Raw genomic sequence first — 144,179 nt, 5'->3', positions numbered from 1 at the left:
CGGTCAATGAAGGATATTCCTTCTCCCGGAAAGACCCGATCAGTATTGAAATCCCGGTTAGAAGACATTTCGACAATGGTAAAACAAGACCAGCAAGACCACCCGACTGTGCCGACAAATCCCGATAGGAACTGCACATATCTCGTTCTCAGGGCACACCGGATAAGATAAGCATACAAGTACCAACATAACCCAAGTTGCCAAGGGATAGTCCCGCACGGTGTTCTAGTTTGGACCAACACTCAGAGGAGCACTTGCCAGGGGGTTAAAATTAAGATGACCCTTGAATCTGCAGAATCAAAGGGAAAAAGGCTTAGGTAGGCAAATGTAAAACCAAGGCTGGGCCTTGCTAGAGGAGTTTTATTCAAAGCGAACTGTCAAGGGGTTCCCATAACACCCAACCACGTAAGGAACGCAAAATCAAGGAACATAACCCCGGTATGACGGAAACTAGGGCGGCAAGAGTGGAATAAAACAACATGCATAAGGCCGAGACTTCCACCCTTTACCAAGTATGTGATGCGTAACTTAAATAAGAGATAATGTGATATCCCAACATATCCATGTTCCAACATGGAACAAACTTCAACTTCACCTGAAACTAGCAACGCTATAAGAGGGGCTGAGTAATAGCGGTAACATAGCCAAACAACGGTTTGCTAGGAAGGTGGGTTAGAGGCTTGAGATGGCAATATGGGAGGCATGATATAACAAGTGGTAGGTAGCGCGACATAGCGACAGAGCGAACAACTAGCAAGCAAAGATAGAAGTGATTTCGAGGGTATGGTCATCTCGCCTGCAAAGTTCTGAGAGGTGTTGAAGGCTTGATCCTCGTTAGCATACCCAACAGGTTCCTCGTTCACATACTCGTCTCCCGGCTCTACCTAAGGCAAGAACACGAGCAAAGGAACAACAATCAATCACGGTGCAGTGCACAAACAACATGATGCAATACATGGCATGATATGCAAGATATGATATGCAATGCATATGCGTGCTCCGGAACGGAAAAAATGATCAAGCCATCAACTTGGCAAACCAAGTATGCCGCTGGAAAGATGACATGATTTCGGTCGAAATCGATATAAAGATCACTAGGAACGGATGCACGGTTTGCAAATGACAAGCAACAAAAGGATTATGTGAAACTGCGATTTACAACATGATGCCACCTAGAATGCAACAAGAAACTAAGCTGCTGCACTCCTACATAGCCACAAAGTATATGGTAGTGATGTACAAGAGATGCTTGACAAAACATGAACACTTAGCTACGGCTAAATCACACGAGAACAGGTTCAAACAAGCATGGCAAAAGTGCAAAAGATATCAGCTTAACAGACTTAGTGAAAATGCTAACATGGAAAAAATAACATCAGGAAGCACTGTTTAGAGCTAGCAAAAAGCATACTACAGGAACATATCATGGCAAAAAAAGGGATGGCATGATTTTACTAAAATCATAGATCAAAACTCCTTTACTGAACATGAGCCAAAAAAGCACAGAAGATATGATGGCACCCATGTAAACATAGCAAGTTATATTAACAGAATAAGACTTGGAAGAAAAACAGAGCATGGCATAAACAGATTCATGATAGCAACTTTGCGAGCTAATGCGACTCACCACAAAGCATTAAATGAAAACATAAGCATACCAATAGTAAGATGACATGTTCATGAAGCTTACCATGGCAAGAGCATGTTAATAGGATGCATGGATCACTAGCAACAACCATGGCAATACGGATTAACATGTTAACAATCTTCCAGGAACATTTTATAGCAAAAGTAGAGAAAGAAAAACACATAGTAGGGCACTCTATAATTGCAACCAGGGGCATGGATGGATAGAACATAATCACAGGTTCAAAACATCCTTACTGAAGTATCCCAAAGTAAGCACGGATTTCAGGGTAGCATCAAGTTTACATGGCATCGAAATAACAGCAGGAAAAAGACTGCAAAATCCTAAGTGCGTGAAAAGAGCAACATTATGAATCCTACTTTGCATGCTTGTGCTAGTCACCACATAGCTCAAAAAATACAATACTTGCACCCATGTAAATATGACATGTTGTATCTCCAAACATATGTAGACCTCATGCTCAAAGGATCCACACATCAAATGCAACAAAAATGACAAATCATCATGTTCTGCTAAGCACCAACAGTTAACATTTCATAGCACTCTTGCAATGATTATAATGGCATCATAACGGACAGTAACATGCATGGAACTACTTCTAACATGAAGATCTCAACGAGAAGAACATTTCGACATATCATATGCATTATTTGGAGCCACGGTCACAAAGATACGACATGTCAAAGTGGACATAGAAATTACATGGGTTTCGGGACATAGTGAAAAATTACCCACGCGAAAACGGGATCCAAATCGGGGGATCTCCATTCCTCGTACAGAGAGGCTCCGGTGGAAGTCAACGGCGACGCTGGGGCAGCGTGGGACTCCGGTAGGCATCAACGAGGCCGGGAATGGGTAGATCGGGTCATGGGCGGCCGGATCAGGGCAAGGGCGGCGGTGGACGGAGCTCGGGGCGGCGCTGTTGCCGGCGGAGCTTCGGGCGGCCATCCATGACGTCCTGGTACGTGAGAGAGAGAAAGAGAGAGATAGAGAGATAGAGATAGAGAGAGAGGGGGAGAGAGAGATTGTGAGGGAGAGCCTGGAAGGAGGAGAAGTGAGAAGCAGGGTGCGGGGAGGAGGTCCCGTGATGGGCTGGCTTGGCCTCGCCGGAGTTGGTCGCCGGCGGGAGGAGGCCGACGAACTCCGGCGGGAGCTCGAGCGGAGGTGGAGGTCGGGGACGAGGCCATGGCACGGGATCGGAGCGGAAGGCACGGCGCTGATTCGGGCCCGGCACGGGCGCGGGCTGGCCGGCCGTGGGCTTCGCGGGCCGCACGGGGAGAGGCGGCATAGTTAAGGTGGCACGGGTGAGGTGGCGGCGCCGGATTGGCTGCGGCGGCAGGGTTTGCTGAGGTGGCGACCTCCAATTGGTCCGGGCGATGTGGCCGGCTGGACATGTCCGGCGAGGGTGGACATGTCTGGCGACGCAAGGAAGAAGACTATGGTTCATCCGCAAATTTCGGGGAGGGGCACACATATATATAGGTAGATGGAGGTAGGAGTGTCCAAATGAGGTGCGGTTTTCGCCCACACGATCGTGATCCGATGACGGAGAACATGGAAGTGGTTAAGATGGGTTATTGAGCTGTTTTCGAAGGGTGTTGGGCTGCAACACAAAAGAGGCTTTTGCAGTTACCTGGTTAACCATTGGGGCATCAAACGGCCTCCAAATGGAATGAAATTTGACAGGCGGTCTACCGGTGATGTACCAAGGCCAGTTGACAACTCTCGGCCCATTTCAAGAACGTTTTACTCCCGCTCGCGAAAAGAGACAAAAAGGGGTGCGCCAGGTGCATGTGGGAGTGTTGGATTGCGAAACGGATAATGAGAAAAATGACCGGATGCATGAGACGAACACGAATGCAAATGCGATGCACGTGATGAGATGGTATGAAATGCATGACATACACAAAACGCAAAACGAAAGAAAAAACCCACCCACCAAGGGAATAACATATCACATAGCCAAAAATGTCAAGAGTCGGATTTACAAATATGGAAAGTTGTATCCGGGGCGTTAAATTTGCCTCCGCTAGCCCCTGCAAGCTTGCCGGGACGATCTTGGAGGCTCGCTTCTATGGTAACCCCAACCTTGCCAGGCTCGCTTCCCCGACAAGGAGGTTCTTCTTGAAGTGGTATCTTATCTCTCTGGCTAGTCTTGGTCTTCTTGATCTACACATTGGTCCTTCAAAGGACCGAGCTCTTGTGCTTTGAACTGAACTTCCTGTTGTAATCTCGTCCTTGGGCCTGTGCAGATTATTGGCAACAGACCCAGGGTCTATTGCACCGACATGAGCCCCCAGGCCTGGCCCGAATGCGCTGTTGGGCGTCGTCGGGGTAGGCCCTGACTAGTGCACACGCAGGGGCGTAGAGGTGGCTGGCCCATTGAGATCTTCTTTGCTTCTTCATGAACTCGAACCCGGGCCAGTTTCTGGTTTTCCCGCACATTGCCTAACACCAAGAGTGGTGGGGTCACTCTTGTAATAGCACGTGAATGACTTCAACGCACGAGCGACTAAATGCCAATTCACTCTTCCCACCACACCCTTATCCTTAGCCTCATATGCTGCATGCATCAAGCGGGGTAGGTAACAGAGGCGCGTGGTGCGGGAGAGCATCAAGGCAGGGGCCCGGTCCCCTTGAATTGGTGGAGGAGGGCGGCGGTTACCCATCATGGGATTGGCTCTCTCCCCCGACCCGCCTATAAAAGGAGAGGCAGGGGAAGAGCAGAGGCATTCATCCTCACATCCCTTCTCCTTCATCTTTTCCTTTCTGCTGGTCATGCTGACGGGGAGAGCTCAGGGCCAGGCCCCGGACCCTAACTTAGAGATGATGACGCCAAATGCTTGTACTGATGCCTGGGGAGTGAGTCTGGTTCTGGCCCGTACGGGGCGAGATTATGCCTTCGTTGGGGCAAGGCTCCTTCCTCATCTTCTTGCAAGACTCTGTAGGGTGGGCGGGCAGTGTGGTAGTAGCACCGGAGGTGGCGACTCTGTTCTGCTCGTCGCCAGGCTGTCTGTGAGTTCAATTTGAGTGAGGCGCGATGCAAGCGACACCATGCCGAAGCCTGCAATGGACGCCAGGCGTGGTAGTCGATCGTGGCCTATTCCCCCTCCTCTCGCGGCGCCGGAGGGAGGTTGCAGAATTGGCCCGCCATCAGTAAAGGCGGACCTGACCTCCCCGGGCACTGTCTGCTCGGCGCGTGGGAGAGCTCCTTGTTTCCATACATGCTTCCTTAATGTGCGGTGGTTCCTTATCTTCAAGCTGTCGGGGACGACCATGCTCTCTGTGGGATCACCCGGAGAGCATGGCACCCGATTTGGTTGTCGTGATGGGGGCTTCGGGCGGCAGTGGTACAGAAGGTGATGGCAACCCACGACGCGTCAAGAACGGGGCGACCTTTCCGACAAGTCGTGTTTGCCGGTGACTCCACCGCCCTCGTCTGGGCTTCCGGCAGCATCACCATCCACACCTGCCCTCCAGTTTCTTCCTCCTAGCTATGAAACGGTGCCGCCCTGATCCTGGGGAGGCGTGGAATCCCAGCCAGGCCTGCCATCCGCCGTCTTCATCTCCCCTTGTAGTTTGAAAGAAGGAGAGGAAAAAGTGATGGCATCACAGGCATTTGATCTTTTCTTAATCTTAAATCTGTAGGCATTTGCCAAATTTTAGTTCAAATTATGTAATCTCTAGTATCCATGCTTGTGTTCTGTAAGGTCAGTACTTGTTTGATCAGCATTTTAATAAAAAGATAAACCTTGCCGAGGACTTGTGCATGTAATATGTCCATGCAGAGGTGGAATGCGTCTCATCTTTCAAGTAAACAAGTTTCCCCCGACAGGCTAACCCGCCGGCACCCTTAGTTTTGTTGCCATGGAGTTAGTAGTACCAGGCATAAACCATGAAGAGGGACCAACCCCCCGCCAGTCCTTTTTCATCAAAGGCCACTGCGACTAACCTGGCCGAAGCAATGTTCGAGTCAAGGGATGGGAGCACATAAGTTGCAATTGGTAGCGGGGATAAGAGAAAGAACTTGTCTATTTGGCTTGTTGGAGATTGCAGTGTAGGCTCATCTTTATATCTCCTCCTGAAGATCAAGTCTTCGGTAGGAGCCAGCAGTTTATACAGAACAAAATGGGGCCAGATGCGATCTTATCTACATGAACATGCGATGCTCGTGAAATGCTTATGCATGCATGCAACTTGTCGGGGGCCCCCAGTACTTCATTTATTTCTCTATTGCTCAGGGTCTGCGCCTGGCTTTCTACAAGGGGTTACATGCAATGAGGCAAGGCCTATACAAAAGGGTGGCAGCCAGGCAGGGCCCGATAGCTGCGCCTTACCGGCAGAACTGGCGGATATGCTTAATATTCCATGAGTTTTGCAATTGAATGCCATCTCCGATCTCCAAACGGACTGCGCCAAGTCTGGTGACTCGTACTACCCGGTAAGGGCCTTCCTACTTCGGCATCAACTTGTTTGCACCCTTGGCGGACTGAATGCACCTAAGGACAAGGTCACCTTCCTCAAAACACTGGGCATCAACCCTGCGGCTGTGATAGCGACGCAGGGCTTGCTGGTAGCATGCAGCACGCGTAGCAGCCCGAAGACGGTTCTCCTCGAGAAGCAGAGTGTCGTCACGCTGGTGCTGATCGTGCACTAATTCATCATAGGCAAGCACTCGAAGTGACCCGTAAATGAGTTCCGTGGGGATAACTGCTTCTGTCTAGTAGACTAGGGAGAAGGGAGTATGCCCGGTATCTTGATTTGGCGTCGTTCCGAGGGACCAAAGAACCACCGTCAGCTCATCGATCCATCACCTGCCGCACTTGTGCAGCTTATCAAATGTTCTTGTCTTGAGTCCTCGCAACACTTCAGCATTCACCCTCTCGGCTTGTCCATTGCTTCTGGGATGTGCAACAGAGGAAAATGTGATCTTGCTACTGAGGGCATGAACATATTGCATGAAGGCGTGACTCGTGAACTGGGTGTCGTTGTCGGTGATGATCCGGGCAGGGACCCCGAAGCAGCACACCAATCCTTTTAAGAACTTGACAGCTGACTGAGCAGTCACCTTTCTCATGACTTCTACTTCTAGCCACTTTGTAAACTTGTTGATGGCAACAAACAAGAATTCAAAGCCCCCGAGAGCTTGGGGGAAAGGGCCGAGGATATCGAGCCCCCAGACCGAAAACGGCCATGACAAAGGGATTGTCTTAAGAGCTTGGGCAGGAAGATGGATGTTCTTAGAATGGAATTGGCAGGCTTCACATTTGGTGACTAGCTCGACCGCATCTTGGAGGGCTGTAGGGAAATAGAATCCTTGCCGGGATGCTTTCCCAACCAACGCCCTTGATCCAATGTGGGAGTTGTACATGCCTTTGTGTATTTCTGCCAGCATTTCCTTTCCTTCTTCTCGGCAAATGCTCTTCAATTTCAAACAACTGGACCTTCTTCTGTATAGTGTATCATCGACAAACTGATACATACTGGCCATCTGGGCGACTCTTTCATCTTCTTCTTGCTCTTCGGGAAGTTCTCCGGTTTGGTGGAAGTGGTCTATGTGCCTTGCCCAAGTTGGAGCATGGGGATAGGCAATAAGGACAAGCTGCACCTCCTCATTCGCGGGGGCGTGTTCCTCGATCACGGGGACCAGTGACCAGCTAGGAGGGTGCAGCCAGGCAATCGAAGGGGAGTTGTTTCCGACAGCGTCCTTGCCAGGAGCCCTGAGAGGCTCTATCGGGAGAGGCTTACCGAATTCCAGTTTCCTCCTCTTTTGGGCCATTGTTGTCGGGGATACAGAGGGTTGATTAAGGTGGAGAACAAAAGTTCCTCGTTCCACAGGAAGTTTTTGCGCAACAAACTTTGGCAGATGATCAGCAATGCTGTTTTCCGCACGGGTACATGCTCTGTTTGCAATCCAACAAAGTGCTCCTCCAGTCTTTTCACTGCCTCAGCGTATGCCTCCATCAATGGACTTTGGTAATCCTTGTTGACTTGTGTCACCACAAGTTGTGAATCTCCTCGAATGACCAGCTTCTTGATTCCCAATTCAGTGGCAATATTGAGCCCGGCAAGGAGCCCTTCATACTCTGATGTATTGTTGGTCGCCTCCTCCCAACACTATTGGAATCCGCAGGTTTGCCCTTTGCCGACTCTTCGCCGTCAGCTAGAGGATGGCTAAGGAAGGCTTTGCCATCAGCCACCAGAAAGGGGACGACAAAGAGGAAGTGGATGACAAAGGTAGGCTTTGCCATCAGCCATATATTTGTCGTCTACTAGCGGACGACAAATAAACTTTGTCGTCTGCTAGCTGACGGCAACGAGGGCAGGTGGTAGGCTTACGTGAATGACCTAGCGACCTGTTTCTTTGCCGTCTCCTGGCATACGGGAAAAATTCTTTGCTATCCGCCAGCGGACGACAAAGAGAAAGCACACCACACGGATCGATGACATGGCACGATCTACTCCACACATGCATCTCCACAACGCAAAACTGATGCGGCCCATCCCACACCCCCACCACCCACTCTCTCTCCCTTATCCTCCTGAGAGCCACCCCCACCACGATCTATCTCCCCGCTCCCCGTCTCCCGTTGCCCCAGTCGACTGCCGGCCCTGGCCCATGTCGCCCCCTTCCGGCCACCACCTCGCCCGCCGGCGTCGGCCCCTTCTCTCATCGCCCCCGACGCCGCCGTGCCCGGCCCCATCCCCGTTTGCCCCTGCTGGCCCCGGGCCCCGTCTCCCCCTTCCGGCCACCACCTTGCCTGTCGGCGCTGGCCCCTTCTCTCTTTGCCCCTGACACCGCCGTGCCTGGCCCTGTTTGCCCCCGCTGGCCCCGGCCCCCATCCCCCCCATCCGGCCACCACCTCGCCTGCCGGTACTGTCCCCTTCTTTCTTTGCCCCCGATGCTGCCGTGCCCGGCCCCTTCCCTGTTTGCCCTCGCCGGTCCCATACCTCGACGCTGCACCATGTCCCACCTCGAGCAACGGCGGCCTACGACAGTTCTGCCTGGAACGAAGGGTGGTGGGTGCTAGCCCTCATCAAAGGACTGCTCGTCGGGCGCCGGACACGTCGAACGTTGTACGCCAAACAGTCCGCTCGCCGAATGTTTTTTTAATATTTACTAAGTTCTTTGCCGTCCGTGATTTTACGAGGCTGGCGGGAAAGGATGCGTTTGGCAGATGGCAAAGGGGAGGGCATCTTTGCCTTCCGCTGGCAGACGTCAAAGACCATTTCATCTTTGCCGTCCGCCAGCAGATGGCAAAGTGCCCTTTGTCATAGCTCATTCAGCCGGACCTCTTGCCATCTGCTGGCTGACAGCAAAGGCCTTTGCCATCCGCCAGGCATGCCTTTGCCATGAGCCATGGCGGACGGCAAAGAAGCAGATTCCTTTAGTGCAAGGAAAATGCATTTGGACGACTTACGTTAGTTGCTCTCTAGTGGGACCAATGAGAAGCACGCCAGCCCCTACACCTTGTAGGGAGAAGGCACCATCAAAATACATGATCCATTCTTGGGGTGTTTCCTTGCCGGGAATAATTGTTTCCAACACTTCTTCATTAGGGGTTGGTGTCCATTCTGCAATAAACTCTGCCAATGCCCTGCTCTGAATTATTGATGTGCTTTCAAATCTCAGGACAAAGCTGGATAACTCCAAAGCCCACTCCACTATTCTTCCGGTAGCCTCAGGGTTTCGAAGTATCCATTGCAACGGAAAGTGGGTGAAAACCGTGATCTCATGGGCTTGGAAGTAGTGGCGCACTTTCCTTGAGGCCATGATAAGGCCAAAAATCAACTTTTGCGCGCCAGAGTAGCTAGATCTAGCCCCCTGCAATAGGGAGCTGACGAAGTACACTAGGCACTGCACCACTTTCTTCCTTGCCGCGTCCTTGGGGTGGTCTCCGCTGTGGTGCTCTTCTTTGTCCTAATCCATATCTATCCTTGCCTGGCTGTTCTCACTCTCCCCCCCCCCCCCGAAGGGACACTTGCTGAGGCTGTTGCTTCCTCCACTTCTCGCTGCGCCACTAGTGCTCCACTAACCACTTGATTAGTTGCTACCAGATATAACAGCAACGACTCTTGTGGTTTGGGAGCAACCAAAGTGGGCATAGAGGAAAAGTAGGCCTTTAAATATTGCAATGTTTTATCTGCTTCTGAGGGCCACTTCATGGGTCCTGCCTTCTTCAATATCTTGAAGAACGGCAAGGCGCGCTCGTCAGACTTGAGATGATTCTACTAAGCGCGCAATGCACCCTATCAAATGCCTTACATCCTTAACTATCTTCGGTGCCTGAATCTGCTCAATAGGCTTGATCTTATGGGGGTTGGCCTCTATCTCGCGATGGGATACAAAGAACCCAAGTAGCTTGCCGAAGGGAACACCAAACACACACTTCTCCTGGTTTAGCTTCAAGTTGATCATGCGCAGATTAGCAAATGTCTCTTCCAAATCCTAGATGAGGGTTGATATGTCCTTGGTCTTGACCACAATATCATACATATGAGCTTCAATGTTCTTGTGCAACTATGATTCAAAATCAGTCCGGACTGCTCTTGCAAAAGTGGACACGGCACTCTTCAACCCGAAAGGCATGCGCACGAAGCAATATGTGCCACATGGGGTGATGAATGAGGTCTTCTCTTCATCTTCGTTGGACATAAAAATCTGATGATATCCAGATTATGCATCTGGAAAAGAGAGCAAATCGCATCTTGAAGTGGAATTCACAATCTAGTCAATGCGCGGCAAGGGAAATGGGTCCTTTGGACAGGCCTTTTTAAGATCTGTGAAATCTATGCAAAGCCTCCACTTTCCGTTAGCCTTGCATATGACCACTGGGTTTGCTAACCATGTTGGATGCAGTACTCCTCTGACCAAACCAGCTGCCTCAAGTTTCTTGATCTCTTCTGCAATGAATTGCTGTCGCTCCAAAGCTTGCTTTTGGACCTTCTGCTTGCTAGGTCGGGCATGTGGGCAGACAGCAAGGTGATGCTCGATTACCTCCCTGGGAATACCGGGGATATCAAATGGTTACCAAGAAAACACATCGATATTCGCCCGCAGGAAGGCAACAAGTGTGCTTTCCTATTTGTCATCAAGGGTGGCACTGATAGTAAAGGTACCATCAGCGCCAGCCAGCCCTGCCGGGACCTTTTTCACATGAGCTGTAGCAGCCTTGGATCTCATGTTGTTGGAATTCTCCGGCAAGTCATCAATAGGAGCAACATACTCCGAAGAGGTACACTTCCCGGATTCCTCGCTGGTGTCCCTACTAGCTTTCTTCTTTCCATTGATTTCCTTGGCGGGAACTGTGGCTCCCGCGACCTCTGCCGCGATTGCGCCCCGGTACATCTTATCCACACAAATGATTGTGTCCTTCTCGACCGACGGAATGGAAATGATTCCCATCGGCCCTGGCATGTTCATAGTGTTGTAGGCATACTGGGATGCCGTCATGAATTTTGCCAGAGTTGGGCGTCCAAGGATTCCATTGTACGACAGGGGGTGGTCGACCACATCAAACACAAGCTTCTTAGTCTGATAGTTGAACTCTCCTACTAATGTTACTGGCAACGTGATCTTTCCCCTAGGATGACACCTATCGGGGTTGATTCCTTAAAACATGCCCATGACTTTGAGTTCTTCCTCTAATGTCTGGAGTTTGCTGATAACCTTTGGGGAAATCAGATTCAACCCGGCCCCACTTTCAAGCAACATCTCTGTGACTTTGAGGTTGTGGATCGTTTGTGAAACCAACAACGGTGAGCATCCTACCACGGTGGTGCGGATAGGATGATCCTCTTCATCAAAGATGATGAACGTGCCTGACCCCTTGAGTGGCTTCCGAGACTCTACCGCTGGCTCCACGGCATTGACCTCATGTGCCCACCGTTTAAGTTGGCGGTGAGAGGAGTGCATAGGCAGTGAGAGGAGTGCATAGATGCTCCTTGATACGTCTCCATCGTATCTATAATTTTTTATTGTTCCATGCCAATATTCTACAACTTTCATATACTTCTGGAAACTTTTTATACTATTTTTAGGACTAACATATTGATCAAGTGCCCAGTGTCAGTTCCTGTTTGTTGCATGTTTTTTGTTTGACAGAATATCCATATCCAACGGAGTCCAAATGGGATAAAAACTGATGGAGATTTTTTTTGGAATATATATGATTTTTGGGAAGAAAAATTCACGTGAGACGGTGCCCGAGGGAGGCACGAGGCAGGGGCCGCGCCCCACCCCCCTGGGCGCGGTCCTGACCCTCGTGGCCACCCCGTAAGGTGGTTGATGCCCTTCTTTCGCCGCAAGAAAGCTAATATCCAGATAGAGATCATGTTAAAATTTCAGCCCAATCGGAGTTCCGGATCTCCGGGAATAAAAGAAACGATGAAAGGGTAGAATCTGAGAACGCAGAAACAGAGAGAGACAGAGAGACAGATCACATCTCGGAGGGGCTCTCGCCCCTCCTATGCCATGGAGGCCATGGACCAGAGGGGAAACCCTTCTTCCATCTAGGGAGGAGGTCAAGGAAGAAGAAGAAGGAGGGGGGCTCTCTCCCCCTCTCTTCCGGTGGCACCGGAGTGCCGCCGGGGGCCATCATCATCACCGCAATCTTCAGCAACAACTTCACCACCATCATCACCAACTCTTCCCCCCTCTATGCAGCAGTGTAACCTCTCTTTTACCCGCTTTAATCTCTACTTAAACATGGTGCTCAACGGAATATATTATTTCCCAATGATGTATGGCTATCCTATGATGTTTGAGTAGATCCGTTTTGTCCTATGGGCTATTTGATGATCAAGATTGGTTTGAGTTGCATGTTTTATTATTGGTGTTGTCCTATCATGCTCTCCGTGTCGCCCAAGCGTGAGGGATTCCCGCTGTAGGGTTTGCAATATGTTCATGATTTGCTTATGGTGGGTGGCGTGAGTGACAGAAGCACATACCTAAGTAAGTAGGTTGTTTGCATATGGGATAAAGAGGATTTGATACTTTAATGCTATGGTTTGGTTTTACCTTAATGATATTTAGTAGTTGCCGATGCTTGCTAGAGTTCCAATCATAAGTGCATATGATCCAAGTAGAGAAAGTATTTTAGCTTATGCCTCTCCCTCAAATAAAATTGCAATAATGATTACCTGTCTAGTTATCGATTGCCTAGGGACAAATAACTTTCTCGTAACAAAAAGATCTTTACTAAAACTAACTTAGTTGTTTCTTTATCTAAACAGCCCCTACTTTTTATTTGCATGCTCTTTATTATCTTGCAAACCTATCCAACAACACCTACAAAGTACTTATAGTTTCATACTTGTTCTAGGTAAAGGGAACATTAAGCATGCGTAGAGTTGTATCGGTGGTCGATAGAACTTGAGGCAATATGTAACGCCCTCGATGCGGCTATAGCTCCCACGTGTCGAGGCACGACTTAGAGACATAACCGCATTGAAAGCAATGTCGCAAGTGAGGCAATCATTACAACAACCCATGTAATATATAATAAAAGGGGAAGAACATAGTTGGCTTACACTCGCCACGTCACATCAGAGTACATAAATAACATCCATCATACAAGCACTCATGGCCCGACTACGGCGCCAAAATAGAAGAAAAAACCCAACATGCGACAAGGCCCTGAATCAAACCCCAACTAGGCACCACTACTGATCATCGGGAAAGGAAACATAATAACGCTGAGAGTCCTCGTCGAACTCCCACTTGAGCTCGTACTCGTCACCTGGAGCAAAATCACCTGGACCTGCATCTGGAATTATAGTATCTGTGAGCCACAGGGACTCAGCAATCTCGCACCCTCGCGATCAAGACTATTTAAGCTTTAAGGAATGGATAAGGCAAATATAAGTGGAGCTGCAGCAAGCGACTAGCATATGTGGTGGCTAACTTATCCGCAAAAGAGAGCGAGAAGAGGAGGCAAGGCGTGAGCGAGAATCTAGAGGAACAACCAGCGCAAGCATTACTCCAACACCGTGTCCACTTCCCGGACTCCGCCGAGAAGAGGCCATCACGGTAACACACACAGTTGATTCATTTTAATTAATTAAGGTGTAAGTTATCTACAACCGGACATTAACAAATTCCCATCTGCCCATAACCGCGGGCACGGCTTTCGAAAGTTCAATCCCTGCAGGGGGGTCCCAACTTAGCCCATGACAAGCTCTCATGGTCAACGAAGGAATAGACCTCCACCCGAGACACACCGATCAGACTCGGTAACCCGGTACAACAAGACAATTCGACAGGTTAAAACAAGACCAGCAACACCGCCCGAATGTGCCGACAAATCCCAAATCTCTTTCTCAGGGCACACTCAGATGAGCCAGACGTCGGGTAAGCCAGCCCAGAGTTGCCCCTGGTAGCCTCGGACATCGCTCAGTGGGACCAACACTCAGAGGAGCACTGGCCCGGGGGGGTTAAAATAAGATGACCCTTGAGTCTGCAGAACCCAAGGGAAAGAAAAAGGCTAGGTGGCAAATGGTAAGACCAAGGTTGGGCATTGCTGGAAAAGCTTTAATCAAGGCGAACTATCAAGGGTTTCCCATTATAACCCAACCGCGTAAGGAACGCAAAATCCGGGAGCATAACACCGATATGACGGAAAACTAGGGCGGCAAGAGTGGAACAAAACACTAGGCGAGAGGCCGAGCCTTCCACCCTTTACCAAGTATATAGATGCATTAAGATAACATAGCAATATAATGATATCCCAACGAGTAAATAAATGTTCCAACAAGGAACGGCCTCCAATCTTCACCTGCAACTATCAACGCTATAAGAGGGGCTGAGCATAGCAGTAACATAGCCAATCAACGGTTTGCTAGGACATGGTGGGTTAGAGGTTGACATGGCAATTAGGAGGCTGACAAGCAAAAGGTAGGCATCGTAGCATTGGCAAAGCAAGAGCGAGCAAACTAGCATAGCAAAGATAGTAGTGATTTTGAGGGTATGATCATCTTGCCTGCACAGTTGTCAGAGTTGACTGGATCCTCACAAGCAAACTCAACGGGCTCCTCGGTAGCGAACTCGTCTCCTGGCTCTACCCAACAAGACAAACAAGCAACAAGGATACAATCAACCACGTGCAAGACCAAGCAATATGATGAAATGATGATATGCTATATGGAATGCGATGCGGGATGCAAAATGCAAGATATGACAGGAAATGCATGAAACTGGCCTCAACTTGGAATTCCAAGGGTGCCACTGGATAGAGGGGATGAAATAGCTTGAAAACGATATAAAGATCATTGGAATCGGAGTTACGGTTTGGAAATGGCAAGCGTTTTAAGATATAACACCGTTCTGCGATTTACAGCAAGTAGGCATCTAAATGCAACTAAATGAACATGCTACAGCCACCAAACATGACAAAACAATACATGGCAGGGATGCCCACAAGATGCTTAACAAAATACTAGCACTGAGCGACGGCCAATTCATCCATTATGAGGTTCAAACAAGCATGGCAAAAACGCAAATGCAAAACAGATTCCAGACTTAGTGAAATTAACACTAGTCTAAAATTTCAGATCACGATGCTCTCTTCGGAGCAGCAAAACAACATGATACATGACTTGAACGTGACAAGTAAGAACATGGCATGGAGCTACTCAACAATCTTAACAAAAGACCCAAAGTGACCTGGGGCCAAAAGGGTTCACAAAATATATTAACGGGCACATGAACATAGCTAAAACACAATCAGTTTTCAGACTTAGTGAAAACTGAGACATGCTGAAATATAACTCACGAAGGCATGTAAACGAGCTCGATGCACTCACCACGGTGCAATTCATGGCAAGGAAGGCACACATCCATTAATAAGGCACAAAATACAATCTAGAAATGGCAAGAACAACGGCATAGCATGCACGGATCAACTATAACAACGCCGGCAAAATCGCAAACGAGTTGACGATCTGCCCAGATTCACCATGAAGCAAAAGTAGAGCTTGATTGACTCAAGCTAGGTTGATCCATAATTTCAAACAAATACATGGATGGATAGAGCATAACATGATTAACAAAACTCCTTTACTGATCATCCTCAAAAGAGGCACGGATCACTAGGAAACAAGCTGAACATATGGCATCATGAACTAAAATATCCCAGACTTAGTGAAAACAACTAAGTCCCTGAAAACAGATTTCCCGGGTGCCTCTCTTTGCAAGCTTGCACAAGACACCACACACATCCTAAAAATTCATGGGTTGCACCTCTAGAAATAAGACAAAATGCTTAACAAAACATATGAAGGACTCACAGGCATAGCATGCACACAATAATCATGGCAAAAATGACAAAAGTCTAAGATGAGCTAGCAGATCTGTCAAATAACTCACGAAGCCTCCTTCTAACAGAATTTTGGGCATCAAGATGAACTCAAATGAAAATGATGCAATTGAATGAACTGATGTACTCGTCGAGATGAAGATTTTGATATATTATATGCCCAAATCGGTGCTACGGATGCAAAGTTACGGGCAGTCAAAGTATGCATAAAAAACTAGGGTAGGCGGGAAAGTCAACCGAGATCCGGATCTGGATCTGAGGAGGTACTGTAGCAGCACTGTTCACGGCGCGACTCCCGAGGTTCGTCGGCGTCGAGGTCGGTCGCCGAAGAAGATGGGCTCGCCGGGGACTGTGAGGAGGCGGCCGGATCCGGCCGGTCGCCGGAGGTGGAGCGGCGGCCGCGGGCGGGGCGAGGCACGGCCGGCCGGCGCGCGGCGGGCGGCGAGGCGGCGTGGAGGCGCGGGCGGCGGCGCCGGCTGCCGGAGTCGGTGAAGAGGCGGGCGGCGGCGGCGCGGCTTGAGGCGGCGGCGGCGAGCGGCTTGAGGCGGCGGGGTTCTGGCCCGGGGCGCGGCGAGCGGGGGCCGGCGATGGGCTTCGGGCCCGCGGCGGTGGGCGGCGAAGCGGTCCCGCGCCGGGGACACGTGGTGGCAGCGGATATGGCAAGGGGAGCGGGGCGGACACGTCTGGCGCCGGCGGACGTTGTCCGGCGCGCGGGGAAGATCTGTTTTTTTTTCTAGGGTTTCGTGGGAAGAGATGATCCGAGAATGGAGGGGGCTATATATAGGCATAGAGGGAGCTAGGAGACTCCAAATGAGGTGCGGTTTTCGGCCACGCAATCGTGATCGAACGCTCTAGGACATAGAGCAGAGTTTGGTGGGTTTTGGGCCAAATTTGAGGGGTGTTGGGCTGCAACACACACGAGGCCTTTTCGGTCCCTCGGTTAACCGTTGGAGTATCAAACGAAGTCCAAATGATACGAAACTTGACAGGCGGTCTACCGGTAGTAAACCAAGGCCGCATGGAAAGTCTCGGTCCAATCCGGAAATGTTTAATCCCCACACACGAAAGAAAGCTAGAAATGACCACCGGAGGAGAACGAAGCGCCGGAATGCAAAACGGACAACGGGGAAAATGCTCGAATGCATAAGATGAGCACGTATGCAAATGCAATGCACATGATGACATGATATGAGATGCATGAGAACGAAAACAACACACGGAGACAAAACCCGAACCCGAGGAAATAAATATAACTTAACGCCGGAAACGGCAAGAGTTGGAGTACAAATAGGGAAAGTTACATCCGGGGTGTTACAACACTCCACCACTACGAAAAGATCTCGTCCCGAGATCTAGGACTGAAAGAACTCCGGGTACTCAGAACGGAGGTGATCCTCGCGTTCCCAGGTAGCTTCACGGTCGGAATGGTGTGACCACTTGACTTTGAGAAATTTGATTGACTTGTTGCGAGTCTTGCGTTCAGTCTCTTCAAGAATAGCAACTGGGTGCTCACGATAGGAGAGATCTTCTTGGAGCTCAATGTCCTCGAAGTTGACGGTGCGGTCAGGCGTCTTGAAGCACTTTCGAAGCTGAGAGACATGGAACACATCATGAACATTTGCAAAGTTTGAAGGAAGCTCGAGTTGATAGGCGAGGTCGCCTCTCTTGCTGACAATCTTGAAAGGTCCCACGTATCTAGGGGCAAGCTTCCCTTTGATACCGAAGCGACGAGTACCTTTCATAGGAGAGACACGGAGGTAAACATGATCTCCGATCTCGAAAGCCAAATCACGGTGCTTACTATCATAGTAGCTCTTCTAGCAGGATTGGGCTGCTTTGAGGTTATCACGAATGACTTTGCACATTTCTTCTACTTCTGTGATTAATTCATTACCCAGCAACTGACGTTCACCGGTTTCAGACCAGTTGAGAGGGGTACGGCACTTCCTGCCATACAGAATTTCAAATGGGGCCTTTCCTGAACTTGCTTGAAAACTGTTGTTATAGGAGAATTCAGCATAAGGAAGACAATCCTCCCACTTCATGCCGAAGGAGATCACACAAGCCCTGAGCATATCTTCAATAATCTGGTTGACACGCTCGACTTGACCGCTTGTTTGAGGATGGAAAGCAGTGCTGAAGCGGATGTTGGTGCCCATGGCCTTCTGAAAAGAATCCCAAAACTTGGAGGTAAAGATGCTGCCACGGTCTGAAGAGATCACTTGAGGAATACCGTGCAGAGAGACAATGCGAGAGGTATAGAGTTCCGCCAATTGAGCTGCAGTGATCGACTCTTTATAGGCAGAAAGTGAGCCACTTTGGTGAGCTTGTCGATGACAACAAATATAGCATCATTGCCACGCTTGGACTTTGGAAACCCAGTCACGAAGTCCATTTCAATGTGGTCAAACTTCCATTCTGGAATGGCAAGAGGTTGGAGGAGACCAGCTGGCCTTTGGTGTTCTGCCTTCACTCTTCTGCAGACATCACATTCATTCACGAATTGAGCGATCTCACGCTTCATTCGAGTCCACCAATAAGCTTGCTTGAGGTCCTGATACATCTTCGTGCTCCCAGGGAGGATGGAGAGGAGAGAATTATGAGCCTCGTTCATGATCACTTTACGAAGTTCACCTTTGGGCACAACAATACGATCCTCGAAGAAGAGAGTGTCCTTGTCATCAAGGCGGTAGCACTTGTACTTGGACTGACTCTTGGCAATCCCAATCTTCACCTTTTTCACCATAGCATCAAGAAGCTGGGCTTGGCGAATCTGGTCTTCTAAGGTAGGAGAGACTTGAAGGTTGGCGAGGAAACCTTGAGGAACAACTTGCAGATTAAGTTTGCGGAAAACTTCACAAAGCTCGGGTTGATAAGGCTTGAGAATCAGACTGTTGCAGTAGGCCTTTCTGCTCAAAGCGTCAGCAATCACATTGGCCTTGCCTGGAGTATACTCAATACTCGGATTATACTCTTGAATCATTTCGACCCATCGAGTTTGTCTTAGGTTGAGATTAGGCTGAGTGAAGATGTACTTGAGACTCTTGTGATCGGTGAAAATGTCCACTTTTCTTCCCAATAGAAGATGTCTCCAAGTCAAAAGAGCATGCACAACTGCTGCCAACTCGAGATCATGAGTGGGGTAGTTCTTCTCATTAGGCTTCAACTGGCGAGATGTATAAGCAACCACTTTCTTCTCTTGCATCAATACTGCGCCAAGACCTTGGAGAGAGGCATCACAAAAGACCTCGTACGGCTTGGATTCATCAGGCGGAGTCAAGACTGGAGCAGTGATCAACTTCTCTTTCAAAGTGTTGAAAGCAATATCACACTCCGGAGACCAAACATACTTGACGTGCTTCTGCAGAAGATTTGAGAGAGGCTTCGCGATCTTGGAAAAGTTTTCAACGAATCTTCGGCAATAGCTTGCGAGACCGAGAAAACTGCGGAGTTGCTTCACATTCTGAGGAGGTTCCCAATTCACAATTGCGGATACCTTCTCGGGATTCACGGAAATGCCCTTGGCAGAGATGATATGACCAAGATAAAGAACCTCATCGAGCCAAAATTCACACTTGGAGAACTTGGCATAAAACTGATGTTCTCTGAGCTTATCGAGAACCAAACGCAAGTGCTTGGCATGATCTTCCTTGTTCTTCGAGAAAACCAGAATGTCATCGAGATAGACCAAAACGAAGTCATTGGTGTAGGCGTTGAAGATGAAATTCATCATGCGAGAGAACGTCGGAGGAGCGTTGGCGAGGCCAAAAGACATGACAGTGTATTCATATGAACCAAAGCTTGTTCTGAATACTGTCTTGGGAATATCTTCTTCACGAATGCGAATCTGGTGATAACCCATACGGAGATCAAGCTTGGAGAATACTTGGGCACCTTTGAGTTGTTCGAACAGCTCATTGATGTTGGGAAGTGGGTATTTGTTCTTGATGGTCTTCTTGTTCACTGGACGGTAATCAACACAAAGTCGGTTCGTTCCATCCTTCTTCTTCACAAAAAGAACACCACAACCCCACGGAGAAGTACTAGGCCGGATGAGACCCATTCTTTCTTGCTCATCGAGTTGCTTCTTCAGCTCCTTCAACTCTTCAGGTCCGAGCTTGTAAGGACGTTTGCACACAGGTTCCGTGCCAGGCTCAAGTTCAATAACGAATTCAACTGGCCGGTGCGGAGGCATTCCTGGGAGCTCTTCTGGAAAGACGTCTTGATATTCGCAAACGACTGGAATTTGAGAGATGGCATCCAATTCACCCTTCTCATTGAGAGAAAACAGACGGATAGTGTTATCCCGAGCGGCAAAGATAATTACATCCTCAGACGAATGAGTCATTGAATCTGTCTGGCAGCACAATCAAGATGTGCCTTGTGCTTAGAAAGCCAATCCATTCCGAGAATAAGATCAATATCCGAGTTACCAAGAACCACCGGAGAAGAGAGAAATTTGTAATCGCCCAATGTGATAGAAACATCTGGGGCAAACGCGCTTGCATTCATAAATTTACCCGGAGAAACCACAGATAACTGTCTAGGCAAATCTTGCAAAGGCAACTCATGCTTAGAAACAAATGGCCTCGAGATGAAACAATGCGATGCACCCATGTCAAAAAGAACTTTAGCAGGAATGTCATTAAGAGGAAGGTTACCCATGATCACATCTGACGAGTCCTCTGCCTGAGCTGCATTCATCAAATTGACCTTGGCGGACTTGGGGTTATGCTTGACCACAGCTGTACTTGCCGATCTGACAGGAGGAGGAGGAGGAAGACGCCTCTGGTTGAAACACTTGTTAGCATAGTGACCCTTCTGTTGGCACTTGTTGCACGTGACCTCTGAAAGCGGACGGTGATACGGAGCACTCGATCTTGGAGCTTGAGACGAAGTCTTGTTCTGAAAGCCTGGGTTGGGTGGGTGGGAAGAACCACTGCCACCTTTGCTCTTCTGCTGATACGGCTGATGGAACGGAGGAGGAGGAAGCCAAAACTTCTGCTGCTTGGCCACTTGAGTAGAGGAAGAAGGAGTAACATCTCTGACTCGCTTCCTGGAAGCATCACACCTCAACTGAGCAGCCTCTTGCTTCAGTGCCATGTTGTAGAACTCATCGTATCTCAAGGGCTCAAAGAGAACAAGAGCAAGCTGAATATCTTCTCTGAGACCACCCGTGAACTGGTATATCATGCTCTTCTCATCAGGCACGTCCTGCTTGGCAAAGCGGGCAAGCTTCTGAAACAATTTGTTGTAGTCATAGACAGACAAAGAGCCTTGCTTTAGATTGCGGAATTCCTCACGCTTGCTTTCAACCACGCTCTGCGGAATGTGATGAGCTCGGAAATCTCGACGGAAATCATCCCAAGTGATAACACGTCCACCTCTGGAATCCTTGTACTGCTGGAACCATTCTGCAGCTTGATCTTTGAGTTGGAAGGAAGCGAACTTCACAAAGTCCTCAGGCCTGACATTGCTGCACTCGAAATGCTTACACAGATCCACAAGCCAATTGTCAGCATCGGTTGCCTCAACACAATTACTGAAAGTCTTTGGCCCATTATCAAGGAACTGGTTGAGTGTAGCAAAGTGACTCTGATTGCTGCCTTGATTCCCTTGACTACCTTGATTTTGCTCTTGGATAATTTGCATGATCAGCTGAGTGTTTGCATTGGTTGCGGCCATCACAGCTTGCCATGCCTCTGGAGGAGGTGGAGGTGGTGGCGGATCTTGATTCTGGTTCTGACTGGTGCTCTTAGCGGGAGCCATCCTGAAGAGGTTGACCACCGTTAGCACATAGACAGATCAATATTGAAGCTGAATCCAACGGAATGAAAATTGCAACATATAGTCTTCACATCCGAACAAAATGAACGAATGCATTCCTCTTCAAATGGTCACATATCCATAAATTGAGAAGCCACGTAGAATTAAGGTAGAGAAACAAATCAACAAGGTACGTATCAAGAACGAATAATCGGTAAGAAATCCCAATCTCAAACCAATATCCGTGGAAGAAGAACTAGAGCTACTAGAATTCCCACCTATGAAACTCCCGAACTTTTCCGGTTATGCAATCAGGTGTTGGGGATACAGGGGAAGCATAATATCTCACCCAAACTAGCAAATCCTACATCCAGCTGTATCCATCCTTCAACACATAACCAAGAAAACTTCGGAAACCATCTACCTCAACCTTCGAAAAGCATCCGTTATACAAGTTATGGCGATACTCCCGAACTCCCGCCCCAGTACTGGGTGGCGTCGAGGTTATCTCACCAATGAACTGCATAAAAGAGATTTTCGATGTCGGCGAACATATCTCAAGTATTCCAGAATTGCAACGATAAAATTATGATGACAACACCTCAGAGCTCAACTCCCCGGGACACTTCCACTAAACCCCTGACAGGAGGCACCAAGACAATGTTCTCATCATAAGCCATCGGAACAAATCCAAGATACTCGCGTGATCCTAAAAAAAATTTAGTGAAATTTGAGAAGAGAAGAGTCAAAACTCTACGTCAGGATGCCTTACCAGAGCGATGAGGAGACTGGCAAGTAAAAAGAATTCCTAAACTCTCCGATATATAATTCCTAAAGACTCAAAACATTTTTCTAGACACAACTCGGCTGCTAAACACGATCAAGCAATGGGGCTCCTAAGGTCGGGGAAGGCTCTGATTACCAACTTGTAACGCCCTCGATGCGGCTATAGCTCCCACGTGTCGAGGCACGACTTAGAGACATAACCGCATTGAAAGCAATGTCGCAAGTGAGGCAATCATTACAACAACCCATGTAATATATAATAAAAGGGGAAGAACATAGTTGGCTTACACTCGCCACGTCACATCAGAGTACATAAATAACATCCATCATACAAGCACTCATGGCCCGACTACGGCGCCAAAATAGAAGAAAAACCCAACATGTGACAAGGCCCTGAATCAAACCCCAACTAGGCACCACTACTGATCATCGGGAAAGGAAACATAATAACGCTGAGAGTCCTCGTCGAACTCCCACTTGAGCTCGTACTCGTCACCTGGAGCAAAATCACCTGGACCTGCATCTGGAATTATAGTATCTGTGAGCCACAGGGACTCAGCAATCTCGCACCCTCGCGATCAAGACTATTTAAGCTTTAAGGCATGGATAAGGCAAATATAAGTGGAGCTGCAGCAAGCGACTAGCATATGTGGTGGCTAACTTATCCGCAAAAGAGAGCGAGAAGAGGAGGCAAGGCGCGAGCGAGAATCTAGAGGAACAACCTGCGCAAGCATTACTCCAACACCGTGTCCACTTCCCGGACTCCGCCGAGAAGAGGCCATCACGGTAACACACACAGTTGATTCATTTTAATTAATTAAGGTGTAAGTTATCTACAACCGGACATTAACAAATTCCCATCTGCCCATAACCGTAGGCACGGCTTTCGAAAGTTCAATCCCTGCAGGGGGTCCCAACTTAGCCCATGACAAGCTCTCATGGTCAACGAAGGAATAGACCTCCACCCGAGACACACCGATCAGACTCGGTAACCCGGTACAACAAGACAATTCGACAGGTTAAAACAAGACCAGCAACACCGCCCGAATGTGCCGACAAATCCCGATAGGAGCTGCACATATCTCTTTCTCAGGGCACACTTAGATGAGCCAGACGTCGAGTAAGCCAGCCCAGATTTGCCCCTGGTAGCCTCGGACATCGCTCAGTGGGACCAACACTCAGAGGAGCACTGGCCCGGGGGGGTTAAAATAAGATGACCCTTGAGTCTGCAGAACCCAAGGGAAAGAAAAAGGCTAGGTGGCAAATGGTAATACCAAGGTTGGGCATTGCTGGAAAAGCTTTAATCAAGGCGAACTATCAAGGGGTTCCCATTATAACCCAACCGCGTAAGGAACGCAAAATCCGGGAGCATAACACCGATATGACGGAAAACTAGGGCGGCAAGAGTGGAACAAAACACTAGGCGAGAGGCCGAGCCTTCCACCCTTTACCAAGTATATAGATGCATTAAGATAACATAGCAATATAATGATATCCCAACGAGTAAATAAATGTTCCAACAAGGAACGGCCTCCAATCTTCACCTGCAACTATCAACGCTATAAGAGGGGCTGAGCATAGCGGTAACATAGCCAATCAATGGTTTGCTAGGACATGGTGGGTTAGAGGTTGACATGGCAATTAGGAGGCTGACAAGCAAAAGGTAGGCATCGTAGCATTGGCAAAGCAAGAGCGAGCAAACTAGCATAGCAAAGATAGTAGTGATTTCGAGGGTATGATCATCTTGCCTGCACAGTTGTCAGAGTTGACTGGATCCTCACAAGCAAACTCAACGGGCTCCTCGGTAGCGAACTCGTCTCCCGGCTCTACCCAACAAGACAAACAAGCAACAAGGATACAATCAACCACGTGCAAGACCAAGCAATATGATGAAATGATGATATGCTATATGGAATGCGATGCGGGATGCAAAATGCAAGATATGATAGGAAATGCATGAAAATGGCCTCAACTTGGAATTCCAAGGGTGCCACTAGATATAGGGGATGAAATCGCTTGAAAACGATATAAAGATCATTGGAATCGGAGTTACGGTTTGGAAATGGCAAGCGTTTTAAGATATGACACCGGTCTGCGATTTACAGCAAGTAGGCATCTAAATGCAACGAAATGAACATGCTACAGCCACCAAACATGACAAAAAAATTAAATGGCAGGGATGCCCACAAGATGCTTAACAAAATACTAGCACTGAGCCACGGCCAATTCATCCATTATGAGGTTCAAACAAGCATGGCAAAAACGCAAATGCAAAACAGATTCCAGACTTAGTGAAATTAACACTAGTCTAAAATTTCAGATCACGATGCTCTCTTCGGAGCAGCAAAACAACATGATACATGACCTGAACATGACAAGTAAGAACATGGCATGGAGCTACTCAACAATCTTAACAAAAGACCCAAAGTGACCTGGGGCCAAAAGGGTTCACAAAATATATTAACGGGCACATGAACATAGCTAAAACACAATCAGTTTTCAGACTTAGTGAAAACTGAGACATGCTGAAATATAACTCACGAAGGCATGTAAACGAGCTCGATGCACTCACCACGGTGCAAGTCATGGAAAGGCAGGCACACATCCATTAAGAAGGCACAAAATACAATCTAGACATGTCAAGAACAATGGCATAGCATGCACGGATCAACTATAACAACGCCGGCAAAATCGCAAACGAGTTGACGATCTGCCCAGATTCACCACGAAGCAAAAGTAGAGCTCGATTGACTCAAGCTAGGTTGATCCATAATTTCAAACAAATACATGGATGGATAGAGCATAACATGATTAACAAAACTCCTTTACTGATCATCCTCAAAAGAGGCACGGATCACTAGGAAACAAGCTGAACATATGGCATCATGAACTAAAATATCCCAGACTTAGTGAAAACAACTAAGTCCCTGAAAACAGATTTCCCGGGTGCCTCTCTTTGCAAGCTTGCACAAGACACCACACACATCCTAAAACTTCATGGGTTGTACCTCTGGAAAGAAGACAAAATTCTTAACAAAACATATGAAGGACTCACAGGCATAGCATGCACACAATAATCATGGCAAAAATGACAAAAGTCTAAGATGAGCTAGCAGATCTGTCAAATAACTCACGAAGCCTCCTTCTAACAGCATTTTGGGCATGAAGATGAACTCAAATGAAAATGGTGCAATGGAATGAAATTATGTACTCGTCGAGGCGAAGATTTTGATATATTATATGCCCAAATTGGAGCTACGGATGCAAAGTTACAGGCAGTCAAAGTATGCATAAAAAACTAGGGTTAGGCGGGAAAGTCAACCGAGATCCGGATCTGGATCTGAGGAGGTACTGTAGCAGCACTGTTCACGGCGCGACTCCCGAGGTCCGTCGGCATCGAGGTCGGTCGCCGGAGAAGATGGGCTCGCCGGGGACTGTGAGGAGGCGGCTGGATCCGGCCGGTCGCCGGAGGTGGAGCGGCGGCCGCGGGCGGGGCGAGGCACGGCCGGCCGGCGCGCGGCGGGCGGCGAGGCGGCGTGGAGGCGCGAGCGGCGGCGCCGGCTGCCGGAGTCGGTGAAGAGGCGGGCGGCGGTGGCGCGGCTTGAGGCGGCGGCGGCGAGCGGCTTGAGGCGGCGGGGTTCTGGCCCGGGGCGCGGCGAGCGGGGGCCGGCGATGGGCTTCGGGCCCGCGGCGGTGGGCGGCGAAGCGGTCCCGCGCCGGGGACACGTGGTGGCAGCGGATAGGGCAAGGGGAGCGGGGCGGACACGTCCGGCGCCGGCGGACGTTGTCCGGCGCGCGGGGAAGATCTGTTTTTTTTTCTAGGGTTTCGTGGGAAGAGATGATCCGAGAATGGAGGGGGCTATATATAGGCATAGAGGGAGCTAGGAGACTCCAAATGAGGTGCGGTTTTCGGCCACGCGATCATGATCGAACGCTCTAGGACATAGAGCAGAGTTTGGTGGGTTTTGGGCCAAATTTGAGGGGTGTTGGGCTGCAACACACACGAGGCCTTTTCGGTCCCTCGGTTAACCGTTGGAGTATCAAACGAAGTCCAAATGATACGAAACTTGACAGGCGGTCTACCGGTAGTAAACCAAGGCCGCATGGCAAGTCTCGGTCCAATCCGGAGATGTTTAATCCCCACACACGAAAGAAAGCTAGAAATGACCACCGGAGGAGAACGAAGCGCCGGAATGCAAAACGGACAACGGGGAAAATGCTCAAATGCATAAGATGAGCACGTATGCAAATGCAATGCACATGATGACATGATATGAGATGCATGAGAACGAAAACAACACACGGAGACAAAACCCGAACCCGAGGAAATAAATATAACTTAACGCCGGAAACGGCAAGAGTTGGAGTACAAATAGGGAAAGTTACATCCGGGGTGTTACACAATATTTGTTCTGCCTTTAGCTCCTCGTTGGGTTCGACACTCTTACTTATCAAAAAATTTTGCGATCCCCTATACTTGTGGGTTATCAAGACCTTTTTCGGGCGCCGTTGCCGGGGAGCAATAGCGTGGGGTGAATATTCTCGTGTGTGCTCGTTTTCTTTATCACTAAGTAATTTTTATTTGCTGTTCTTAGTTGTTCTTTATCTTTAGTTATGGATATGGAAAACGAAATACCAAAAAAATTAGGTGTACTTGCTGCTCATGGAGATGAGGAACCTCCTAAAACCCTCGATGCTCGTTATGTGACAGATATTATGTACTACTTTCATAATCCAGGGAAAACTCCATTCAATTTGGTAATGGGAGACACGTTGGATCAACGTGAATACTTTAGGGATTATCGCTTGACTCAAAAAGGGAAACTATTATGGGATCAATTTATATGTTGAAATGGTATGCTAGGCAACTATGTTTGAGATATGATTATACTTGTTGCTCTAGGATGAAGGCTCCACACCTTCCCTTTTTATGAAAATTTAATGATAATGAAACTTTGGCTTCTTATGCTAGAGGTATATATGACTACTATGATGTGGAACAAATAGAAGAATTGATGAAATTGATGAAACTGCTATGGAAGAAGAAATTGATGAAACTGTGAGCTCATTGGATCAAAAAGATGAGGAGGAGAGCGAAGAATAAAAGGAGGAAGAGCAGATTGATCACCCGTGCCCACCTTGTAATGAGAGTAACTCTTCAACTCATACATTGTTTAATTTCCCTTCGTGATTACCAAAGGATGGATGCTATGATAATTGCTATGATCCCGTTGATTCTTTTGAAATATCCTTTTTTGATGATGCTTGATATGCTTATGGACAAGATGCCAATATGAATTATGCTTATGGAGATGAACTTGCTACAGGTCCATATGTTAAACATGAAATTGTTGCTATTGCACCCACACATGATAGTCCTATTATATTTTTGAATTCTCCAAACTACACTATATCAGAGAAGTTTGTGCTTATTAAGGATTATATTGATGGGTTGCCTTTTACTACTACACATGATGATTTTGATAGATATAATATGCATGTGCTTGCTGATCCTACTTGCAATTATAATGAGAGAGGAACTATATCTCCACCTCTCTATGTTTCAAAAAGGATAAAATTGCAAGAAACTGTTTATACTATGCATTGGCCTTTACTATGTGTGCATGAATTGTTCTTTTATGACATGCCGATGCATAGGAAGAGACTTAGACTTCGTTGTTGCATGATATATGTTACTTTTTGCTCACTACTAAATTAAAAATCATTGTTAATTAAAATTGGCTTTGATATACCTTGGGATCCGGGTGGATTCATTACTTGAGCACTATATGCCTAGCTTAATGGCTTTAAAGAAAGCACTGCCAGGGAGACGACCCAGAATTTTTAGAGAGTCATTTATTTCTGTTGAGTGCTTTCATATAGTTTAAAAACAACAAAAATAAAGAGGGGAACCCAAAACTTTTTCAAAAAGGAAAGTGAAAGTGAGAGAGACAAGCATTGTTGAAGTGGGAGCTAGCCTTGAACTTTGTTCATGATCACGGAAACTTTTTGAATCTTGATTACAGAAACTTTTAAAAAAAAATTATCCCCTTGTACAATTCCATTCTATTATAAAAATAATGTGCCAAGGTTTGCCTTTAGGATGTTTACATTTGCTTGATGGTTTGTATGGTGCAGGACAGAAACTTTGGCTGTAGTGCACGATTTTACATTTTTTACTGGAACATCAAATGGTTGTGATTCTTTCTGCAATTTCTTTATATACAAATTCTTTATTTTTACTAATTTGGGCAGAATTTTGAAAGTATCATAAGTATTGTGAATGTTCATATTATTACAGACTGTTCTGTTTTAGACAGATTCTGTTTTTGATGCATAGTTTGCTTGTTTTGATGAAACTATCAATTTATATTAGTGGATTAAGCCACAAAAAAGTTATATTACAGTATACACATTGCAAAAACAAAATATGAATTGGTTTACAACAGTAGTTAGAGTAGTGATTTGCTTTATTATACTAACGGATCTCACCGAGTTTTATGTTGAACTTTTGTGTGGATGCAGTGCTCGATGATCGAGAAGGTCTTGATGTGAGAAGAAGGAGGAGAGGAAAGAGCTCAAGCTTGGGGATGCCCGAGGCACCCCAAGTAAATATTCCAGGAGACTCAAGCGTCTAAGCTTGGGGATGCCTCGGAAGGCATCCCCTCTTTCTTCAACAAGTATCAGTATGTTTTCGGATTTGTTTCATTCATGCGATATGTGCAATCTTGGAGCATCTTTTGCATTTAGTTTTCATTTTTATTTTATGCACCATGATGGTATGAGATAATACTTGGTTGATTTATAGAATGCTCATTGCACTTCAGTTATATCTTTTGAGTATGGCTTTATAGAATGCTTCATGTGCTTCACTTATATCATTTGATGTTTGGATTGCCTGTTTCTCTTTACATAGAAAACCGCCATTTGTAGAATGATCTTCTGCTTCACTTATATTTGTTATAGCACGGGCATATATTTTGTAGAAAGAATTAAACTCTCTAGCTTCACTTATATCTATTTAGAGAGACGACAGGAAGTGGTCATTCACATGGTTAGTCATAAAATCCTACATAAAACTTGTAGATCACTGAATATGATATGTTTGATTCCTTGCAATAGTTTTGCGATATAAAGATGGTGATATTAGAGTCATGCTAGTGGGTAGTTTTGGATTAGTAGAAATACTTGTGTTGAGGTTTGTGATTCCCGTAGCATGCACGTATGGTGAACCGTTATGTAACCAAGTCGGAGCATGAGTTATTATTGATTGTCTTCCTTATGAGTGGCGGTCGGGGATGAGCGATGGTCTTTTCCTACCAATCTATACCCCTAGGGGCATGCATAGTAGTACTTTGCTTTGAGGGCTGATAAACTTTTGCAATAAGTATGTGAGTTCTTTATGACTAATTTTGAGTCCATGGATTATACGCACTCTCACCCTTCCATCATTGCTAGCCTCTTCGTTACCATGCATTTCCCTTTATCACCTTGAGAGTTGGTGCAAACTTCACCGGTGCATCCAAACCCCGTGATATGATATGCTCTGTCACACATAAGCCTCCTTATACCTTCCTCAAAACAGCCAATATACTGAGATATATTGCCATGCAACTTCCATCATCATCATATACATGACTTGAGCATTCATTGTCATATTGCTTTCCATGATCGTAAGATAGCTAGCATGATGTTTTCATGGCTTCTCCGTTTTTTGATGTCATTGCTACGCTAGATCATTGCACATCCCGGTACACCATCGGAGGCATTCATATAGAGTCATATCTTTGTTCTAGATATCGAGTTGTAATATTGAGTTGTAAGTATATAAAAGTGTGATGAGCATCATTATTAGAGCATTGCCCCATCAAAAAAAGAGGCCAAAGAAGCCTATATAAAAAAAGGGTGCCAAAGAACCACGCAAAAAAAAAAGAGAAAAGAAAAAAGGGGCAATGTTACTATCCTTCTACCACACTTGTGCTTCAAAGTAGCACCATGTTCTTCATATAGAGAGTCTCTTGAGTTATCACTTTCATATACTAGTGTGATTTTTCATTATAGAACTTCGTTTGTATATTCCGATGATGGGATTACTCAAATGCCTGAGGTCTTCATGAGCAAGCAAGTTGGATGCACACCCACTTAGTTTCAGTTTGAGCTTTCATACACTTATAGCTTTAGTGCATCCGTTGCATGGCAATCCCTACTCCTCACATTGACATCAATTGATGGGCATCTCCATAGCCCGTTGATTAGCCGCGTCGATGTGAGACTTTCTCCCTTTTTGTCTTCTCCACACAACCTCCACCATCATATTCTATTCCACCTATAGTGCTATGTCCATGGCTCACGCTCATGTATTCCGTGAGGGTTGAAAAAGCTGAAGCGAGTTAAAAAGTATGAACCAATTGCTCGGCTTGGTATCAGGGTTGTGCATGATGTGAATATTTTGTGTGGTGAAGATGGATCTATAGTGCTCGAGTTAAAAAGCATAGCCAGACTATATGATTTTGTAGGGATAACTTTCTTTGGCCATGTTATTCCGAAAAGACATGATTGCTTTATTAGTGGGCTTGAAGTATTTTTGTTTTTATGTCAAATGATAGACTATTGCTTTGAATCACTCGTATCTTAATATTCATGCCATGATTAGATATGTGATCAAGATTATGCTAGGTAGCATTCCACATCAAAAATTATCTTTTTTATCATTTACCTACTCGAGGACGAGCAGGCATTAAGCTTGGGGATGCTGATACGTCTCCGTCGTATCTATAATTTTTGATTGTTCCACGCCAATATTCTACAACTTTCATATACTTTTGGCAACTTTTTATACTATTTTTGGGACTAAGATATTGATCCAGTGCCCAGTGCCAGTCCCTGTTTGTTGCATGTTTTTTGTTTCATAGAATATCCATATCAAACGGAGTCCAAACAGGATAAAAACTGACGGAGATTTTTTTGGAATATATATTTTTTTGGGAAGAAAAATCCATGCGAGACGGTGCCCGAGGGAGGCACGAGGCAGGGGCGCGCCCCACCCCCCTGGGCGCGCCCCTAACCCTCGTGGCCACCCCGTAAGGAGGTTCATTCCCTTCGTTCGCTACAAGAAAGCTAATATCCAGATAGAGATTGTGTTAAAATTTCTGCCCAATCGGAGTTACGAATCTCCGGCAATATAAGAAATAGTGAAGGGTAGAATCTGAGAAAGCAAAAACAGAGAGAGACAAAGAGACAGATCCAATCTCGGAGGGGCTCTCGCCCCTCCCACGCCATGGAGGCCATGGACCAGAGGGGAAACCATTCTCCCTTATAGGGAGGAGGTCAAGGAAGAAGAAGAAGAAGGAGGGGGGCTCTCTCCCCTTCGCTTCCGGTGGCACCGGAGTGCCACCAGGGGCCATCATCATCACCGCAATATTAACCAACAACTTCACCACCATCATTTACCAACTCTTCTCCCCTCTATGCAGCGGTGTAACCTCTCTTTTACCCGCTGTAATCTCTACTTAAACATGGCGCTCAACGCTATATATTATTTCCCAATGATGTATGGCTATCCTATGATGTTTGACTAGATCCGTTTTGTCCAATGGGCTATTTGATGATCAAGATTGGTTTGAGTTGCATGTTTTATTATTGGTGTTGTCCTATGGTGCTCTCCGTATCGCGCAAGCGTGAGGGATTCCCGCTGTAGGGTTTGCAATATGTTCATGATTTTCTTATGGTGGGTGGCGTGAGTGACAGAAGCACAGACCTGAGTAAGTAGGTTGTTTGCGTATGGGATGAAAAGGACTTGATACTTTAATGCTATGGTTGGGTTTTACCTTAATGATCTTTAGTAGTTGTGGATGCTTGCTAGAGTTCCAATCATAAGGGCATATGATCCAAGTAGAGAAAGTATGTTAGCTTGTGCCTCTCCCTCAAAGTAAATTGCAATAATGATTACCGGTCTAGTTATCGATTGCCTAGGGACAAATAACTTTCTCATAACAAAAAGCTCTTTACTAAAACTAACTTAGTTGTGTATTTATCTAAATAGCCCCTACTTTTTATTTACATGCTCTTTATTATCTTGCAAACCTATCCAACAATACCTACAAAGTACTTCTAGTTTCATATTTGTTCTCCGTAAAGCGAACGTTAAGCGTGCGTAGAGTTGTGTCGGTGGTCGATAGTGTAGCATCCACAATGCGGCTATATCTCCCATGTGTCGGGACACGACTTAGAGGCATAGCCATATGGTAGGTTTGTCGCAAGAGGGGTAATCTTCACACAATCCCATGTACTGAATAAGAAAGGGATAAAGAGTTGGCTTACAATCACCACTTCACACAAATACAAGTTAAACATACAACATCCAGATTACACTCAAGGTCCGACTACGGAACCAAAATAAAAGAAGACAACCCCAAATGCTAGATCCCCAATCGTCCCAACTAGGCTCCACTACTGATCAACCGGAAAAGACATAAAACATCGAACACGATCTTCATCAAGCTCCCACTTGAGCTCGGTTGCGTCATCTGCACTGGTATCATCGGCACCTGCAATTGTTTGGAAGTATCTGTGAGCCATGAGGACTCAGCAATCTCACACCCGCGAGATCAACACTATTTAAGCTTATGGGTAGGAAAGGGTAGTGAGGTGGAGCTGCAGCAAGCACCAAGCATATATGGTGGCTAACATACGCAAATAAGAGCGAGAAGAGAAGCAATGCAATGGTCGTGAACTAGAAATGATCAATAAGTGATACTGAATCTACTTACGTTCACGCATAACACAAGAACCGTGTTCACTTCCCAGACTCTGCCGAAAAGAGACCATCACGGCTACACACGCGGTTGATGTATTTTAATTAAGTTAAGTGACAAGTTCTCTACAACCGGATATTAAAAAATTCCCGTCGGCCACATAACCGCGGGCACGGCTTTCGAAAGTTTAAAACCCTACAGAGGTGTCCCAACTTAGCCCATCACAAGCTCTCACGGTCAACGAAGGATATTGCTTCTCCTGGGAAGACCCGATCAGTCTCGGAACCCCGGATACAAGACAATTCGACAATGCTAAAACAAGACCAGCAAGACCGCCCGATGTGCCGACATCCCGATAGGAGCTGCACGTATCTCGTTCTCAGGGCAACACCGGATGAGCACTCCTACAACTAAAACCAGCCCTCAAGTTTCCCTGAGGTGGCGCTGCAAAGGACTCTAGTTCGGACCAACACTTAGAGAAGCACTGGCCCAGGGGATTTAAAATAAAGATGACCCTCGGTTTGGCCGACCCGAGGGAAGGGTAGGTGGTGGTGAGGCAAATGGTAAAACCAAGGTTGGGCCTTGCTGGAGGAGTTTTATTCAAAGTGAACTATCAAGGGGTCCCCATAACACCCAACCATGTAAGGAACGCAAAATCAAGGAACATAACACTGATATGACGGAAACTAGGGTGGCAAGAGTGGAACAAAACACGAGGCATAAGGCCGAGCCTTCCACCCTTTACCAAGTATATATATGCATTAATTAAATAAGAGATATTGTGATATCACAACAATAACCATGTTCCAACATGGAACAAACTTAAACTTCACCTACAACTAGCAAAGGTATAAGAGGGGCTGAGCAAAGCGGTAACATAGCCAAACAACGGTTTGCTAGGAAAGGTGGGTTAGAGGCTTGACATGGCAATATGGGAGGCATGATATAGCAAGTGGTAGGTAGCGCGACATAGCAATAGAGCGAACAACTAGCAAGCAAAGATAGAAGTGATTTCGAGGGTATGGTCATCTTGCCCGAGTTCCCGCAAGGAAGAAGAACGGGCCCATGAAGAAGACAAACGGACGAAGTCGAACGAATCCTCACAGACGCGACGTTATCGGAACCAACCTGAAGAAACAACACCGGGAAGAAGCAAACAATCATGGTAAACAACCATCACATAATCATGGCATGATGCACAACCAAGTATGATGCATATACGGTTTAAAGAGGCATGGCATGGCAAAATGCACAAACAATCCTACAAATTAAGTGGAGCTCAATATGCAACTCCGTTGCATATTTACGAAACACCACGTGACTTATTTAGTTCTCTCTCGTTTATGTACCAAACAATATTAAATTATGTTAAACATGGCAAGAGGTGAAGCATAATAAAACTACTTAACTAGGGAAGTTTAAATGAGGTCGGAACAACAAACAACAAGTCCGGAAAATCCTCATGTGCATATTTAAGATTTGGTACCGTTCTTCCCTAAACCATATTTTAGAGTTATTAAACGTGCAAAGTAATGCCACCACGTTAAACTAGGCATTTTTGTCCCCCATTAACATATAAAGTTTATTAAATTTGGAGCTACGGTTATTAAGTTATGAAATAAAGCATTTTAGCATGGCATAGGAGCAAATTTAACCAAACATCATTTTAGACATTTTAAACATGATTGAAAATGACATATTATGAAACTACACAAAATTCTAAGAAACTTTCATATAAGGTTTGTTTAATTTGGATGCACGGTTTGAGAGTTATTAAATGCATGAACATGAAGGGGTTTTGTGTAAAACTGTTGTCTCAGGATTAATAGGCAAAATCGCAGATCTGAAAAAAATACTACACTGGGCTGAAACTGATTGGCCCAATAGTGCTCAGGGTTAAACAGTGGATGGGATGGGGCTCACCAGAGGGCCTTGGTCCGATGGTGGAGCTGGGCTAGACGCGGAGTGGAGGGAGGATGGCGCTGGGCCTTGGCGCGGCTTGACTGGTGGGCCACGTGGAGGACGGCGATCAACGGGCACGGCGAATCGAGCAGGAGGACGCGCTCGTTTGTCTTGTTCTCGCACAAGAGGAAGCAGGCGGCAACAGAACTTGCAGGGGCGCCCGAAGATGGGGACAGCGGGGACGGCGAGGGGCGGCGAACCTTCGAACCTGGCCGGCGCGAGCTGGAGCTGTAGGTCATGGCAATGGCGGGGCACGGTTCAGACGAAGCAAGGGCAGCGGAGGCGGGGCTTGAGCTCGAGACAAACAAAGGGACGCCGGCCTTGGCATGACGGCAGCGGTGCAGACGAACGAGACGGGGAGGAGGCCGTGGAGGTCGAGGAAGATAGGGCGACGGCCTGGAGCAGCTGCTAGTTTGGTGTGCTCCGGCGAGCGGCCACTGGTCGCCAGCATTGCAGGAGATGAGACTGCAGGGGGGCGGAGGAGCTTGGGCACGGGACAATGACTGCGGCTTGGGGAATCCATTCCCGGTGACGAGGTGGCTTGGCACAACGCAGGCGTGGAGATCTGGGCGGCGGCGATGAGGCCCAAGGCGGCAGGGGTTGGTTCCCTGAACGCAACAGAGAGAGGGAGTCGGGTGAGAGAGATGAATTCTAGAAGAAGCGAAGGAAGAAGGATAGGGACGTGATGGGGAGTCCGGCCTGGTGGCTGCTGCTGCTGGCGGGGAAGCACCGGCGAGGAGGAGGTGCTCGGGCGGGTTGGAGTCGAGCTCCTCTCGATCTGGATTGAGGAGAGAGTGGGAGGTAGGGAGCTGCGGGAGGCTCGCTCGCTCGTTGGATCTTCGATCCGATGGTCAGGATGGAAGGGTGGCCTGGATCAGATCTGGTTGGCTGGTGGCAGAAAACAAGGACGAGAACAGGTGGGTGCCGAGGTGGATCCTGAGAGAGTGGCGGCGGGGATGGGAGTGATGATACAAGGCCCCTAGGTTTTAGGGTTAGACTAGATTAGGTATATAAATAGAGGAAAAGAGGGGAATTTGGATCACCTGATCGAGTTCGGACGGTCGAGAAAGAATAGACTAGGGGAGACCAAATAAGAAAACGGAGATGTTTTGCAGATGTTTGGGGATGATCCGAATCCAACGGTGAGGAGTGCCCGGTTGGGTTCGGGTGAGTTTCGGACATGCACGCGAGGGGGTTTGTGTACTGAGCAAAGAGGGGCTTTCATACCGTGCGATAACATCGGACGGCTCCGGGCACGAAAAGGGGTAGGTGGACTGCCGGTGGGGATACTGGGCTGTGTAGAGAGGGGGTGGTCTGCAAGGAACGAGGACGAATGCAGCCCAAGGGCTGTTTTCCGGATACCGAAAACGTCTGATGATAGACCGGCTATACTGTCGCTATAGTTAATCGTTGGGGCGTCAAATGGACTCCGAATGCGATGAAACTTGACAGGCGGTCTATCTACACTATAATAAGACCGCACACCAACTTTCAACCCATTCTGAGAACATTTTTCAGCCACTTATAAAATAATATTTTGGAGGTGCCGCGGGTGCATGCAAGTGTGTCTGTGCTCAGAACAAACAGCGGACGGAATGAGGAGATCGAGACGGATGAAATTTTTGAAAACATGACGATGCAATGGACATGATGACATGTAAAGATGCAACACGCAAGAAAAAGACAAGGCAACAACAGCGAATAACTGAAAGACACCTGGCGCAACGGTCTCGGGGCGTCACAACACTCCACCACTACGAGAGGATCTCGTCCCGAGATCTAGGATGGGACTGGAGAGAAACGAAAAAGGAAGAGGAGAGGTAAAACTAAGTTGCTTCTTGGAAAAACGAGTGAAACCAAAGAAACTTGCGAGGTTGAACAAATTGAAAGAAATAATACAACGAAGATGAACAAAGTTGAAAACACTCTGTTAGAAAAGAGGAATAAAGAACATTACTAGAACCTTGTAGGTTGAAAGACATAAGAAAAGGGTTGTAATGGACAAGAAGTACATGCAAGCACTCTGGTAGAAATGAGATGTACAAGGAACAATAACCATTAATTACGACAACACTCCGGTTGAAACAAGATAGAGAAGGAATAAGACTGATATAATTTGGGCAGCACTCCGACTGTAAATGGAAGGAATTGAACATGAACTTGACAAGATGAGAGGATACTTGAATGAAGGACACGACACTCTGGTTGAATGGATAAGCAAAAGAAAGATCATGATCTTCACAAAAATGGGATGATGGGTGAAGAGAGCAACATCACAATGCCTCCTCCGGAACGAAATAATAGAAGTTGGATCTTGGAAAGGAAAGAATTGAGAAGAAAATGACAACTTCTGCCACAAATGAGCTTGGAAAGCACCCTTCCAAGAAGGTTATAACAGAGTTGTTGGAAAACCAACCACAAAACAAATAAGCTTGTAGTGGGATTATGGAAAGCTTCTCAAAATTATGAGGTGAAATTCTGCCACTAACGGAAATCAATAGATTGGATTGACATCAACAAGGAGACGAGAAACTTATTTCACCGGGAGGATAAATGAAGAACTTAGGTCATTTATAAGCACCAATAATAGCAAAATCCTTAGGGAAAGCTTTAGGTGAAATATAACCCAAGATAACTGCAAAAAAGTGATTGATGGATCGAGAAGAGCTCATGCTCGAAGAAATTTATGGGTTTAAGTATCTCATTCGTGACAAATGTTGAATCATGATACATGAAGGGAAATTGTCAAGAAAGACATAACACCACCTGAAAAAGATAAGATAGAAAGAATTTCACTTCGGAATGCAAGATGAAGGATACTTGAGCTCCTTTGAAAAGAATCTCGATCAACACTTCGAGAATGAATTAAATCCTTGATGAGTCATCATGTAGAGCCTCCATGAAGAACTCCGGTAATAAAAGCATGATCAAACGGAATGAAGGATGAAGAGAATAAGGTTGAAGCCTTGCAATGATTAGATGGATCTTCATGATGATGAGAGCTTGGAACTCCGGGAAAAAGAGAAGATGAAACAATTGATGAACCTCCGGAATAAGGAATTAAATTTACTCGATGAAACAAGAATAAGAATTTCATTATGCTTATCCTTCATCAATTTAGATTGATGACAAGCAATGGATTTGACATACTACTTATTCTCGTTGGAAAGGATTAAGGATAGATATAGCTTAAATTTGAGAAGGTCTTCAGCGAACCACCGGCAGGATTTGGAAAGCACAAATGCATTGATATGAGAACATAGGAAGAGGAGTCTTGAATGAACCACCGTAAGAATTGAAAACAAACGATAGCTGAATTCTGGAATGAATAATATTTGAAAAGATGGCCTTCGGAGCAAAGAAAGGGAAACAACTCATGACATGTTCCGGATGGGTGAAAAGAAATTCTCACAATCGAAAACAATTATGAGAGGATGGCATAAAGCTAGAACCATGAAACTTCAAGAAAACAAATATGATTGGAGAGAAACTCTTCTTAGGTCTTCAAAATTCGAGAATGACGACGAGAGACACCACCATGGATTGTTAAGATACTCCGAGATGAATATTAGAAAGGTTGAACCGATGATGAAAAGAATTGGAAGGATCTTGGAGAAAGACATTTGACTGATGACAAATCATTCTTACGTCAAACTTCGAAAAGACATTGAGAGTTACACCGGCAAAATGGAAGAGTCGAGTAAGATACTGGGAAAAGACATGTGGGTTAGGGCCCACTCAAAAGATACACCATTGAACGATTTAAAAGAGAGAATGCGTCGGTTGAATTAAATGGTTTGAATGAGATAACATCCTCAAAATAGGTTGAACGAAAGCAGAGTGGAAACATGAATCTTCGAGATATCTTCAGCACTCTGGTACAAATGAATCGCGAGAGGAGAATGATTAAGAGGTGCACCGACATGGGAAAACATTTGAAATAAGGAAAGAGATGATTAACACCGAAATCTTCGATTGAATCCATCGGGGAAGAAAAAGAACGAAGAATGATAAACTTGAAGCTCCGTTAGTATCTTCGTGAGAATCACCGGATAAGAACATTGATTGAAAAGAATAGAGAGACTTCACATCCATAAGTTGGATACTTGATTTAGAAATCTGAGTCCTTGATGGAAAAGGGTGGGAGGGAGGGAAAAACAAAGACAACTTGGGACGGATGAAACAAATAACGTTGAGAAGACTTTGAGTTGGTCTTGCGGATGTTGATAAAGATCGGATCCACTTGAATAGAAACACGCTGGTTGAAAAGGATTGACATTACAATCTCGATTATCATGAAGGATTGGTATTCACATAGAAATATGAGAACAACATTAACAAAAGGTATGGAATCAACACTTGACTTTGAAGCAACTCGAATACCACAACTGTAAACAGAACAATGGATTGGCTTGCAGAATAAGCCGGAAACAAACATATGATAGATCCCATATTGTATCATGTGTCTGTTGGAAAGATATCCTACGATATACTTGAATTCCCACTTATAAACTCCTGAAACTTTCTAGTTATGCAATCAGATGTTGGGGATACAGGGGAAGCATAATATCTGACCCAAAACTAGCAAATCCTACATCCAGCTGTATCCATCCTTCAACACATAACGAAGAAACCTTCGGAAATCATGTACCTCAACTTTCGAAAAGCATCCGTTATACGAGTTATGGCAATACTCCCAAACTCCCGCCCCAGTACTGGGTGGCATCGAGGTTATCTCACCAACAACTGCATAAAAGAGATTTTTTATGTCGGCGAACTCAGGTATTCCAGAACTGCAACGATAAAATTGTGACGACAACACCTCGGAGCTCAACTCCCCGGGACACTGCCACAACCCCTAAATGTCAGGAGGCACCAAGAACAATGTTCTCATCACAAAACCATCACAATGATTCCAGGATACCCGTGTGATCCTAAAAAAAATTCGTGAAATTTGAGGAGAGGAGAGTCAAAATTTCTACGTCAGGAGGCCTCACCAGACTGACGAAGGGACTAAGGACTAAAAAGAATCCTACTCTCCGATATATATAATCGTAATACTCAAAACATTTTGTTCTAGACTCAACAACGTCAGCGATTCGATCAAGCAGGGGGCTCCTAAGTCGGGGAAGGCTGTGATTACCAACTTTTAACACCCACAATGCAGCTATATCTCCCACGTGTCGGGGCACGACTTAGAGGCATAGCCGCATGGTAGGTTTGTCGCAAGAGGGGTAATCTTCACACAATCCCATGTACTGAATAACAAAGGGATAAAGAGTTGGCTTACAATTGCCACTTCACACAAATACAAGTTAAACATACAACATCCAGATTACAATCAAGGTCCGACTACGGACCAAAATAAAAGAAGACAACTCCAAATGCTAGATACCCGATCGTCCCAACTGGGCTCCACTACTGATCAACTGGAAAAGACATAAACCATCGAACAAGATCTTCATCGAGCTCCCACTTGAGCTCGGTTGCATCATCTGCACTGGTATCATTGGCACCTGCAACTGTTTGGAAGTATCTATGAGCCACGAGGACTCAGCAATCTCACACCCGCGAGATCAAGACTATTTAAGCTTATGGGTAGGAAAGGGTAGTGAGGTGGAGCTGCAAAACGCACTAAGCATATATGGTGGCTAACATACGCAAATAAGAGCGAGAAGAGAAGCAATGCAATGGTCGTGAACTAGAAATGATCAAGAAGTGATCCTGAATCTACTTACGTTTGCGCATAACACAAGAACCGTGTTCACTTCCCGGACTCCGCCGAAAAGAGATCATCATGGCTGCACACGCGGTTGATGTATCTTAATTAAGATAAGTGACAAGTTCTCTACAACCGGATATTAACAAATTCCCGTCTTCCACATAACCATGGGCACGGCTTTCGAATGTTCAAAACCCTGCAGGGGTGTCCCAACTTAGCCCATCACAAGCTCTCACGGTCAACGAAGGATATTCCTTCTCCCGGGAAGACCCGATCAGTCTCGGAATCCCGGTTACAAGACATTTCGACAATGCTAATACAACACCAGCAAGACCGCCCGATGCGCTGACATCCCGATAGGAGCTGCACATATCTCGTTCTCAGGGCAACACCGGATGAGCACTCCGTACAACTAAGACCAGCCCTCAAGTTTCCCTGAGCTGGCGCTACAAAGGACTCTAGTTCGTACCAACACTTAGAGAAGTACTGGCCCGGGGGAGTTAAAATAAAGATGACCCTCGGGTTGGCCGACCCAAGGGAAGGGTAGGTGGTGGTGAGGCAAATGGTAAAACCAAGGTTGGGCCTTCTGGAGCTGTAGGTCACGGCAACGGCGGGGCACGGTTCAGATGAAGCAAGGGCAGCAGAGGCGGGGCTTGAGCTCGAGACGAACAGAGGGACGGCGGCCTTGGCGTGACAGTAGTGATGCAGAAAAACGGGATGGGGAGGAGGCCGTGGAGGTCGAGGAAGATAGGGGGGACGACATGGAGCAGCTGCTGGTTCGGTGTGCTCCGGTGAGCAAGCACTGGTCGCCGGCACGGCCGGAGATGAGTCTGCAGGGGGGCGGAGGAGCTTGGGTACGGGACGACGACTGCAGCTTGGGCAATCCATTCCCGGTGACGAGGTGGCCTGGCGTAGCGCAGGCATGGAGATCCAGGCGGCAGCGATGAGGCCCAAGGCGGCAGTGGTTGGTTCCCTGAACGCAACAGAGAGAAGGAGTGGGGTGAGAGATATGAATTCCAGAAGAAGGGAAGGAAGAAGGATATGGACGCGATGGGGAGTCCGGCCTGGTGGCTGCTGCTGCTGGCGGGGAAGCATTGGCGAGGAGGAGGTGCTCGGGTGGCGGCTTGGGGTCTAGCTCCTCTCAATTTGGATCGAGGAGAGAGGGGGAGACAGGGAGCTGCGGGAGGCTCGCTTGGTCATTGGTTCTTCGATCCGATGGTCGGGGTGGAAGGATGGCCTGGATCAGATCTGGTTGGCTGGTGGCTGAAAACGAGGACGAGAACAGGTGGGTGGCGGGGTGGATCCCGAGAGAGTGGCAGCGGGGATGGGATTGATGGCACAAGGCCCCTAGGTTTTAGGGTTAGACTAGATTAGGTATATAAATAGAGGAAAAGAGTGGAATTTGGATCACCCAATCGAGATCGGGTGGTCGAGAAAGAATAGACTAGGTGGGACCAAATAAGAAAACGGAGATGTTTTGCACATGTTTGGGAATGATCCGAATCCAACGGTGACGAGTGCCCGGTCGGTTTCGGGTGAGTTTCGGACACGCACGCGAGGGGGTTTGTGTACTGAGCAAAGTGGGGTTTTCGGACCATGCGATCACATCAGGCGGCTCCGGACGCGAAGAGGGGTAGGTGGACTGCCGGTGGGGATAGTGGGCTATGTAGAGAGGGGGTGGTCTGCGAGGAACGAGGAGGAATGCAGCCCGATGGCTATTTCCGGATACCGAAAACGTCCGACGATAGACCGGCTATACTGCCGCTATAGTTAACCGTTGGGGTGTCAAACGGACTCCGGATGTGATGAAACTTGACAGGCGGTCTATCTACACTATAATAAGACCGCACGCCAACTTTCAACTCATTCCAAGAACATTTTCCAGCCACTTATAAAATAATATTTCGGAGGTGCCGCGGGCGCGTGCAAGTGTGTCTGGGCTCAGAACGGTCAACGGATGGAACGAGGAGACCGGGACGGATGCAAATTTTGAAAACATGATGATGCAATGCACATGATGACATGTCAAGATGCAACACGCAAGCAAAAGACAAGGCAACAACAGCAAATAATTGAAAGACACCCGGCGCAACGGTCTCGGGGCGTCACATATTGAACGTGAGGGAATATTTGTTCTGCCTTTATCTCCTCGTTGGGTTCGACACTCTTACTTATGGAAAACTGTTGCGATCCCCTATACTTGTGGGTTATCACACCTACGTCAATACACAAGGCGTCAATGACTTTCTGGAATTCCTGCTCGCTGGTTTCCTCTTCATCCCCTCCATCACTCTCATCATCGCAACCTTCCTTCTCTTGGTTCTGAAGAGCCTTGTTGGGGCGATTTGCTTCACCAGCGCGATTCTGACCTCTTTCCTTGTCACACTTCTCATATTCAGTCATCTGCTTCTTGACGAACTGCTCAATCTGATGACATTCTTGGAGATCGTAGCCCTTGGTCCGATGAATCTTGCAATACAGCCAATCACCTTTCCCAGCCTTCTCAGCAGCCGCAGCCTCCCAGAAGTCAGTGCATGCGGCAACTTCCTTGCTGGGGTTTGGCCTTAGCCTTCTTGCCAGTACTAGACGTGCCCGATCCCTCTTCGGTTAATACTGTTGGGAAACGTAGCATGCAATTTCATAAAATTTCCTACCCTCACGCAAGATCTATCAAGGAGATGCATAGCAACAAGAGAGGGAGAGTGTGTCTACGTACCCTCGTAGACCGAAAGCAGAAGCACTGAACATACGACACCTCCGAGTTCTACACACGTTCAGCACGATGACGTTCTTCGTGTTCTTGATGTAGCACAATGTCGAGGTAGTAGATGAGTTCTGTCAGACACGACGGCGTGGTGACGGTCATGATGAAGTGATCCTCGCAGGGCTTCGCCTAACCACCATGAAGATACCGAGGATGTAAATTGTGGAGGGGGCGCCGCACACGGCTAACAATTGATGTTGTGTGTTATAGGTGCCCCCTCCCCACATATATAGAGGTGGGAGGGGATGAGAGGCAGCCAGGGGCGCCCTAGGGTTGGCCTCTGCCCCCTAGGGGCCCTGCGTTGCCCTGCGCCCCTCCTTTTCGACGTATGCATGATGGGGAAGGAAAGAGGGGCGTGAGGGAAGGAAGTGGGAATCCTAATCCACACTTTCCTTTCCCCTCCCCCTTTCCTTCTCCTCCTCCTGTAGCCTTATAGGGCGCACCAGCCCCTTGTGGGCTGGTGTGTACCTTCACAAGGCCCATATGGCCCATAGGATTGCCGGGGGTATCCGAAACACATTCTGCTGACCCGATAAGTACCCGATATCCTCCAGAACACTCCTCGTCATGTTCGCAATCTCATCTAGGACACCGAACGACATTCAGTTACCAAATCACATAACTCATATAATACAAAATTGTCATCGAACGTTAAGCGTGCGGACCCTACGGGTTCGAGAACTATGAAGAAATGGCCGAGAAACCTCTCCGGCCAATAACCAATAGTGGACACTGGATGCTCATATTGGCTCCTACATATTCTATGAAGATCTTTATCGGTCAAACGTTAAGACAACATACGTTATTCCATTTGTCCATCAGTTTGTTACTTGCCTGAGATTCGATCCTCGGTATCTTCATACCTAGTTCAATCTTGTTACCGGTAAGTCTCTTTACTCGTTCCGCAATTCATCATCTAGCAACTAACTCATTAGTCACTTTGCTTGCAAGGCTTCTTATGATGTGCATTACCGAGAGGGCCTTGAGACACCCCTTCGATACTCGAAGTGACAAATCCTAATCTCGATCTATGCCAACCCAACAAACACCTTCAGAGATACCTGTAGAGCATCTTTATTATCACCCAGTTACATTGTGATGTTTGATAGCACAGAAGGTATTCCTCTGGTATCCGGGAGTAGTATAACGTCATAGTCAAAGGAATATGTATTTGACATGAAGAAAGCAATAGCAATAAACTGAACGATCAAAATGCTAAGATAACGGATGGGTCTTGTTCAATGATGTGATCTCGTTCATGAAATAACAACACATGCCTATGTTTAGGAAACTTAACCATCTTTGATTAACGAGCTAATCAAGTAGGGGCTTACTAGGGACACTGTGTTTTGTCTATGTATCCACACATGTATCAAGTTTCCGGTTAATACAATTGTAGCATGAATAATAAACATTTATCATGAATAAGGAAATATAAAATAACATCTTTATTATTTCCTCTAGGGCATATTTCCTTCAGTCTCCCATTTGCACTAGAGTCAATAATCTAGTTCACATCGTCATGTGATTTAACACCAATAGCTCACATCTTTATGTGATTAACACCCATAGTTCACATTGCTATGTGACCAATACCCAAAGGCTTTACTAGAGTCAATAATCTAGTTCACATCGCTATGTAATTAACACCCAATGAATACTAAGGTGTGATCATGTTTTGCTTGTGAGAGAAGTTTAGTCAATGGGTCTGCCACATTGGGATACGTATGTTTTTTGCAAATTTATATGTCTACAAAGCTCTACATGGAGCTACTCTAGGTAATTGCTCCTACATTCAATACGTATCTAGATTGACACTTAGAGTCATCTAGATCAGTGTTAAAGCTTGCATCGACGTAGCTCTTTACGATGAACTCTTTATCACCTCCACAACCGAGAAACATTTCCTTAGTCCTCTTTAAGGTAACTAAGGATAATTTTGACCGCTGTGTAGTGATCTACTCTTGGATTACTATTGTACCCCATTGCCAAACTCATGGCAAGGTACAATAGGTCTGGTACACATCATGGCATACTTTATAGAACCTATGGCTGAGGCATAGGGAATGATTTTCATTCTCTCTCTATCTTCTGTCGTGGTCGGGTCTTGAGTCTTACTCAAGTTCATACATTGCAACATAGACAAGAACCCTTTTTTTGACTGATCTATTTCGAACTTCTTCAAAAAAATTGCCAAGGTATGTGATTTTGTGAAAGTCCTATTAAGCGTCTCGATCTATCCCTATAGATATTGATGCCCAATATTTAAGTAGCTTCACTAAGGTCTTTCATTGAAAAATTCTTATTCTAGTATCCTTTTATGCTATCCAGAAATTCTACATCATTTCCAATTAGCAATATATCTTCCACATATAATATTAGAAATGCTACAGAGCTCCCACTCACTTTCCTATAAATACAGTTTGTATAAAACCATATGCTTTGATCACCTCATCAAAGCGTATATTCCAACTGTGAGATGCTTGCACCAGTCCATAGATGGATCGCTAGAGCATGCACACTTTGTTAGCACCTTTAGGATTGACAAAAAACCTTCTAGTTGCATCATATACAACTCTTCTTTAAGAAATCCATTAAGGAATGTTGTTTTGACATCCATTTGCCAGATTTCATAAAATGCGGCAATTTCTAACATGATTCAGACAGGCTTAAGCATTGCTACAAGTGAGAAAATCTCATTGTAGTCAACACCTTGAACTTGTCGAAAACCTTTTGCGACAAGTCGAGCGTTGTAGATAGTAACACTACCATCAGTGTCCATCTTCCTCTTGAAGATCCATTTATTCTCAATGGCTTGCCGATCATTGGGCAAGTCCACCAAAGTCCACGCTTTGTTTTCATACATGGATCATATCTCAGATTTCATGGTCTCAAGCCATTTGTCGGAATCTGGGCTCATCATAGCTTCTTCGTAGTTCATAGGTTTGTCATGGTCTAGTAACATGACTTCCAGAACAGGGTTACCATACCACCCTAGTGCGGAACATGCTCTGGTTGACCTACGAGGTTTGGTAGTAACTTGATCTGAAGTTTCATGATCATCATCATTAGCTTGCTCTCTATTTGGTGTAGGCATCACAGGAACACTTTTCTGTGATGAGCTACTTTCCAATTAGAGAGAAGGTACAATTACCTCATGAAGTTCTACTTTCCTCCCACTCACTTCTTTTGACAGAAACTCCTTCTTTAGAAAGGACCCATTCTTAGCAACAAAAATCTTGCCTTCGGATTTGTGGTAGAAGGTGTACCCAATAGTTTCTTAAGGGTATACTATGAAGACGCACTTCTCCGATTTGGGTTCAAGCATATTTGGCTGAAGCCTTCTGACATAAGCATCGCACCCCAAACATTAAGAAACGACAGTTTAGGTTTCTTGCCAAACCATAGTTCATACAGTGTAATCTCAATGGATTTAGATGGTGCCCTATTTAACGTTAATGCAGTTGTCTCTAATGCATAACCCCAAAATTATAGTGGTGAATCGGTAAGAGACATCATAGAATGCACCACATCTAATAAAGTACGGTTACGACATTCGTATAGACCATTACGCTCTGGTGTTCCAGGTGGCGTGAGTTGTGAAACTATTCCACATTGTTTAATACAAAGGCCAAACTCATAACTCAAATATTTGCCTCCGCGATCAGATCATAGAAACTTTATTTTCTTGTTATGATGATTCTCCACTTCACTCTGAAAACATTTGAACTTTTCAAATGTGTCAGACTTGTGTTTCATTAAGTAGATATACCCATATCTGCTCAAATCATCTGTGAAGGTATGAAAATAACGATACATGTCGCGTGCTTCAATACTCATCGGACCGCATACATCGGTATATTTCCAGTAAGTCATTAGCTCGCTCCATTGTTCCGGAGAACGGAGTTTTAGTCATCTTGCACATGAGGCATGGTTCGCAAGTATCAAATGAATCATAATCAAGTGATTCCAAAAGCCCATCTACATGGAATTTCTTCATGCTCTTTACACCAATATGACCTAAACAGTAGTGGTACACGTATGTTGCACTATCATTATCAATTTTGCATCTTTTGGCATCAATATTATGAATATGTGTATCACTACGATCGAGAATCAATAAACCGGTCACATTGGGTGTATGGCCATAGAAGGTTTTATTCATGTAAACATAACAATAATTATTCTTTGACTTAAATGAATAACCGTATTGCAACAAACATGATCAAATCGTATTCATGCTCAACACAAACACCAAATAACATTTATTTAGGTTCAAAACTAATCTCGAAGGTAGAGGGAGGGTGCAATGGTGATCGTATCAACCTTGCAATCACTTCCAACACACACCGTCACCTCGCCCTTAACTAGTCTTTGTTTATTCTGTAACTCCTGTTTCGAGTTACTAATCTTAGCAACTGAACAGGTATCAAATACCCAGGGGCTACTATGAATACTAGTAAGGTACACATTAATAACATGTATATCCAATATACCTTTGTTCACTTTGACATCCTTCTTTTCCGCCAAGTATTTGGGGCAGTTCCTCTTCAAGTGACCATTCCCTTTGTAGTAGAAGCACTCAGTTTTAGGATTGGGTCCAACTTTGGACTTCTTCATGTGAGTGGCAACTTTCTTGCCATTCTTCTTTAAGTTGCCTTTCTTTCCCTTACCCTTTTACTTGAAACTAGTGGTCTTGTAAACCATCAACACTTGATGCTTTTCATTGATTTCTATCTTCGCCAATTTGAGCATCGCGAAGAGCTCGGGAATCGTTTTCGTCATCCCTTGCATATTACAGTTCATCACAAAGTTCTAGTAGCTTGGTGATGGAGACTAGAGAACTCTGCAAATAACTATCTTATATGCAAGATTAAATTCCACTTGATTCAAGCGATTGTAGTACCCAGACATTCTGAGAACATGCTCACTGGTTGAGCTATTCTCCTCCATCTTGTACGCAAAATACTTGTCAGAGGTCTCATACCTCTTGACATGGGCATGTGTCTGAAATACCAATTTCAATTCTTGGAACATCTCATATGTTCCGTGGTGCTCAAAATGCTTTTGAAGTCCCGGTTCTAAGCCGTAAAGCATGGTGCACTAAAATATCAAGTAGTCATCGTATCGAGCTTGCCAAACGTTCATAATGGATGCATCTGGTCCAGCAATAGGTCTGTCACCTAGCGGTGCATCAAGGACATAATTCTCCTGTGTAGCAATGAGGATAATCCTAAGATCACGAACCCAGTCTGCATTGCTACTATCATCTTTCAACTTATTTTTCTCTAGGAACACATCAAAAAACATAGGGGGGCTATAACGCGAGCTATCGATCATCAACATAGATATGCAAATACTATCAGGACTAAGTTCATGATAAATTAAGTTCAATTAACCAAATTACTTAAGAACTCCCACTTAGATAGACATCCCTCAAGTCATCTAAGTGATACGTGATCCAAATCAACTAAACCATGTCCGATCATCACGTGAGATGGAGTAGTCACCCATGGTGAACATCTCTATGTTGATCATATCTACTATATGATTCATGTTCGACCTTTTGGTCTCTAGTGTTCCGAGGCCATGTCTGTACATGCCAGGCTCGTCAAGTTTAACCCGAGTATTCCGCATGTGCAAAACTGCCTTGCACCCGTTGTATTTGAACATTAAGTCTATCACACCCAATCATCATGTGGTGTCTCAACACGAGGAACTGTCACAACGGTGCATACTCAGGGAGAACAATTATAGATTGAAATTTAGTTAAGGGATCATCTTATAATGCTACCACCGTACTAAGCAAAATAAGATGTATAAAAGATAACCATCACATGCAATCAAAATATGTGACATGATATGGCCATAATCATCTTGTGCTTTTGATCTCCTTGTCCAAAGCATCGTCATGATCTCCATCGTCGCTGGCGCGACACCTTGAACTCCATCGTAGCATTGTGGTCGTCTCGCCAACTATTGCTTCTACAACTATCGCTAACACATAGTGATAAAGTAAAGCTATTACATGGCATTTGCATTTCATACAATAAAGAGACAACCATACGGCTCCTGCCGGTTGCCAGATATCTTACCAAACATGATCATCTCATACAATAGCGTATATCTCATCATGTCTTGACCATATCACATCACAACATACCCTGCAAAAACAAGTTAGATGTCCTCTACTGTGTTGTTGCAAGTTTTAAGTGGCTGCTATGGGCTTCTAGCAAGAACCGTTCTTACCTACGCATGAAACCACAATGGTGTTTCTTCAAGTTTGCTGTTTTAACCTTCTTCAAGGACCGGCTGTAGTCAAATTTGACTCAACTAAAGCAGGAGAAACAGACACCTGCCAGCCAGCTTTATGCAAAACTAGTTGCATGTCAGTCGGTGGAACCGGTCCCATGTGCGTGGACATGTAAGGTTGGTCTGGGCCGCTTCATCCTCCAATACCGCCGAATCAAAATAAGACGTTGGTGGTAAGCAGTATGACTATCACCACCCATAACTCTGTGCTTTCTACTCGTGCATATCATCTACACATAGACCTGGCTCTAATACCACTGTTCGGAAACGTAGCATGCAATTTCAAAAAAAATCCTACGCTCACGCAAGATCTATCTAGGAGATGCATAGCAACGAGAGGGGGAGAGTGTGTCTACGTACCCTCGTAGACCGAAAGCGGAAGCGTTTGACAACGCGGTTGATGTAGTCGAACTTCTTCTAGCTCCAACCGATCAAGCACGGAATGTACGACACCTCCAAGTTCTGCACATGTTCAACACGATGACGTCCCTCGCCTTCTTGATCCAGCAGGACATCGAGGTAGTAGATTAGTCCTGTCAGCATGACAGCGTGGTGACGGTGACGGTGAAGTGATCCTCGCAGGGTTTTGCCTAAGCACCTCGAAGATATGACCGAGGATGTAAACTGTGAAGTGGGGCGCCGCACACGGGTAACAATTGATGTTGTGTGTTCTAGGAATCCCCTCCCCACATATATATATATAGGTGGGAGGGGGAGGAGAGGTAGCCAAGGGCGCCCTATGGTTGGCTGCTGCCCCCTAGGGTCTTTGCCATGCCCTGCGCCCATCCTTTCCATGTATGCATGTAACAGCCTGGATTTTGGCCCTTTTCTTTTTCTTTTTGATTTATTGGTTTTTGCTTTGTTTTTCTTTTGGAGTGGTTCTGTGGCCTTGTCACCTGGGAAATCATCCTCATTTCCCTTCCCAAGTGGCTCATCATTCTCAAAACCTTGCCAAGATCATGTCACTTCACTCCTTGACCAAACCTTAAAATCTTTTTCTCAGGAATATTCCTTTTTCTATTAAAGGAATAACCCTGTCTGCCCTAGGTTGTGAAGCAACCTTTATTTCCATCACTCCTAAAATTCCCAAATAATTCTCATAAATTGTTTGGGTCATATATTTCTCAAATATGGCAAAATATTTCATTTGTCATGTTTATCCTCTTGCTCAATTAATTCATTTCATATTCTACCCTAAATGGAATATTGAGAAGCAACTGCTATTTTACTTTGCCCAGTTGACCTAAAACTCCTTGGACCCCTTTTCCTGTCCATATCATTACCACATGCCAAAGTGCAACCTCATTTTCCTAGTAATTATTTAATTATGATTTTCCAAAGTTCCTGTCCGAGGGAAGTGGTTGTGAAGGAAGTACAAGCTCGGCATACACAAATGAGTTGCCCTTTTGCATGATCCCTCATATCATCATATCATAGCCCTTTACCAAAGTAGAGCTCATTTCATGCCTGCATGTGAGCTCACCTTCAATTCTTTGATTCTGCCCAAAATTTCAGTTTGTGAAGCAAGTATATTTTATCTTGCTCCATTATGGCTGCCAATTTTTCTAGGCCTTCTATTATCAATATAACCTACCTCCACACATTTTGGGCATGGTTCATCAAGCCATTATTCCTCTAGAATTTTTGCAAGTTTCTGGTGAGCAAGGATGTTTGTGAAGCAAGTACCATTTGGGTGAATCCAATTGGTATGAAACTTATATAGAATCTTTATATGATCAAATCATGAAGCCTTGCCAAACTTGAGCTCAAGTGGCCACACCATTTGAGTGCACCATCCTGATCAAGTTTCTGGAACATTTTGGTCAGTTGCAAAGCAACTATGATTTATCTTGATCCAATTCTTCTCCAAGTTGCCAGGATGAAAGTCCTTCTTTACCTCAACCTCGCAGACAACCCCATTGGATCCAAAACCCTCCCTGTTGATCACTAGTGCTCACCCAAGTTTACTACAGTAAACTTCAGAGGGTTCTCACCATTTAACCAGATCACTTTTAATCGATCTACCACCACGGTTGCAACCTCCCCTGGATGGATTACGCCCTAGACAACGTTTTCCCACCCTTGGCATCTTCCCCTCGCCAGTCTGCGCGGTGACCACCGACTTGGCATGCAGTGCGCGCGTCCAGAATGGCTTCTTGCTCGGGCCCCTCCTCTGCTGGGCGTCTCAGCGAGCACGAGCATGTCCAACTGTTTTACCACGTCGCCGCTGTCCTCCTGGACCTCTTTCCCCATTCGTAAAACCCCTCGCCGACGCTCACCGACGCTCGCCCACAGGCGCACTGTGGCCGACTGAGCTTTAATGGCGCTCGGCTTCTTCTCTGCTCCTCGGCGTCGTCTACCTCTCCGTGATCCCTGCATCAATAGCTCCTCGCCTTCCCGAGCCCTCCCCGTGCCTCTGCTCACGCCAGCGCGATAGCACACGCGTCACCGGGGCCGCGCTCACCCTTCGGCATGCCGCGGCTATATATAGGCCTTCCCCGAGCCGTTCGAACACACCACCAGCCTCAATCCTCTCCCCTAGACCTCCCCGACCAGTCAACCGAGCCGGAGAGCCTCTCCTGCCCCTCCCATGGTCGAAGCCTCGCCGCCGGCCTCTGCTTAAATTTGGCCGAACCGAGCACTCCCTCATCATTCTGTCGCCACCAGAGGCCTCTCCACTACCCCCTAGCCTCCCCATCCCCTCGCCTAGTCGCCAGAGTAGGCGTGGCCGCACATCCCCCAGGATCGGCCGCCGCCCGGTTCTCCATTGCCACAGCCACCTCGTGCTCCATCCCTCCCCGGCGCCCGCAGCCTACCCAGATGGATGCGCTGCTCCTCGCTGGTCTCGTCGGTGGCCTCAGCACAGCCGGGGACTGCCGGAGCCGTCGGGGCAGTCGCCGGTGTCGCCTCTCCCCTGCCCCTCCTCTGTTTCAGTCGGGCAAGCGGGAGGAAGAAGGAGACAGGAGCCAGGCGGGCCTAGCTCCTCCTCCTTGACCCCACCCGTCAGCCACACCCGCCCGGTCCCGCCTCTGTGCGCGTTGAGCTGGTCGGCCACGTGGATAAGTAACGGCCCCGCCCCGTGGGACCCGCACGTCAGCGACCAACGTACCTGGCCCCGCCTCTGCTGACTGGGATAAGTGCAAGCGTATTCCACAGAATATGTCTTCCCTTTCCAAAAACGTACTTTGGCACTGCTTCGACCCAGTTTATGTTTTCTCTGTTGAAAAGCGTATTCTGGCAAAAGGCGCGTTCTATTTTTCCAGCCAAGGGCCTGTTTGTGATGATTTTATTGCACAAAGATCCCTGGCAGAAAAACCCGTATATCTTTTTACTCCCAACTCGAAATCAGGTGAATCCAAAGCCCACTTCTTCGTTTTGTCGAGCTCGTTCTGATGGAATCATATTCACCATGTGTTGACATTCTAAAAATGACCATTTTGCCCCTTCCCTTATTCAGCCCCTCCGAGAGGGTATTTTATCCGGCGATCCTTTCCGCGAATTTCTCGCACTTTCTCCCGGTGATTTCTTCCACCCCAGGCAAGCCACACCCTCCATTTGCATGATTGCAATGCAATGACATGGTTTAAATTATTTGAACTTGTTTAAAATATTGCTTTAGCTACATGACATTGTGCATGGCAATTGCTTGGAGTTGTATTTTGATCTTGTTATTGACATGATGTGGTTTGGAGTTCTAGGACTTATATTTTGTAGCTTATGTGGTTGACATGTTGCCATTGGATTATTAGTGGCTTATGTTATGATTATTTTCATGGTGGTGTTGGATATGATACTTTTGGAGTAATACTTTGGATATCATGCTGCCTTTGGAGTATTAGTGGTTAGCATGATTATTTTCATGATGATACATGTTATTGTCTTTGAGAGTATTACGTTGGATATCATGCTGCCTTTGGATTATTAGTGGTTCGCATGATTATTTTCATGATGATACCTGTTATTATCTTTGGGAGTATTACCTTGGATATCATGCTGCCTTTGGATTATTAGTGGTTAGCATGATTATTTTCAAGATGATACCTGTTATTATCTTTGGGAGTATTACGTTGGATATCATGCTGCCTTTGGATTATTAGTGGTTCGCATGATTATTTTCATGATGATACCTGTTATTATCTTTGGGAGTATTACCTTGGATATCATGCTGCCTTTGGATTATTAGTGGTTAGCATGATTATTTTCAAGATGATACCTGTTATTATCTTTGGGAGTATTACCTTGGATATCATGCTGCCTTTGGATTATTAGTGGTTAGTATGATTATTTTCATGATGCTAGTTAATGTTCTGTTGCTCGGAGTATTATTTTCGGAGATGATGTTTACATATGGATCTTAGCCGAATAGCTTTGTTCTTGTTATTGGACTAGTAGGAGTATTGTTTTCGGACTCATCATGAAAGTAGTGTTCTGCTACCCTTGGGGTATTTGAGATGATGATATTATGCTTGGATTATTTGTTGGATATTGCTATGATTTGGATTATAGTTTATTAGTTGATGTTGGAGTAGCAGTTACCACGGCTATATTTTTGGGGAATGACTTATAGGTGATTTATATGTTTATATGTTGAGCGGTACAGATTGGCAGGATGTTTATGATGAGGTTGGAGACCAAGTGTTTGTCGTGGTAGTGATTGTCGGAAAGATCACAGTTTGAGACCAAGTGTTGGTCATGGTAGTGATTGCCGGAAAGATCACAGTTTGGTTTTGATCACGAGGTGATCGAGATGGTATATTGCTTGGCTGGTTAGCCAAGAGAGATATGGTTATGGAGATATGAGATGTTAGTTAATCAGTATTGTAGTAGTTTCATATCATGCTTAGTAGTTGTTGTTGTTGTATCATGGTAGATGTTAATTCAATTAACCTGTTAATGCTATGGTATTGTCTTGCCTTGATGTTTATGGTTGTTGTGAGCTTGCAAGTACATTCAATGTACTGACCTGGCGTGTCATGCCAGATTGTAGGTGATGCCGTGATTGCTTGATTGCTTGTCGTGGTTGCCGTACATGCGATCTAGATCGTGTCCTAGCCAGAGTCCCTGCAGAGTGGAGTTCACCACCTTCATTGTTGTTCCGCTGCTAGAAGTTTTCCACTGCTACGAGTTGTTCCACTGCTGGCATAGAGCAAGTGTAGTATCGCAGGCATAGTGTCGCCATGCTGATGTAACTTCAGACCCGTGTAATTATTATTTTTGTAATAAGAGCTGATTTGTTCTATGTCAAGCAGTGTTGTATTCCAGATACTTCTCCTTGATCTCTAGCTAGAATACGGGGCGTTCCGGTTTCTCTGAGCCGGGGTGCCCCAGGCTTGGTATTAGAGCAGGTCTGGCTGTAGGACGCCCTAGTTAGCGCGAGCGGTAGAAATCGGTAGTATAGAATTTGGCTTGTCTGTTGCATATGGTTGCTGCATTTGTTTGTTGCATAGCATGCATGTAGCCTTATTATTTTGTTACTAATGGTTTAATCTGGTGAGTGTAGATGGCATAGGTCCGGATCCACTACAGCTCAGCTTTTGCATTTCTCCAGTTTTCTTTTCTTGCTCATTCCTCGGTGTTTGGCGTCATTTCTGTCCCAGCAGAGTGATGCCAAGTGATCCTGACACTGTTTGCAAAAATGGTGCTCAGGTATCGCGCCAAATTATTTCCTTCAGCCCCACCTTTTGCCTCGGTGGTAGACATGATTCTATCACGGATCGTCCTTCTTCTTGTCATTTTGGCAACCCTTAATGATCGTAGTTATCAAGAAAGGGCAAGGTCAGCAGCCTCAGTTTTTCCTTGCTATCCTATTCCATGGACGCGTACGGGCCTTTTTCCGTCCACTTGATAATAATGTGGTTGCGGCTTCGTGTCCCACTATATAATTACTGAATGCCTCCTCGCCTCTGAGCTAGTCCAGGTTGCTACCTGGCTAAGCTGGAATTTGGTGTGGCGCTGTTTACACCAATTCTTCCACACATTTATTCGTCCTCGTGCACAACGTCACACCATGCTAGATCGTAGAGCCGGAGAGCCCGCGACAGTTGTGTGCTTAAGTAGGCATGCATATTGTGTGACTAGCGGTAATATGTGACATTGATTGTGTGCAAATTGATTATTGTTTTGTGCTTTTGCTTAGTTGAGTTTTCTTTTGCTTCTTTCTTTTTGGGCCCCGGTGTTACATTATTTTTTTCCCTATAAAGAGTTGCTCAGCAACTGACACCGGACTCGAAGAAGTAATAAGTATTTCAAATATTTGGAAGAAGCTCAGCGAAACATTATGGCCTTCTTATTCAACTGCATGATATAAGGAATATCTGCTCAGAATACCAATTGTGTCTTGGATTGATTATCCGCATCAATTCTACAACAGTAATGATCCACCCAGCAGAAAGACAAGTCAGATGCAAGACCAACGGTATATTTTTCAGTCATAGGTATGGATCATAGGCAAAGTTTTGGGTCAGCAATAAATGGTACTTGAAATATGTTATACTCCAAGAGGAAGTCAGGATGTGGTATGTTCAAGGAAGATAGTCAAACAAATTTTCTCATGCAAATAATCAGCCGCAAAATATTATGGACGTGTGCATAGATTTCAGTCTGCATATCAGTATGAAGTTTTGGATATAAGAAACCAAGTATTATTCCACACGCTATCGGAAGAAATTTATGAGGCAAGGCTCCTCGATTTCTGCTCCGCATGATATGTGAACAATTTCTGGTCCACGGTACCCGGTCTTTCTCAACAAGATACCTCTGTAAAAGCTTCCGACAGACGGGAAATGAAATTTTCTCAACAAGAAAACCCGAGGAGAAGCTTCTCAAGTATGGAAACCCGGCTTCTCCTGCACACTACTCAGGTCAAGCTTCGTGTGTAAGCTATCAAGGCTTCTTCTGCACGCTACCCAGACAAAAGCTTCAAGAAGAAGCTAATGAGCCTTCCTCGACAAGCTACACGAATGGCTTTTCTCTGCAGATGAAGGATTAGATTTGCAATAAGTTTGCCAAAGATATACCTAAGAAAGGTATGGATCTAACAACCTCGTGAGCCATGCAAATGAAGATAAGCAGAGATACATCTCATAAATTACAAGGATCGACAAGATCAGGAGATGACATCACAAAATCAACAGTCATCAAGGTCATTATTCCCGCACCAGACAAGGTGATATATAAACTCTTGTCACCTTCTTGTATGATTGGCCTCAGCAATGAGCTCCGTACAGCTACAAAGCTCGAGTGCATGCCATAGATGTGCGGACACATGTCAGAAAAACAAGCACAAGGAATAATGTCAAAACATTAATCACATACAATGTCATACGAAGAATCAAGGACATGTGTGGCCAAGTTATTTCAGCAAGGTATCCTGATAAAGAGAATCATGATCGTTAAAGGGTGAGACTAACAACAAAGGTATGATGTATTTTGGACGACCATCAGGGTCCGGATACCCAAGTCAGTTGGAGGCCATAATTCCATATGGATCCACAAAGACATACATCTTCAGCGGCCTACTCTATTTACAAGGATTTTCATATCCCGCTGACCCGCTTGACATGGTTAGTGTGGAATATCCAAGTCTGTTCTGTCAGATCTAAGATTCCTTTGCAACCTCGACAGTTTGACCTCAGTGGCAATGCTAAAAACATATCGTAGCATATTACCAAAAATGGGTATACCGACAAAATGAGAAAGTCAAAAGCTGAATAATCAACTCAGACTTGGTATACTCACCGAAGGAATCAAGTACCCGGTCAGTTTGTGAGGAAAAGCATTTGTCCGTCGGCCCCTGTCGGGCAAGGTCACAAGAGGTAAATGTTGGGGGTATGACATAATTATAACTCCATACACCGTTATATTACTCATGACAGAAGGCAGTCAAATCTCTGGTGTATGCCACATGCTCGAGCCAAAGGAAATAAATCAAGATAAATCAGTGAACCTATGAGCAGTCAGATCCCGTCAGAAGATCTCCATGATTAATTCTAAGCATTTATTGAACCTAGAAGGCTTGCAGCAACCCCATGACAGAAATAAAAGGTTTTCATGACAAAAAGAAATTTATGATCAGATCCATCGGACATCACCACAGATATACGAAAAGTAACGTCAGCAAAAGGATTTGGTATATGAGCAAAGACCCATCAAAATTTGGGAAAAGCCACCCCAGAGCAAGGTAAGTTGATCCTCTGAAATTCTTAGGGGAACAATAAATAAAAGAAAAAGGATGCTCGAGTTGGAAACGGTATCATCAAGTCATACTTGTTCCCAGAGCAACTAAATCTCGAGGACGAGATTTCTTTAAGGGGGTAAGAGTTGTAACAGCCTGGATTTTGGCCCTTTTCTTTTTCTTTTTGATTTATTGGTTTTTGCTCTGTTTTTCTTTTGGAGTGGTTCTGTGGCCATGTCACCTGGGAAATCATCCTCATTTCCCTTCCCAAGTGGCTCATCATTCTCGAAACCTTTCCAAGATCATGTCACTTCACTCCTTGACCAAACCCTAAAATCTTTTTCTCAGGAATATTCCTTTTTATATTAAAGGAATAACCCTGTCTGCCCTAGGTTGTGAAGCAACCTTTATTTCCATCACTCCTAAAATTCCCAAATAATTCTCATAAATTGTTTGGGTCATATACTTCTCAAATATGGCAAAATATTTCATTTGTCATGTTTATCCTCTTGCTCAATTAATTCATTTCCTATTCTTCAATAAATGGCACATTGAGAAGCAAGTGCTATTTTACTTTGCCCAATTGACCTAAAACTCCTTGGACCCCTTTTCCTGTCCATATAACTGCCACATGCCAAAGTGCAACTTGATTTTCCTAGTAATTATTTAATTATGATTTTCCAAAGTTCCTGTCTGAGGGAAGTGGTTGTGAAGGAAGTACAAGCTCGGCATATACAAATGAGTTGCCTTTTTGCATGATCCCTCATATCATCATATCATAGCCCTTTACCAAAGTAGAGCTCATTTCATGCCCCCATGTGAGCTCATCTTCAATTCTTTGATTCTGCCCAAAATTTCAGTTTGTGAAGCAAGTATATTTTATATTGCTCCATTATGGCTGCCAATTTTTCTAGGCCTTCTATTATCCATATAACCTACCTCCACCCATTTTGGGCATGTTTCATCAATCCATTATTCCTCTAGAATTTTTGCAAGTTTATGGTCGGCAAGGATGTTTGTGAAGAAAATACCATTTGGGTGAATCCAATTGGTATGAAACTTATATAGCATCTTTATATGATCAAATCATAAAGCCTTGCCAAACTTGAGCTCACGTGGCCACACCATTTGAGTGCACCATCCTGATCAAGTTTCTGGACCATTTTGGTCAGTTGCAAAGCAACTATGATTTATCTTGATCCAATTCTTCTCCAAGTTACCAGGATATAAGTCCTTCTTTACCTCAACCTCGCAGACAACCCCATTGGATCCAAAACCCTCCCTGTTGATCACTAGTGCTCACCCAAGTTTACTGCAGTAAACTTCAGAGGGTTCTCACCGTTTAACCAGATCGCTTTTAATCGATCTACCACCATGGTTGCAACATCCCCTGGATGGACTACGCCCTAGACAACGTTTGGCCACCCTTGGCATCTTCTCCTCGCCAGTCTGCGCGGTGACCACCGACTTGGCATGCAGTGCGCGCATCCAGAATGGCTTCTTGCTCGGGCCCCTCCTCTGCTCGGCGTCTCAGCGAGCACGAGCATGTCCTACTATTTTACCGCGTCGTCGCCGTCATCCTAGACCTCTTTCCCCCTCCGTAAAACCCCTCGCCGACACTCGCCCACGGGCGCACTGTGGCCGGCCGATCTTTAATGGCGCTCGGCTTCTTCCTCTGCTCCCTGGCGTCGTCTACCTCTCCGTGATCCCTGCATCAATAGATCGTCGCCCTCCCGAGCCCTTCCCGTGCCTCTGCTTGCGCCAACGCGACGGCACACGCGTCACCGCAGCCGCGCTCACCCCTCGACACGTCGCGGCTATATATAGGCCTCCCCCGAGACGTTCGAGCACACCAGCAGCCTCACTCCTCTCCCCTAGACCTCCCCGACCAGTCAACCGAGCCGGAGAGCCTCTCCTGCCCCTCCGATGGCCGAAGCCTCGCCGCCGGTCTCTGCTTAAATTCGACCGAACCGAGCACTCCCTCATCGTTCTATCGCCACCAGAGGCCTCTCCACTACCCCCTAGCCTCCCCATCCCCTCGCCTAGTCGCTGGAGTAGGCATGGCCGCGCTTCCCCCAGGATCGGCCGCCGCCCGGTTCTCTGTTGCCACGGCCACCTCGTGCTCCATCCCTTCCCGGCGCCCGCAGCCTGCCCAGATGGATGCTGTAACGCCCCGAGACCGTTGTGCCAGGTGTCCTCCAGTTATTCGCTATTGTTGCCATTTCATGTGCTTGTGTGTTGCATCTTATCATGTCATCATGCGCATTGCATCATCATGTTTTCAAAACTTGCATCCGTCCGGGTCTCCTTGTTCCTTTCGTTGTCCGTTCTGAGCCCAGACACACTTGCACGCGCCCGCGGCATGTCTGAAATATTATTTTATAAGTGGCGGGAAAATGTTCTCGGAATGGGATGAGAGTTGGCGTGCGGTCTTGTTATAGTGTAGATAGACCGCCTGTCAAGTTTCATCGCATTCGGAGTTCGTTTGATAGCCCAAACGTTAAACTATAGCGGCAGTATAGCCGGTCTTTTCATCGGACGTTTTCGGTCTCCGGAAACAGTTGCCGGGCTGCACTCCTCACCTCTCATCTCAGCCCAACCTCTCTTCACAGCCCACTAGCCCACCTATCTAACCCCCTCCGCTCCGGGTCGTCCGATCGCGATCGAACGGCTCGAAAAACCCCTCCTAACCCCCAAACCCTAGCAAAATTTGCTATATAAGGTCACCCCTAGTCCATTCAGCGCCCAACCAGCACCCCGCCGCCAAAGCCACCCGCCGCCGCCGCCACGTCAGCCGCGCTGCCCCTGCACCCACTCCCGCATCGCCGCGTGTCCTCCCCTACGCCCCACTTCGCCGCGGCCCTCAGAGCCCATGGAAGGCCCGCTCCGGGCCGCTCGGGCCCGAATCGCCCTGCCGCTGTGCTCCCGAGCACGCTCGCCCGCAGCCGCTCAATGCCTCCTCCCGCTGGAGCCCCGCGCCACCTCGCGCTTCGCCTCCTTCTTCCGTCCACCGGAGTGCTGCCACCGGCGACCTCCACCTGAGGCCAGAGCTCCGCCGTCCCTTTCTCTTCTCTCTTTCTTCTCCTCCCAGTGCTCACCTCTCGTTCTCTCTCTCGCAGGTGAGGCCATTGCTGCCAGATCCACCCCGCCGGATCCCGCATCCCCGAGCGCCGTCGACCACCCTCGACACCGGATCCGGCTTCCCCAGTCCCGGATCTGTCCATTCCTGCCGGTACCGCCTCGCCCCGCCGCCTCAGGCCACCACCGGTTCCTGCCGCCGCCACCATGGCTCGCCTCGGCCTCGGCGGGAGGTCGGGGACGAGATCCCTCTCGCGCGGACCGCCTCCCCTTCACCCGATCCGGCCCAGCTCCACCCGGCCCAGCGCCGCGTCAAGGCCCAGCGCCAGCCCCTCCTCTCTGCTGGGCCGCCAACCAGATCCGAGACCCAGCATCGCCGGCCTGCCTCCTCCTCCTTCTACCGGGCCGAAGCCCGTGGTGAGAGAGCCCCCACCGCCTGCCCTGTTTCAGATTCAGCCCATATTTGTTTTTTTTGTGCGCTGCGAATTTGTCCATTTATCCAGAGATTGCCAGTTTTGCAGATTAGACCCTCATGTTCATGCATTTAATAACTCACAATTGGTGCATCGGATTAAAATGTTTTATATATGAAACTTGCTCAGAATTTTGTGTAGTTTAATAATATCCAACTTTCATCTATGTTTAAAATATTTAAAATGCTGTTTGCATCAATTTGCCCCTATGCCATGCTAAAATGATTTAATTCATAACTAAATAATCGTAACTCCGATTTCAATAAACTTTATATGTAAATGGGGTAGAATTTTGCCTAGTTTGACATGATGGCCTTACTTTGCATGTTTAACAACTCTAAAATATTGTTTAGGGCAGAGCAGTACCTAACCAAAAATATGCATATGAGGATTTACCGGAATTGTTGTTCGTTACTTCCGGCCTCATTTAAACTTGCCTAGATAGGTAGTTTTGTTGTGCTTCACCTCTTGCCATGTTAATCAACATTTAATATTGTTGGGTACATAAACGAGATTGAACTAAATAATTGATGTGGTGTTTTGTCAATATGCATCCCGATGCATATTGATGCTCCACTTAATTTGTAGGATTGCTTGTGCACTTTGCCATGCCATGCATACTTAAACCGGACAGGCATCATACTTGTTTGTGCATCATGCCATGATTATGTGGAGGTTGTTTACTATGTTGTTTGCTTCTTTCCGGTGTGCTTCTTCGGGTTGGTTCCGATAACATCGTGTTGTGAGGATTCGTTCGTCTATGTTCCGTTTGTCTTCTTCATGGACTCGTTCTTCTTCCTTGCGGGATTTCAGGCAAGATGACCATACCCTCGAAATCACTACTATCTTTGCTATGCTAGTTTGCTCACTCTCGCTATGCCAATGCTACGATGCCTACCATTTGCTTGTCAGCCTCCCAAGTTGCCATGTCAAACCTCTAACCCACCATGTCCTAGCAAACCGTTGATTTGCTTGTCAGCCTCCCAAGTTGCCATGTCAAACCTCTAACCCACCATGTCCTAGCAAACCATTGATTGGCTATGTTACCGCTTTGCTCAGCCCCTCTTATAGGGTTGCTAGTTGCAGGTGAAGATTGGAGGCCGTTCCTTGTTGGAACATCTTTTATTTACTTGTTGGGATATCATTATATTGCTATGTTATCTTAATGCATCTATATACTTGGTAAAAGGTGGAAGGCTCGGCCTTATGCCTGGTGTTTTGTTCCACTCTTGCCGCCCTAGTTTCCGTCATATCGGTGTTATGTTCCCGGATTTTGCGTCCCTTACGCGGTTGGGCTATAATGGGAACCCCTTGACAGTTCGCCTTAAGTAAAGCTTTGCCAGCAATGCCCAACCTTGGATTTACCATTTGCCACCCAGCCTTTTTTTCCCTTGGGAGTCGCGCATCCCGAGGGTCATCTTATTTTAACCCCCCCCCCCGGGCCAGTGCTTGTCTAAGTGTTGGTCCGAACTGAGGAGACTACGGGGCCACCTCGGGGAAACTTGAGGGCTGGTTTTACTCGTAGGATGTCTCATCCGGTGTTGCCCTGAGAACGAGATATGTGCAGCTCCCATCAGGATGTCGGCGCATCGGGCGGTGTTGCTGGTTTAGTTTTACCCTGTCGAAATGTCTTGTTGTACCGGGATACCGAGTCTGATCGGAACGTCTCGGGTGGAGGTCTATTCCTTCGTTGACCGTGAGAGCTTGTGATGGGCTAAGTTGGGACACCCTGCAGGGATTTGAACTTTCGAAAGCCGTGCCTACGGTTATGGGCAGATGGGAATTTGTTAACGTCCGGTTGTAGAAAACCTGAAGTCGACCTTAATTAAAATGAATCAACCGCGTGTGTAACCGTGATGGTCTCTTTCCGGCGGTGTCCGGGAAGTGAACACGGTTGTTGGAGTTATGCTTGACGTAGGTAGTCTAGGACCACTTCTTGATCATACCTTTATCGACCGTGCTTTGCCTTCTCTTCTCGCTCTCATTTGCGTATGTTAGCCACCATATATGCTAGTCGTTGCTGCAGCTCCACCTCATACCTTTACCTTACCCATGAGCTTAAATAGTCTTGATCGCGAGGGTGCGAGATTGCTGAGTCCCCGTGGCTCACAGATACTTCCAAAACCAGTTTGCAGGCGCCGATGAGTCCGTGCAGATGACGCAACCTAGCTCAGGAGGAGGTCAATGAAGATCTTGTCATTTGTGTTCTTTCGTTCTAGTTGATCAGTAGTGGAGCCCAGTTGGGGTCGATCGGGGACCTTTGTCGCATTTGGGGTTCTTCTTTTATTTTGGTTCCGTAGTCGGACCATGAGTGTATTTGATTGATGTAATGTTTATTCATGTAATTGTGTGAAGTGGCGATTGTAAGCCAACTATGTACCTCTTTCCCTTATGTATTACATGGGTTGTGTGAAGATTATCTCACTTGCGACATATGCCTTCAATGCGATTATGTCTCTAAGCCGTGCCTCGACACGTGGGAGCTATAGTCGCATCGAGGGCGTAACAAGTTGGTATCAGAGCCTTCCCCGACCTTAGGAGCCCCATTGCTTGATCGTTATTAGTGGCCGAGTTGTGTCTAGAAAAATGTTTTGAGTCAATTAGGAATTATATATCGGAGAGTTTAGGAATTCTTTTTACTTCCCAGTCTCCTCATCGCTCTGGTAAGGCATCCTGACGTAGAGTTTTGTCTCTTCTCTTCTCAAATTTCACTAAAATTTTTTTTAGGATCACGCGGGTATCTTGGAATCGTTCCGATGGTTTTATGATGAGAACATTGTCTTGGTGCCTCCTGTCAGGGGTTTAGTGGAAGTGTCCCGGGGAGTTGAGCTCTGAGGTGTTGTCATCATAATTTTATCATTGCAGTTCTGAAATACCTGAGTTTAGTACGCCGACATCGAAAATCTCTTTTATGCAGTTCGTTGGTGAGATAACCTCGACGCCACCCAGTACTGGGGCGGGAGTTCGGGAGTATCGCCATAACTTGTATAACGGATGCTTTTCGAAGGTTGAGGTAGATGGTTTCCGAAGGTTTCTTGGTTATGTGTTGAAGGATGGATACAGCTGGATGTAGGATTTGCTAGTTTGGGTGAGATATTATGCTTCCCCTGTATCCCCAACACCTGATTGCATAACCGGAAAATTTCGGGAGTTTCATAGGTGGGAATTCAAGTAGCTCTTAGGATATCTTTCCGACAGATGTATGATATGAAATTGGGGTTCGACGTCTAGTGGTCCGCCTATTCACGGTCGGTTTTACAGTGGTCTCGTTGTGTCTTAAAGAGTCCTTGGCTATGCCGACTCGGGGACGCTTCGTATGTCATGTGCACTGCCTTGTACATGATGGTGCTGTACGATCGAGCCCGTGTAGGCCCCACCACGAAAACTTCGGATGAAATCTCTATCATATGTTTGTTCTAGCTTATTCTGCGAGCCAATCCTTTGTTTTGTTTTGAGTTGTGGTATTCGAGTTGCTTCGAAGTCAAATGTTGATTCCATACCTTTTCCAAATGGTGTTCTCATATTCCTATGTGAATACTAATCCTTCTTGATCATCGAGTCTGTCTTGTCAATCTTTTTTTAAACCGGTGTGTCTCTCCTCAAGTGGATCAGTTCACGTCAACATTTGCAAGATCAATTATCACTTCTTCTCAACGGTGTTTGTTTCATCCGTCTCCAAGTTGCCTTTGTTTTTCCCACCCTCCCTCCCTTTGTTTTTCTTCAAGGACTAAGATTTCTTCTTCAAGTATCCATTTTATTGATGGGAAGTCTCTCCATGTTTTCCGTCAATGTTCTTATCCGGTGATTCTCATGAAGATTCTAATGGAGCTTCAAGTTCGTCATTCCTCGTTCTTTTCTTCTCGGTGGATTTAATTCAAGCTTTGGTATTAAGCATACTCCTTTTATTTTTTTTCCCAATGCTTTTCTTATGCCGGTGCACCTCTTAATCATCCATCTCTCGCTATTCAATTGTTCCGGAGTGCTCAAGGTATCTCGAAGATTCGTGTTTTCCACTCTGCATTCGTTCAAGATCTTTCGAGGTTGTTATCTCATTCAAGCCATTTAATTCAACCGGTGCTTTCTCTCTTTTAAATCGTTTCAACGGTGTTTCTTTTGAGTGGGCCCTAACCCACAGGTATTTTCCCAGGATCTTACCTGACTCTTCTAATTTTCCTAGAGCTATCCTAAATTCATTTTAAATTTGACGTAAGAATGATTTATCATCAGTCAAATGTATTTCTCCAAGATCTATCGAATTATTTTCATCGTTGGCTCAACTTTTCCATTCTTTATTCCGGAGTGTCTAAATAATTCATGGTGGTGTTTCTCGTGGTCATTCTCGGATTTTGAAGACCGAAGAAGAGTTTCTCTTTAATCTACCGGTGCTTCGTGCAAGTGATCTTTAATCGGCTCGTGATCTCTTCGTTCTTTTATATCTAAATTCTCTCAAGCATCTTCGTGTATTTGCTAATTCTTCCCGGTGTTTCTTTATCTTTACTTCGTTCATTTCCAATTCTTACGGTGGTTCATTCAAGAGCTCTCGTCATTCGTTATCATATCAATGCATTCTTTTGTTCTTTCAAATCCTACCGGTGGTCCATTGAGTTTATGCTATATCTATCTTATTCCTTTTCAAAGAGAATAAGTAATATGTGGAAGCCGTTGTTTGTCATCAATTTAATTGGTGAAGGATACGCATAATGTAATTCTTATTCTTGTTTCATCCTAATGATTAATTCCCTATTCCGGAGGCTCATCAAAATTCTTGATCTCAATTGTTCATCTTATCTTTTCCCGGAGTTCCTACCTCTCGCAATTATATCACCATGGAGGTTCATCCAAATCATTGCAAGGATTCACCTTGTGTTTTCAATTTCTCTTTCTTTTCATTCATTTTGTTTACTGGAGTTCTTCATGGAGGTTCTACATGATGGTTCATCAAGGATTTAATTCCTTCTCGAAGTGTTCTTTGAGATTCTTTTCAGAGGAGTTCAAGTATTCTTCATCTTGTAATCCGAAGTGCAATTTCTTTCTACCGTATCGTTTGAGGTGGTATTATGTCATTCTTGATAATGTTCCCTTCGTGTTTCATGATTCACAAGTTATCAAGAATGAGGTAGTTTAAATCCATTAATCTCGTCATTGGAGCTATCTTGGGTTATATTTCACCTTAAGCCTTCCCTAAGGATGGTTGTTTTTATGGTGCTTATAAATGATCCAAGTTTTCATTTATCCCCCGGTGAAATAAGTTTCTCGCCTCCTAGTTCATATCAATCCAACCTGTTGTTTTCGTTAGTGGCAGAATTTTCACCTCATAGTTTTGAGATGTTCTCCATAAGCCCACTACAACCTTGTTCTTTTCGTTGTTGTTTTCCAACAACTCCGTGCGATCCCTCTCTTTAAGATGCTTTTCAAATTCTATTGTGGTACAAGATGTCTTTTTCCTCTCAATTCTTTCCTTTTCCAAGATCCAACTTCTATTCTTTCTCCCGGAGGTTTTAGTGATGTTGCTCTTTTCACTCCTCGTCTCGGTTCGTCAAATTCATGTTCAATTCCTTCCATTTACAGTTGGAGTGCTGTCCAAATTATATCATTCTTAATCCTTCTCTATCTTGTTTTAACCGGAGTGGTTTCAATATATATCTTGCCTTTCAACCTCAAGGTTTTCGCAATGCTCTTGTCCCTCATTTCTAACGGAGTGTTTTCGACTTTGTTCACCTTCGTTGTATTCTTTTCTCGAATTTGTTCAACCTCGCAAGGTTCTTGGTTTCACTCATTTGTCAATGAAGCAACTTAGTTTTACCTATTCTCTTTCTCTTCCGTTTTCCCTCTGGTGCCATTCTAGATCTCGGGACGAGATCCTCTCGTAGTGGTGGAGTGTTGTAACGCCCCGAGACCGTTGTGCCAGGTGTCCTCCAGTTATTCGCTATTGTTGCCATGTCATGTGCTTGCGTGTTGCATCTTATCATGTCATCATGCGCATTGCATCATCATGTTTTCAAAACTTGCATCCGTCCGGGTCTCCTTGTTCCTTTCGTTGTCCGTTCTGAGCCCAAACACACTTGCACGCGCCCGCGGCATGTCTGAAATATTATTTTATAAGTGGCGGGAAAATGTTCTCGGAATGGGATGAGAGTTGGCGTGCGGTCTTGTTATAGTGTAGATAGACCGCCTGTCAAGTTTCATCGCATTCGGAGTTCGTTTGATAGCCCAAACGTTAAACTATAGCGGCAGTATAGCCGGTCTTTTCATCGGACGTTTTCGGTCTCCGGAAACAGTTGCCGGGCTGCACTCCTCACCTCTCATCTCAGCCCAACCTCTCTTCACAGCCCACTAGCCCACCTATCTAACCCCCTCCGCTCCGGGTCGTCCGATCGCGATCGAACGGCTCGAAAAACCCCTCCTAACCCCCAAACCCTAGCAAAATTTGCTATATAAGGTCACCCCTAGTCCATTTTGGGCAACCTAGACCCCCTCCCCTACCTCCTGCCGCAGCCAACCCCCCTCCTTCCTCGCTTTCAGCGCCCAACCAGCACCCCGCCGCCACTTGTCGCCGCCAAAGCAACCCGCCGCCGCCGCCACGTCAGCCGCGCTGCCCCTGCACCCACTCCCGCATCGCCGCGTGTCCTCCCCTGCGCCCCACTTCGCCGCGGCCCTCAAAGCCCATGGGAGGCCCGCTCTGGGCCGCTCGGGCACAAATCGCCCTGCCGCTGTGCTCCCGAGCACGCTCGCCCGCAGCCGCTCGTATGCCTCCTCCCGCTGGAGCCCCGCGCCGCCTCGCGCTTTGCCTCCTTCTTCCGGCCACCGGAGTGCTGCCGCCGGCGACCTCCACCTGAGGCCAGAGCTCCGCCGTCCCTTTCTCTTCTCTCTTTCTTCTCCTCCCAGTGCTCACCTCTCGTTCTCTCTCTCGCAGGTGAGGCCATTGCTGCCAGATCCACCCCACCGGATCCCGCATCCCCGAGCGCCGTCGACCACCCTCGACACCGGATCCGGCTTCCCCAGTCCCGGATCTGTCCATTCCTGCCGGTACCGCCTCGCCCCGCCGCCTCAGGCCACCACCGGTTCCTGCCGCCGCCACCATGGCTCGCCTCGGCCTCGGCGGGAGGTCGGGGACGAGATCCCTCTCGCGCGGACCGCCTCCCCTTCGCCCGATCCGGCCCAGCTCCACCCGGCCCAGCGCCGCGTCAAGGCCCAGCGCCAGCCCCTCCTCTCTGCTGGGCCGCCAACCAGATCCGAGACCCAGCATCGCCGGCCTGCCTCCTCCTCCTTCTACCGGGCCGAAGCCCGTGGTGAGAGAGCCCCCACCGCCTGCCCTATTTCAGATTCAGCCCATATTTGTTTTTTTTGTGCGCTGCGAATTTGTCCATTTATCCAGAGATTGCCAGTTTTGCAGATTAGACCCTCATGTTCATGCATTTAATAACTCACAATTGGTGCATCGGATTAAAATGTTTTATATATGAAACTTGCTCAGAATTTTGTGTAGTTTAATAATATCCAACTTTCATCTATGTTTAAAATATTTAAAATGCTGTTTGCATCAATTTGCCCCTATGCCATGCTAAAATGATTTAATTCATAACTAAATAATCGTAACTCCGATTTCAATAAACTTTATATGTAAATGGGGTAGAATTTTGCCTAGTTTGACATGATGGCCTTACTTTGCATGTTTAACAACTCTAAAATATTGTTTAGGGCAGAGCAGTACCTAACCAAAAATATGCATATGAGGATTTACCGGAATTGTTGTTCGTTACTTCCGGCCTCATTTAAACTTGCCTAGATAGGTAGTTTTGTTGTGCTTCACCTCTTGCCATGTTAATCAACATTTAATATTGTTGGGTACATAAACGAGATTGAACTAAATAATTGATGTGGTGTTTTGTCAATATGCATCCCGATGCATATTGATGCTCCACTTAATTTGTAGGATTGCTTGTGCACTTTGCCATGCCATGCATACTTAAACCGGACAGGCATCATACTTGTTTGTGCCTCATGCCATGATTATGTGGAGGTTGTTTACTATGTTGTTTGCTTCTTTCCGGTGTGCTTCTTCGGGTTGGTTCCGATAACATCGTGTTGTGAGGATTCGTTCGTCTATGTTCCGTTTGTCTTCTTCATGGACTCGTTCTTCTTCCTTGCGGGATTTCAGGCAAGATGACCATACCCTCGAAATCACTACTATCTTTGCTATGCTAGTTTGTTCACTCTCGCTATGCCAATGCTACGATGCCTACCATTTGCTTGTCAGCCTCCCAAGTTGCCATGTCAAACCTCTAACCCACCATGTCCTAGCAAACCGTTGATTTGCTTGTCAGCCTCCCAAGTTGCCATGTCAAACCTCTAACCCACCATGTCCTAGCAAACCGTTGATTGGCTATGTTACCGCTTTGCTCAGCCCCTCTTATAGGGTTGCTAGTTGCAGGTGAAGATTGGAGGCCGTTCCTTGTTGGAACATCTTTTATTTACTTGTTGGGATATCATTATATTGCTATGTTATCTTAATGCATCTATATACTTGGTAAAAGGTGGAAGGCTCGGGCCTTATGCCTGGTGTTTTGTTCCACTCTTGCCGCCCTAGTTTCCGTCATATCGGTGTTATGTTCCCGGATTTTGCGTCCCTTACGCGGTTGGGCTATAATGGGAACCCCTTGACAGTTTGCCTTAAGTAAAGCTTTGCCAGCAATGCCCAACCTTGGTTTTACCATTTGCCACCCAGCCTTTTTTTCCCTTGGGAGTCGCGCATCCCGAGGGTCATCTTATTTTAACCCCCCCCCCCCGGGCCAGTGCTTGTCTAAGTGTTGGTCCGAACTGAGTAGACTGCGGGGCCACCTCGGGGAAACTTGAGGGCTGGTTTTACTCGTAGGATGTCTCATCCGGTGTTGCCCTGAGAACGAGATATGTGCAGCTCCCATCAGGATGTCGGCGCATCGGGCGGTGTTGCTGGTTTAGTTTTACCCTGTCGAAATGTCTTGTTGTACCGGGATACCGAGTCTGATCGGAACGTCTCGGGTGGAGGTCTATTCCTTCGTTGACCGTGAGAGCTTGTGATGGGCTAAGTTGGGACACCCTGCAGGGATTTGAACTTTCGAAAGCCGTGCCCGCGGTTATGGGCAGATGGGAATTTGTTAACGTCCGGTTGTAGAAAACCTGAAGTCGACCTTAATTAAAATGAATCAACCGCGTGCGTAACCGTGATGGTCTCTTTCCGGCGGTGTCCGGGAAGTGAACACGGTTGTTGGAGTTATGCTTGACGTAGGTAGTCTAGGACCACTTCTTGATCATACCTTTATCGACCGTGCTTTGCCTTCTCTTCTCGCTCTCATTTGCGTATGTTAGCCACCATATATGCTAGTCGCTTGCTGCAGCTCCACCTCATACCTTTACCTTACCCATGAGCTTAAATAGTCTTGATCGCGAGGGTGCGAGATTGCTAAGTCCCCGTGGCTCACAGATACTTCCAAAACCAGTTTGCAGGCGCCGATGAGTCCGTGCAGATGACGCAACCTAGCTCAGGAGGAGGTCAATGAAGATCTTGTCATTTGTGTTCTTTCGTTCTAGTTGATCAGTAGTGGAGCCCAGTTGGGGTCGATCGGGGACCTTTGTCGCATTTGGGGTTCTTCTTTTATTTTGGTTCCGTAGTCGGACCATGAGTGTATTTGATTGATGTAATGTTTATTCATGTAATTGTGTGAAGTGGCGATTGTAAGCCAACTATGTACCTCTTTCCCTTATGTATTACATGGGTTGTGTGAAGATTACCTCACTTGCGACATATGCCTTCAATGCGATTATGTCTCTAAGCCGTGCCTCGACACGTGGGAGCTATAGTCGCATCGAGGGCGTAACAGATGCGCCGCTCCTCGCTAGTCTCGTCGGTGGCCTCGGCACAGCCGGGGACTGCCGGAGCCATCGGGGCAGTCACCGGTGTCGCCTCTCCATTGCCCCTCCTCTGCTTCGGTCAGGCCAGCGGGAGGAAGAAGGAGACAGGAGCCAGGCAGGCCCCGCTCCTCCTCCCTGACCCCACCCGTCAGCCGCACCCACCCGGTCCCGCCTCTGTGCGTGTTGAACTGGTCGGCCGACGTGGATAAGTGAAGGGCCCCGCCCCGTGGGACCCGCACGTCAGCGACCAGCGTACCTGGCCCCGCCTCTGCTGACTAGGATAAGTGCAAGCGTATTCCACAGAATACGTCTTCCCTTTTCGAAAACGTACTTTGGCGCTGCTTCGACCTAGTTTATGTTGTCTCTGTTGAAAAGCGTATTCTGGCAGAAGGCGCGTTCTGTTTTTCTAGCCAAGGGCCTGTTTGTGATGATTTTATTGCAGAAAGGTCCCTGGCAGAAAAACCCGTATATCTATTTACTCCCAACTCCAAATCAGGTGAATCCAAAGCCCACTTCTTTGTTACGTTGAGCCCGTTCTGATGGAATCATTTTCACCATGTTTTGACATTCTGAAAATGACCATTTTGCCCCTGCCCTTATTCAGCCCCCTCTGAGAGGGTATGTTTTCCAATGATCCTTTCCGCGAGTTTCTCGCACTTTCTCCTGGTAAATTCTTCCACCCCAGGCAAGCCACACCCTCCTGCAATGTAGTGACATGGTTTAAATTATTTGAACTTGTTTAAAATATTGCTTTAGCTACATGACTTTGTGCATGGCAATTCCTCGGAGTTGTATTTTGATCTTGTTATTGCCATGATGTCACTAGTAGAAAACAGGGCTTTGGTCCAGGCCGGGTCAGCCCATTAGTCCCGGTTCAGTCTAGAACCGGGACCAATGTGGGCATTGGTCCTGGTTCGTGAGTCCAGGGGGGCGGCCGGGCCACGTGGGCCATTGGTCCCGGTTCATCTGGACCTTTTGGTCCCGGTTGGTGGGACGAACCGGGACCAATGGGCCTCGCTCCTGGCCCACCACCATTGGTCCCGGTTGGTGGCTTGAACCGGGACCAAAGGCTCCCCTTTAGTCCTGGCTCATGTCACCAACCGGGACCAATGAGGTGCCTATATATACCCCCTCGCGCAAGAGCAGAGCACAGTGCTCTATTTTTTCTGGCCGAGGGGGAGAGGGCTTTGTGGTGCTCTAGCTCACCTCCTATGCACATGAGGTGTTCGATGGAATGCCCGAGCCACACTACTTAAGATTCCTCCTCTCGAAGCTCGACCTCCAAGCTCCATTTTCCTCGAGATTTGTCTAGATTTAGCGGTCCGTCACGCCCCGTCCCCATCTTCACCGCCGTCGATCACCCGCGCCGATCTCATCACCGACACCACAGTGGTGAGCCTCTTGTTCTTATCTTCTTTCTGAAAGGAAAAATATTCTTACTTGTATGTCTAGATAGATACTTGTATCATTTTCTTACATTTATTATTGCATCTTATATAGTGCGATGGTTTTGGTATCCGCCCCCGTCGGCCCTCGTCCTGTCTATGATTCGGATGTGGTATGTATATTATCTTTATAACTATTGGTTCATTTATTGTTTATGAAAATTATGCCGACCAACGTGACATAGATTTTATTTATCTAGGATGTATGTGAATCGGAAATGCCAACCGACCCTATTGTCGAGAGGTTAAATTTAGTTGAAGAAGAAAACAATTTGTTGAAGGAAAAAATAAAAAAATTGAGGAGGAGAAGATGATATTAGAGTTGCATGTTGCGGATGTCGTCGATGATCACAAGATCAAGATGGATGCAATGCGCTTGAAGATTAGAAAGATTAGAAAATATGCCATTCATACTGAGGCTTGGTATCATTATGTCGTTGGATCAATTGTTACCTTGGTTGCGATTATGATCACATTTGTTTTCGCATTGAAATGTTTTACATAGTTTCAATGTATGGTTTAATTAATTAGATGCTCTGGAGAGCTATATGTTGTTAGATGAGAACTATGTATGCACTTTGGTTTTAATGTGATGATGAACTTCTATTAATTTGGACACTTAATTATATATAATGCACGCAGATGAACCGCCAATGGATGTACGGTGACAGACACACCCGCGAGTACATTAAGGGCGTGCATGAGTTTCTCGATGCGGCTGAGGCAAACAAGCAGAATGGTTTTATATGTTGTCCATGCACTGAATGTGGGAATACGAGGTCTTACTCTAACCGGAAAATCCTTCACTCCCACCTGCTTTACAAGGGTTTCATGCCAAACTATAATGTTTGGACGAGGCACGGAGAAATAGGGGTTATGATGGAAGACGGCAAAGAAGAAGAGTACGATGACAACTATGTGCCCCCTGAATACGGTGATGCTGCAACGGGGGGAGCTGGTGAAGATCAAGAGGAACCAGACGATGTGCCCAATGATGCTGCCACGGGTGAAGCTGCTAAAGATCAAGAGGAACCAGACGATGTGCCCGATGATGATGATCTCCGCTGGGTCATTGTCGATGCAAGGACGCAATGCATTAGTCAAAAGGAGAAGCTGAAGTTCGATCGCATGTTAGAGGATCACAAAAAAGGGTTATACCCCAATTGCGAAGATGGCAACACAAAGCTCGGTACCGTACTGGAATTGCTGTAGTGGAAGGCAGAGAATGCTGTGGCTGACAAAGGATTTGAGAAGCTACTGAAAATATTGAAGAAGAAGCTTCCAAAGGATAACGAATTGCCCGACAGTACATACGCAGCAAAGAAGGTCGTATGCCCTCTAGGATTGGAGGTGGAGAAGATACATGCATGCCCTAATGACTGCATCCTCTACCGTGGTGCATACAAGGATCTGAACGCATGCCCGGTATGCGGTGCATTGCGGTATAAGATCAGACGAGATGACCCTGGTGATGCTGACGGCGAGCCCCCTAGGAAGAGGGTTCCTGCGAAGGTGATGTGGTATGCTCCTATAATACCACGGTTGAAACGTCTGTTCAAAAACGAAGAGCATGCCAAGTTGATGCGATGGCACAGTGAGAACCGAAAGAAAGATGGGAAGTTGAGAGCACCCGCTGACAGGTCGCAGTGGAGAAAAATCGAGAGAAAGTACTGGGATGAGTTTGCAAAGGACCCAAGGAATGTATGGTTTGCTTTAAGCGTGGATGGCATTAATCCTTTCGGGGAGCAGAGCAGCAATCACAACACCTGGCCCGTGACTCTATGTATGTATAACCTTCCTCCTTGGATGTGCATGAAGCGGAAGTTCATTATGATGCCAGTTCTCATCCAAGGCCCTAAGCAACCCGACAACGACATTGATGTGTACCTAAGGCCATTAGTTGAAGAACTTTTACAGCATTGGAATGGAAACGGTGTACGTACGTGGGATGAGCACAGACAGGAGGAATTTAACCTTAAGGCGTTGCTGTTCGTGACCATCAATGATTGGCCCGCTCTCAGTAACCTTTCAGGACAGACAAACAAAGGATACCACGCATGCACGCACTGTTTACATGACACTGAAAGTATATACCTGGACAAATGCAGGACGAATGTGTACCTGGGCCATCATCGATTTCTTCCGACCAACCATCAATGTCGAAAGAAAGGCAAGCATTTCAAAGGCGAGGCAGGTCACCGGAAGAAGCCCGCCATGCGCACCGGTGATCACGTGCTTGCTATGGTCAATGATTTACACTACGTAATCTTTGGAAAGGGTCCCGGTGGACTAGCTGTTCCGAATGACGCTGAGGGACACGCACCCATGTGGAAGAAGAAATCTATATTTTGGGACCTACCCTACTGGAAAGACCTAGAGGTCCGCTCCTCAATCGACGTGATGCACATGATGAAGAACCTTTGCGTGAACCTACTAGGCTTCTTGGGCATGTATGGGAGGAAAAAAGATATACCTGAGGCACGGGAGGACCTGCAAAGTTTGCACGAAAAAGACGGCATGCCTCCGAAGCAGTATAAAGGTCTTGCCAGCTACGCTCTTACGAAAGAAGAGAAAGAAATCTTCTTTGAATGCCTGCTCAGTATGAAGGTCACGACTGGCTTCTCGTCGAATATAAAGGGAATAATAAATATGCCAGAGAAAAAGTTTCAAAACCTAAAGTCTCATGACTGCCACGTGATTATGACGCAACTGCTTCCAGTTGCATTGAGGGGGCTTCTACCGGAAAACGTCCGATTAGCCATTGTGAAGCTATGTGCATTCCTCAATGCAATCTCTCAGAAGGTGATCGATCCAGAAATCGTACCAGGGCTAAGGAGTGATGTGGCGCAATGTCTTGTCAGTTTCGAGCTGGTGTTCCCACCATCCTTCTTCAATATCATGACGCGCGTCCTAGTTCATCTAGTCGACGAGATTGTCATCCTGGGGCCCGTATTTCTACACAATATGTTCCCCTTTGAGAGGTTCATGGGAGTCCTAAAGAAATATGTCCGTAATCGCGCTAGGCCAGAAGGAAGCATCTCCATGGTCCAACAAACAGAGGATGTTATCGGGTTTTGTGTTGACTTCATTCCTGGCCTTAACAAGATAGGTCTCCCTAAATCGCGGTATGAGGGGGAGACTGACTGGAAAAGGCACTCTTGGAAGAGACTCAATAATATGCAGGGACGGATATTCTTGGTCTCAAGCACACTACACAGTTCTACAGAACTCTACCTTGGTGACCCCGTATGTCGATGAACACAAGAACAGTCTGCGCTCCAAACACCCGGAGCAGTGCGATGACTAGATTACATGTGAACACATCAGGACTTTCAGCAGTTGGTTGGAAACACATCTCAGAGGTGACAACACTGTTTGTGATGAGTTGTACTTGTTGTCCGGGGGACCATCTTTGACTGTATTGACTTACAAAGGATACGAGATAAATGGGAATACATTTTACACGATCGCCCAAGATCAAAAGAGCACCAACCAAAACAGCGGTGTCCGCTTTGATGCAGCAACCGAGAGCGGAAAGGATACATATTATGGTTACATAGTGGACATATGTGAACTTGACTACAGACCTAATTTTAAGGTCCCTTTGTTTAAGTGCAAATGGGTCAATCTGTTAGGAGGCGGGGTACAGGTAGACCCACAGTACGGAATGACAACAGTGGATCTGAAAAATCTTGGGTACACTGACGAACCGTTCGTCCTAGCCAATGATGTGGCACAGGTTATCTATGTGAAGGACATGTCTACCAAACCGAGAAAAAGAAAAGATAAGGAAGCGAATACATCATACGATGAGCCAAAGCGCCACATAGTTCTTTCAGGAAAAAGGGACATCCTGGGAGTGGACGGCAAGACAGACATGTCTGAAGATTATGAAAAGTTTCATGAAATTCCTCCCTTCAATGTCAAGGCTGACCCAAGCGTCCTGATAAACAATGAAGATTATCCATGGTTACGACACAATAAGCAAATGACACAAGCGAAGAAAAAGTGAAGACTTTCTCCCGCAACTATTATGATGATACCATGCCAAATTTGTAACAGACAAGTATGCTATGCCAACTTTTTGAGAGTTCATTTGAAAACTATGAATTTAGGTCGAATTTTCTCTATAGGTGCATCTATGTACAAATTTAAACTATTCAAATTTGAAAACTAGTGGCACTAACAGAAAGTTTATATTTTTTCTAAAACTAATGGCACTAACAGAAAGTTTATAATTTTGCTGACCTAAAAGCAAAAAGAATTAAAAAAATAAAGCAAAAAACAAAAGAAAATAAATAATACAGAAAACAAAACAAAAAACTGGAAAAAAATAAAAATAGCAACAATAAGTATTTTGTTGTAAGTAGAAACAAAATAAAATAAATAAAGCAACAAAGAAAACAAAAAAACTAAAAAAGTGTTTTCAAATTTGAAAACTAATGGCACTAACAGAAAGTTTATAATTTTTCTAAAACTAAAAGCAAAAAGAATTAAAAAATAAAGCAAAAAAACAAAAGGAAACAAATAATGCAGAAAACAAAACAAAAAAACTGGAAAAAATAGGGCTCACCCCTATAATATTTGTTATGACTAACTAAAATTACCAAATTGAGTATAATGATAAAACATAGTAATATTAAATAGCAGGAAAAAGTTTGACTCAAAAATCAATTTTTATAGTAAAGTTATTCATAAACTAGTGATTCACACAAATTTAAAAAAATCAAATTTAAACTATTCAAATTTTAAAACTAATGGCACTAACAGAAAGTTTATAATTTTTGTGACCTAAAATAAAAGAGAAAACACTACAAAACTATAAGTCTTTAGTTCTAAGTAGAAACAAAAAAAACAAAAAAAGTGCCACCTACTGGGCCCCCACGGCCTGAATACGACTAGAAACCCTACCATGGGCCAGGATTCAGGCCCGCGGGAGGCCCAGTAGGCCCACAGGCACAAATTGCAGTGTTAGGCCCGAAAGCCTGCTTTAGAGAGGAGCTCAAGAGGGAAGGCGCACCGCACCTTATAAACAGGTGTGCCTCCCTCTCAACTAGCGAGGTGGGACTAAATATTTGGGTTCGGGGCAGCACAGGCCTTTGGTCCCGGTTGGTGGCACCAACCGGGGCTAAAGGGCGGCATTAGTCCCGGTTGGTGCTACGACCCGGAACTAATGCCCCCCTTTAGTCCCGGTTGGTGCCACCAACCGGGACCAAAGGCTGCCACCAACCGGGACCAAAGGCTGCCACTTCCCGCCCTTTGGGCTGCTGAAAAGAGGCCTTTGGTCCCGGTTGGTGGCACCAACCGGGACTAAAGGGGGGCATTAGTCCCGGTTGGTTTCACGAACCGGGACCAATGCTCTTGCTATATATACAACACTTGTCAAAAATTTCATTCAGTTCCTCATTCTCCCCGCCGCCGACGCCGCCCTCTGCCCCGACGCCCTGCTCCTTGTCGTTGTCGCCCGCGCACGTCATCGTAGCCCCCGTTGTCGCCCGCGCTGCCCCGACGTCGTCGCCGCCCCCACCGTCGCCCGCACGGGGTCAGGTGGCTACCTCGTAGCCCGGCCTAAGTGGTCCAAGACTGAGAATGATCTGGTTTATAAAGGGATCGAACCAGAGACAATTAACTGGCCAGACCGTTCCCGGACTTGGTTCTTCGGGGCTGGCGGAACCTTGGACCCTGTAACAGGGAAGTGCATTTGGATGAACGATCAAATGGACATACCAGTCAGGAAGCTTAAGTAGTATATCGAAGCAGCGCAGGAAGGGACGTTCTTTCCAGACAGAGAGAACGACGAGCTCATAGTGGCCCTCGGGAATCCTGAGCACCCTGGACGGACATGAGGCATGCCAGGCTCCATTCCGTGGAAGGTTGGGTTTCCGGACGCAGGCGGTTACAAATCCCATGAGAGGAGGAAAAAAGTGCAGCAGACCCAAATGCAGGCACTGCAAGCAAGGGTAGACGCGATAGAGGAACGAGAAGCAAATCGCAGCAAACATACTACCGAAGCCTCCCCCGAAGCTACCCCGCCATCTCAGCGCAGAAGCTGCGTGGCTTCCACCGAGCTGCTTCAGCCGGAGCATGCCTTGACGGCTCCTGCCAGCTATCCCGTGGATGCTATCACGGAGTCTCAAAATTGCCACCTTATGACGCAATGGATGAATTTGAAGGTCAAGGCGGCTGTTGGCTCTGTTTATCCTACTAAACCCGGCGCAACTTTCACTGCCGGCCGATTCCAGAAGGATATGCTAGGGTGATGGTGGATGAAATAACGGAGGGATTTGAGGACCTCCAGCTTGACCACCCTACCGGTGAAGGGGAGACTCGGCTGGGGTCTGCTCTGAAGACTCCATGCCTATGGCGGAAGGAGCTCATCAACCTTCCGAACTGGACGCCTCTGCCTCCTCCTCCTCCGGCGAGTCAGGGCACTCCGCCTCCTCCACCGCCTCCTCCTCCGGCGAGTGACGATCAGGGCCCTCGGCCGGCTCCTTCTCCGGCGCGTGGCGGCACTCCGCCTCCTTCTCCGCCTGCGCCGACGCGCTTGAGCAGCCAGCCTCCTCCTTCTCTGCCTCGTCAGCAAGGGCGGAAGAGACCTGCCGCCGCTCCAGCTGCTCCGGCGCGTCATAGTCCTTCTCCTTCGCCTCGTAAGCAATTAAAGAAGACAACCGCTCCGTCTGCTCGGTCGGCGTCTAGCAGTACAACCAGAGGTGGGAAGACATACAGATTCGGTCCTTCTCTGAAGATTCCAGAGAAGTTACCATACGAGAGGACCCCGGAGGAGAACGCGAAGATCGCGCGAACCGAAGTGGATGACTGGTTTCAAGGGTTGAAAGCAAAGAGACATCCACCTCCGGAGGAGAAGGTAGATCCGGTGAAAGTGAAGCGCACTCTGGCTGCCCTGGCAAAACCACCCAAGTCTCCGCCGAAAGGCAACTATGAGCGCATTATTGCAAAGACATGGGCCGAAGCAGAGCGGTTGGGAAGTACAGTCAGTGATCAAAGGCTAAAAGAACGACGAGCAGCTGGGAAACAAATTGCCCAGCTCGGCGAACAAGCGAAGCAATCATGCCCCCCCCCCTCAAGGTGCCTAGCGACATCGTCGATCCGAGGATGGTGCCCGGTTATGGCAATGTTGACGATTACCTGCCCGACGATGTACATTATGATCCCATGGAGGTGCAGATACACAGATACGAGTACGGGGAGCCACTCGTCAAAGATGAAAAATCTTTAACAACGATGATATGAAGATTACATGATTGGTACTTGAAAATCTGCAGAGAGTCTGGGGGAGGAGTACTTTGTATGCGAGAGTTAAACCGGAGCATGACCTCATTGGAATTGAACTGTTGCCTATTCCATTTGAGGAGTTCTATCAGTTTTTCAATCAATTGGCCCTCGATAAAACAACGATCACCTGCTACTGTCTGTAAGTACTACTACTTCTGTCATTAAGTCTCTCTATATAGCTCATCTCTTTCATTGCATGTATTTATAATTATCCTCACTATATTATGCAGAATGAAGATCGCCGAATTGAAGAAAAGACAAATCGGTGATATTGGGTTCGTTAACACATATCTCATAGATGCAACTGAGGTTGAACATCGTCCCGGAGATACCGAGGCCAACTTGCTACGATCATTCAAAAAAATGAAAACGAAGATATAATACTCTTTCCTTACAACTTCAAGTGAGTGTTACTGTCTTGTGCATATTCGGTTTCCCTTATATATTAGTCCAGGTTATAGTAATGTAATTGATGAGTTATGCATGCGTGTGCAGTTTCCACTATATTCTCCTAGAGATTAGGCTTGAGCAGGGAGTAGTAACCGTCTTGGACTCTAAACGAAAAGATCCCCAGGAGTATGCGGACATGACTGAAATCCTCAAGAAGTAAGTTAAATCGATCATTATCCACCATATCAGCAACTTTGTTCATTTCCTGATATCAAGTAATTGTTTTCTTTGTCCGGCAGGGTTTGGAGAAAATTCACCAGAAAAGTTCCGGGACTGCCGAAGGAGCTAGAATTTAGACACCCGAAAGTAAGTACTATAGTAGCATGTTCCGCGCATCTCCTAGTGATTCAAGCGCTAGTTTCATCAATACCATTTAGCATTCTTGCTTATCAGTTTGATTGACCTCTATTTCTTGTAAAGTGGTTGTGGCAGGAACAAGGGAATGATTTCTGTGGATACTACATCTGCGAGTCCATCCGCCACACGACCTGTGAGCGGGGCGGGTACTCTAACGAACAATATGAAGTACGTAAATAATAACATTCACAATTTTATTTTATTACCATCATTTGTATTGAGTTTCATTCATTCATATATATATGTATTGACCCCCTTCTTCAAATTAGATGTTTCGGAAGCGGGATGAACTCCTAGAACCAGCTTGCATGCGAGCAATTCAAGAGGAATTGGCGGCATTCTTTCTTGACAAAGTGATCGCTGAAGACGGAGAATACTATGTGGACCATGAGTCCGTATGATTATATTTGTAAGAGATAATTATTGTATATATGTAGCCGGTAGTGTCGGATAGATATACGAGAACTTGTTGTTCGACCAATCTCTCGGAGAAGGGGAGGTGGTCGATATCACTTCTCCATGTATGCATATATGTTCATGACGATCTTCTGTTTCCTTCGTTTGCTTACTAGCTAACTAGCGTGTCTAGTCCTCTCTATACATATGTATAGTACGTAGCGTCGACCAAGCACGGACGTAAGAGAGGACACTTCTCTCTATTAATTATAGCTAGCTAACACAATATATGAAACACCTAAATTAACCCCCCAAAACCCCCAACCCCCCCCCCCTTCAAAAAAAACAAAACCCCCAGGCACAGAAAAGCTGACGCGTGGATGCCTATTGGTCCCGGTTGGTGCCACCAACCGGGACCAAAGGGTCTCCTGCCTGGGCTCTGCGCACTGCCCACGTGGAGGCCCATCAGTCCCGGTTCTGGATTGAACCGGAACTAAAGGGTCGGGGCATTAGTACCGACACTTTAGTCCCGGTTCAGGAACCGGACTAAAGGCCCTTACGAACCGGGACTATAGGCCCTTTTTCTACCAGTGTGTGGTTTGGAGTTCTAGGATTATATTTTGTAGCTTATGTGGTTGAAATGTTGCCATTGGATTATTAGTGGCTTATGTTATGATTATTTTCATGGTGGTGTTGGATATGATACTTTTGGAGTATTACTTTGGATATCATGCTGCCTTTGGAGTATTAGTGGTTAGCATGATTATTTTCATGATGATACCTGTTATTGTCTTTGGGAGTATTACCTTGGATATCATGCTGCCTTTGGATTATTAGTGGTTCGCATTATTATTTTCATGATGATACCTATTATTATATTTGGGAATATTACCTTGGATATCATGCTGCCTTTGGATTATTAGTGGTTAGCATGATTATTTTCATGATGATACCTGTTATTATCTTTGGGAGTATTACCTTGGATATCATGCTGCCTTTGGATTATTAGTGGTTAGTATGATTATTTTCATGATGCTAGTTAATGTTCTATTGCTCAGAGTATTATTTTCGGAGATGATGTTTAGATATGGATCTTAGCCGAATAGCTTTATTCTTGTTATTGGAGTAGTAGGAGTATTGTTTTCGGACTCATCATGACAGTAGTGTTGTGCTACCCTTGGAGTATTTGAGATGATGATATTATGCTTGGATTATTTGTTTGATATTGCTATGATTTGATTATAGTTTAATAGTTGATGTTGGAGTAGTAGTTACCACAAGTATATTTTTGGGGAATGACTTATAGGTGATTTATATGTTGATATGTTGAGCTGTACAGATTGGCAGGATGTTGATGATGAGGTTGGAGGCCAAGTGTTGGTCGTGGTAGTGATCGCCAGAAAGATCACAGTTTGAGACCAAGTGTTGGTCATGGTAGTGAGCGTCGGAAAGATCACAGTTTGGTTTTGATCACGAGGTGATCGAGATGGTATATTGCTTGGCTGGTTAGCCAAGAGAGATATGGTTATGGAGATATGAGATGTTGGTTCATCAGTATTGTAGTAGTTTCATATCATGCTTAGTAGTTGCTGTTGTATCATGGTAGATGTTAATTCAATTAACCTGTTAATGCTATGTTATTTTCTTGCCTTGATGTTTATGGTTGTTGTGAGCTTGCAAGTACATTCAATGTACTAACCTGGCGTGTCATGCCAGATTGCAGGTGATGTCGTGATTGCTTGATTGCTTGTCGTGGTTGCCGTACATGCGAGCTAGATCGTGTCCCAGCCAGAGTCCCTGCAGAGTGGAGTTCACCACCTTTGTCGTTGTTCCGCTGCTAGAAGTTTTCCGCTACTAAGAGTTGTTCCGCCGCTGGCATAGAGCAAGTGTAGTATCGCAGGCATAGTGTCGCCATGCTGATGTGATCATTGTAACATCAGACCTGTGTAATTATTATTTTTGTAATAAGAGCTGATTTGTTCTATGTCAAGCAGTGCCGTATTCCAGAGATTTCTCCTCGATCTCTGGGCTGGAATATGGGGCGTTCCGGTTTCTCTGAGCTGGGGTGCCACAATGCATGAAGGGGAAGGAAAGAGGGGGGTGAGGCAAGGAAGTGGGAATCCTAATACACACTTTCCTTCCCCCCCCCTTTACTTCTCCTCCGACTATAGCCTTATAGGGTGCACCAGCCCTTGTGGGCTGGTGTGTTCCTTCACAAGGCCCATATGGCCCATAGGATTGCCGAGGGTACCCGAAACACCTTCCGGTGACCCGATAAGTACCTGATACCCTCCAGAACACTTCTGGTGTCTAAATACCATCATCCTATATATCAATCTTTACCTCTTGACCATTTCGAGACTCCTAGTCATGTCTGTGATCTCATCCAGGACTCCGAACAACATTCAGTCACCAAATCACATAACTCACACTCCCTCCATTCCTTTATATAAGGTGTATTTGTTTTTTCAAAAGTTAAACAAGTGCATGTTTGACCGAGTTTTTAGAAAAATATATAAATAACCACAATACAAATTTTATATCGTTGATCCATCATGAAAAGTAGTTTCATGTCTTATCTATTAGGTATTCCCGATGTTGTTATTTTGTTCTATAATCTTGCACGGAAACCAATACATCTTATATTCTTGAAAGGAGGGAGTATAATACAAAATCATCATCGAACGTTAAGCGTGCGGACCCTACGGTTTCGAGAACCACGTAGAAATGACCGAGACACCTCTCCAGTCAATAACAAGTAGCGGAACCTGCATGCTCATATTGGCTCCTACATATTCTACGAAGATCTTCATTGGTTGAACCATTATGACAACATACGTTATTCCCTTTGTCCCTCGGTATTTTACTTTCCCAAGATTCTATCGTCGGTATCTTCATACCTAGTTCAATCTCATTACCACCAAGTCTCTATACTCATTCCGTAATACATCATCTCACAACTAACTCATTAGTCACTTTGCTTGCAAGGCTTCTTATGATGTGCATTACCGAGAGGGCCCAGAGATACCTCTCTGATACTCGGAGTGACAAATCCTAATATCGATCTATGCCAACCCAACAAACACCTTCGGAGATACCTGTAGAGCATCTTCATAATCACCCAGTTATGTTGTGATGTTTGATAGCACACAAGGTATTCCTCCGGTATCTGGGAGTTGTATAATCTCATAGTCGAAGGAATATGTATTTGACATGAAGAAAGCAATAGCAATAAAACAGAACGATCAAAATGCTAAGCTAACGAATGGGTCTTGTCCATCACATCATTCTCCTAGTGATGTGATCCCGTTCATCAAATGACAACGCATGGCTGTGTTTAGGAAACTTAACCATCTTTGATTAACGAGCTATTCAAGTAGAGGCTTACTAGGGACACTATGTTTTGTCTATGTATCCACACATGTATCAAGTTTCCGGTTAATACAATTCTAGCATGATTAATAAACATTTATCATGAAAAAGGAAATATAAAATAACAACTTTATTATTGCCTCTAGGACATCTTTCCTTCAAATGCTACTTTATCCTTGTGCTTGTTGTTCTTCTTCTTCTGACTGGTGGCCTCGTCGTCATCTTCTAAGTCGGCGTCGACACCATCTTCTTCTCCAGGTAGTTTCCTCCCCTCCTCCACTGAGCACACTTGTCCACCATGGTGTAAAGTTCCTTCACAGTCTTGGGCAATCAAACGTTCATCTTGGAACGTATCCGATGGTTGCGCACATTGTACTAAAACACAGCTATCATAGCTGCCGGGTGGATATCTAGAATATTCCCGTGGACTCAGCTGAACTTGTGCATGTACTTTCACAGAGTCTCTCCTTCCTTTTGCGGGTGAAGCTGCAAATCATTGGGCTGTCCTGGTTCTTGGTGGCCGCCCATGAAGGCATGAACGAACTGATGGCATAGGTCAGCCTAGGTTGAGATGGAGTTCTCGGGCAGGCCTTGCTAAGATTTGTGAATTCTATGCAGAGCCTCCATTTTCCATTTGCCTTGCTAAGATCTGTGTATTACCCCTCTGGCCAAACCAGCCACCTCAAGTTTCTTGATTTGCTCTGCAATGAATTGCTGCCGCTCCAAGGCTTGGTTTCGGACATTCTGCATGATGGGTCGGGCATGTGGGCAGACAGCAAGGTGGTGCTCGATTACCTCCCTGGGAACACCGGGGATGTCAGATGGTTGACAGGCAAACAAATCAACATTCGCCCGTAAGAAGGCAATGAGCGCGCTTTCCTATTTGTCATCAAGGGTGGCACTGATAGTAAAAGTACCATCAGTGCCAGCCAGCCCTTCGGGGACCTTCACATGGGGTGCAACAGCCTTGGATTTCTTGTTGTTGGAACTCCCCGTCAACTCACCAACGGGTGCATCACACTCCGAGGAGGTACGCTTCCTATATTCCTTGCTGGCATCCCTACTAGCTTTCTTCTTTCCTTTGCTTTCCTTCGTAGGAACTGTGGCTTCTGTGGCCTCTGCCACGACTGCTTCCTGGTACATCTTACCGACGCAAATAATTGCGTCCTTCTCGTCTGACGGAACGGAAATGACACCCACCGTCCCTGGCATCTTCAAGGTGTTGTAGGCATAGTGGGATGCTGCCATGAATTTTGCTAGAGCTTGGCATCCAAGGATTCCATTGTACGGCAGGGGGGGTCGACAACATCAAAGACAACCTTCTCAGTCCGGTAGTTCAACTCTCCCCCAAATGTCACTGGCAACCTGATCTTTTTGTTAGGATGACTCCTAATGGGGTTGATTCCTTGAAACGTGCCCGTGACTTTGAGCTCTTCCTCCCTATCTGAAGTTTGCTGATGACCTTTGGGGAAATCAGATTCAACCCGACCCCGCCGTCAACCAACATCTTCGTGACCTTGAGGTTACAAATCGTTGGTGAGACCAACAATGGCAAACATCCCACCGCGGTGGTGCGATTAGGATGGTCCTCTTTGTCAAAGATGATGGGCATGTGTGACCACTTGAGCGACTTCCGAGAGTCTGCCGCTGGCTCCACGACATTAACCTCATGCACCCACCATTTGAGTTGGCAGTGAGAAGAGTGCAGAGATGCACCCCCATCAATGCATAGGGCATCAGTGTCCTTCTGGAATTCCTGCTCGCTGGTTTCCTCTTCATCCCTTCCATCACTTTCATCATTGCAATCCTCCTTCTCTCTGCCCCTGGCGGGTTTTCCTTCATTCTGAGGAGCCTTGCCGGGGAGATTTGCTTCACCGCCTCGGCCCTTCCTGCTAGCGCCACTCTGACCTTTTTCCTTATCACGCTTCTCATATTCAGCCCTCTGCTTCTTGACGGGCTGCTCAACCTGATGACATTCCTGGAGATCGTGGCCCTTGGTCCGATGAACCTTTCAATATGGCCCATCACCTTTCCCAGCTCTCTCGGCAGCCACAGCCTCCCAGCAATCAGTGCACGCGACAACCTCCTTGTTGGGGGGCTTCGGCCTTAGTTTTCTTGCCTGTACTAGACTTGCATGATCCCTCAATGGTCAGTACTACCTTATCATTGCACTTCTTGTTGCGCTTCTTGTTCTTATTCTTCTGACTGGTGGTCTCGTCGTCATCCTCTGAATCGATGTCGACGCCATCTTATTCTCCAGGGAGTTTCCACCACTCCTCCACCCGAGCACACTTGTATACCAAGGTGTAAAGCTCTTTCATAGTCTTGGGCAGCCGAACGTTCGTCTTGGAACGTATCCGACGGTTGCGCACATTGGACTGGAATGCAGCTATCATAGCTGCCGTGGAATATTTTTGTGGACTCGGCTAAATCTTTGCATGTACTTCCGCAGTGTCTCTCCTTCCTTCTTTGGGAGAAGCTGCAAATCACTGGGCCGCCCTAGTTCTTGGTGGCTGACCGTGAAGGCGCCAATAAACTCATGGCACATGTCAGCCTATGTCAAGATGGAGTTCTCCAGCAGATGAATCAGCCAAGACCTAACATTTGGCTTGAGCACCAAAGGGCAGTAGTTGGAAAAAACATTCTCATCTCTGCCCCCGGCAGCCCGAACGGCGATGGTGTAGATGCTCAAGAACTCTGCTAGGTTGAGTCTTCCATCATACTTCTCTGGTATCTCTGGCTTGAACATGCGAGCGGACGGCCAACGGACTTACCGCAGCTCACAGGTGAAGGCAGGGCACCCTGCCTCGAAAGGTAGGTATCCGCCTCCATCGAGCATAGGCTCGTCGACATTGGGGAAATCGCACCCATTGGACTGGTGGTGGTTGTCATGGTGTTGCTCGATGATGACGTGCACACCTTCTCTCTGCCTATCCTCCGAGGCTCGCCTTCAGTCTTGATGTGCTCGACGATCAGATGTAGCCTTCAAGGAATCATGAAGCTCTTGGTCGCGCAGCCTCCGCACTGATTGCCGCGGTGGGGATTGCACCGTGGGGGTGGCCCCTTCTACATAGCCAGCAGCTTGGGCTGCCGTCATCGTCTACGGTGGCCGTGGCAGGCCAGCTCGTTGCCAGCCCCCAGCCTTGGCATAGCCAATCAGACTCCGAATGGTGGCTCTCCACTCATGAATCTGATCAGCTGCCGGCGGGAATCTCAGTAGCAGCTCGGCCCCCGCCATGGCCTCCAAAGTAGTACTTGGCATAGGCGATGATGATGTGGACCGCAGCATCGCTCGGCTCCTGATGGTGGCTGCGCCGGACTCCAGTCGCTAGGAGCCAGTCACTAGGATGGCGTGGTGATGAGGCGGTGGCACGTGTGGACCAATGACCCCATTCAGAGCATTGGCTGGGCCAGTTTGCTCCAGGGGCGATGCATGTCCTGCGACCGCGCCCGCGATGGGGGCAGTCGGAGGATTGCGATTCGCCTCAGAGCGAACATCACCACTATGGTTATGCCCCTCGGCTAGGTAGGGAGGGACAGAAGGAATAATCTCTCTAGCCGTACCTCGCGGAGTGTGGTCGTCAGGATGTTGTTGGTGTTATCCTTCTTCGGTGCCTCCTGCTCCTACTTTAGCCGGTGGGAGGTGTTGATGATGCCGCTTGCACCGACCACGTCTCCCGCAGCACCCACACCCTCACGCCCCTCCGCATTCCCCATGGCGTCGGCGGTCGTGGGAGGTGGGGCCTTCGAGGTGGACGGGTGAGCTGCGGCACCAGACTTCTTCTTTAGCGCCATGGTCGATGGAACTGTCAATGATGAAAATGGTGATGAAGATGACGCGCTGCTTACGCTCTCAGGTTCGCGCAAGTGACCCCCCTACCTGGCTGTGACGCCCCAAGACCGACGCTTTAGATGCCTTCCATGTGTTTCTGAGTTTCGTTGGGTGATTTGCTTTGTCTGTTGCATTCATCTTTGCATCATGTGCATTGCATCATGTCATCATGCCATCTTGCCATTTCTTTTTTTCATAAAAAAACTCAACTAAATAAAATGCATAGATCTTTGATCTATTTAAATTGAGGGAACTCACATGGTGATTTCTCTATATAACATATCCTCCTATTAATTATGGAGCTATTACAAATATTCCATTTGTTTGGAATTAACCGAAACACACTTGCAAATTATCCCAATGCCTTTGTTATCTTAATTCTTGTGTAACACCCACAATGCGGCTATATCTCCCACGTGTTGGGGCACGACTTAGAGGCATAGCCGCCTGGTAGGTTTGTCGCAAGAGGGGTAATGTTCACACAATCCCATGTACTGAATAAGAAAGGGATAAAGAGTTGGTTTACAATCGCCACTTCACACAGATACAAGTTAACCATACATCATCCAAAGTACAAACAAAGGTCCGACTACATAACCAAAATAAAAGAAGACAACCCCAAATGCTAGATCCCCGATCGACCCGACTGGGCTCCACTACTAATCAACAGGCAACAAAACAAAACAACGATCAAGATCTTCATCGAGCTCCCACTTGAGATCGGTTTTGTCACCTGCACTGGTATCATCGGCACCTGCAACTGTTTGGAAGTATCTGTGAGTTAGGAGGACTCAGCAATCTCACGCCCACGAGATCAAGACTATTTAAGCTTATGGGAAGGATAAGGTAATGAGGTGGAGCTGCAGCACTAAGCATATATGGTGGCTAACATACGCAAATAAGAGGGAGAAGATAAGCAACGCAACGGCCGAGAAGCTAGAAGTGATCAAGAAGTGATCCTGAAACTACTTACGTTCAAGCATAACACAAGACCGTGTTCACCTCCCGGACTCCGCAGGAAAGAGACCATCACGGCTACACATGCAGTAGATGCATTTTAATAAAGTCAAGTGTCAAGTTCTCTACAAACCGGACATTAACAAATTCCCATCTACCATATAACCGTGGGCACAGCTTTCGAATGTTTATGCCCTGCAGGGGTTTCCCAACTTAGCCCATCACAGGCTCTCACGGTCAGCGAAGGAAATTCCTTCACCCGGGAAGACCTGATCAGTCTCAGAATCCCGGTTACAAGACATTTCAACAATGGTAAAAAAGACCAGCAAAGCCACCCGATGTGCCGACAATCCTGATAGGAGTCGCATGTATCTCGTTCTCAGGGAAACACCGGATGGGACAAGCTACGAGTAAAACCAGACCTCGAGTTTCCCCGAGGTGGCCCCACAGGCGGCTCGGTTCGGACCAACACTTGGAGAAGCACTGGCCCGGGGGGTTAAAATAAAGATGACCCTCGGGTTGGCCGACCCAAGGTAAAGGTATAGGTTGCTAGGCGAATGTAAAACCAAGGTCGGGCCTTGTTGGAGGAGTTTTATTCAAAGCGAACTGTCAAGGGGTTCCCATAACACCCAACCGCATTAGGAACACAAAATCAAGGAACATAACACCGGTATGATGGAAACTAGGGCGGCAAGAGTGGAACAAAACAACAGGCATAAGGCAGAGCCTTCCACCCTTTAACAAGTATATAGATGCATTAATTAAAATAAGAGATATTGTGATATCCCAACATATGCATGTTCCAACATGGAACAAACTTCAGCTTCACCTGCAACTAGCAACACTATAGGAGGGGCTGAGCAAAGCGGTAACATAGCCAAACAACGATTTGCTAGGAAGGTGGGTTAGAGGCTTGACATGGCAATATGTGAGGCATGATATAATAAGTGGTAGGTAGCGCGACATAGCAATAGAACAAAGAACTATCAAGCAAAGGTAGAAGTGATTTCGAGGGTATGGTCATCTTGCCTGAAATCCCGCAAGGAAGAGGAACGAGTCTGAGAAGTAGACGACCCAACGTAGTCGAATGAATCCTCACAACTCCATAACGGAATCGAAGCTAATGAGAGAAGCAACCCGGAAAGAAGCAAGCAACATAGTAAACAACCATCACATAAACATGGCATGATGCACAACCAAGTATGATGCATGTCCGGTTTAAAGAGGCATGGCATGGCAAAGTGCAAAAACAATACTACAAATTAAGTGGAGCTCAATATGCAACAAGTTGCATATTGACGGAACACCACATTCAAGTTATTTAGTTCGATATCGTTTATGTACCCAACAATATTAAATGTTGATTATCATGGCAAGAGGTCAAGCAAAAGAAAACCACCTATCTAGGCAAGTTTGAATGAGGCCGGAAATAACAAACAACAATTCCGGTAAACCCTCATGGGCATTTAGCAATTTAAAGCCACAACAATTTTAAAAAATTTAAATGTTGTTATCATGATGCGGATGACATATGAAAGTATTATGCAATATTTATGAAAAAGTTGATAAGAGCATTTTATGAAGCATTTATCATCGTGACGGAAACAAAAGGGGTGCCATGACAACGAAACCAAAAATGATGCCACGGCAACATATCGGTTCCGGTAGCTCATTGAGATTCCGGTGCAAAGGAAGTGTGGCGGGAGTGTGCAAAAGATGGTGGGGTGATCCCGGTTATCAGGTTCCCACGGGTGGACGGCATGGCAACAAGGAGGAACAACTAACGTTCATGGGAGAATACAACATCTAAACATGCATCTCATACAACACACATGCATTCATTCCGTGGGTCATCATCTCGGCAGTTATACCTTCGAAGGTGCATTCTCGGAGCAGTTCGGGTTCGATGCAAAGTAGAGGAAGTAGACGTTCTCGGGATGTTCATAGTGGAGGTAGTCGTTCATGTTCGGGAAGTGGTAGAGGTACAAGTCTTCGACAACGGTCATCGTACACGCTTCGAGGTCGTTGGTAGAGGTTCTCGCAATCTCGGCGACGCTAGTGGTACACGTTTTCGTAGTTGTAAACATTCCATAGATGTTCAGGGTCACGGTGAGGAACTTGACGTCCACAGGGTCAACGGTAGGGGTACTTGGCAAAATTCACGTCGACGGTAGTTGTACTCGTATCGTCGTGGAAGTAGTCATTCACTTGCCGGTCTTTGGCAATGGTCGTTGTACACAGTTCATAGACGTTCGGGTCTCCCGTAGAGGTGCTAGACGCATCCCAAATATGTAGTCGTACACGCATGTAGATGAACTTGGCGGGTCCTCGACGTCCTCATACTTGGCGTTTGGTGCGGTACTTGCCGAGCAAGAGGCAAAGTCGTGGTTCGATGGTCTTGGACGCAAAGGTGGTTGCAGCCACGGAAGGCCGTCGGAGCGGGAGCAGGAGCGCGAGGAGGGCCATGGCATGCACGGGTCTACCGGACCTGCAACTGCAGTTGATGACGACGGCAGAGGAGACCTTGGGGTCGGCCCTGGTGTCAACTTGACCATGGAGATGACGGAGGTTGGTGGCTGGAGGTGGAGGGGAGCACAACAAGGCGGACGACAGCGGCCCGCTCGCCGACACTGCTGGTGGCGGAGGTCGTCGGGCGACGGAGGCGGATGATACAAGGGGCGGTGGAGTGCCATGGCAGTTAGTGCAGAGGGGAAGGATTGGGCGCTGGGGGAGCAGCAAGACGCGCCATGGTGGTGGCTGCGAGCTCCTGCGCAGGGGGAAAGAGAGGGCAGCATGGTGGTGGTGCTGGAAGAACACGGCGCCGGCGGGGTTGCGAGGTGGTGCTCGGCATCCCTGGCGATGCGATGGGGCAGCGAGCTTGGGATGACTCCCACAGAGGAGCAGAGAGGAGGAGGCCAAGCAAGGTTAGGCGGCGGATGCAGGAAGGAGGTACGGGCGCCGGACCGCGACAGTCGTGATGGCGGCGATGGGCCCGGTCGATAGGGAGAGATGGGGATCGGGTAAGAGCGGCACTGCTCTCCCTCTCTGATGGCGCATCGAGGGAGGAGGGGATCGAGCAGGGCTCTCCCAGGCTCGATGCATGCGGGTGTGGGTGGTGGCGGATGGTAACAAGAGGGGTGGAGGTGTTGAGCGGCTAGGGTTAGGAGGGTTAGGTGGGCCGGTGCGGGAGGCCCGGTTGGGAGGAGGTCCAACAGACCGGCGGGGATGGATTGGCCTAGAGAGGCCTGCTGGCTAAGCTCTCTCTTCCTCACTCCTCTTTAAAAAAACAGAGAACTAAAAGAAAGGAAAAGGAAAGAAGAGAAGGTTGGAAGAAGAATTTGGACATGCGGTTAATTTTCTTGGACTCACAAAAATATGCTTGGTCTGAGAAAATTAGAAGTGGCAAGATCGAACGATAAGAATTCAAACTCATTTGAATTTAATTCAAATGGGTTTGAACTAGGACTTTGTTAAAGGAAGGTCCAAAATTGTTGGGATTTTCGGTGGAGCTCAGGAAAAAGATGATAGAATTTATGGCGAAGTTTGAGGAGAAAACTCGAAGCCAGAAAAGGCTTGAGAGTTTAAATTGCAAGTGCGTTTGCGGTTAATAGCAAACTAATGGAATATTTTATAATAGCTCCCTAAATATCGATAGGGTATGTTATAAAGAGAACTCACCACGTGAATTCCCTCGATTTAAATGGATCAAAGATCCATGCCATTTGTTTAATTGAGTTAAAAAATGGCATGATGACATGATGCAATGCACATGAATGCAACAGACAAAACATATCACCCGACGAAACTCGGAAAACCAAGGAAGGCATCTGAAGCTCCGGTCTCGGGGCGTTACAACACTCCACCACTACAAGAGGATCTCTGTCGGTGCGGAACGACACCTATGGGATCACGAGAATCCCTACTACGGTTAGCGGGGCGCGGGGTCGTGAGAAGAGCGGATCAAGCAGGTAGGACATGGTTTGTTTATCCAGGTTCAGGCCGCAAGGATGCGTAAAACCCTACTCCTGCTTTGGTGGATTGTGTATTTGTGTTCTTGAGCTGGCTATGGGGCGTGAGGAGCTCCAAAATGCCAAATCCCTCTCCTGGTCACCTCGGGCGTCCTTTTATAGGAAAAGGGGTGGCCACAGTGGCACACAGGAGGTGGAAAGGGAACAGTGATGCGAGGTTATCCCTCGCATTACATGACAAGGTGCATTTAATGCGTCCTGCTTAGGTGTCCTTTCTTTGTCGGGGACGGGGGAGAGATCTGCCTCGTCCGTCGTCGCTGCTCCTTCGTGTGTTGACACACGCCCTGGCCAGCGACGCCTGCGATGCCACGTAGGTGGGCAGGCAGCTGAGGTGGCGCAGTGGTGGGTCTTCACGAAGATCTGCATGCCACCACGCAGGTGCCTGGCCAGCTGGTTGGGTCGGCAGCTGCATGCATGCGGTGGTGGAGGCTCAGTCTGCGTGGGCCTGATGGTGGCCCTGCGGGTGTCCTTGGCAAGGGCCTTGCCGGGGCCCCGACAAGGGTCTTGCCGAGGCGCCTGCTGTCATCCCAGGCAAGGCGCTTGCCGGGGGCCTTGTGGTCTTCCTCCGCTGGGATCCCGCCAAGGGTTGTCATCTCCTTAGTGCGTATCCGGTCTTGAATGTCTTCACAAAGATCTGCATGTCGCCACGGGGATGTCTCCCGAATCCTTGCCCTTTGGGGGCAGTGGACTCACGGGTGATTCACCCCGTAGGCCCGGGACGAGTCGCCGCGGCAAGGGTCTTGCTGGGGCTGCTAGAACTGTCTCCCGGCAAAGATCTTGCCGGGGGAGTCCGCTTCATCCCCTTTGTCCTTTGTGGTCTTGGTCTTGGCGTCGTGGTTCTCTCAAGCTTCGGTCTTACCCTGGCTCACCTCCCTTGCCTTGCTTGGTGTGGAGGTGCCCGTGGCTCAGACTGCCCGTGCACAGTTATAGGGGTACAAAAAGTGTACCCCTCTTTTTGTACACCGACAGGAGCCCCCGGGCCTGGGCCACACATAAGCACAACGCGTTGTTTGGGCTAGGCCCAAAAACTGTGCGAGTAGGCGGGGTGGTTTTTACCGTGGTAAGATTCTTTGCGCGATGCGCTTCCCATGACTCCCGTGCGTGGCGCGGCGCGGGGAGGCGCGTGTGACGTGGGCGGCATGCGTGGGGTTGGTTCCCGCAGGCATGCATCACGTCGTACTAAATGTGAAAGGAGGCGGCCCGTTGTTTTCGCCCATAAGAAAGGAATAACCGCGGGCGCGCTGCTCACTTTCTCCTCTTTCCTCGTGCTTTTTCCAATCTCAGAGCAGCTGTTTCCTCTCTTCCTTCCTTCCTAAGCTTCCGCCGTCGTTGCTTCGCCATCCCCCTTCCTCAGCCCTCTGAACTTCTTGGTCACCATGGCGCCCAAATTCGCCAAGGGCAAGGGGTGGCTAAGGGCGCTGGGACGGTGGAGCCGCCGGAGAGCGCGCTGTCGGGGGACCGGACGAAGTCCGCCTTCTTCTTCCCCTCGACAGTTGATGTTCAAGAGCTCCGGGCCTCCTTCAGGCCCCTATGGGGAGCGAAGACGGGGGGAGATAATTCGGGACACCCGGCGACGCGCATCATTCCTGCTGGTTGCGCCGATCCTGCTCCAAATCGGTATCCCTTTTTCATCGATTACCTTACTTGTGGGTTATGCCCTCCTTTCTCCGATTTCTTCTACGACGTTATGCGCCCCTTCGGGTTTCGTCTCTTGGATTTTACTCCGAATGCGGTGGCGTGCATGGCTTTCTTCGCGCATCTTTGCGAAGGCTTTGCCGGGGTGCAGCCCAACACGGCGATCTTCCGCCATTACTTCTTCCCTCGAATCCAGCCGGGAGGAGCCGTCTCCGGTTGCGTCACCTGGATCCCAAGATCCAAGGGGGCGTACCCAGACGGTGCCGTGAAGGAGAGGTGGGAGGAATGGCGTGGCTGGTGGTGCTGGATTGAAGATGAAAATCCGCCGAAATTATGCAAGGTCCGCCGAGTGCCGCCGGTCTGTGGCAGCGATTAGAGCGATGTCGACGCCGCCGATGGGAGGTTCACCATCGCCACCACCAGGATTCTCTGGCTCACCCAGGCCGGACTCACCCTTGAGATGATTGGGGTGGACTTCATTCGCCGCCGGATCGCCCCGTTGCACAACAAGGGGAGGCCAGCTTGGCTCTTTACGAACCCGGCTGACATTATGCGACTCCGCCCCGGCCTTGATCACAACTTCAAAGTGCTGGCGCATGCCCACTTCTGCCAGCGGCTTTTCCAGCTTGATGTGGGCAAGGCCGCGAGGGCTGCCGCGAAGGTCGGCAAGGCCATCAAGGGGCCGTTTTTCAAGCTGCCAGCGGGGGTGGTCCCGTTGTGCAACAATTCGCGCCGGTCCGAGATCATCGCCGTAATGCCAGACTATAACGCGCACGGCCCTGTCCCGAGATGGGAGGAGCCGAAGGACAAGGATGTGCAGCAATTCTTCGACACCCTGATCGAGGTGTACGTCAATGCCGACGCCGAGCGGTGGCTTATCATGGACACCACCCAGGCAGAGCTGGACTACATCACCACTAGGGCGAGGGAGGCTTAGCTTGCCATGGAGGCCGGCAGCGCCGGGGGCGTGGATGACAAGGCCGCAATGGCGGCAGAGGAAGAGGAGCTCACCCGGTGGGCGGCGGCCTCTGGGGAGGTCAGCAGCGCCGACACTGGATCTCCGCTCGTCGAAGACGCGGCCGATGAGTCGTCATCGTCGGAGGAGGACGTGGCGGCGGGCTCGATGCCAACCAGGAGAAGAGGGCGAGTCCCGCGGTGGGCTGGCTCCGGTGAGTCGGTCTGGCCCGGCAGGGCTGCGCGACCTCAATTGACCCTGGAGGGGTCTGGGCACCACACGAGGGCCACGGCAGCCAAGAGGCTGATGAAGGCCGCTGAGAAGAAGAAGACAACAACCCCTTCCTCATCTGGGCGCGCACAAACCCCGCCGTCTTCGCCTCCTCCGGCAGATGTCGACTCGGATGTTGACGCGGAGGTCACTTTTGATCTCGGGCCTCTCAACACGAAGAGGAAGAGGAAAGCGGTGGAAGAGGAGGAGGTGGATGACGAGTAAGTACTCCGTTCCTTACTGCCATTTCCATTCCTCTGAATTAAGCCACCCATCTTGATCCATTTTTGCTTTTGCAGGGATGCAGAGACGTTGGCCTAGAGGGTGAAGAGGGGGAAGGCCTCAGCGGGCAGTCAGCCCCCAGCTGGGGCTTCAAGGACGCCACTGGTGGTGTTGAGCAGCCAGGACAGCAGCCCCCGGCATAGCCCCCAGCGTAAGTTCGTCACCCTCTTCTTACTCGACATGTGGTAGGCGTCCGATGCTATGGTGTTGACCTTGCCGGGTTTGCAGGAGGGAGCGGCAGCAGGAGGAGCCGCAGAGGGCTACCCCCAACACACCACCCCCATCGACTACGCCGCCGCGAGGGGCATCCCCGGCAAGGGCATCAAGCACGGAGACCACACCCATGGAGGAAGAGGGGAACTTGGGCACTGGTGACTCTGCCACGGCGCCAGATGCTAGCGGGGAGGGGACTTCTGCTTCACAGCCTGGCACTGGTGAGTCGCCTATCCTCCGTCTCTGTTTTTCCCATATCCTTTTCTTGGCTTCCATGCTCCCATTACTACCCAGGCCCTCCTTCAACAGGTATGGAGGACGTGGATACCGTTGCTGGGAACATTGCTGAGGAGGCCGCCAAGGACGCTGCCGAGGTCGCCGCTGATGAGGCTACCAAGGATGATGTCGAGGACACCGCGGCGGGGGCCGCCAAGGCGATCGGGGAGGCTTCTGCCGAGGGCGCCAACGGTGGGCCTACCGGGGAAGCCGGCAAGCCCACCGCCGAGGAAGAGTCGGTTGATGATCAGCCTCCCTCCTCCTCAACCTCGGGCCCCGACAGGTATCTGAAGGTGGGCGACGATCTTTTCGTCCACCTCCCAGGGCGTCAAGTTCCCGGGCGCCCGCCAAAGGAGAAGTCTTTGATGGCGAGGTGCTTGCCGCCACCGGGCTTGAGGTTGTCGGTGAGCCGGGCATTGGCGGTGACAGTTCTCCGGAAGAGCAGCTTTTCCGTGCTATGGGGGCCAACTTCCGAAATCTCCAGGCGCTCTACCGTGTCCGTCTGGACAAGGTTAAGTCCAGGATGGCAATGGTGGACCAGGCGGAGGTGGATTTCAAGGCGCGCGTTGCTGAGACGCAGACCTGGTTCCACTGGACTCGCGAGGAGCAGAGGGCCCTTCAGGAGGAATTGGCCAAGCACAATGTCGAGCTCACCATGAAGATGGCTGACATCGAGAAGGCCCAAGAACAGGCGGCGAACTTGGCTGCCGTGGCCGAGGCCGTCCGGAACCAGCATCAAGCCGCACTGGATTCCCAGGAAGAGGACCTCACAGCGCGTGAGGCGAAGCTTTCCGCGGCGCTCCATGGCAAGGATGAGGAGCTCGAGGCCCTTGTCGCGCCGCGGACTCGCGAGCTGGAGCAGAGGCACAAGGAGGCACTCGATGCCCAGGCTCTGGCCCATGCCGGCAAGGTAAGGGAGTTGGAGGTCGTGCAGGACGAGCTGAAGGAGCAGGCCCTCAAGCTGTCCAACGAGAAGAGCACGCTCAACAGCGCCTTGGTGGAGGCGCCGGGTGCGGTCATCAGCAGGGCTGGGGAGCTCTCCGAAGCACAAAACTCTGTCAGAGATCTCAAGCTGAAGCTGGAGGATCTCGAGAAGATGTTGTCGGAGAGCAGGGCTCGGGAGGAGACCTTGACCAGGAGCCTGGAGGAGGAGAAGCAGCTGCGGGCGAACGAGGCCGCCTCCCACCAGGATTATGTGGGGGGCGAGAACAGATGGATCAGCCGTCTGGAGGAGGTCGCCGGCAGGGTCACCTCGCAGTTGGCCACCATGGGGATGCCAAACGTGAGGTACGCCCCTGAGCGCAGCGGGACCGTCAACACCAAGTTGACCCTGTTCTTCGAGGGCGTCCTCAGAGCCTTGGCTTATCTTCACTCCAACCGAGTGGCCACGTTGGCCGGGGAAGCCCGGCGACTTTGCCGGGGGGTCATGACCAAGGTCCTCACCAAGATGGCGTACTGGAATCCCGACCTCGACTTCGGTGCCGCGATGGATAGCTTGCCGGAGGGTGTTGACCTCACGGTGCTCAAGGAGCGCATCAAGCCCGTCATCAGCAGCATCGACGAAATCAAGAGGGTGGAAGGCCAACGCCAGGATTAGGCATCCCGTTCTTCACCGCCGCTGCAGGTTCACGACCAAGACAAATTTCTTCTTTAGTTAGAACCGCAGCAATAATGTGATGTAATATAACTTTGCAGTAATTTTAATTTCATGCACGTTATTTCCCCATTCAATTCCTCTGTGTATGCGCACCCTACGCCGATTGGGTAGGCTCGCTGGCGCGGAAGCCCCGAGCGGCGTTTTGGGGACGGATCCCCATGGGCCTGCTGGGTACGCGTGCTGCCGGACGAGCCATCTTTCCGTTCTGAACGCAGCCGCTCGAATTGTCGAGCTTGACTCGAGTCAGAATCGAGAGCATTGTTGGTCGCGGAAGGTTACTCTGCCATTCTCGACGCAGCCGCTTGAGCTGTTGAGCGGACTCGAAACAGGGTAAGGGCGTTGCCGATAGTGGGAGAGCCCCCTGGCGTGCAGGTTTCTCATACAAAGGCGTGACATCTCCGGGGGGGAATAACCTCTATAAAAAGGATAGAACAAATAAGGGTTCATTACAACTTAGCTTCTGTTTATAGTCACTTGAGCACTGATCGTCCGGCCTCCGTCCTTCTCCAAGAGCCACGAAGACGAAGGAGTGCTGAGCTGATTGCTAGAGCCGATTCTCACAACTGCGCCCCCTACCTGGCGCGCCAGAGATGTCGGTGCGGAACTACACCTACGGGATCACGAGAATCCCTACTACGGTTAGCGGGGCGCGGGGTTGTGAGAAGAGCAGATCAAGCAGGTAGCACACGGTTCGTTTATCCAGGTTCGGGCCGCAAGGATGCGTAAAACCCTACTCCTGCTTTGGTGGATTGTGTATTTGTGTTCTTGAGTTGGCTATGGGGCGTGAGGAGCTCCAAAATGCCGAATCCCTCTCCTGGTCTCCTTGGGCCTCCTTTTATAGGAAAAGGGGTGGCCACAGTGGCACACATGAGGTGGAAAGGGAACAGTGATGCGAGGTTATCCCTCGCATTACATGACAAGGCGCATTTAATGCGTCCTGCTTAGGTGTCCTTGCTTTATCGGGGACGGGGGAGAGATCTGCCTCGTCCGTCGTCGCCGCTCCTTCTTGTGTTGACACGCGCCCTGGCCAGGGACGCCTGCGATGCCATGTAGGTAGGCAGGCGGCTAAGGTGGCGCAGTGGTGGGTCTTCACGAAGATCTGCATGCCGCCACGCAGGTGCCTGCCCAGCTGGTTGGGTCGGCGGCTGCATGCATGCGGTGGTGGAGGCTCAGTCGGCGTGGGCCTGATGGTGGCCCTGCGGGTGTCCTCGGCAAGGACCTTGCCAGGGCCCCGGCAAGGGTCTTGCCGAGGCGCCTGCTGTCATCCCCGGCAAGGCGCTTGCCGGGGGCCTTGTGGTCTTCCTCGGTTGGGATCCCGCCAAGGGTTGTCATCTCCTTAGTGCGTATCCGGTCTTGAATGTCTTCACAAAGATCTGCATGTCGCCACGGGGATGTCTCCCGAATCCTTGCCATTTGGTGGTAGTGGACTCAAGGGCGATTCGCCCCGTAGGCGCGGGACGAGTCGCCGCGGCAAGGGTCTTGCCGGGGCTGCTAGAACTGTCTCCCGGCAAGGATCTTGCCGGGGGAGTCCGCTTCGTCCCCTTTGTCCTTTGTGGTCTTAGTCTTGGCATCGTGGTTCTCTCGAGCTTCGGTCTTACCCTGGCTCACCTCCCTTGCCTTGCTTGGTGTGGAGGTGCCCGTGGCTCAGACTGCTCGTGCACAGTTATAGGGGTACAAAAAGTGTACCCCTCTTTTTGTACACCGACAATCTCGTCCCGAGATCTAGGATGGCACTGGAGAGAAGAAGAAAAGGAAGAGGAGAGGTAAAGTAAGTTGCTTCTTTGACAAACGAGTGAAACCAAAAAACCATGCGAGGTTGAACAAATTGAAAGAAAGAATACAAGGAAGATAAACAAAGTTGAAAACACTCCGTTAGAAAAAAAGGAACAAGGAACATTACTAGAACCTTGTCGGTTGAAAGACATAAGAAAAGGGTGCAATGGATAAGAAGTACATGCAAGCACTCCCGTTGAAACGAGATGTACAAGGAACGATAAAGATCAATTACGACAACACTCCGGTCAAAACAAGATAGAGAAGGAATAAGAATGATATAATTTGGACAGCACTTCGACTGTAAATGGAAGGAATTGAACATGAACTTGACAAGATGAGAGGACTTGAATGGAGGACCCGACACTCCTCTTGAATGGATAAGCAAAGGAAAGAACATGATCCTTACAAAAAATGGGACGATGGGTCGAAGCGTGCAACATCACAATGCCTTCGGAACAAAAGAATAGAAGCTAGATTGTTGGTATAAAGGGACGGAGAAGAAAATGACAACTTCTTCCACAAATGAACTAGGAAAGCAGCCTTCCAAGATGGTTAAAAAGGAGTTGTTGGAAAAAACCAACAACGAAATGAATAATCTTGTAGTGGGCTTATGGAAAACATCTCAAAACTATGAGGTGAAATTCTGCCACTAACGGAAACAATAGATCGGATTGATATCAACAAGGAGATGAGAAACTTATTTCACCAGGAGGATAAGGAATACTTGGGTGATTGATAGGGACCACAATTAGCAACATTCCTTAGGGAAAGCTTTTGGTGAAATCTATACCAAGATAACCTCCAAAGAAGAGATTAATGGATTTAAAATGCCTCATTCCTGACAACTTCTCAATCATGAAACATGAAGGAAACTTGTCAAGAATGACATAACACCACCTCAAAAGATAAGGTAGAAAGAATTGCACTTCGGAATGCAAGATGTAGAATGCTTGAACTCCTCAAAACAAGACATGTGTTGAGCACCATGTTTATTTTAGAGTATAGCTTGGCGGACCATAACTTCGAGAGAAATCTCGAAGAATGAAAGGAATCCTTGATGAGCCACCATGTTGAGCCTCCATGAAGAACTCTGATAATAAAAGGATGATAGAAAGAAAGAGAAGTTGAAAACACAAGGTGAATCCTTGCAATGAATAGATGAATCTTCGTGGTGATATAATTGAGAGATCTTGGAACTCCGGGAAAGTATGAAGCCCTTGAACCGATAATTTACTCATCGTGAACAAACTCCAAAAGAATGAATACATCACCTGGATGAAGCAAGAATAAGACTTATGTTATGCGTATCCTTCACCAATTTAAATTGATGAGAAACACCGGATTTCATACAACTTATTCCCGTAGAAAGGATTAACAGAGATATATCGATAACTTGAGAAGGTCTTGATGGAACCACTGGTGGGATTTGGAAACAACGAATGAATAGATATGATAACGGAGGAAGATAAATCTTGAATGAACCACCATAAGAATTAAAATGAAAGAAGATACTTGAGTGAATCAAGATGCAAGAGAACGAAAAGATCGCGAACTGATTAGACAATAATTGAATGATGCACCGGTAAGATTTGGAGAACGGGAGCTAAAAGCTGGAATGAATAATTCTAAGATGATGGGCTCCAAAGAATCAAACTGAAAAAAATACACCTGAATTGCTCCAGATGGGTGAAAAGAATTCTCACAATCGAAAACAATTATGAGAGGATAGCATCAAGCTTGAACTACGCATCTCTGAGAGAACGGATAAGATTTGGAGGAAAAACTCTTCTTCGGTCTTCAAAATTTGAGAATGACGACGAGAAACACCACCATGAATTGTTGAGATACTCCGCGATGAAAATTAGAATGGTTGAACCAACGATAAAAATAATTTGAAAATTATATTCGAGAAAGACATTTGACTGATGATAATTCGTTCTTACGTCAAACTTTGAAAGGAATTTGTGACTAGCTCCGAAAAATTAGAAGAGCCAGGTAAGATCCCGGGAAAAGACCTGTGGGTAAGGCCCACTCAAAAGAAACACCGTTGAATGATTACTTGAAAGGGAGATTGCACCGGTTGAATTAAATGGCTTGAATGAGATAACATCCTCAAAAGAACTTGAGCGAATAGAGAATGGAAATTTGAATCTTCTGAGATATCTTCGGCACTTCGGATATGAATAGAGGGAGATGAATGATTAAGAGGTGCCCCGGAATGAGAAAGCATTTGAAACGAGGAAAGGATATGATCGACAAAGCTTGAATTGTACCCACCGAAGGAGAAAAGAGAATGAAGAATGATAAACATGAAGCTCTGTTAGTATTTTCCTGAGAATCATCGGATAAGAACATTGACGGAAAAGAATGGAGAGACTTCACATCCATAAAATAGATACTTGATTAAGAAATCTGAGTCCTTGAAGAAACAAGGGTGGGAGGGTGGGAAAACAAAGGCAACTTGGGAATATGGAACGATCACCGTTGGGAAAACTGAGAGGTGGTCTTGCGAATGTTGACATGATCGGATCCACTTGAAGAGAAAGACATCAGTTGGGAAAAGAATTGGCATGACCAACTTGATACTCAAGAAGGATTAATACTCTCATAGAAATATGAGAGCATTGCTTAGGAAAGGTATATGGAATCAACATTTGACATTGAAGCAACTCGAATACCACAAACAAAAACAAAACAAAGGATTGGCATGCAAAATAAGTCGAAACAAACATATGATAGACCCCATATCGTATCATGTGTCTATTGGAGTGATATTCTAGGAGCTACTTGAATTCCAACTTATAAACTCCCAAAACTTTTTGGTTATGCAATCAGGTGTTGGGGATACAGGGGAAGCATAATATCTCACCCAGACTAACAATCCCTACATGCAGCTGTATCCATCCTTCAACACATAACCAGGAAACCTTCGGAAATCGTGTACCTCATCCTTCGAAAATCATCCGTTATACAAGTTATGGAAATACTCCCGAACTCCCACCCAGTACTAGGTGGCGTCGAGGTTATCTCACCAACAACTGCATAAAAGAGATTTTCGATGTTGGCGAACTCAGGTATTCCAGAACTGCAACGATAAAATTGTGACGCAACGATAAAATTGTGACGACAACACCTCGGAGCTCAACTCCCCAGGACACTGCCACAACCCCTAAATGTCAGGAGGAACCAAGAACAATGTTCTCGTCACAAGACTATTAGAAAGATTCCAAGATACCCGCGTGATCCAAAAAAAATTCATGAAATTTGAGGAGAGAAGAGTCAAAACTTCTACGTCAGGAGGCCTCACCAGAGCGATGAAGAGACTGAGGAGTAAAAAGAATCCTACTCTCCAATATATATAATCCTAAGACTCAAAACATTTTGTTCTAGACTCAACAACGTCAGTGATTCGATCAACCAGGGGGCTCCTAAGTCGGGGATGGCTCTGATTACCAACTTTTAACACCCATAATGCGGCTATATCTCCCACGTGTCGGAGCACGACTTAGAGGCATAACATCATAGTAGGCAACCCGAAATGCTAGATCCCTGATCGACTCGACTGGGCTCCACTACTAATCAACAAGAAACAAAACAAAACAACGATCAAGATCTTCATCAAGCTCCCACTTGATCTCGTTGTATCACCTACACTAGTATCATCAGCACCTGTAACTATTTGGAAGTATCTGTGAGTCACGAGGACTCAGCAATCTCACACCCGCGAGATCAAGACTATTTAAGCTTATGGGAAGGATAAGGTAATGAGGTGGAGCTGCAGCACTAAGCATATATGGTGGCTAACATATGCAAATAAGAGCGAGAAGAGAAGCAACGCAACGGTCGAGAAGCTAGAAGTGATCAGGAAGTGATCCTGAAACTACTTACGTTCAAGCATAACACAAGACCGTGTTCACCTCCCGGACTCCGCCGAAAAGAGAACATCACGGCTACACACGTGGTTGATGCATTTTAATTAAGTCGAGTGTCAAGTTCTCTACAACCTGACATTAACAAATTCCCATCTGCCACATAACCGTGGGCACGGCTTTCGAAAGTTTATACCCTGCAGGGGTGTCCCAACTTAGCCCATCACAAGCTCTCACGGTCAGCGAAGGATATTCCTTCTCCCAGGAAGACCTGATCATTCTCGGAATCCCGGTTACAAGACATTTCGACAATGGTAAAACAAGACCAGCAAAGCCACCCGATGTGCCGACAATCTCAATAGTAGTCGCACGTATCTCGTTCACAGGGAAACACCAGATGAGACAAGCTACGAGTAAAATCAGACCTCGAGTTTCCCCGAGGTGGCCCCGCAGGCGGCTCGGTTCGGACCAACACTTTTAGAAGCACTGGCCCGGGGGGTTAAACTAAAGATGACCCTCGGGTTGGCCGACCCAAGGGAAAGGTATAGGTTGTTAGGCAAATGTAAAACCAAGGTTGGGCTTTGCTGGAGGAGTTTTGTTCAAAGCGAACTATCAAGGGGTTCCCATAACACGCAACCGCATTAGGAACGCAAAATCAAGGAACATAACACCGGTATGTCGGAAACTAGGGCGGCAAGAGTGGAACAAAACACCAGGCATAAGGCCGAGCCTTCCACCCTTACCAAGTATATAGATGCATTAATTAAAATAAGAGATATTGTGATATCCCAACATATCCATGTTCCAACATGGAACAAACTTCAGCTTCACCTGCAACTAGCAACGCTATAAGAGGGGCTAAGCAAAGCGGTAACATAGCCTAACAACGGTTTGCTAGGAAGGTGAGTTAGAGGCTTGACATGGCAATTTGGGAGGCATGATAAAACAAGTGTTAGGTAGCGCGACATAGCGATAGAACGAACAACTAGCAAGCAAAGATAGAAGTGATTTTCAGGGTATGGTCATCTTGGCTGAAATCCCGGAAGGAAGAAGAACGAGTCCGAGAAGTGGACGACCCAACATAGTCGAACGAATCCTCAACACTCCGGAACGGACCCGGAAAGAAGCAAGCAACATAGTAAACAACCATCACATAAACATGGCATGATGCACAAACAAGTATGATGCATGTCCGGTTTAAAGAGGCATGGCATGGCAAAGTGCAGAAACAATACTACAAATTAAGTGGAGCTCAATATGCAACGAGTTGCATATTGACGGAACACCACATTCAAGTTATTTAGTTCGATCTCGTTTATGTACCGAACAATATTAAAGGTTGATTAACATGGTAAGAGGTGAAGCAAAAGAAAACTACCTATCTAGGAAAGTTTAAATGAGGCCGGAAATATGTCACACCCTAGCTAGTTCATGCATTAGAGTGTTGCATCATGTCTACTATTCCAGAAAACTGAAATGGGGATGACAGAACCCCTAGCACCCCACTGGAAATAACTAGGGTTTACTAAAATATTTTTCAATGAACCTGAAATGCCCTTCTAAAAAGTTCACCCTTTTTGTTTTGGGTTAGAACCTCTGACAAAATGGGTTCACATTTTTTCCAGGACACATAAGGTCATTGGATTAAATCATTACTACTTGCATTTGGGCAATTTAAATCCTATAAATATTTTAAAATGCCCAAATAATCTTGAAGTTATTTTTAGGCTGTTGAGAATAATTTCAAATGTGCCTCTGAATATTTTCAGGTTTTTCCTAAATGGAATAGTATTTTTTACTATTTCAAAACACAGAACATGAACAAATAAAAAAGAAAAACAAAAGCAGAGAGCAGAGGACTTACCTGGCGCTCACCTAGCAGGCCCACCTAGCCGGCCCAGCCCAGCAACCGCTCCAGCGAGCTGCTTGACTCGGCCAGGCAGGCAGGCAGGTGCTCGACGCAGACACCAGCGCGGGCCACGCAGCTGCCCGCCGCCCTACTTCCTCCCATCGCCGTTCTGCTGCCCTGGGTCGGTCACCCACTCCTCCCCCGAGCTCGCAGACAAACCCCTTCCTCCCCAGCTCCTCTCCCTCGCTCTCCCGCACCATGGACGACGCTGCCGCGCCCGCGCCACCGTGAAACCCGCGTCTGCCGTCGTCCCCGTGCCGCGCTGCCGTGTCCGTTTGCTCCGCAATTGTCGTGCACGTCGAGTAGGCCGAGCCCCGAGCGCTCGCTCGCTCTGGAGTCGCCCCTGATCCCGTCTTCCCCAACTCCGGCCGCTGAGATCGCCATCATCGCCCCGCTCAGCTCCGGCCTTCCCCGAGCCCGCTTCGACGCTTGCTGCTATCGCCGTGAGCCCTACTCCGTCTTCCCCCTCTCCGTTACCTCTCTCGTGCACCGTATGCACCGCACCAAGCTCAGTCGCACCCACCGCCGCTGAGCTCGTCGCCGACGTGACTTCGGCCACCCACCGGCCACACCACCGCGTCTAACACACTCACTACACTCGTAGGAACCCGTAGCACCACTCCACGTGCCTCGCCATGCCCCGTAGCCTCGGGATCGACCTCACCCGACGGCAGCCGCACAGCTCGTCGCCGGCGACGTTTCCGGCCACCCTGAGCTCCACCACTGCCACCAAACGGCGCAACTTGCTCGCAGCTATGCGTAGATGCCCTCCGCCGTCCATTTGGTCGCCGGAGCACGAAACCCGCACTGCCTTGCCGCGTCTGGCCTCGCCGGTGGCTAAACTCTGGCGAGTTTGACCCCGTTTGTCCCTGGTTGACTCCGTGTGGGCCCAGGTTGACTCCCCCTGAGTCTATGACAAGTGGGACCGCTCTTCTAATTAACTTAGATTAGCACTAACTAAATGTAGTTAGTTAATTAACTACTCACATGTGGGTCCCACTAGTCAGGTTTGACCTGGACCGGCTCCGTTGACCACTAACGTCACCCTGACACATTAATTCAATTACTGGAATTATTCTTATACAGGAAATTCCAGAAAATACTACAAACTTCAAAAATTCATAACTTTTAATCTGTAACTCCAAATGCAAAGATTTATATATGAAATTTGATCAAAAAAATTCAATCTTTCCATCTATAATGGTTTCATGCATGACAAAACACTTTAACATTGCTATTTAGGTGAAACAAGCAAATGCACTTATATGACTTAATAACATAAGCTTCCATTTGAACCTTTGATTCAAATGGACTCAAACCAACTTGTTGCATAATGCATTAGCCAGGACACCTCATATTGCCATATCATAGCATGCATCATATTATTGCATATTGCCATGTGATGATTGTGTTTTGTGATGTCTTTCTTGGTAGGTTCTGCCTCCGAGGATATTCTCGAGTATCCAACTGAAGGGCAGTACCCTACTACTACTCCATCAGGCAAGCAGCCCTTGATCATATCGATACAATCCCATGTTCTCGCTCCTGCTCTCATTTACTGAATTAAGACAACAACATTTCAAACTACTTTGTGCTGCGGTAGTTGAACCCTTATCCTCTGCATGACCTGTCATTGCCACAGTAACTAGATGAAACCCACTAGCATGTGTAGGAGTTGATTGTGCCATGTATGTGTTTCCTACCTTTCTATGCTTGCTATCCTTAGAGTTGTGTCAGGTCTGGTTCATCTGGGTGATGGGCTAGAGTGAAATGATTACGTCGGTAATGTGAGGGATGTGTTGAACATGTTTTGGTAAAGGTATCGATGAGAGGCCATGTAGGAGTACATGGTGGGTTGTTTCATTGAGGCTGTCCTTAAGAACTGAGATCTGTACGTGTGATTTAAGAATTAGTTACTACCATGCATTGGGATCCTTAATTGACCCTCTCGGCTTCTTAACCACCCTAGTACTCTGTCCAGGAGTTGCAACTAGTTTCTGGTGTTTGTAGGTTATGTGTTGGCGGTCGTGCGTAGCGCTGACCCTAGGGGTGGGCTATGATGCGGTAGATACACCGTGGCACGGTGTACCAAGTCACCCGTTTGGTGTCTCGGGAACCCTGTTCACATCGTTCGGGGCCGTATGTGGAAACCTCGGCCGGACTCCCTGCGGATGGAACCTGGATAGGCGATAAACCTGGACTAGAGACTTGAGCACATGTCGGTAAACCTCGTTGGGCTTCCGCTTGAAGGTTGCCGAGTACATGTCGTGTAAACGACGGTAAGTGGTGAGAGCGTGTATGAAGAAGTACACCCCTGCAGGGTTAACATCATCTATTCGAATAGCCGCATCCGCGGTGAAGGACTACTTGGTTGCCTATACATTTCATAGACAAGTTAATGGTTACTACTAAAAGACTCAAGATAAGTGTGAGTACCACAGATGGCCCTCTCATAGGATGACGAGGGAGGATCCATGGTGGAGTATTGTGTTGGTGATCAGTGGACTCGTGTGCGAAACTATTTCACAAGTGGTGTCTCGTAGGATAGCTTAGCCAAGAGTTAAAGCTGGCTTGCTGCAATAACTCCACCACCTTCTTGAGAATGAGCATGTATAGTAGGATCTGTTGTAGGACTTGCTGAGTACCTTTGTACTCATGTTGCTTTAATTACTGTTTTCAGACGACAACACCGCCCCCTCCGACGGGTTTTACGTAGACCTCGACGTCGATGAGTGACTTGCCACCCAGATGGTGATTCTGGCCATGGAGGGCCCTATGTAGATAGACAGGCTTCGTCAAGCCTTATTTCTTTCTAGTGTCTGTACTCAGACTAGTTTGCTTCCGCATGTGCTTGTGTGCTTGTATGACTTGAGTGTCGGGTCATGTGACCCCTACCTATATGAACATGTTATGTGTGGCTCTCTGGAGCCTTTAAATAAAGTACTTTGAGTCGTAGAGTTTTGTTGTGATGCCATGTTGTATTTACACATATCAAGCATATTGTGTGTATGATTGAAATGCTTGGTATGTGTGGGATCCGACAATCTAGTTGTTTATCCTTGGTAGCCTCTCTTATGGGGAATGTAGTCTAGTGCTTCCATGAGCCATAGTAGTCCGCTACAGCCCGGTTCACCGGAGTCCTGCTAGCCCAGCACTACTACTCAGGACACTTGACTGGCCGGCATGTGTTTCACTTCATTCCTGTGTTTGTCCCTTCGGGGAAATGTCACGCAGTGACATCCGGAGTCCTGCCTAGCCTGCTACAGCCCGGGTTCCCGGAGTCCTGTTAGCCCAGTGCTACAGCCCGGATTCACACGCTGCTGACCGACATGCTCGATGTGATTAATGTATGCCTGTCCCCATAGGTTAGTGCCGCTTTGGGTTCACGACTAGCCATGTCGGCCCGGGTTCTCTGTCATATGGATGCTAGCGACACTACCATATACGTGAGCCAAAAGGCGCAAACGGTCCCGGGCCATGGTAAGGCGACACCCATGGGAATACCGTGCGTGAGGCCGCAAAGTGATATGAGGTGTTACAGGCTAGATCGGTGTGACCTGGAATCGGGGTCCTGACAGCATAACAAACAATGATTCAGTAAACCATCATGGGCATTTAGCAATTTAAAGCAACAACAATTTTAAACATTTTAAATGTTGTTATAATGATACGGATGACATATGCAAGTCTTATGCAATATTTATGAAAATGTTGATAAGAGCATTTTATGAAGCATTTGTCATCGTGGCGGCAACGAAAGGGGTTCCACGGCAACGAATCCAAAAATGATGCCACGACAACATATCGGTTCCGGTAGCTCATGGAGATACCGGTGCAAAGGAAGTGTGGCGGGAGCGTGCAAAAGATGGTGGGGTGATCCCAGTTACCGGGTTCCCACGGGTGGACGGCATGGCAATGAGGAGGAACAACTAACGTTCACGGGCGAATACAACATCTAAACATGCATCTCGTACAAGACACATGCATTCATTCCATGGGTCATCGTCTCGGCGGTTATACCTTCGAAGGTGCATTCTCGAAGCGGTTCGGGTTCGATGCAAAGTAGAGGAAGTAGACGTTCTCGGGACGTTCGTAGTGGAGGTAGTCATTCATGTTCGGGAAGCGGTAGAGGTACAGGTCTTTGACAACGGTCATCGTACATGCTTTGAGGTGGCCGGTAGAGGTTCTCGCAATCTCGGCGACGGTAGTGGTACACATTTTCGTAGTTGTACACATTCCATAGATGTTCGGGGTTACGGCGAGGAACTTGACGTCCACGTGGTCGACGGTATGGGTACTTGGCAAAATTCACGTCGACGGTAGGTGTACTCATATCGTCATGGAAGTAGTCGTTCACTTTACGGTCTTTGGCAATGGTCGTGTTACACAGTTCGTAGACGTCCGGGTGTCCCGTAGAGGTACTAGACACATCCCCAATATGTAGCCGTACACGCATGTAGATGAACTTGGCGGGTCCTCGACGTCCTGTTACTTGGCATTTGGTGCGGTACTTGCCGAGTAAGAGGCAAGGTCGTGGTTCGATGGTCTTGGCCGCAAAGGTGGTTGCAGCCATGGAAGGCCATCAGAGAGGGAGCAGGGCCATGGCAGGCACGGGTCTGCCGGACATGCAACTGCGGTTGATGATGATGGTAGAGGAGACCTTGGGGTCGGCCCTGTCATCAACTTGACCATGGAGACGATGGAGGTTGGCGGCTGGAGGTGGAATGGAACACGACAAGGTGGACGACAGCGGCCTGCTCGCCAGCACGGCTGGTGGCGGAGGTCGTCGGGCGACGGAGGCGGACGAGACAAGGGGCGGCGGAGTGCCATGACTGAGGGACCAGAGGGGGAGGATTGGGCGCTGGGCAGAGCAGCATGACGCGCCATGGTGGTGGCTGTGAGCTCCTGCGCAGGGGGGAGGAGAGGGTAGCCTGGTGGTGGTGCTAGAGAACACGACACCGGGAGGGTTACAAGGTGACGCTCGGCGTCCCTAGCGATGCGGCGGGGCAGCGAGCTCGGGACGACTCCCGCAGAGGAGCAGAGACGAGGAGGCCAAGCAAGGTTAGGTGGCGGTGGATGCGGCAAGGAGGTGCGGGCGCCGGACCGCGACGATCGCGATGGCGGCGGCGAGCTTGGTCGATAGGGAGAGATGGGGATCGAGGAAGTGCAGCGCTGCTCTCCCTCTCTGATGGCGTGTCGAGGGAGGAGGGGATCGAGCAGGGCTCTCCCTGGCTCGATGCATGCGGGTGTGGGTGGTGGCGGATGGGAACGAGAGGGGTGGAGGTGTTGAGCGGCTAGGGTTAGGAGGGTTAGGTGGGCCGGCACGGGATGCCCGACTGGGAGGAGGTCCAACAGGCCAGTGGGGATGGATTGGCCTAGAGAGCCCTGCTCGCTAAGATCTCTCTTCCTCACTCCGCTTTTTAAAAAAGCAGAGAACTAAAAGAAAGGAAAAGGAAAGAAGAGAAGGTTTGATGAAGAATTTGGACATGCGGTTAATTTTCTTGGACTCACAAAAATATGCTTGGTCCGAGAAAATTAGAAGTGGCAAGATCGAACGATAAGAATTCAAACTCATTTGAATTTAATTCAAATGGGTTTGAACTAGGACTTGGTTAAACGAAGGTCCAAAAATGTTAAGATTTTCGGTGGAGCTCAGGAAAAAGATGATAGCATTTATGGCGAAGTTTGAGGAGCAAACTCGAAGCAGAAAAGGCTTGACAGTTTAACTTGCAAGTGTGTTTGCGATTAATTCCAAACTAATGGAATATTTTATAATAGCTCCCTAAATATCGGGAGTGTATGTTATAAAGAGAGCTCACCATGTTAATTCCCTTGATTTAAATGGATCAAACATCCATGCCATTTATTTAGTTGAGTTAAAAAATGGCATGATGACATGATGACATGATGCAATAAACATGGTGCAAAGATGAATGCAACAGACAAAACATATCACCCAACGAAACTCTGAAAACCAAGGAAGGCATCTGAAGCTCTGGTCTCGGGGTGTTACATGTTGGTCTTCAACCTTGCCATAAATTCTATCATCTTTTCCGGAGCTCCATAAAAAATCTCAACATTTTTTGGACCTTCCTTTTACCAAGTCCTAGTTCAAACCTTTTGAATTAAGTTCAAAGGAATTAGAATTTAATATTTCAATGATGGCCATTCCTAATTTCTTGGATCAACACATTATTTTTGTGAGTCCAAGAAAATAAACCTCGTGCTCAACTTATTTTTTCCCTAGCATTCTCTTTCTTTTTTCTTCCTGCTAATTCTTTTCTGCTAAAGAATAAAAGGGAGGGAGAGAGAGCTTGCGCCGCCGGCCTCCTGGGCCTCCCAACCACCAGCGCCGGCCCAAGGTCAAGGCCGAGCCGACCCCCTCCTATTATAACCCTACGCCCAACCCTAACTCTCACCCTCTCCCTCGCATCCTCCCACACCGCCGCCAGCACCCACACACGCTGCACCCCTTCAGCCCGATCCCCATCTCTCCCTCGGAACCATCGCTCTTCTTCCCCTCGCTCCCGATCTCCTCCTCAGCGCCATTAGGAGGCCCTCATCTCGTCGCCAGATCCCTCCACAACCTCCTGCCGTGGCCTCCTCTCGCCCCTCTGAAGCCTTCTGCGCGCCTCGGCCTCCTTCGCCAGGTGCCATGGCCGCCACCGCTATGCTCCCAGCCTCTGGCAGCTGCTGCTGCGGTCCGGCGCCCCTGCTTCTCCTCATCACCGGCGAGCCGCGCCGTCCTTCACGAGCAGCCGAGGCCCAGCACTTCTCCGCCGCGTCCTCGCTCTAGTCCATGTCAGCCCCGTCACCAGGAGCTCAAGCCCCGCCATGGCCGCGGCTCCCTGCTACGGAGGCCCCGCCGCCAATTCCCGCATGCGTCCTCCCATCAAGCGTCGGGACGAACGGCAGCAGCTCCCTTCTGCGCCCTCCGGCGACCCCACCGTCCGGCCGTCGCGTTGTCATCTTTAGCCACCTGCACTCTCACCTCGTCTGCTCAACGACATGTTGTGCCGCTCACTATGGACGTCGTTGCGTCTCTGTTCGTCGATGTTTTCACCATGAGCCCCGTGCCCATTTCCATCGCTGCTCGCGCGCTGCCTTGCCTTGTCTGCTTCCGGCCAGAGGCCCTTTTGTTCTCGCTTTGTTTTGGGTCAGCAAGAGAGGCGCCAAGAACTATAACCAGGACCATCAGGCATCTTCTTTGAGGTTTTTGCCAAGTACAACGACGACGCGTCATGTTTGTCTACTGTCATCTTCGGAATCGCTAAGAACGACAAGTACTTTGATGCCCGAGGCATAGAACAACTACGTCGCCGACGACCTAGGTAGCAGAAATGCCAAGTACCCCTTCGAGTCGACGAGATTGGAAAGTTCGAAGACTCCAAGTACCTCTTCGAAACAACCGAGTACCACTACCGCCGACCCTCGAAGACCCCGTGGATGTCAAGTTCCTCGTTGTGACCCCGAACACCTACGGAGTGTGTACAACTACGAAGCGAGAACGACTACTTCCACTACGAACGTCCCGAGAACGTCCACTTCCTTTACTTTGCACCGAACCAGAACCGTCCCGTTTGCACGCTTCGAAGATATAACCCCGAGACGACCGCCCGTTTACGAATGCATGTGTTGTATGAGATGCATGTTTGGATGTTGTATCCTCCCGCGAACGTTAGTTGTTTCGCTTGCTTTGCACCGTCGTCGACCCGTGGGAACCTGATATCTAGGATCACCCCACCATCCTTGCATGACATGCTCCTGCAGCTTTTTCTTTTGCATCGACATCTCAATGAGTTGTCGGATCATCGGAATGTTGCCGTGTATCATTTCCGTTGTCATTGTCGTGGCACCCCTTTCTTTTCACCGTGGTGACCAAAATGCTCCACATCTTATAACTTGCCAACATCTTCATAAAAATTGCATATAACTTGCATATGTCATCCGCATCATGATAATAACATGGAAAATGTTTAAAATAATTATTGCATTAAATTACTAAATGCATATGGGGATTTTCGGAATTGTTGTTTGTTTTTTCTGGCCTCATTTAAAATGCCTAACTGTGTATTTAACTCATGTTTCATCTCTTGCCATGTTTAATAACATTTAATATTGTTGGATACATAACCGGGAGAGAACTAAATAAATGAATATGGTGTTTCGTCAATATGCAACTCGTTGCATATTAAGCTCCACTTAATTTGTAGTATTTTAGTTAATGCATCTATATACTTGGTAAAGGGTGGAATACTCGACCTTATGCCTGGTGTTTTGTTCCACTCTTGCCGCCATTGTTTTCATCATACCGGTGTTATGTTCCTTGATGTTTGCATTCATTACGCGGTTGGGTGTTATGGGAACCCCTTGACAGTTCGCTTTGAAGACAACTCCTGTAGCAAGGCCCAACCTTGGTTTTAACATTTGCCACCTAAGCCTTTTTGCCTTGGGTTCTGCAGACTCAAGGTTCATCTTTATTTTAAACCCCCGGGCCAGTGCTCCTCTGAGTGTCGGTCCAACTTGGGCGATGTCCGATGCCCCCTGGGCAACCAGGGTCTATGCCAGCCCGACGTCTTGCCCATCTAGTGTGCCCTGAGAACGAGATACATGTGAATCCTATCGGTATTTGTCGGCACATCGGGCGGCTTTGCTGGTCTTGTTTTACCATTGTCGAAATGTCTTGTAACCGGGATTCCCAGACATATCGGGTCTACCTGGGACAAGGAATATCCTTCGATGACCATGAGAGCCTGTGATGGGCTAAGTTGGGACACCCTTGCAGTGTTTAAACTTTTGAGAGCTGTGCCTGCGGTTATGTGACAGATGGGAATTTGTTAATATCCATTTGTAGATAACTTGACACTTAACGTAATTAAAATGCATCAACTGCGTGTGTGGCCGTGATGGTCTCTTTTCGGCGGAGTCCGGGAAGTGAACACGGTCTTTGTGTTATGCTTGAACGTAAATAGTTTTAGGATCACTTCTTGATCACTTCTAGCTTCTCGACCATTGCGTTTCTTCTCTTCTCGCTCTTATTTGCGTATGTTAGGCACCATATATGCTTAGTGTTTGTTGCAGCTCCACCTCACTACCTTCTCCTACCCATAAGCTTAAATAGTCTTGATCTCGCGGGTGTGAGATTGCTGAGTCCTCATGACTCACAGATACTTCCAAATGGTTGCAGGTGCAGATGATACCAGTGCAGGTGACGCAACTGAGCTCAAGTGGGAGCTCGTTGAAGATTTTCGTCGTTGTTATGTGTCTTTTCCGGTTGATCAGTAGTGGAGCCCAGTTGGGACGATCGGGGATCTAGCATTTGGGGTGTCTTCTTTTATTTCTGACCGTAGTCGGTCTATGAGTGTATTTGGATGATGTATGAGTTATATATGTATTGTGTGAAGTGGCGATTGTAAGCCAACTCTTTATCCCTTTCTTATTCAATACATGGGATTGTGTGAATATTACCCCACTTGCGACAAAACTACCATGCGGCTGTGCCTCTAAGTTGTGCCCCGACACATGGGAGATATAGCCGCATTGTGGGTATTACACTGGCGGGCCAAAGATGGCGTGGGAAACCACGACCACCTATGGGGCCATGAGCTCCTGTTGGTTCGGCGGGGGGATGGGCACGTTGCACAAAGAGCGGAGAAGCACAACACAGCATGGCAGAGATCAAGCGGGCAGTTTTACCCTGGTTCGGGCAGCCGTGAGGCATAAAACCCTACTCCTACTTTGGTGGATTGATGGTGGAGAATGGTGGAGAATACGACGCTCTTGCCCGGCAAGGTTGCCTCGGGGCGAGAGTGGCTACGCGCGTATGAATGTGCGGGGGTCTGAATTCTTTCTACGGTTGCCATGGGCCTCCTTTTATATATCAAGGGGTCACCAAAGTGGAAAATCAGTCATTACATGTTGATTATGCCGGATTACGGGTTCCGGCAAACCCTTGAGGTTCAAACACTAGGGTGCACACAATGATCTCTCCCCCCTTAGCTCACGCACTCGCAACAATCTCAAGGCCTAGCTCGCCGAACCCAAGGAACAAAGGACACAAGACTTTATACTGGTTCAGGCCACCATTGCAATGTCATACCCTACTCCAGTGTGGTGTGGTGGATTGCCTTGTAGGCTGGGGATGACCAAGTACAAGGGAAGAACAACCTCCTGAGGAGAGGTGTTCTTGAACTCGATGAGCTTGTGTGGTTGGGGATGATCTGAATGAACCGTCTCCAGATGAGCCTCCCCTTGACTATGGTGGTGGCTAGCCCTATTTATAGAGGCCCTGGCCGCTTCCCAAATATTAGACGAGAAGGGACCTCACAACGGGCAGTTTGAAGGGGGACAATGAGTACAAGTTATCCTGACAAAAGGTTGTCTTCGCCTGCTAAAGGCTCTGGCAGTGACACCGTCGTGGGCTCCGTGATGACCTCCGTCTTGCCATTCTGCTGGTGTTGGTCTTGTTGCACTGATATGGAAATCTTTGCCTGACGCCTCGAGACTCCTCGCATGTGCTTGCCTCTAGCACCAAAGAGGAAACTGGCATTCTGCACCCGCTGGCACCAGCCTGGCCTTAGTCGTCGTGGCTCACGTCACGGAAACCTCACGAGGTGCACCTTGTCTTGATCTCTCCAAACCTCGTGAGCCAGCCTAGTGAGGCTACCCCTGAGGAGGTCTTGTGTCGTCTGCCTCGCGAGGGTCCTGAGTGTTGGTTGATGAAGATGGGACATACCAGGCCGGTGGTGGAGCCACGCCCTGGGCCGCAGGCAGGCAAGTTTGGGTACACCCGTTCCCAAGACGCCTACAGTAGCCCCGGGCCCAAGGCGAGCTCATGCTTGGCTTCGTGGCAAAGCCAAGGGGAAAGTACGGAGTGCCGCGGGCCCTAATAGCCTACGGCCTTGATTGACGCGTGGCGATTGACGGCTCATGGGCGTCTCTTCTTCCCCATGCTCCCTTGGCAACTGCCCGCCTACCAAAAATGCTGACGCGCGCCGCAGTGTCTTCATTGCTTAACTTTGTCTCACTCCAGATACCCTTTCTTGCTCCTCGCACCCAAGTCTCCAGATCTACGCCAATCCTCCTCCAAGCCCGCCACCGATGGCACCCAGCAAAGCAACGGCCACCCTTCCGCCCTCCTGGTATGAGCCGGCCCTGAGCACGCCCAGCGTCTCGGAGAAGAACCTCGCCGCCACACTCCTGATGGCGGCGGAGGACGGCGATAAGAAGAGGAAGACCACGCTTCGGATTGGCTCCGCCGAGCTGGAGGCCTCCGGCAGCACTGGGGGAGTCCTGGATTAGGGGGTCTCCGGACAGCCGGACTATATCCTTTGGCCGGACTGTTGGACTATGAAGATACGAGATTGAAGACTTCGTCCCGTGTCCGGATGGGACTGTACTTGGCGTGGAAGGCAAGCTAGGAAATACGGATATGTATATCTCCTCCTTTGTAACCGACCTTGTGTAACCCTAGCCCCCTTCGGTGCCTATATAAACCGGAGGGTTTTAGTCCGTAGGACAACATACAATCATACAATAGGTTAGCTTTTAGGGTTTAGCCTCTCTGATCTCGTGGTAGATCGACTCTTGTAATACTCATATCAGCAAGAACAATCAAGCAGGACGTAGGGTATTACCTCCATCAAGATGGCCCGAACATGGGTAAACATCGTGTCCCCTCCCTCCTGTTACCATCCTCCTTAGACGCACAGTTCGGGACCCCCTACCCGAGATCCGCCGGTTTTGACACCGACATTGGTGCTTTCATTGAGAGTTCCTCTGTGTCGTCATCATAAGGCTTGATCTCTCATTCGATCATCGCTAGCGATATGATCCAGGGTGAGGCTTTCCTCCCTGAACAGATCTTCGTATTCGGCGGCTTCACAGTGGGGGCCAATTCGCTTGGCCATCTAGAGAAGATCAAAATCTACGCCCCTAGCCATCAGGTCAGATTTGGAAACTTGAACTACACGGCCGACATCCACGGAGACTTGATCTTCGATGGATTCAAGCCCATGCCGGACGCGCCGCACAGTCGCGATGAGCAAGACGTAACTCTGCCGTCGGACAGTGTTCAGGAGATCGCATCCGCAGCTACTCCGACCTTTTACCCGGAACAAATCGCGCCATCCGAAAGCGGAGGGATGGACCCCGCCATGGAGGCCACACTCTCAGTGGCGATAGAACCAGATACTGACTTCACCCCTTATTAGAGCCGTGTCACCGAACCACTGGATTTATCCCTGGCCACGGACTCCGAGCCGCCTACATCCATGCCTGTCGAATCCGACGGGGCACCGACAATGGAGTTCACCTCCGCGGATATCTTTCAGCACTCACCTTTCGGAGATGTGCTAAATTCATTAAGGTTTTTCTCCCTGTCAGGAGAACCTTGGCCGAACTATGTCCGGCCAGAAATGGATGCGGACGACAAAGAAATTGGCTGCCCACCCACCACCCACTTAGTAGCCACTGTCGATGACTTAACCGACATGCTCGAATTCGACTCCGAAGACATCAACGGTATGGACGATGATGCAGGAGACAAACCAGAACAACCGCCCACAGGACACTGGACCGCTACTTCATCACATGACGTATACATGGTGGATGCACCCAGAGAAGGCAATGGCGAAGAGACATCGGAGGATGCACCCTCCAAGCAACCCAAGCGCCAACGTCAACGGCACCGCTCTATGTCCCGCCATAGCCACAACAATGATAATAATAGTCCACGTGACTCTGGAAGAAACGACAACTGCACCACCCCGGTGGCAGAACACGATCAAGATGCAAACTGCACACATAGTACAGATCCGACGACCGAACATGATGACGCCAAAGATAAGCCTCATCAATCCCCGTCTAGTGAAGAAAACAGTCTAGACGAAGATGCACACATCATCCCGGAAACGCACTAGGAGCAAGAAAACCTCCGCAGAAGGCTTATTGCCACATCGAGGAGCCTGAAGAAACAGAAGCAAAGGCTCGAGGTCGCACAAGATACGCTCAACAGCAAGTGGAACAAAGTAACAAAGTATGGTGGAAGTTACCATCAAAATAGCTATCCAACGCGCAAACTATTACCGGAATTCGATGATGAGGCCTTACAGCCCATACAGCCGAAAGGCGATACGGCCAACCGGCCGGATCCACCACCCTATGAACGCGATAGAGCGGCTAACAAAGTCACGCATAAGTCAACACACAATTCACGTGAGAACTTGCATCAAAAATCCGGCATGACCAGATCTATCTATGGATCTAGGAAGCGCGCTACGGTACACAACCAATGCCGAATACTACAATCGTCCGAACACCATGGCAGATCCCAATATAGGGGTACCGCACACCCCTTATGTCTCACTGATGAGGTGCTGGATCATGAATTCCCAGAGGGATTCAAGCCGGTGAACATAGAGGCGTACGACGGAACCACAGACCCTGGAGTCTGGATAGAGGACTTCATCCTCCATATTCATATGGCTCATGGAGACGATCTCCATGCCATTAAATACTTGCCCCTCAAGCTTAAAGGGCCAGCTAGGCACTAGCTGAAAAGCCTCCCCGAAAACTCAATTGGAAGTTGGAAGGAGCTCGAGGATGCTTTCCGGGCCAATTTTCAAGGGACTTATGTCCGACCTCCGGATGTAGATGATTTAAGTCATATAATCCAACAGTTCAGAGAGTCCGCCCGAAAGCGTTGGAACAGGTTCCTCGCCAAGAAGAACCAAATCGTCGACTGACCAGATGCCAAAGCATTAGCAGCTTTTAAACACAGCGTCCGAAACGAATGGCTCGCTAGATACCTCGGTCAAGAAAAACCGAGAACAATGGCAGCCCTAACAAGCCTCATGACCCGCTTTTGTGCGGGCGAGGACAGCTGGTTGGCCCATAGCAGCACCAGCGACCCAAGCACATCCGAAGTCAGGGATGGCAATCGTAAACCACGACACAACAAAAACAAGCATCGAAATAAAGAAGGTAGCCTAGATAACACGGCGGTAAACGCCGGATTCAGGGGCTCCCAGCCAGGTTAGCGGAAAAAGCCTTTCAAAGGCAGCAGAGAAGGACAATCTGGCCTAAACAAAATTCTTGACAAACTATGTCAGATTCACGGCACCCAAGACAAACATGCAAATCATACACACAGAGAATGTTGGGTCTTCAAGCAGGCCGGTAAGCTAAACACCGAATACAAAGGGGAAGAGGCACCAAGCGAAGACGAGGATGAACCTCGCCAGCAAAACGCCGGAGGACAGAAAAAAGTTCCCACCAGAGGTTAAAACAGTAAACGTAATCCATGAGACAAAGAGGAGAAGCAATTATGCACTCTGATGCACATGCGCCATAGAGCCCGTCACCCCTAGGTTCAACCACTGGTTGGCATGCCCGATCACTTTTGATCATCGGGATCACGTTACAAATATCCAGCGCGAAGGACTGACGGCCTTGGTGCTAGACCCAATAGTAAATGGGTACCATTTCACAAGGGTCCTCATGGACGTCGTCAGTGACCTAAATCTGATATATCAGGACAAAGTCCGCAAAATGGGGATAGACCCGACACAAATAAGCCACAGTAATACTACCTTCAAGGGAGTAATACTAGGCCAAGAGGCCCGCTGTACGGGCTCTCTACCACTAGAGGTGGTATTCGGTTCTCCCGATAACTTCCTTAGTGAAATGTTAACTTTTCACATCGCTCCATTCCGAATTGATTATCAAGCACTACTGGAAGGGCAGATTTCGCTCATTTTAACGTAGTACCGCATTATGCTTTTCTCAAGCTCAAGATACCCGGTCCACGTGGCATCATCACAGTTAGCGGAAATACCAAACATTTTTTACATACGGAAGAGGATGCGGCGGCTCTAGCAGCCGCAAACTAAGACGGCCTCACCAGCCAGAAAAATGGCAGGTCGTCAAGACCACAGACACGGTTAGACGAATCCGGCGTTCCATCATATATACATGAGATTGGTTTTCAAACCTCATAAAATGACACCCGGGGCTTCCTGCGTGTAATCAGGGCCAACCCGGCTCAAACTGGTTTCTCTTGAATTTCGATAGTTCATTGATAATAACCAACTCTTCTCTTTTTTGGCACGGGAACCTTCACCTAAGTTGTTTCCTTTTGTAGATGACAATCGTGTTGCACACGTCCAGGACACGGCACAACGGAGACACAGGCACAGATGTGCAGCATGGACCCGCTCAAAGGTTTCTTTTTAGATTAAGACCCTGCGTAAACCTTTATTACTATCTCTTGTTGCTCACATCCTCCGGATACTCCACACAACCGAGAAGGATGCTGGCGTTATTGGCATGTGGCCACGCCAGGATTTTGCAAGTACCTGGACACATGGGGTTTCTTGTTAAGGGCATTGTTTAGCCCGGTATATTTTATAAAGACCGAACACCTTAGGGAGTGTTCGCCGTCGTGAGTTTGGACCTATATGCATCAGCTCCGAATCATGTCTTTGGTCAAATGTTGGGTTTGCCCGGCTCCCACGTTTTGGTACCTTACCTTCTGTTATATCGGCTAAGGAAGCACTAGGAGAACTACTGCGATTGTGCCTGGTTCATCCGGATGAGCACCTCGGTAGAGAAAGCCGAAAACTGACTGTCATGATATAGCGAGAGACTAGTCAACCACTCGATGACTCATCAGAATTTTTGGGATTCCTCCACATTAATGAAGGGCTGTTTCCCGATCATGTACGTACGAGCCCCGTATTCAGATGAGCGCAGAAGTACCAGGTGCTACATAGTAGCCCCACTGTCAAACTCCTATGGCTAAGTGAAAGTGTTAAAGCAATATAGTCCGATTGCCTAGTTCGCTACGCTATCATCTCCTTAACAGACCAAGACGTCGGATCAAGTGTGAATATGCATCTTTTGCGAACACCCCCGCATTATATGCGTGGGGGCAGAAGCCGATGACTGCAAACTTTCAGGTTATACACATATATACATAAACGGCCGCACAGGAGGCACCATAGTACTTTCAGGCAAAAGTATAAATACAGCCTTGACAATTCAATAAAACATTGTTTTTACAATGGTAATACATGTCACTTGAAAATAACATTCTTCGAGCACTGAGCCTCTATCGAAACGAGCGCCTTCAAGAACTTCTTCAAAGTAGTGCTCGGCAGCCACTCAGCCTACGGCCGAACCCTGTGTCACAATAGTGGTGGCCTCCATCTCCGCCCAGTATGTCTTGACACGGGCAAAGGCCATCCGCGCACCCTCTATGCACGCTGATCTCTTTACAGCATCGATGCGTGGCACAACACCAAGGAATTGTTGCACTAAGCTAAAGTAGGTACTTGGCCTTGGCCCTCCCGGCCACAGGTGATCCACAACGGACCTCATGGCAAGTTCGGACAACCTATAGAGCTCGGCCCACTGGGCCAATCGCTCATTCAACAGCAACGGACGGACTGGAGCATGAAACTGTGACCAGAACAATTTTTCCACTTCGGGGCCTTTCTGATCCTTGAAGTACTCGGCCGCATCAGCAGCACTTACAGCCAAATCCATGTACGCGTCCACAGAACTCCATAGCCAGTCTCCGAACTTAGTCTACAACAAGAAGGGCTTCCTAGACACGATATTTGTAGCTTGGTTCAGCTCCTCCTTCGTCGCTCTAATTTTGGAGCGGGCTTCCTTGGCAGCCACCCGAGCCTTCTCCAGGTCCGTCGCCTTCGCCCGGTTCTCTTCCTCAAGAAGCTGGTAACAGTCAGCGGCATCTTTTAACTCTACGGCCATCTTCGCTATTTTTTCCTTACTCTCGCAATGCGCGGCCTGTTCGACCCTTAATTCTTCGGCCGCCTTTAAAGCGGCCGCATTGCTACTCCTTGCTTGCTCCTTGGCTAGGGCAAGCTCCGCCCGAAGGGTCTCCACGGTGGCAGCTCCATCTGCAGTCACAACACATTAAAGATACTGGCATCATGCTACTCTTATTATGCGACGACCGCCAGAAAAATCACTCACCCTGTGCCTCGTGAACCCGCTTGTTGACAAGCACGATGTCGGCATCTGCCACATCCAGTTGCCGCTTTAGCTCGGCAAACCCATTAGTTCAGCTAGCCACCGGAGCTTGAGCCACCTACACATAAACGCGGTCTGGTTGTTACCTGGGACTATGATCCTTTGTTTGCCGCCGTTTTCGATGACTACCAGAGTCTCAGGGGCTACTATCTGCATAGGGCATACCTAACGTATGCGGTACTGTTAAAAACATACACTAGTTCACGTACCTCGAAGCCTTTGAGCAGACTCATAAAGGCTTCATGCAAACCGCTTTCAGTGGATGAAATCCTTTCAATTACCATACCCATTAGCGTACGATGCGCTTCCGAGACGGCAGCTTGCCCCAGAAGATCCTTCAGCACGTCCGACCGCACACAGTACGGACCCTTGCTGTCGCTCTCCTTAGGAGCCGGATACTGGGGACTCCGGGCAGCCAAAGGGTTATCCTCTGGCCCTAATGGATCTAGAGATACCCTTCGCGACGACACTTCAGGATCACCCGCTTCTTGAGCCGGGGTGTCCGGGGGAGGCGTTTCGCTCTCCATCATCTCTGGAAGAAGATCCCCCGAAGATGAGCTCTGTTGAGAAGGGCTGCGATCCGGACTACAATTTATAAGCATCAGTTATGTTCTTCGGAAGTAAGGTAGGATGTTTTCACTATTAAGTACTTTTCAATTACTTACAGCTCGGTAGAGGGCTGATCCCCACGCGGACATTGTGCGGCAAGAATACCCTCCAATGCAGAACCCTCTCCTAGAGATTTCTTCTCCCGTTTGGAAACCTTAGTTTCCGGATCTTCAGAGGTAGTCCTCTTCCTTCCCCGGGGAGAGAGAATGTCAGATTCTTCCCCTTAGTTATCCTCCATCGCGGAGGCGGGGATTCCCTCGGTTGGAATAAATAGCGAAGGAGGCCCGCTTTCGCCCTTTTTGCCCCTTCATCTTCCTTTGAGGGCACCGGATACGGTACTGGCTCAAGCATCTTTTCCAGCACCGGATTGTCCAAGCCCTCAGGAAGGGGGGCCGAACACCGGATCATCTTCACCTTTGTTATCCAGTCCTAGTCAAAGAGCGATTCTTTTGAATGATGTCATGATAAATAAAAGGATAGTGTGTTCGGCCATGAGATTACTTACTTGGGCAGCGGGGCGGTTGTAGCTTAGGCCTACGTCCTCGGGGGTGTCCGGACACTCTATTTTGGGTCCGAAGAATGATTTGTACATCTCCTCGTGCGTCATGCCGAGGAAATGCTGAATAGTATGCGGTCCTTCCGGGTTGAATTCCCACATGCGGAGGGGCCGGCGTTTGCAAGGTTTGGACTCGACGAACCAGCATAACTTGCATTACCATAACTAGACTGAAATCTACCTCGAAGAGATCTCGGATACGGCTCTGCAGCATTGGCACGTCCTTGGCTGCACCCCAGCTCAGCCCCCTGCTGATCCATGACATCAGTTGTGGTGGGGGGGCCCGAGCGAAATGTAGGGGCAGCTACCACTTGGCACTTCGGGGAGCTGCGATGTAGAACAACTCCCGCTGCCACAATCCGGACACCTTTGGGAAGGAACCCTCTGGCCATGGAGCGTCAGCGATTTTGCTTATCAAAGCACCTCCGCATGTTGCGTGCTGCCCCTCGATCATCTTCGGCTTCATATCGAAGGTCTTGAGCCACAGGCCGAAGTGAGGGGTAATGCGGAGGAAGGCCTTACATACGACAATAAATGATGAGATGTGAAGAAGGGAATCCGGGGCCAGATCATGAAAATCCAGCCCGTAATAGAACATCAGACCCCTAACAAAGGGATCCAGAGCGAGGCCTAGTCCTCGTAGGAAGTGAGAGATGAACACAACGCTCTCGTTGGGTTCGGGAGTAGGGACGACCTGCCCTCGGGCAGGCAGCCTATGCAAAATTTCAGAGGTCAGATATCTGGCCTCTCTCAACTTGTTGATGTCCTCCTCTGTGACGGAGGAAGGCATCCACCGACCTTGAAGGTTGGATCCGGACATAGTTGAAGGTCCGAAGCACCTGACCTGAGCTTTGGGTGTTAGAACTCGAGGCGGGAGAAGGATTCGATTGAACGCGGGAGGGAAAAAAGAAAAAGCCTTGTCCCCTTTATAAAGAGGGCAAATATCAGGCGTCCTCTTCATGGCCGTTTGAGACTTACCTAAGATCTAGGAGTCATACCAAAAGGCACGATTGGGTTACCCACGTCTGTATTGATGAGAATCCCGTGATAAGGGGAACATGATCTCTGCTTTGACAAGACGTGTTGAGGAAACCACCTCCCATTATGTGCGGGGCTGGTTAAAGAAAAATGGTGCAAATAATGACCGGGCCGTGGCGTGATGTCATGCTGTCAAAACGTGTCAGCAGATTAGATTTGTGGAAGTCTTATTCTCTCTACGGTGGTATGTGGAGCTTATTTTGCAGGGCCGGACACTATTCTCATATTCAAACTCTTCCATGGTGTATTCAGAGGAGGAACCCGCCTTGCAATGCCGAAGACAATACTGCGCGCCGGACTCATCGTCATTGAAGCCTGGTTCATGGGCTACTAAGGGAGTCCTGGATTAGGGGGTCTCCGGACAGCCGGACTATATCCTTTGGCCGGACTATTGGACTATGAAGATACGAGATTGAAGACTTCGTCCCGTGTCTGGATGGGACTCTACTTGGCGTGGAAGGTAAGCTAGGCAATACAGATATGTATATCTCCTCCTTTGTAACCGACCTTGTGTAACCCTAGCCCCCTCCGGTGCCTATATAAACTGGAGGGTTTTAGTCTATAGGACAACAAACAATCATACCATAGGGTAGATTTTAGGGTGTAGCCTCTCTGATCTCGTGGTAGATCGACTCTTGTAATACTCATATCATCAAGAACAATCAAGCAGGACGTAGGGTATTACCTCCATCAAGAGGGCCCGAACCTGGGTAGACATCGTGTCCCCTGCCTCCTGTTACCATCCGCCTTAGACGCATAGTTCGGGACCCCCTACCCGAGATCCGCCAGTTTTGACACCGACAAGCACCTTCTATCCTTTCTTCATGAGCAGCGTTGTAGCGGGGATGGTTACCCCTTCTCTGATTTCTTCTACTCTGTCCTCACCCACTACAAGCTGCATGCCCTCCATCTTCATCCCAACTCTTTCCTCCTTCTATCAATTTTTTCCTTCTACTGTGAGGTATACGTCGGGGTGTTGCCGTCCGTAGCGCTGCTGTGCCACTTCTTCTATCTTTGGATCAAGGACGACCATTGCTTGGGGTGTGCCAACTTCATTGCGGCCAACAAGACCAATGTGATCTCAAAGGCGGAGGGCTTCAGAAGCTAGTGGGTATTAATGGACGCCAAGTGCTCCCACCCCCAGCACGACGGGTGGTTCCGCACGAGGCTCGCCGACCCCCGGGCGGAGCATGTGCTGGAGAAGATGACCGCCGATCTGAAGCCCAACGACCCAAATGCAGCAAGCTGACGGGGGCCATGATTGTGAAGGAATTCCTGTCGCAACGCGTGGCTTCGCTCCAGTCGTGGTCACGCCCCTTGTGGAAGTTTGGGGACAGGGTGACGACCTCTGCCTGCTTCCGGAGGCCTTGTCTAAGGAGGAGCTGGGCATGACTCTCCGCTCCCTGTCGGGGACGACCAGGGGTACCCTCCTGACACCTTTGTTCCTCTGTACCACCGCCCCGACGAAGCGAAGGTTGCCACCGCCATGCCTGTCTTCGATGGGCGTGGCCTCGTGCCGCCAGTGCCCTTTGATGCCCCGATAGCAATGACTCCGGTGGAGGAGTCCTCCGGTAGCTCTGATAGGGAGGAGGAGCAAGACTCGGAGGCGACCCCGGAGGGGACCGGGGAGACCTCCCGTCTGTGCAAGGCTAATTTCCTCCGCGCCCTGCCTGACGATGACGACGTCGGTGACCATCTGGTGAGGGAGGTCCTGCCCCTTGCAGGGGTCACTACAAGGTCCAAGGTCACCCCCTCGAAGAAGTCGTCGACGGTGGTTTTGACGAAGAGCAGGCCGGCGCTGGTCTCCCAGGGCGATGCTCCTACCCTGGCGCCATCCGATGCTGCCTCTTCATCCGCTCTAGGGGCTCGTGCACCGGCGCCCCTGACCGTGAGGCCCTTGGGCTCCGTGGTCCTGAAGAGGGTACGGGATTACGCCACTGTGGACCAGTAGGCATTTCGCCCCGACTTTGCTCTTGCTCCTGCTTCCGTTGCTGCTTCCTGATGTTCCCCTTTTGCAATATCAGTCCAATGTTGTCGGCGAAGAAGAACAGAGAGGGGGGAGCCTCATCCTCGCGATCCCGGCTCTCTGGCCTGGCCGCACCCCCTTGGGCACAGAAAGGCGGCGAAGGCACCCACACTTGTCCCGCTCGGTCGTCCTCGCGAGGACTAGTGGACAATCTTCAGGAGAAGGCGATCTCCTCGGCCAAGCTGGCTCTAGAGACGCATATCCCCAGCTCACCCATCGATGTGGCCAAGGTTCAGGACCCCCCCAGCTCCACTTCCTATCATCCCCAGCTCGCAGGTCTTGGTGACGGCGCAGCCACCTCCTTTGGTCGAGTCGCTGGCCCATGATCCTTCCGCTCCGCCTAACACCTTGGACGAGGCCCTTTCCGCACTGCAGCGGCTTCGGGGCGACCTCCAAGGCGCTGACCGCCGACTGGTGGCGGGGCGCCTAGAACTGATCTCTGGTTGGTTGCACTCCGATGCATCTATCAAGGCGGCGTTGAGCCAGACCATGGCAGCTGTTGAGGAGGACAAGCGGGCCGCTGAACAAGCCGCGGCCGCCCGTGAGGTTGTGCTGAAGGACGCCAAGGCTGCCAAGAACCGCTGTCGGTCAATGGAGACCGAGCTGGAGACCATGCGCAACGAGCTCGCGGCCGAGGCTCGCGGTCGCAGGGCGGAGGAGGAGAAGATGAAAGCCCGAGAAGACACCATTGCCAGTCGTGACGCCGAGCTGTAGAAATTGGCAAGGGAGCAAGTCGTGGAACACAGCTGCCTGGAGGAGCTAGAGAAGAAGATGGTGAAGGAGAAGGCCCTGCTAGAGGCCAAGGTGAAGGTTCTGGCTGAGGATCGCGCGTCCTTCAAGTCCATTGAGGAGACAACTCGCGAGGCACTGAAGGCACTCTACGAGAAAGGCTTGGAGAAGCCACTGGCGATGGATGACGAAGGCCCCGCTCAGCTGCTTCCTTATCTTGTCGTGGCGCTCGATGGTGTCGTCGCCGGGATCATCCCCATGGTGGAGGGGGAAGCCCGCACGCTTTCTTCTTCGGCTCTGACGTGCGTGTTCAGCCACCTGCATCTTCGCAACCCCAATGCTGACCTCAACGAGCTGCTGGAGCCCGTGGAGAAGGGGCGTTGCGCAGCTATGGAGGGCCAGGTGGAGGCCCTATTGAAGAAGTTCCTCACCATCAAGCCTGCGCCACCAACCGATGGCCACGCCGACCCTACGACTGAGGCCGACAACATGGCCAATGGTGACGCTGCAAACGGGAAGCCACTCCATGACGATGGTGCCCAAGGCTGAAGAAAAGGCTTGCTTGTGAAGAACGACAATCCTTTTTGTTTTACTTTCCTGTGAGATTTCCTGTGCAATGAGACGTGCCTCGTGGAGGCGTTAAAACTCTGACGTTTGGGGACAATATGATGTGTAATAATTTATTTAGGTTCCGCAATTTCCTTCCCGTTTTCTTGATGTTCTACGTCGGCAGGGCCCAACCCAGCGCATACCTCAGCCACCATTAGGCCATCCGGATCACCAGGACGGACCAAGGGGTGAGGGGCTATGGGGCCAGTTAGGCTCCTGAGTCGTGATGCTCAGGAGTCCCCCTTGACGTGCAAACAGCCTGTGGGAAGGAGACGCCGAGGTAGGCCTTACTTTATCTATTGTTTACTTTTATCTATCTCTATCAGATCTCACTTTTGCAAGGGACCGTGAAGGGATTGACAAGCCATTTATCACATTGGGTGCAAGTGTTTGATTGTTTGTGTGGGTATTGATGATTTGTGCGTTGTCTCCTGCTGGATTGATACCTTGGGTCTCAAACTGAGGGAAACACTTATCCCTACTTTGCTGGATCACCCTTTCCTCTTCAAGGGAAAAACCAACGCAAGCTCAGGAAGTAGTAGGAAGAATTTATGGCGCCATTGCTGGGGAGATCTATGCCAAATCAAGATATACCAAGTACCCATCATAAAACTCTCATCTCTTGCATTACATTATTCTCCATTTGTCTCTCATTTTCCTCTCGCCCACTTCTAAAACGAATTTCGAAAAGATTTGCCTTTTTATTCGCCATTCTTTCGTTCGTCTTTTCGTCTGCCCTTATGTCTTACTTGGTTTGTTTGCTCATTTGCTTGGTATAATTGTGTGTTTATTGAAAATTAGAAGCAAAGAGTTTATGTATCCTCATCCACTTGCTAATATTTTTAAGAGATCCGATTATAATGAACCTATTGGTACTGAGTTGTCTGCACTAGATTATCTTTATGAAGTTTTGCATGAAATTCGTGAATTGGAAAATTGTGATGAAGTACTAAAAGAAGAAGTTTATGAAGTGATTCACGATAGTTCCTTGAATGAAAATCATGATTGTAATGATGTTATTATAAATTCTATTAACGTCAATTGTGCTCATAATACGCAAAACCCTAAGCTTGGGGATTCTAGTTTTGCTATGTCCACTACTTGTTGCAATGATCATGATTAGGGTGATTCTTCTTATAATCTTGATAATTATTTAATCCCCATGATGAAAATGAGATTGATAATAATGTTTGCAAGAATACTGAAATTGGGTTTAGAAGAGTGTCAACTTTAGATCCCACATATTTGGGTGATGTTCAATCTTATGAAATTTTTGATAAAAATGGGTTTGGAGAGGTCATGACTTTAGTCAATGATATTTCCACTTTCTTGGAAGAGTGTCAACTTTGCATGCATGTGGATTATGTAGAGAAAATTTTATGTGATAGCTATATTGTTGATTTGAGTATGATCCCACATGTAATTATTATGAGAGAGGAAAATATGATTGTAGAAATTTTCATGTTACTAAATTACCTCTCGTTAAGTTGAGATTGCTATTGTTCCTTTCTTCTTCCTTGCATATGCTAGTTTTTGCTTGTCTTGATAATTCGGTTGCTTATAAATGCCAACGCATAGGAAGTATGTTAGACTTGAACTTGTTTTTCACATGTTATTTGATGCTCTCTTTGTGTGTCAATTCTTGTCTTTCATGTGAGCATCATTAAAATTAGCAATGCCTAGTTAAAAGGCTTTAAAGAAAAGCGCTTGTTGGGAGACAACCCAATATTTTTCCTTGCTGTTTTGAAATAAATAATTCATCTAGCCTCTAGTTAGATGTGTTTTGGTGTTTTAAGTAGTGTTTGTGCCAAGTAATACCTTTGGGATAGCTTACGATGATAGTTGATTTGATCTTGCTCAAAAATAGAAACTTTTGCGTCCAGGAAAATAATTCTCATTTCTAACATAAGCATTCTTTTGATCTGATTCTTTTTGAATGAGATTGATATACAAATTGTATAGGTTGTATTAATTCTCAGAATTTTTGGAGTTACAGAAGTATTCGAAGTTTAGAGATTACTATAGACTGTTCTGTTTTTGACAGATTCTGTTTTCTTTGTGTTGTTTGCTTATTTTGATGAATCAATGGGTAGTATTTGGGGGTATGAACCTTGGAAAAGTTGGAATACAGTAGATATCAGAACAATTTAAATAAAGAATGAGTTCAAAACCGTACCATAAGTGGTGACTTATTTTCTTGTACTAACAGATCTCATGAGATTTTCTGTTGAGTTTTCTGTTGTGAAGTTTTAAAGTTTTGGGTAAGGATTTGATGGACTATGGAATAAGGAGTGGCAAGAGCCTAAGCTTGGGGATGCCCAAAGCACCCCAAGGTAATATTCGAGGACAACAAAGAGCCTGAGCTTGGGGATGCCCAAGGAATCCCAAGGTAATATTCAAGGACAACAAAGAGCCTAAGCTTGGGGATGCCCCGGAAGGGATCCCCTCTTTCGTCTTCTTCTATCGGTAACTATACTTGAGGCTATATTTTAATTCTCCACATGATATGTGTTTTGCTTGGAGAGTCTTGTATGATATGAGGCTTTACTTCTTAGTTTGCCACAATCATCCTTGTTGTACACACCTTTTGAGAGGGACATGCATGAATCATCATTTATTAGAATACTCTATGTGCTTCACTTATATCTTGTGAGCAAGGCAGTTTTGCTCTAGTGCTTCACTTATATCTTTTTAGAGCATGGCGGTGGTTTTATTTTATAGAAATTGTTGAACTCTCGTGCTTCACTTATATTAGTTTGAGAGTCTTTATGAACAATATGGTAATTTGCTTTCGTCATGAATTTAGTCCTAATTTGATAGGCATACAAGAGGGATATAATAAAAACTTTCATATAAAGTGCATTGAATACTGTGAGAAGTTTGATTCCTTATGAATGTTTTGAGATATAGAGATGGTGATGTTAGAGTCATGCTAGTGAGTAATTCTGAATTGGAGAAATACTTGTGTTAAGGTTTGTGATTCCCATAGCATGCACGTATGGTGAACCGTTGTGTAACGAAGTTGGAGCATGAGGTATTTTTGGATTGTATTCCTTATCAGTGGCGGTCGGGGATGAGCGATGGTATTTTCCTACAAATCTATCCTCCTAGGAGCATGCGTGTAGTACTTTGTTTTGATCACTAATATATTTTTGTACTAAGTATGTGAGTCCTTTATGATAAATGAGTCCATGGATTATACGCACTCCCATCCTTCCACCATTGCTAGCCTCTAGTGCCGTGCGACCTTCGCCGGTACCGTACACCCACCATATACCTTATCAAAACAGCCACCATACCTACCTATTACTGCATTTCCATAGCCATTCCAAGATATATTGCCATGCAACTTTCCACCGTTCTGTTTATTTTGACACGCTCCATCATTGTCATCTTGCTTTGCATGATCATGTAGCTGACATTGTATTTGTGGCAAAGCCACCTTTCATAATTGTCGGTGCAACAAACCCTGAGTCCGTTGCCCAGACTGTGCATAGGTGCAAGAACAAGATTACAGGACCAAATTAGATCAAAGCACGACAGATCACTCCTTTTGAAGGACCAAAGTGCAGATCAAGAGGACAAAGATTAGCCAGCGAGACAAGATACCACTACGGGAAGGACCTCCCTTGCTGGGCAGGCGAGCCTGGCGAGGTTGGGGTTACCCCCGGAAGCAAGTATCCAGATCATCCTCGCAGGCTTCCCGGGCCTCGCGGAGGCAAACCACTAGATGGGATCTCACGGGTACAGAAGGTTGCGGTGGTGGAAAAGTGTTTTCGTGGATGCCTCTGGTGGTTTGGGGATATAAGAGTATATATACGCGAAAGAATTAGGTCAGCGAGTGCACGAGGGGCCCATAAGAGTGGGGTCATGCCCTCCGTCCTTGTGGCAACCTCGTGGCTCCTTCGACTTCATCTACAAGTCTCATGGTTGTCTTCTGGTCGAAGAAAAATCATCACGAAGGTTTTATTCCGTTTGGACTACATTTGGTATTCCTTTTTGCGAAACTCAAAAACAGGGAAATAACAGGAACTGGCACTGGGCTCTAGGTTAATAGGTTAGTCCCAAAAATAATATAAAATAGCATATTAATGCATATAAAACATCCAAAACAGATAATATAATAGCATGGAACAATGAATAATTATAGATACGTTGGAGACGTATCATCAGCCTGCAGAGTTAGGTATGGTAGCACTGTTTGCTATCTCATCAGTATGTAAAGACTGATTTGCCACTATGGTGACCCCTTTATCTATAAAAGGAAGCCCATGGCAACCGTAGAAAGGATTCACACCCCCTCACAATCATACGCACCTAGCTCCTCTCGCCCCGAGGCAACATTTCCGGGCAAGAGCGTCGCTCTTCTCCACCACATTCCACCATCAATCCACCAACAGAGGAGTAGGGTTTTACACCTCGCCGCGGCCCAAACCTAGGTAAAACTGCCCGTGTGATCTATGTCGTGCTGTGTTACACTTCTCTGCTCTTTGCGCAACGTGCCCATCCCTCGAACCAAAAGGGGCTTTTGGTCCCATAGGTGGTTGTAGTTTCCCACGATATCTTTGGCACGCCAGGTAGGGGGATTAATTGCGCGAATCCAAGAGCATGAGCAACACGTCATCTTCTTCACCATTTTCATCATCAGCGGCTCCACTGACTATGGCGCCCAAGAATAAGGCTGGTGTCACAGCTCATCCATCCACCTCGAAGGCCCCGCCACACACGACCGCCGACGCCGCAGGGTATGTGGAGGCGCATGAGGATGTGGGCGCTACAGGGAATGTGGTCGGCGTAGGCGGTGTTCACCACCTCCCCCGCGGCCGAAGCAGGAGCGGGAGGCACCAGAGAAGAGCAGCACCAGCAACATCCCCAAAACCCCGCTCTGCGAGGTACGAGTAGAGAGATTATTCCTTCTGTCCCTCCTGGCCTGGCCGACGGGCATAGTCGTGGCGGTGAGGTTTGCTCGAAGGTGAATCGCAATCCGACGGTTGCCCCTGTCGTGGGCGCGGTCATAGGACATGCAGCGCCCCCGATGCAAACTGGCCCGACCAATGCTCCGAACGGAGTCATTAGCCGGCGTGCGCCGTCATCTCGTCACCACGCCATTCCAGCGACTGGCTCCCGATGACGTGAGCCTGACACAGCACCGCCGGCACCGTCAGGAGCCGGGCGATGCTGCGGTCAACATCATCATGACCGATGCCAAGCACCGCCTTGGAGGCCACGACATGGGCCCAACTGCTGCTGAGATTTCTGCCGGCAGCTGATCAGATGGATTGGTGGAGAGCCATCTTTCAGAGTCTGATTGGCTTTGCCGAGGCTGGGGGCTCACAACAAGCTGGCCCGCCACGGCCTTCCCAGATGACGACAGCAGCCCACGCTGCTGGTCGTGCATAAGGGGTCACCCCCATGGTGCAATCCCCACCGTGGCAACCAGCGCGACGGCCATGATACCAAGGGCTTGATGACGTCTCGATGGCTTCATCCGATCCTTAGGCACGTCAAGGGCGACGGCGAGCCCAGAGGACAGGTAGCTGGAGGGCGCACACATCACCATTGAGCGACGCCGCAACGACCATCACCAGTACAGCGGGCGCGATGGCCCAAATGATGACGAGCCTACGCTCGACAGGGGCGGGTATCTACCTTTCAAGGCTGGATGCCCTGCCTTCACCCGTGAGCCGCGGAAAGTCCGTTGGCCGTCCGTTCGCACGTTCAAGCCACAGATTCCAGAGAAGTATGATCGGAGACCGAACCCGACAGAGTTCTTGGGCATCTACACCATCGCTGTTCAAGCTGCCGGGGGAAGAGATGAGAAGGTTTTTGTAAACTACTTCCCTTTGGCGCTCAAGCCAAACGTGAGGTCTTGGCTGATGCATCTACCTGAGAAATCCATCTCGACCTGGGCTGACATGTGCCATGAGTTCGTTTGCGCCTTCATGGGTGGCCACCAAGAATCAGGGCAACCCAGTGATTTGTAGCTTCTCCCACAGAAGGAAGGAGAGACTCTGCGAAAGTACATGTGGAGGTTCAGCCGAGTGCACGGAAATATTCCAGATATCTACCCGGCAGCTGTGATAGCTGCGTTCCAATCAAACGTGCGCAACCGTCGAATATGTTCCAAGATGAACGCCCGGTTGCCCAAGACTATGAAGGAACTTTACACCTTGGTGGAGAAGTGTGCTCGGGTGGAGGAGGGAAGGAAACTCCCTAGATAAGAGGATGGCATCGACGCCTACTCAGAAGATGACGATGAGTCCACCAGTCAGATGAAGAAGAACAAGAAGCGCAAGGATATGGCAGTGCTGACCGTTGAGGGATCAGGCATGCCTAGTACCGGCAAGAAGGCTAAGGCCAAAGCCCCTGGCAAGGAAGTTGCTGCATGCACTAACTACAATGAGGTTGCGGCTGTCGAGAAGGCTGGGAAAGGTGATGGGCCGTATTGCAAGATTCATCGAACCAAGGGCCACGATCTCCAGGAATGTCATCAGGTTGAGCAGCTCGTTAAGAAGCAGAGGGATGAATATGAGAAGCGCGATAAGTAAAAAGGTCAGAATGGCGCTGGTGGGAAGGACCCAGGCGGTGAAGCAAATTGCCCGGCAAGGCTCTTCGGAACCAAGGAAGACCCTCCAGGGGCAGAGAGAAGGAAGGTTAAAAGGATGAGAGTGATGGAGGGGATGAAGAGGAAACCAGGGAGTAGGAATTCCAGAAGGACACTAACACCCTGTGCATTGACGGGGGTGCATCTCTGCACTCCTCTCACTTCCAACTTAAATGGTGGGCACGTAAGGTCAATGTCGTGGAGCCGTGGCAGAGTCTCGGAAGCCACTCAAGTGGTCATGCACGCCCATCATCTTTGATGAAGAGGACCATCTAGACCGCACCACCACGGTAGAATGCTTGCCATTGTCGGTCTCACCAATGATCCACAAACTCAAATTCACAAAGATGTTGGTTGACGGCGGGGCCGGGTTGAATCTGATTTCCCCAAAGGTTATCAACAAGCTTCAGATAGCAGAGGAAGAACTCAAAGTCACGGGCATGTTGTCGGTGTCAAAACTAGCGGATCTCGGGTAGCGGGTCCCAAACTGTGCATCTAAGGTCGTTGGTAACAGGAGACAGGGGACACGATGTTTTACCCAGGTTCGGGCCTTCTCTATGGAGGTAATACCCAACGTCATGCTTGATTGATCTTGATGAATATGAGTATTACAAGAGTTTATCTACCACGAGATCGTAATGGCTAAACCCTAGAGGCCTAGCTTGTATGGCTATGGTAATGAATATCCTCCTGCCGGACTAAGTACTCTGGTTTATATAGACACCGAGAGGATCTAGGGTTACACAATGTCGGTTACAAAGAAAGGAATCTACATGTTTGGTCGCCAAGCTTGCCCTCCATGCCAAGGAGAGTCCCATCTGGACACGGGTGCAGTCTTCGGTCTTTGTATTTTCATAGCCCATTAGTCCGGCCCATATTTAACAAACCGGACGCCCTAGGACCCCTTAGTCCAGGACTGCCTCAGTAGCTCCTGAACCTGGCTTCAATGACAAGGTATCCGATGTATAGATCTATCTTCGGCATTGCAAGGTGGGTTCCTCCTTCCGAACTCCAAGATAGTGTTCGGACATATTGATCGTGTCCAGACCTGTAACACACACACCACACACAATAGCAGAGAGAATATAATAATCCATGAGTCCAATCTGCTGACAACTTTTTTCAACATGACATTACGTCTGCCCGGTCATAATTTCGAACCATTTTTCGTCTGCCTCTCCACGTTTCGAGACGTGGTTGACATTGGCACGTCTTGTCTAAGCAGAGATCGTGTCCCCTCATTGCGAGATTCTCATCAATACGGGCGTGGGTAACCCAACCGTGCCGTTTACACAGCCCTTGGGAGTAGTCGAATTTTAAGGCGAGGGGGGAGGCATTCAATATTCACTGCCCTTATAAGGAGATAAGAATCCCCTTTCTTCTCCCACACCTTCTCTCTTCCTCCGCCCTTCCACTCTTGAGCTCTAGCGCCCAAGTTCTCATCTTCTTCCCACTCAAGCTAGCACTCAACCATGTCCGGATCCAGAGGCAAAGGCAAGTGAATGGTCTCCTCCGTCAAGGAGAAGGACATTACTGAGCTTCGGGCGACCGGGTACTTGGCAAAGGAAATCGCTCACCGCCTTCCAACCTAGAGGCAAGTTGTCTCCGCACCGAAGCCCAACGAGAGGGTGGTATTCATCCCTCATTTCCTCCGCGGGCTAGGGTTTCCACTCCACCCTTTCGTCCACGGGCTGATGTACTATTACGGGATAGACTTCCATGATCTATCCCCAAACTCCTTCCTCAACCTCTCGGCGTTCATCGTCGTGTGTGAGGCCTTCCTCGGCATCCAACCCCACTTAGGGCTGTGGCACAAGGTCTTCAACATGAAGCCGAAGGTGGTGGATGGCCAGCACGTGGAGCGCGGAGGAGGCATGGTGAGAAAGCTAACCAATGTCTCCTGGCCGAAAGGCACTTTCGTGGAGACTGTCAAGGAATGGAAGAAACAATGGTTCTACATCACAGAACCCTGCGGCGCAAACTGGGCCACAGCTGCCAAGTTCAACTCCGGTGCTCCAATGCGGCTCACCTCCTGGGTTGAGAAGATCCCGAACTGATGTTTGCCATATGAGCTGATAGTGCTGCAGACGCGCATTCAAAGTATGGTGGACAAGGACATCAAGCTTGTCGATATAATCCAGGTGATGCTAGTTCATCGAATTCTCCCGTGCCAGAGCCGAAGCCGCCCTCTATGGGAGTTCAATCCGAAGAAGCACCATACCCTGAAGAGGCTCTTCGAAACTACTCACGAAGACGCCTGGAAGTTGCTCTTCAAGGGCAACGAGACACCGTTGGCCACCGATTCGGACCGCGGGCATGACATTAACCACCTCGCCAACGAGCTATGTTATTTTTAATGCATCCCCTACTTGCTTGTTTCAAGGATGATATCTAAGTTATTATTATCATTGCTTCTTCAAGACTGGATGGAGAGGGCGAAGAAGATCCAGTGTCCGGCTCCGCTGCCTGAAGAACCAGTCATTCCGCGTTTAGCGAAGATGCTGGTGCCGGGGCCCTATACGGCACCGGCGAAGAAGGCCATGGGGAAGGCCAAGGGGGTCCAGAGTGGCCCCCGTCACAAGGGCGCTTCGGACACGATGTTCGAAGACAAGACCCGTTCCTTCATCGCTGAAGACGACGATGATGAGGAGGACGAGAGCGATTCTCCCCCTGATGGGGGGGGGGAGGAAGAAGAGGGCGGCCTCCACAATTCTGGAGGCGGAGGCGCCCAAGAAGGGGAAAGGCCCGCTCACGGGCAGTTCCGCATGGGACGTCGACAACAGTCCGGAGAGACGCCCCCGCACTAAGCCTCGGGCCGTATCATAAGTGCTAAGACTAGTGCATGCCCATAAATCTAACCTCTCCTCTTTGTCGTTTTGACATAATTAATTATGCTATTAGAGTCTGGCCCACGACAGCTCCCAGCGATCCTCATCAAGAGGCTCGTTTGACTCGAAGGAGATGGCCAGCGAGACACCGTTGTCCGCTTACTCTCCCAAGGCCAAGGGAGACGACGAGGTGCTCTCCCAACGGGAAGTTCAGGAGGTCGCCAAGGAGGCACTAGAGGGTGATACCTCGGCCGCCGGACACATGGGGGAGCAAGCCCCCATGGAGACTGACGATGAGCTCAATTCGGCCCCCATATGAGCACGGATCCGGAGACCCATACGACCCCGGAATCTGACAAGTAGCTTCCTTCAAGAGAAGGAGGCGTGCCTATCCCGCCGGCGACCTCTGTCCAACCAGAGGCACCGGACAATCTATTGGAAGCGCTGTGTGGCACTTCCATTGTGGAAGAACACCGTATCCTTATAGGTACGGTGATTGAGAAGGTTCAGTCCGCCGAAGCCTGCAACAGCCTGCTGACAGGTTTTGAGGTAAGCGGCATTCAACCGAGAAAATCCCCACATAGACAGTAGCTCCTAAGATAGTGTCCGGTGATCGGAAAGAAAAGCCGGACAGAGGGTCAATTATATTTCGCAGGAAACTAACCAAACTGTGTCTGATGTGAATAAGTAGGCGTCGCTGCTGGCCGCGACTTCGCACACTGCCGAAGTCGCCGGACTAAAGCAGAAACTGGAGCGGGCCGAAGAAGAGCCCGGCCAGCGAGGAAGCAGCTGGAAGTCCAGCAAGGTATGCAATGGCTCGCTATATATTTGGAAAGAGTAAATGATGTATACTGACCGTAGTGTCATTATATGTGTAGAGGCGACGACCGAGGTCGCGGCCCTGAAATAGGGCCTTGCCGAAGACGAGGGGAAATCTCTCAAGGATCAGGCTGCTCGCAAGAAGCTGAAGGCCCGGCTGAACGAGTTCCAGCAAGAGCTCCAGGACGCGGTGAAGAAGTACGAGACCCTGGAGGGCGAAGTTTCGGCTCGAGAGACCGAACTCTCCAAGGCTCATCAAAGCGCGCAAGCGGCCCGGTTGAAGCCCAGGGTGCCCTCCAGGAGATCCAGGAGGTCAGGAAGATCGCGGAGGGTAAGGCGTTTAGTATGCAAAACAAATATATGAAGAAGTATTTCTTACTAACCCGGATTCGGAGTTCTCCAGAAGCATTCGCAGATCTGCCGCGGAGTTTGTCCGACACCGCTTAGTTATTCCGAGCCGAAGAAGGGAGCTCCACGGAGAAACTGTTCTGGTCGCAGTATCTTGCGCCAGAGCATCTCGTGCCCTTCACTGATCAGCTGAAACAACTGGAGGAGCTACATAGGGTGGACGAACTAGCCATGAAGGATTTGATAATCCGGCTGTGGCCAGCCAAAGCTATGCCCGGTAGCTACTTCGGACTCGCGAAGCAGCTATTGAACGCTTGTCCTCGGCTGGATGTCGTCAAGCGATCGGCCTGCATTGAAGGTGCCCGCATGGCCTTCGCCCGCTGCAAGATGTGGTGGGCGAAGATGGACGCCATCAAGCTGACCAAGGGGCCGCCAGAGGGAAAGGAGCACCGCACACCCGAGCACTATTTTGCAGAGGTCCTAGAGGGGTCTCGCATTGTGGCAACGCAGTGTGGGCAAGACATTATCTTTGAGTGAATGCATTCATGTTGTCTTTGCCTTGTATGATGAAACAAAACTTTTATGTAATATAATGCTTTTTATGTTTTAAATTTTACCTCCGGTGTGGCCATGTTGTATGAAATCTAAGGGTTAACCAGTCGTCGGCCTCTGCCCCCATATAGGAAATACGGAGGTGATCGGGATGAAATCTAAAGAATCTTGATCCAATTATATGGTCCTTGAAGAAGTTGTTTAGCGCAACGAACCAGGCAACCAGACTATGTGGCTTTAACGCCCTCACTTAGCCATAGGAGTTCGATAATATAAACATGGGTGGAGCCCCTAGTATCCGAACTAGAGTACTATAAGCGTCTTATCGGGAAGTATCGATCCTTCGCGTAATGCGGAAGAAATTTCCAATGATTTGCAAGCTCCGAACAGCTGACCGACTCTCGCCGCATCATGACAGACAATTTCGGCTTTCTCTACTGAGGTGCTCCTTTGGATAAACCAAGGCACAATCGCAGTAGTTCTCCCTTTACTACCATAGCCGATATAGTGGAACGTAAGGTAGCAAGCATAGCAGCCGGGCAACCCAACTATTGACCAAAGACATGATTCAGAGCCAATGCATATAATGCTAAATTCGGGGTGCCGAACTATACTATAAAAATGGTTCGGTCTTTTGTTGCCGTAGTGTGGGGTGCTATGAAGCCCCTAGCAAACATCAAACATACCAAAGTGTATGGGTGTTACCTGATAAAGTTACCAGAAAAGAAGAGACAAAATAGGAAGTAAAAGAAGAAGAAGTGATAAGCTAGGGCCGTAAAATTCGAGCCGCAAACTGTTCTTATTATAATTTCATTGGTGCGTTAAACCGCGTTTATACAAGTAATGCGATAAGCATGAGGCTAGTTACTATGCCTTGACCAAGGGAGAGCTGCATGTGGGTCCTGAAAAACAGGTAGAGTGATCGTTAACGAAACCACCTAGAGAAGTCCCCCGTATGCATGCGCTTCTTGCCATCTTGGTGTGTTTGTCCTTCAAGAGTACCGATGATCAGGCCATTAGATGGGGCCTGCGGGATTGAAACATGAAAAGGAAACAAATAAAAGTATGTGTGTATCCGGTGTCCGTTGGGCCGTACTGTGGATCACAAGCTAGCTATGCCTCCGTCGATGCCCATGGAATTTTGAGTGCATAGTTATGTACGCGCGGTATGAATGCCACCACTTGATCGGGACTGAGACAGAGGCTGGATGGCTAGTCGAGCTCGTGACGAGTCGAGCTATCCTACTGCAGGGTAGTTCGGACCCTCTTGATGGTGTATGTGGGCTCGGTAGCCGAATAAAGTTTCTTCTTGAGAAGGCCGCTCTGTACTTCTGCTGCTAAGGTAGCTGTGTGTTCTTCTATACGGAGGGAGCGTTCCGTATTTCCATTGACTGTTATGACGCCACGTGGACCGGGCATCTTGAGCTTGACATAAGCATAGTGTGGCACTGCGTTAAATCAGGCGAATGTGGTCCGTCCGAGCAATGCGTGATAGCCGCTGCGAATGGGGACTATCTCGAAGATTAACTCCTCGCTTCGGAAATTGTCCGGAGATCCAAAGATGACTTCTAGCGTTATTAAGCCCGTACAGTGGGACTCTACACCTGGTATGACTCCTTTGAAGGTAGTCTTTGTTGGTTTGATCCATGATGGATTAATGCCCATTTTGCACATTGTATCCTGGTCGAGCAAGTTAAGGCTGCTTCCACCATCCATCAGGACTCGCATCAGGTGGAACCCATCAATTATTGGGTCCAGGACCAGTGTGGCTGAACCACCGTGATAGATACTGGTCGGATGATCTCGGTGATCAAAAACGATTGGGCATGCTTTGCGATCCCTTATCCTTGTTTTCGGCATTTGACTTGCTGGCCTGTTTAAAAAACCAACAATCTCTATTCGTGTGATTGGGTGGTTTGTCTGGGGTGCCATGAATCTGGCACGAATGATCAAGTATGCGATCCAAGCTAGATGGGCCCGAATTGTTCTTTTGAAACAGTTTCTTCCGCTGACCGGACTTAGAGCCACTGAATCCGGCGTTGAGCGTTGTATCCTCGATGTTGTCATTGTTGTTTCGTCGCTTGTATCTGTTGCGTCGAGACTTGTCTTTGTTATTTGTAACTTCAAGTGTGTCGGCATCGCTTGCATTGTTTTTGCTACGGGCCAACCAACTATCCTCACCCGCGCAAAACCGGGTCATGAGTGTCGTAAGGCTTCCATAGATTTTGGCTTTTCTTGTCCAAGGTGGCATGCGAGCCATTCGTCGCGGATGCTATGTTTAAAGGCCGCTAGGGCTTTGACATCCGGACAGTCAATGATCTGGTTCTTTATGGTTAGGAACCTAGTCCATAATTTCCTGGCTGACTCTACAGGTTGTTGAACTATGTGGCTTAAGTAATTGGCGTCTGGTGGCCGGACATATGTAGCTTAGAAGTTGTCGAGGAAGGCTTCTTCCAAGTCTTCCCAACTGCCGATAGAGTTTTCAGGCAGGCTGTTCAACCAGTGCCATGCTGGTCCTTTGAGTTTCAAGGAGAGGTATTTAATGGCATGAAGGTCATCGCCGCGGGCCATATGAATGTGGAGGATGAAGTCTTCTATCCATACTGCAGGGTCTCTGGTGCCATCATATGATTCTATATTCATGGGTTTAAACCCCTCTGGGAATTCATGTTCCATGACTTCGTCGGTGAAGCAATGAGGGTGTGCGGCACCTCTATATCTGGCCGTATCGCGACATAGCTCTGATGGGGTCTGCCTGCGGCTTTCAGCCCGCGGATGACTAGATTTGTCACGTCCGAACAGACGGTCGTCGTCGCGTGTCGGGGCACGTCCTCGTGATCCATAGATCGATCTAGTATGTCCTGCTTTATTGTTCAGGTCATGTCGAAGGTCATATGTATGTGTTCGGCTTGAGTTGCCGCTTTGTCCCGGCCACGTGGTGGTCGGTCAGCCGCATTGCACGATGGTGGTATGTGTTACGGCGCCTCATCATCTAACTGAGGTAGTAATTTGCGCTTCAGGTGGCTTTTGGCCGGGCGCTTGAGGCCGTATTCTTCGGCTGCTAGGGCATCAGTCCATTTATCGTTGAGCAGATCTTGGTCAGCTTGAAGCTGCTGCTGATTCTTTTTTAGCTCCTTGTAGTGGATATTAGCTGGCGCTTGAAGAGCTCTTGCTCAAGAGGTTCCTCAGGCACGATGAAATCCTTAGTGCCGAGGCTCGCCTCATCCTCGGAGAGCGGAAGATAATTGTTTTCCTCTGAGTCCTCCTGTGTGGCTTGTTTACCGGGGCTAACCTGCCCATCTTCCTGTTCATCCTATTCGGTACCTGCGTCAATAGGGTCTTCGTTGTCTTCTCCTGGGGTGTTATCTTCTCCTGTGCCAGTGTTGCTATCTTTACTGCGGTGTGACTTAAAGCGGCGCCGCTGACGCTGGCGTTTCGATTGTATCTCAGGAGGTTTATCCTCAACTGGATCTTCTTTGTCATCGCCGCTGTTCTCCTTTGGTGCATCCACCATGTATATATCGTACGAGGAAGTGGCCGTCCAACATTCGGTGAACGGCGGGTCCTGGGCCTCTTCTTCTCCGGCATGGTCGTCCATACTGTCGATGTCGTTGGAGCCGTAATCAAGCATGTCAGTTAAGTCTTCGATAGTGGCTATGAAGTGGGTGGCGGGTAGGAAGCGAAATTCTGTGTCATCAGCTTCTAGTTTGAACCGGATATAGTTCGGCTATGAATCCCCCGCTAAGTATATATTTTTTAATAAGTTTAGCACCTCGCCGAAAGGCGAGTG

This window comes from Triticum urartu, chromosome 3A (assembly GCF_056163025.1).
Source record: "Triticum urartu cultivar PI428250 chromosome 3A, HENAU_Tu73, whole genome shotgun sequence".
NCBI lineage: Eukaryota > Viridiplantae > Streptophyta > Magnoliopsida > Poales > Poaceae > Triticum > Triticum urartu.
This window is presented reverse-complemented; position numbering follows the sequence as displayed.